The sequence below is a fragment of the Oryzias latipes genome, chromosome 7 (genome assembly GCF_053564925.1).
Source record: "Oryzias latipes strain Hd-rR chromosome 7, Olatipes_Hd-rR_3.1".
NCBI classification, from domain to species: domain Eukaryota; kingdom Metazoa; phylum Chordata; class Actinopteri; order Beloniformes; family Adrianichthyidae; genus Oryzias; species Oryzias latipes.
Window position 1 is genome coordinate 24,991,709 of NC_136243.1, and position 134,138 is coordinate 25,125,846.

Sequence of the window (134,138 nt, forward strand, 5' to 3'; positions counted from 1 at the left end):
CCTTACCCCCTTGTAGCTCCGGCTGTGTATTTGCACTTACAGTACACAACACATTGAATCCAATAATAGTTAAATTTGTTAAATAGAATTAATTATATGAATTATTTAACTCAGATACGAGTTAATGCATGTATAATAACTGTGAAAACTTTAGATCCAGTTGGATATATTACCTCTTTAAATAATTTCCCATTTAGCAAAACTGTTTGTTGAATTTTTGATTCATTCCTATGGCTAAAGCCTCTCCACTGTGAGGGTCCTGTGGGGGTCCGCGGGTGTTTTTTTCTGGGGGATGTGAACGTCTGCGTCCTGACATGTGACAAGGAAGAAGGAGGCGGGGGAGGAGGCAGTCAGTCAGCGAAGCAAATCAAAGGAAAGCATTAGGCAAAGTTAAAGCTAAGCCAGGGACTGTGGCAGAGACAGGGAGCTCGACTTTGCGTTTTTCGTGTGTGATAATATAAAAAACAAACCAGCTTTGTTTTCCTCACCACTAAAGATGGGCTGTTTAAAAGCCCGCGTGAAGGCCTAAATGTTGAAGTTTTGGTTACTTAGCATTCTGACGTCGTTAGCCCTCGTTTCTCGCCTCCCCCGCTGGTGTTTTAGTTTGTCAACAGCAGAATAAACCCGGACTGGACTCTCTCTCTTTTTTTTTTGCCACCTCTTAATTCTATGTCCTCGTAACGTAAACTTGTGTGAGCTCGCGGCAGGGAAGGTAAGCTAACTGTAGCTAGCTGTTTAAACACACACACACGCACGGGAATGTTGGTTAGCTACGCTACAGCTATACTCAGTCAACATCAAGGTTAGTAGCCAACTAGCTCAGCTGAGTTAGCTGACTGAGCCGAAGCTCTTCGACTAGTTTGGGTTGTCTGGCCCAACAAAGTTCGTACAATTTGAAAGATAAAAGTGTTTGACGGCAGCTTTTTCTGTGACTCGGTGTTATTTTTCCCCCCGTTTCTCGAGCGCTTGGATCCAGTTTAAGTCATGTAAAAGTGTCACACAATGATCCCCAGAGTTAGTTAGCAGACACTTCCGAGAACCAGCGTGACAGGTTGATGGCTCGACCTGTTTCAACAGCCAGACCAGGGTTTTATTGTTTAAAATAATTGGAGGGGAAGCTAAGTCTGCATTGCGTACTACCTTTAGACACTGCAGTGAGGTCACTCGCGTTGAAAGTTCATTCTAAGCATTTGCTGTTTGTGCAAGCTATTAACTACATGCAGTACTGGGTTTATCCACCAGGTGGTAAAAATATGACTGCCTCCCCTAGCAATCAGTGTTGCACAGTGTGTACATAGTTCAGGCACCCTTTCCCCTCCAATCAAGGACCAAATACACAGTCACGAATCTGATGTAAAAAAAAAGGTGTTGCTCAGAAAAATCAGATCTATTTAAATAAATTTTCTCTAGATATTTAGTTCTGGACTGTTATTTGGAAGTCTTTGCTTTATAACTTGGAGCTGAGATTTAAATAATTAGATTTTGCAAAGAAAATAAAAGCACAAATAGGCGATTGTGAGAATGAGCAAACACAATGGTTGTTTTGCATCAAAAAAAGCTTTATTTTTAGTTTCCTTTTATAGTATAAAATGATATACTCAAAATTTTGTGTAGATGTAAAAAAAAAAAAAAAACTTCAATCGATATGAGATTTTTTTGCACATACTTTATCAAGATGGTATACTTTAGTATTTTCTCAAAATGAGGCCTTTCAGAGTGTTGACTGTTTGGGGCTTTTTGTCTCCTTCAGCTGCTCCACACATCCTGGTAATCCAGACATGAATGCTGTCCACGTGTATCATGTTGTAAGCTTATTATTATCCAGGACGTTCATTGGGTGTTCCAACAAAGTAGCTGCTATTGACCGACTCAGAGGCGCAGAAAGATTATTCAGTATTCTCTTTTTAGTCATAACCAAGCTAGTCCAAAAATAAGTTACCCAATATGTTTTCACCAGAAAACCTTACTGCCTACACAAAAACGCTGCTCGTATGAATAACGGACTTTCATGGAATTGTTTTGACTATGCTGCATGTTTTGATAGGCTGGAGTCAGACGTTAACCACCCACGCCAGTTTGTTCAGTGAAAATTCATATACAGAGCCCTTTGAGGACACTAAAAGTTCAGGCTGCTTTTGCATTTGGTCAAAATACTAACAAATGTCTTTTTTTAAATAAAATCACAGTATATTTAAGATTTTATTTTTCCTCAGAAGGTGACGCTATGATGGCTACATGACAGGAGCTGAGTCAGCTTCAACAGGAACCATGGACGGGTTTCAGCATTCTGCGGCTAAACAGCCTGAAGGAGTAAATGGCTATTTCGAGCCCGCGTCCCCCCAGGACACGGCCGATGTTCGGTGGAAACACCCAGAGGGAGAGTCTGCGGGCTCTGACAGCTGTGGGGAGACAAGTGGATTTGAGCTGACAGACGTGCAGGAGTTAAAAACCAGGGAAAGTGATGACGAGGAGGGGAACGAGGAAGCACCTCCTTCTAAAAGCCCTAAAAGGGACCCGAAGAAAAGAGAGGGGGAATGCCAAGATCAGGAGAATAATCAAAATAAACAAAACAACAATGCATCCTCTAGCTACACAGGTAAAAGAAACTGACTTTGTGACTAGAAATAGAGTCCTCAGATTTTTACATAAACTCTTAAAGCATACTTACTGACATGTGTGTTGTTATTTTCCCATGTAGACTTGTCCCATACGTCATCGCCCTCGCTGTCAGAACAGCTGCGTCTTGGCAGAGAAGACAATGCAGGCTCTGGCATCAGCGTGGAGTGTAAGGTCTGTGGGGACAAGGCCTCGGGCTTCCACTACGGCGTCCATGCTTGCGAGGGTTGTAAGGTAAGATAGATTCTGTTTCACTGCAGAACATCTCAGCTTAAGACAGAAAAAAAAGTTGTTTTCTAATACAAGTTGTTGAAGTAGCTTTGCTTTGTTTGGAAAACAGGGCTTTTTCCGGCGGACCGTACGAATGAAACTGGAATATGAGCGCTGTGAGCGTTCATGCAAGATTCAGAAGAAAAATCGTAACAAGTGCCAATATTGTCGCTTCCAGAAGTGCCTGTCTTTGGGAATGTCCCACGATGGTGAGATTAACCGCTTCCCCAATTACAAAAAAAAAAGACAATACATTGTTGCATCCTTTATCGCGGGAACACGTTCTAAAAATAGCCCACAATATGTGAAATCTGCACAGTAGTCATCTTTGTTTTGCAGTAATTATAGATGTTTTAAGGCAGTTTAAACCCCTCACTACACAAACAGACATAAATATTTTCACGCTTTCCTCTTTTGTTAAACTCTCAAAGTTCAAACCTTTCCAGTATGATGGAATGAAAACAACGATCTGCTCTTCTTTGAAGATCTATGTAAATGTGGCAAACTGAGCGCATTCTGTACAGGAGACAGAGGAAATTGATTGACAGGGTCTACAGCCAATCAGGATGCAGAACACAATGCGCTGTTACAGGGGAAAAAAACACGCAAAGTCGCACAGAAAGAAATCTGCACGACCGCGAAAGATGATCCACAATAGAACGAGGGAACACATTAAGTATGAAGCTGTTTTTAATTCTAATTTAAAAGCTTTTGGTCATTATTATTACAAAAAGCAAAGTCTATTTCTGAATGTGGGTCATTTTCAACAGTTCCCTTTAAAACAGAGTAGGGCAGGTTTATTTGAATGGTATAGTTTAAAAACAAAGTAATTTAAAGGGCTAAACATGAGCAAAAAGACAAATGAGAAGCATAAAAATCCCAGTTCAAACAGTAAAATCAAAAATTATTAAGTATGTTTAAAAATATTAAGTATCTTTAAAACAAGATTAGAAATGTGCAGATTAAAGACTGCCAACTGTCATAGAAAGAAAGGTTTTTAGGCTGGACTCGAACATTTTCTGACTCAAGGTTTGTCTAACATCATAAATAAGGAAGACTGCTCCAGATTGAAACATTGCTTTACCATATTTAGTCCTGAATCTGAACAGGTTCTGAAGTTAAAGTCAGTTCCTCTTAGGTAACAGAGCTTCTCAGAATCCCAGCTGGTTCATGTAGGACCAACATGTCAGATGAAAACCTCTTAACCATGAAAAGAACAAGCACAAGCAGTCTACTTTTTAACAACAAAATAAGACATCCTTGGTCAAATGTTTTTTAGGTCTAATCTGAAACACCTTTTTGTGCATTTTTGCAGCAATCCGATATGGGCGTATGCCTGAGGCGGAGAGGAAGAAGCTGGTGGCGGGCCTGCTTGCGGAGGAAATGAACCTCAGCAAACCAGGTGGCTCAGACCTGAAGACCTTGGCCAAACAAGTCAACACTGCCTACCAAAAGAATCTCAGCATGACCAAGAAGAAGGCTCGCAGCATCCTGACGGGCAAAACCAGCAGCACCTCAGTATGTGATCCAGACTTGGATGGAATCTGACCTTGTGTATATATAACAAACGCAATTCAGTAACGGCAAAATATTCCTTTGACGTTTTTCTTTATTTTTTTTTCCAATCTTTTGTTTACAGTGCAGTGTTTTATTACTGCATGACTGCACATTAGAAGAAAATCAAGTGGTACATAATGTCACAACATTGTGAATACTTTTACACCTGCAATATCTGAGTTTTAATTGACTTTTTCTATATTTTCAGAAGAATGTCTTAACTTTAAAGAAAAGCAGATCTTTCTTCTGAACGTATATAAAAATCTCAAAACAAGATGTGTAATCTAAGATGTATGTGATGTTTTATAGATGTAAGAATCAAAATCTAAAAGTATACAGATAATACAACACACAAAAGGTGTAGAGTAAAAGTTTTAAGTAATGCACAGAGTATTTTTTTATGGTAGTGCAGAAGTATTTAAGAAATCTCTGGTAGATAAAAAAAACTAAAACTGAAGTCTATTGTTTAGTATGGAACATTTTTGGCTCTTTGAAATGGCGCTACCTACTGTATGTTTATTTTTCTGTCTCTCTGTTTCTCTCCCATCAGCCTTTTGTAATCTACGATGTGGAAACTCTATGGAAAGCAGAAAGTGGTTTAGTTTGGAGTCAGTTAGTTCCAGGTGCACCTCTGACCAAGGAGATTGGAGTTCATGTGTTCTACCGGTGTCAGTGCACCACGGTGGAGACCGTGCGGGAGCTCACTGAGTTTGCCAAGTGCATTCCTGGGTTTGTGGACCTCTATCTTAATGACCAGGTAAGGCGCTTTGTTGAGCGAAAAATGTTTTTCTAAATCACTTTCCTAGACCTTTTTACTTCAGCACAGTGCTTTTAGCTCATCAACTTGATTTTTTTTCTTTCTTCAAATATCAGAGCGTAATTGGGTCACTTAAATCCTGTCCTGGAGTTATCAAACATGTAGAACTTGCTGGGCTGGGATTCCTGTGGACCAGGATTGATCAAAGCAATGGCTGATACCATCATCTGTGCTCTCTGCAGGTGACTCTGCTCAAATACGGTGTTCACGAGGCTATTTTTGCCATGCTGCCATCTCTCATGAACAAAGATGGACTTCTGGTTGCTAATGGTAAAGGCTTTGTCACAAGAGAGTTTCTGCGTAGCTTAAGGAAGCCCTTCAGTGAAATCATGGAGCCCAAGTTCGAGTTTGCTGTCAAGTTCAACGCTCTGGAGTTGGATGACAGTGACCTGGCCTTGTTTGTTGCTGCCATCATTCTCTGTGGAGGTGAGAGGGATGTCTTTGGTCGCGTTACATTTCACAACACTTCTGCTGACATTTTTGTTCGTATCTTATGGTTGATGTGATCTTAGATGCCAACTCTGGTGTAATTTGTTTGAGTTTATTAACCCCTGACAAGCATTTATATTATTAAAATAAGTAAGTAAGTGCCAATAAATCTTCTACTTTTTGACTCAGTTAAAAACAACAGTTTGTAGGATCAACTGGTTTTCTCAGTTTGTTTTGTTTCAGTGGTTCACTGCAAACAAGTTTTCGTTGTTGGCAGTTTTACAAGTTTTAGACAAAGCTGAATGTGTGACTCTCCCCTGCTATGCTGGTTCACCTTAGCCCTGTTTTGTTATAGGACTAAAGGCCAGTTGCTGTTTCCAGAACCGACAAATAGCCTGATTGCTAATGATTACTTTCCCATCTGACTTCCTCAAACTGCCTCTTAGATTTACACATGTTGCTATTGAAGTGTCGGGATTCTCTTGCTCCTTTTTTTTTGTAGCAAACAATATTAGGTCAACGGGAGGTCAGCAGAGTTTGCTGATTTCAGAGCATGCTCTCCGGGATTACAATGCAAAATCAAGTTTACTAGTTAATTTTATAATCTGAACTGGTTGTTAAAAATGTCACGCTCTCCACTTTAAATCAAGCATTGAAGCTCTTGTTACTATCCCCATGGGACTTTTTGTTTTTAAGAGTTTATTCAGACTGGACACATTTGGTCCACTTTAAGGGAACCACAGTTTGTTTCCCCTGATAATCCGGAACAAATTTCTAGTCTGAAAACATCCAACTGGACTCGGCACCAGGAACCGCCCTGCAGCACGTCTGTCTTTCTTTTGTTGTTTTGACCCCCCTCGTAGTTCCTGGCCAATGACTGACAAGATCTGTTTTTTTTAAACTTGTCCTGTCCAACACCTGAGCAAACAGATAAGAGCTGAAGGCTGTTTGTGCTGGACAGATTTTACTATTACACTAAGGGGTTGTGCATCTTCTGATAGCCAACGTGTACATTTGTGAGTGTGTGTGTGTGTGTGTATATATATATATATATATATATATATATATATATATATATATATATATATATATATATATATATATATATATATATATATATTCCTATTTTTTTTTGTAACCCTTGTGCTATCCTAGGCACTTTAACATTGGGAGTTGGGTCATCTAGACCCACTAGACAGTGCTCTGAACCTTTTTTCTTCAATGATTTATGATCTTCACTGGTGTCCATATGAGCCTTTTACAACGATTACTTATGAGTCCACTTTCTTCTGAGGAAAAAAAAATGTTCATCATTCATTCATTCATTCATTCATTTTCTATACCGTTTTTCCCTTTCGGGGTCACGGGGCTGCTGGAGCCTATCCCGGCCACTTGTCGGCGAAGGCAGGGGACACCCTGGACAGGTCGCCAGTCTGTCGCAGGGTAGAGTGTCCACAATTACACACCCATTTGCTCTCACACGTACACCTATGGACAATTTAGATTAACCAATTAACCTATGAAGCATGTTTTTGGACAGTGGGAGGAAGCCGGAGTCCCCGGAGGGAACCCACGCATGCACGGGGAAAACATGCAAACTCCACACAGATAGGTCCCCCATTGATGTTCTGGTTCATGTCCCCCAGCTTGAACCAGGGGCCTTCTTGCTGTGAGGCAAGAGCGCTAACCACTGCGCCACCGTGTAGCCCCAAAAAAATAAATAAAATAGAATGTTGATGGGTTAATAAAAAAAATGCATTTAAATAACTTTTTTTGGCAAAAATTGTTATGACACAATGCATTGTGGTCTATATTTGCCAAACTAGTGAGCATCGATGCACACTGGTTTTTCGCAGAGAAATTTCTAGGGCACTCGATTTTGGAATTGTAGATTCGGACAGCACTACAAAAGGGCGAATGCGCTATATTGTGCACTATGTAGTGAGTAGGGAAGGAATTTGGACAGAACCTAAAATAAGCGGAAGATATCTGATGCGTCCATCAATAAGCCTGTTGGTTAGGAGCGAGGGATAAAGCAGACAGGGAGCAGTGTGACAGTGTGAAAGTGCAGGTGGGGGTGCAGAGGAAAGCACCCCCACCATGGATCCAGGACCCAGGAGCCCCCCCATCATTAGGGGGACCAGATCCTCCCCAGCCCGATCGGCCAAACCAGGAGAGAAGGGGCAGGAGACACACGGACCCCGGAGTACCACCGCCAAAAGGACCCATGCAGCCCGAGCGAGGGAGGCCCCATACCCACCCGGCCAGGTGCAAAGAAGGGCCCCCCTGCGGGGGTCCCCTGGCACTACTGAGCACGGGTAACCCTGGCGTCTGGGCCCCAAGGCCACAGAGCAGGTGCGCTCAGCCGTACTGGATGGCAGCTATTGGGGCCACTATGCCCTGGACACAGAAACGTTAACTAAAGATGGATCCAGGACCCAGGAGCCCCCCACCAACCTGCCGGAATCTCGTCACTGCAGGCCAGAGCAGGCCCAGGCGCCTGACCCGGGCGGACCAACTCGGCCAGGCTTGCGGTGCTGGGGGTGGGCGGGTGGTTACTATGTGGTGACGGGGGACAGGGGGGGGCAACCAGAAGAATGTGTGTGAGTGTGAGAGTACATGGGTTGGGACAGGTCTGGGGGCCACCTCACCTCTGCAGGATGGGGAGGGCACCATGTGTGTGGGGGGGGGGGGGGGGGGGGTAGGGGTGTAGCTGTGGTTGTGACTGGTGAGATCTTTAGTCACATGGTTTTGTTTACAAGCTTTGGTCCGTAACAGAATGAACCGCTTGATGCCAGTCTGAATACAGACCAAATGCAAGGTTTGGGACTCGATCCAGAACAAAGGATTTTCCCCAGTCTCAAAACCCCCTAAATATAGAGGAAAAAGTGAATTATTGAGGATTTTCAGGGCGTATTTGTTTTATTTTCAGCTTTAATTCCATTCTTTCTTGTCTGATTATATTTCTGAATTTCAGTTCAGGTGTTTTCTCATACTGAGCTGTTGGCTTTTCAAATTCATCATCCAAACTGGACACTTAAGTTTAACATGTGGTTTGTATTTGACTTCAACTTCATTTAGAAATCATACTCAATGTTTATATATTTTCACTTCAGGCTCAAATATTTCACAAATTCAGTTCATGTAGTTACTCACACACAAATATATGGGCGGCAGTGGCTCAGGCGGTTGAGCAGGTTGTCCAATGATCGTAGGGTCGGCGGTTCGATCCCCGCTCCTCCTAGCCAACCGTTGTTGCAAGACACTTCACCCTCCTTGCCTCCAGCACAGCTCCACTGGTGCGTGAATGTGTATGAATGTCCCGGTGATGGTCAGAGGGGCTATAGGCGCGAACTGGCAGCCACGCCTCTGTCAGTCTGCCCCAGGGCAACTGTGGGGCAACTGTAGCTTACCATCACCAAGCATGAATGAGGAGTGAATGAAAAATGGACACAATGTAAGCGCTTTGAGTGTCTGGAAAAGCACAGATAAATCTAATCCATTATTATTACATATTTTTTTGTTGTTGTTGTGTTTCCCTTTTAAGGCTCATATTTGATAGCTGACATACTTTACCATAATTATTCATTATGTTGGCAGTTTCAAGGACATTTACTGTTTTAAATGAAGTCAAAAATGTTTAAATAACACTAACAGATTTTTATTTTAACTACCTGATTCTGCTGTGTTGAGATGAGCTGCTTTTAAAGGTAAAAGACAAAGTACTAGACAATATTGCCGTTCTTCCAAGTCTTGATTTCTTGTTTTTTTGTTTTGTTTTCTTTTAATTTAATGAATAAAACTATTTATCCCATCTTTTTTCAGCAAAAAACATATTCTGTTTTTAATGTTCTTAGGTTCCAATAGAACATAAGCTGATCCAGAATGTTTTAGTAAAATATCATCTGGACCATAAAACGTCTTTATGTGGCCATTAAAAAAAAACTTGATTAATACAGCACTTTTACCATCTTATGTCTGATGGTTTGTTCATTTATTTGTTATGACAGTGCTGCCTGTCTTTATAAACCACTGATTTTAAGTGTAAACTCCAATTCAGAATTTCAGTGCTGCTCTGCATTTGGTTTTAGTTTTTGTACTGTTTATTCAAGACAACATCATCTTGAGCAATGAAGGAACACATACTTATATTATTTGATCTTTCTTAATGCTTCATTTAAAAAAACAGTCTGCCTAAATTGTTATGTATTATTGGAAAAAGTGTTGGTGTTGTGTTATAACTAATGGTTGTCCTGCTTTTCGCTGAAGATCCTCTTTAATCCCTTTGTCTCAACTCTTCTTTTGGTGTTTTTCACAGATCGTCCCGGGCTAATGAATGTGAAGCAGGTGGAACAGAGTCAGGATAACATTCTCCAGGCCCTGGACCTCCACCTCCAAGCAAACCATTCTGACTCTCTCTACCTCTTTCCCAAGCTTCTTCAGAAGATGGCTGACCTCCGACAGTTGGTTACAGAAAACGCTCAGCTTGTCCAAAAGATTAAAAAAACTGAATCGGAGACCTCGCTCCACCCTCTACTACAGGAGATCTACAAAGACATGTATTAAATATCTCCAGCACAAACTAATTTCAGCAATACTGTTACAGACTGAATCTAAAGGTATAATTCTACACTGCATCTGGGTTAGGCACTCTTCCAAGTATGGGCATGGTTTTTAACACAGATGAAGCAAATTATCCTGGCAGGGCTAGCAATCACAACGTCAGTGTTACCTTCAGAAAAAGCAATGGGAGCATGTGTTTGTGTGTGTGTGTGTGTGTGTGTGTGTGTGTGTGTGTGTGTGTGTGTGTGTGTGTGTGTGTGTGGGTGTGTGTGTGTGTGTGTGTGTGTGTGTGTGTGTGTGTGTGTGAGAGAGAGAGAGAGTGAGGAGCATCTGGAATCATTTCCAGCAAGCCTTAGTTTCCCACAACGGTCACTTAACAGGAAGAGTGATATGTTTTCTTGCTGAAGCTTCTCTTGTTTCATCCACATAGCAAAGCTGGCCCCAGAGCAGCTTTGTAGAGAGAATGTCTTCTCAGCTGTGTGTTCTGCGGCAAATGGAAAACATGATCAGGTTCCTTTACCTATGGCTTCAAGTAGTTCAAATGAAACACATGTCAATTTATTTCTTGCACAAGTGATTGTAATTGTTTCAAGACTTCATGGCGCTGAAGATGCACAGATTTATTTGTTTACATCGTCATCTCTCTCATCAATGACCACCACTTTGCCATTTGGTTTCAAGAACACAAACTGGGCTGGCTCCAGCATTGTAGAGCTCTCTGGGTGCAAATGTCAGTGCAATACCTTTTCCATTTGTCAATAAATATAAGATGCAAATTATTTAGATTTTTTTTTTCAAGCCTATTTAAGTATGGAGTTGTTTTTTTACTTATGTTCTCTCAAACTGACACTATTGTCAAATGAACTTTGGAAAACAAAACTGAACAGCTTGTTTGATTTGACTTAATTTTTGTATTTTAAGCAAAATCTAGTCGTTACTAATTATCATGAATGTTTAAATATAAAATGAAAAAGCAAACTGTGCTCCAAGCATGTGTATTTAATGTTAAACAGCTACCTAAACCAACAAGCAATCAAAAAAAAAAAAAAATTCCCAAAGGGACGTCTGGACTCTTCAGTACGTTAAACCTTTTCCATGATCTTGACAACAATCTAAACAGCTGTGATTTAACTTAAGGCTGTTAGTCTTTTTTGTGTTTGATTTGTAGAAAAACATTCATGTTGATAGATTTTGAAGGGTTATCTTTTTTGTAGAATAGACATCTGTTATAAATATACCTTTGTTGTGCAAAAGGTAAATGGTGCCTGCTTTAAAAGAAAATATTGTGTTTGAAAATACATCTTTCAATGCCCCTTCCTTTCCCCCCGCTATATTTTGAAATTATTTTTCTACAGGACTTGATATATTTCAAAAATTCATATTGAGCATCAAGGACTGTAGTGAGCTTTGCTTGTATGGAAACCTGTAAAACGAAGATTTAAAAAAAAAAAGTTAAGTTTGACATTTGCAACCAAAAAACATTCATTCTTGGGAGTGAAAACGTATTTCTCTGACATGTAAACTATGTGAATTCTGATACGTCTTCCATGTAGCCCTCATTAGAAAGATTACATCCCTTTATGTAAAATGCAGTTTTTGTTTTTATTTGGAGTATGACTGTAAAACGTCCTTGTATGACTGACAGCTGTGTGGGCCAATAGGATCTTACGCTTGTTACGTTAAAGCGGAAGTGTTGTGACGTCGCGTTGATTGGTCAGCAAATCCAGCTGACTGTTATTTAGGAAGGACTGGGAGGAAGTTTTAGTTTGGCGGCTAGCTCAAAACAGGGAGGATGGAGTCGGCTCGAAATGGTGCCGTTTGTAGGTAAGCAAGCTAGCGAGTTGTGATGGAGGAGACATTTTTCGAAAAGACAGCAACACTTTTGAACTTTTTACGTTCTGTTAGCTTGTTTTATGTTGGCAAATCTCATACCCAATGGCAGTTGGTGTCCAGAGCAGATGCACAGCAGCATGAAAACAAAAAAATACAATTAACAATATAAAGATACGATCTTCGCTATTAGCTGTCTTTTAGGTGAAAGCATTTTTCAAATTGGTATTCAAACACGTAATTAATGAAGATATTGGGATACAAACCCCAGTTTGTATATTAGTTTTATTTAAATTAATTTTTGCGTGAATTGGTGTAAGGATAAAACAAACAAACAAAAAAATAAGTTACTTGAAATATTAAATGGCTTGGAGAAATCCTTGGTTTGCGAACTTGTTTCTCCCCCTAAAATGTAAACAAACACGAACGCATTGGAATGTTTTTACGTCGGTTGATGAGGACCATCATGCATTGCGGCATTCATTCCTTTGAAATTAACAATACGGGACAATCGTGGCCTAGTGGTTGCTCACGTGGAGCCTTGGCTAGAAAGTTGGTGGTTCAAGTTCCATTCGCAACCGGACTGAATCAGAAAATTTCTGCACATCACTTTGTTTTGGGTGGAGCTGATCAGTGGCTATAAGTTGATATGGAGTGAAGCTGAGCAGCTTCCAGCTGTAAATGTGAACAGACTGGTATTAACTAATGTGTCATCCTCAGTCATTGGGCTTTCCTTGTCAAAGAATGAATGTCAAAAATATGAGGCCTGGTTTAACTTTTTTTTTTTTTAAATGTAAATTCCTTTAGACATTTCCTTAAAGGCACCTGTCGCTATGGGCCAAGATGCATCTACCGTCACGAATGGCCAGTCATGCCACCATCCCAGATATGCAGGTATTTTCAGAAAGGCAACTGCTGGTATGGTGACCGATGCAGGTAAACAGAATCTTTTTTCTCTCTCTCATATAAATAACAAATAGAACTACTTGTCTTATTCATTTTTTTTGCTTTTAGGTATCTCCATGTACTTCTGCCCAACATGGACCCAACTTTAACATCTAGAAGGAGTTCAGTGCCGGCCGTCTCCTCCTCCTCCAGTGTTGCTTCCGCTTCACTTGAACGAAGTGGGTCGGAACCAGCACTCCCACAGAACGCTGCTTCCATGCAGGAATTCAGCGCGCCTGAGTCAACGTCTAATCTCTCAAACCGTCAGCCTATTCACCGCTTACCAGAAAATATATCAGAGGAGCAGTCACACGGTGAATTTTTAAAAAATGTTTATTTTCTGCACACTTTTTTTAAATTGAAAACATGCTTTTTATTTGTTTTGCAGAAACCGGTTTTGCGATTACTCAGAGCTCAGAAGTTTCACATGCAAGTGCAAGTCATGGCAGGGCTAAGGTTGTAAGTTTGTTCAACTCACAGGTCATGGTTACTTGTATGTTTGTCCCTAAAGAGTTTCTGCTGATTTCTTGTGTTCAGGTAGAAGAGTCGTCTCAGGAGCAACTCAATGAGGCTGCTGGCACCTCCAGTGACAGTAGTGAAGTGGAGGAAATTGAGGCCATTCTGCAGAGTAAAGACATGACTTGTGGCATCTGTATGGATAAGGTGTATGAGAGAACGGATGCAAGAGAACGTGTTTTTGGCATCTTGCCAAACTGCAATCATTCCTTCTGTCTGCAATGCATCTTGACTTGGAGGAAAACAAAAGGATTTGGGTCGGATGTTGTAAGGTAGGTTTAAGTTTGGAAATTACTTAACCTATCATCATCTGTCTTTATCTCTATTGTCTTGTTTTTCAGGGCATGCCCACAGTGCAGAGTAAAGTCTGCTTTTTATGTGCCAAACAAATACTGGGTTGAAGGACAAGCAAAGGAAAGTGTTATTTCTGCATTTAAGAAGAAGTGCAGGTGAGGATACATGTTGGTGAAGCTCTGGCAGTTTTTTTTTTTTTTTCGCTTAACATTCCCCCACCCCTACATAAAAATGAGTGGAATTCATCTCATTTGTCAATTTATATTTTTAGCATGTCAAAACAAATATACCAACATACCCTGTTTTGGATTTTGTACAACTAAAGTCAGAGATTTTTACAAGAAATTCCTGTCCATCTGTTTACACTCTTCTCCAGCGTATTACAGCCTCACATCCCCAACCTAACATTTTTTTAATGATCTCTTTCTTTCATCCAAATTTGATCACTAAAAAAAAAAATATATATATATATATATATATATATATATATATATATATATATATATATATATATATATATATATATATATATATATATATATATATATATATATATATATATATATATATATATATATATATATATACACACACACACACACACACATTTTTTTATTTTATTTTTTTTTTAACTTTGCATGTACAATTGAAGTCTTGTACAAAATGTGTAACTCATTGGCTGTGTCCGAAATCCTTCACTACTCGCTATATAGTGTGACCTGCAATTTGTAGTGCTGTCTGAATCTACAATTTCAAAATTGGGTATTCCAGAAGTCTCTGCGATAGACCAGTGTAGTCATATATAGACCACAATGCATTGTGCTTGAAAGATTCTTGCGAAAAATTCAATTTCGATGTTTTGTTTTGTTTTTTAAATAAACAAAGGTTTTCATCTTCAGAACTCAATGGATTCAATGGTCGTCGCAAAATGCTCTTATTGGATTTTTTTTCCCCCATGATATCATATTCGCTGTTTGGAAAAAAAAAAAAGGAAGTGAGCATGGTGTCCAAATTGCTATTAAAATCCAGGGCACTAGATAATCCTGCACTATAGTTTTTGAGTAGTTGGGGATTAGGGTGGGAATTCAGACAGCCATAGATTCTTCCTTGGAGCTTTTAATGATTTCATCTTTTTTTTTCGGTGGGGATCCAGTAAGAAAAGATGCTGCTTCTATGACCGATACGGATACTGTCCCTTCAAAACGGAGTGCCTTTATCGGCATGTTAAAAAATCAAATCCTCTCCCATTTTTGGTAAGTGCGTTGGTAATCCCATTGTAGTTGTATCACTCTGGATGTTGATTTAATATTGCCGTTACTTTCTCCTTCATTCTTTTCTCTCACCTATAGTATCTGTCTGACGATGAAGATGATGACGGTCAAGATCTCCTAAGTCTTTTCATAATGATGTCCCTTCTTGGTGCTGATGAGGATTCAGATGATGACTTTCCGTTTTACGTGACTGGAGAGTTTGGGTTTTGAAGATCTTGGCTGTGTCGATCTTTATTTCGTAGGAACTTGTGCTAAAACACAAGAAGTTTCTAGAATATCAGGGATGTTTGTTGTTCTGGGTTCTTAGTGTTTGAGGGTTTTTGATAGTCTCAAACAGCAGCAAGATATTCTAATCGCCTTTCTTTTGACCAGATTTCAAACGTTTCAACTGCAGTTTAACTGTTCTGTGACTCTACTCAATAGTCAATTCTTCACACCTTTGAATCTTGTATTTTTGTTTAGTTTTCTTTTTTTTAATCCCTGATCTTGTTGGTCTGTTTTTTTTCTAAGTGCAGTTAATTTTGCTTTCCTACATCTTTAGTCCTACAGGCATATTGCAGCCCCCCCCTGCTCTCTCCGCCATGTTAGTATGAATTTGTGACCCACTTGGTTGGATATTTTTTTTAAATATGCTGAGGTTGTTTTAATTGCCTAAAGGAAACTGTGTACTGTATCCACTTGGATGTCAATATAGAATATGTGGTTGAAGTGATTACAGTGACTTGTAAAGTTTCGGAAGAAGCGTAAAATTATTTTAATTCCTTTTTTAACCAGTTGTACTTGTACACAAAAAATAAAAGTTTTCACACTGTGTCTCACTTAAAAGATGTTGAGCTTCTTATTTCCACAGCTGTCTCAGGGGACAAAGTATGAGTAACTTAATTTATTTTTTGTAAGAACACTTGTGATAAAGTAATTTAGTGTAGAAAATGTAGTTTTAAGAATATTGTACACTCTTGGGGAGGTTGGTGGTTGCAGGCTCACATCTCTACAGAACCTGTAGACATCCATGACCCAGGGGCCTGCAGTTCGGAATCAGGCCGACTTCGCTCACCTGGGGTGGTCAATGCAGACTAGAATCTCCAATAAGAACAATCCCACCACCATAGCGCACACATCAACAGATATTACTCTATGTCCATCTGACTTAATTTATTTGGGTGACTTGGTGTTTAATTACTTTTCCGCTTAAATATATCACCGCAAAAAACCTCCTTGCTGGTGAAGGTGACGTCGCCAATAATGGCAATAAATGTCAGGAAAGGTTTTTGCAACGCGTTTTTTTGTCAGTAGGGGGCAGTGTGCGCTCACGGTTGGTTGAGTCTGCGACATTAAAACGCGAAGAAATTCCGAAAGTGGCGGTTCTCGCAGGCACTAAGCCCTTAACGTAACGACGGGATAAAACGAGTACTATGAGACCAGACCCTGCGATGCTTCTAGATGGTTTTGACGGACAGTCGAAGCTGCTGCTTCGGGCGCTGATGTCCGGTACGTCGGGGACTCGCAGGGCGCTGACTGTATTTCAAAGACTTCGGCGGGCGAGCTCCAACTTCTCTTTAGGAAGCTTCGTGGAAACTCTATGTCGAGACAAAATAAGCTGTTTGGAAGATGAGTCTGGGCAACTTGAAATGTAAGTGCGCAGATTTGACTTTCTATTCTGCGAAAAATTAGTTATTTTCCCATTGACACTTGTGGAGATGCGCGTTTTCTATTTGTCAAATGTCAATTCTTTATGCTTTTGGATTTGAATGTTTCAATTAAAAAAATGTGTAATTTTAAAAGTTGACTTGCTTTAAAAAAATGGTGTGGAGGTGCGCCATCCGTTCGGTGTGAGTTGGAGTTCTACGGTTTCCATGGAAACGGTAGTAATTCATCCAGGGATTCTGAGGTGGTTTGTTCAGATCTCAGATCACTTTGATTTAAAAATACAACTTTTGAAAATTTTATTTAGTTTTTTAGTTTGAATTTCATCTTTTGCTTGTATTTTAATTCTATACTATACTATACTATATTATACTATACTATACTATACTATACTATACTGCATTATGCTCAGATTTGAAGCACAAAAAGCTCTAATACCTATTCTATTCTATTCTATTCTATTCTATTGTATACAAAGTTTCAATCAAATTTTGATACCTAATCTTTTTCTTTTCTTTTTTTTTAGTAAACCAATTGTGTGGCTGTTTCCAACATCCTTCAGACAAAACTTGCTGTCTTTTCTTTATTTGGTTCAACCTCATCTTCCCGAGAGCGCCGTCCTCCCTTTGCTAAAATGCCTCGTCCAGGAAACTGGCACCAGCCCGTGGGTCACTGCCCTGGTGAAACAGCTGGAAGTCAGGTCTGGGACTCACCGGGAACAGCCTCTGTGCACCAATAGATGCACTCAAAGGCTGAAGGAACTCTCAAAACGCTTGGTGGGTTCTGGTGAGGTCAGAGGTTGGGCCACATACTTTAGCAGTCCAAGAACAAGTTCAGAACTGAAGGATGTGCCTGATGTATCTGAGCTGGGGACTCAAAGGAAAAGAAGGGGCAGTTTCATCCATCTGGACTCAGACAGTGAAGAAACACAACAACACAGTAAACGAAGAAAAACGGAGGATGAGTGTGCTGATAAAGGAGAGGGTGTAAAAGCAATGATGCCAGTTGTGACTGAAAGTGTTCCCGCTTTAATTCCTCCACCAGAAAAGGCCTGTGAGGCTCTACCCGAAGACATGAAGGTCAGTAAAGTTTTCTGGACTGCAGGTTTACGAGGTTTCAGCGACAAACCTGCTGTTTTCTGTTCATTCAGGTCTCATATCTCCAAATAAAAGAGTTACTACAAAGCCAGGCAGATGTGGTAGGACATTCTATTTCTTCTAGATGGAACAGTAAAGTCTGGGTGTCCCTGCCTGCTTCGCCTCTGTAATGTTGTTTATTCTCCCAGTGGGACCAAAATGCAACAAATTTATTCAAAGTTCTGAACAACTGTGACCTTCGCCAAGTGAGTCGTCACAGCAAAACACCTTTTCTTTGACCATGCGGTTGTCACCTCACATGCTACTACCTCTGTTCAGGTTGAGGTGTTTTGTACCAGACTGAAGTTTCCTGAGTTACCTGAACACATCCTACCTAAGCTGTGCGGCAGCCTTTTGTCGCTCTCTCCTGACCTGAGCTACAGCACCGCAACTTCCCTCATCAGGCATCTTCTGCTGGAGAAGGTACGAGGCCAAAGGTCCTAAGGTTGCAAACTTGCTTTGTGTTTGGTACTGATGTTTACCGTCACTTCACAGGTCCTTGCGCTGTCAGAACCAGCCTCTAGATGTTTGGTAATGGCGGTCACCTCACTTTGTGACCGCTACCCCAGATCCACGTGCCATGCTTTGATTGGACCAGTGCTTGATGATAAAAACATAGGTGAGACATAAATGCTGTTACTCTGTTGCAAAAACGGTGATAATATTCTATCATTCATGTTCGGTGGAACTTGTAAAATTGTTTCAAAGCAACAATAATGCTTTTTAAAAAGAAAATCACAATACAATACATTACAATACATTAATACAAATTCCTAACCCCTCAAATGATCCCTCTGCAAAATGGAAAAAAACGGTACACAAAGCTTCACACTACACTTTAACTCTATTTATTACTGTGGTTCCTGTATTTTATTATTGTGTCTTGTATTTTTTAAATGTCTGCATGCCTTGTGCTGCTTTTTGATGTTTCGTTTTTATTTTGTTATTGCCCTTTGCACTGCTGCTGTTGGAACAATCTAACTGCTGCTGGCAATAAAGTCTATTCTATTCTAATCTATTCTAGACTCCGTCCTACAAGCTCCCATTGAAAACTTTCACACCAGTTCAGAACACCATCTTCACCAAAGACTGTCATCACTAACTCATCCACTTACTGTTCTCAGCACTGTTGTCCCTTTAAACTGCCACTTTAACCATGTCATTGCTCTTTTGCACTGTTTAGATTACTTATTCTTCTTATTTTTACTGTCATTTGATCTATTTCGTTTATGTTGTTTATTTATTATTTTATATTTGCACTGTGGGGTGAGAGATCAGCAATTTCATCTGTGCTGTATGTCTTGTGCATGCAGCACACTTGACAATAAAGCTGACTTTGACTTTGACTAATATGAATAAGATGGTTTTAGCCCTCAGTTTATTTCCAACTAAAAAAATTGAATAAAAAAATAGTTATGTCTTTTCTTTTATGTTGATGCTAAATTGAAGTAATTTTGGAGCAGATGTGGTTTGATGCATATTTTCATCAGTAGGTATAAAACGTTTAAATCAAAACAACTTTTACTGGAAATTTGGTTCCATATGTGTCTCTAAAATCATCTGATCTGCTTGTGTGAACTTGGCTTTGTGTTCAGGGAGCCCACAGGTGGAGCTGCTGAACAGACTGATAGAGGGCTGTCTTGAATCTCACTACAAACTGCTGGTGCTTCAGTAAGATAGAGATGGCATACTTACATGAAATTTAAAGAAATACATTTGATTAAATGTACCATTATATTTCAGGTTGACATTCAAGGTTGAATGGAGTGAGGCGGTGCTCTCCATTATCCACAGCTTGCTAGATTCTGAGGTAACCAGATTTTCTTTCTTCAAAAAGCAGAAAAAGTTTGCTTCTTACATTATTTACTAATCTCACTTTTACTTTTGATGTTGTGTTCCCCCCAGCCTTTCCTAAATGCAGACGTTTTCACACAGTTCACTGAACAGCTCGTCACTCAGGGTCCTTCATTCACCAAGTCTGTGAAGTTTGCAAAAATGATGTTCACAGCTCTTACCAAATATGGCAGTCTTGTAAGCTTGTTAGATTTTTCTCCTTGTATGACATCAAAACATAAAAGGAAAATTAATTTTTTTAATTGATTCTCTGTGTGTAAAAAGTATAATGTTCTTCCAGGTGAATGCTGCGCATAAACACTCCCTGTCTGCTTGCCTGATGTCAAATGAGACGTTCCTGAAGAAATCTCTTCTATCTGCTTTGAAACGAATCACATGAGGAGTCTGACATTAAACCTTTTACATCACTTAAGCAGAAATTGTGTTTTTGTAAAAGTTGATTGTGATGTGGGAATTTCTCAGTTTGTCTTTAGTTATCTAAAAAAAAATCTATGGCAGTGAAATAACTAAGTAAACTTTTGACATAATTTAATTGAATGCAAATGTTGCTTTATTTGATATTCACACATTAAAGGTATCTGTTTACAAAAGTGCAATTTTTGCCTCCTCTTCCACTGTTTTTAGTCATGTTAGCAACACAATTTTGTATTTTATGAATCAACAGCTTCATATGTGTCATCTGTAGGATGCATAATGTAACGATGCTATAACAACATAACAACATTTTAGCCTCTACACCCGTGACTGTAAAACAGAATAAATAAACGGAAAAAATATTTTGTTAAAGAACGTTAATATGAAATTCATTCTTTCAAATTCAATAGCGATTACTCAAATTACTTATAGTTTAGTATAAAAATAGTGGTTCACTTCTTTGTCTAAAATTCAAAATACCTAAAATATGTATTGCCATTCACGATGTTTTCACAGACGTTATGGGTGTGTGGCACTATTAGGACAAAAAGATGTTGAGTTCTGTTCCTTGAGCAAATTTTAAAAAGATATTTATCTTTCTTTATCTTTTATAAAGAAAATATTAAAGCACAAGATTATTCAAGTAACTGCCCTAGTGGTTAGCGCTCTCGCCTCACAGCAAGAAGACCCCCGGTTCAAGTCCCGGCTGGGGGACCTGAACCAGAACATCAATGGGGGGCCTTTCTGTGTGGAGTTTGCATGTTCTCCCTGTGCATGCATGGGTTTCCCACTGTCCAAAAACATGCTTCATAGGTTAATTGGTTAATGTAAATTGTCCCCATAGGTGTGAATGTGTGGGTGTGTGATTCTGGACACTCTACCCTGCGACAGACTGGCGACCTGTCCAGGGTGTCCCCTGCCTTCGCCCACAAGTGGTGGGATAGGCTCCGGCAGCCCCATGACCCTGAAAGGGAATAAACGTAAGAAGATGAATGAATACCACCTTCATGCCATATGATGCTAATTCACAATTTACTTTTAATCAAGAATTTCACTTAATTCAGCAACATCTTGAACAAATTTTTTTTTTTAATATACAGTAATTAGAAATAAATGTAACCATGAAGGGGTTAAGTGATAAAAAAACAGGGACAAAATTAAAAGCGGTATTAGGCAAAAAAAGATGCAGGACAAAACCATCTGTTGCTTTAAGTTGGGGATAGAACTAAATAAAGACTAATAATTATAATAGTGGATTGGATTTATCTGCACTTTTTCAGACGCTCAAAGCGCTTACAATGTGTCCATTATTCATTGGTACTCTCCCTCCTTCTTTTTACATTCCATCATCCACTTTAGAAGAACATAAAGATCCACTCGAGCACAGGTGCTGTCTCACCTTTGCACAGATAGTTTGAGTGATTAAATTAAATATTTCACATGGGTCGGTCCGAATGTATGTGTGTGTGTCCATCAGTTGTATTGTGTACATGTTGACATGTTTTGTATGTGGGCATTTTTTGAGTCAACAGGTATTTTTGTGACATTTTGTTACAGATATGAGTAAGATGAATAGAGTTTAGCCTAAATTACAAAAGGGATTTATTTGAATATACACCTAGTGTGTCAAAAGTTTCATAACCCATATTGTAACAGTAAAATATGTCCAACACAAGAGGCTTTCAGCTCTCATCTGGCTGCTCAGCTGTTGGACAGGACAAGTTTTTTAAAAAAAGAAAAAGTTGGGGATAGAACTTTAATATTTTTAATTATGATCCATTAAAAAATAAAACTTCAAACGTTGTACAAAAAAGTAAAATTAAAAGTAAAAAAAATGCTATTCTTGCACTGAAATGTTGATGCTTCAATTTCATTGTACAACGGACAATGACAATAAAGCAAATCTCTCTAATCTCAAATATGGTAATATATTTGTGAGCGGCTTTGCAGTCACAAAAGCAGGATATCCGGCTGAATGTTTAATTTCAGTGATGAAGAGTTTAAAAGGATAAATAAAATAAATCCCCACTGACTTTGTTTAGGACTATTTTGATAGGCCCATGCTTGTTTTTATTGTACAGTACGATTCAAACAGAACATGTAATTTTCAAAATGTTGTTCTGGTAATCCTAATAAAGAAATACTTTTTTTAAAACGTAAAACAATTTAAAACACCGATATATTTTATTACACAAATACAATCTATAACTTGGAGTACATTCACAGAAAAAGTAATTTACAAATAAAGTTTATTTAAAAAAAAACGCATGCGCCGCTGCCTTCATTATTACGCAACTTCCGCTGCTACTTCCTTTCCAGCTTAGCAAGTCGGCAGAGACTATCGGCAAAAATGAGGTAGGATATGATTTAACCATTTAAAACCAGAAATTATTGTATTTTATTCTATGAAACATACATTTAATCTTGCAAAACCCCCAAGTTTAAGATTTCTGACCAATGGTTCAATTTTAACTTGCATTATTAGACTTTGTACAGGGTAAAAGTCGGGCATGGGCCAAAACTGCGCTGGCATCGTCATGGCTGGGCCAGATTTTAGAGCCATAATCCACTGCCATCCATAGATTTAATCTATTTTTATTTCAATAATCAAACATTTGGCGATAGGACCAATTGTCTCTCGAGACATTTACACTGCAATTACTTAATTTTTGACGCATCATGCATTGCTCTTTAGTAAATGGGAGCAGTGACCAGGAGCGGCTAGATTGTTATGTTCAGGGGTGCTCAACCCCTAGTAATAGGCATTCAATATTTATTAAACCATGAGTCTATATCAGATTTAAAAATTAAATTAGTACATTTATCACTTGTAGTGCCTATTTCCCTTGGAGTTTGTGTATTATTAAAGTGGCTTCATCATGGTTCCTTGTTCAGCTTTCAGGACCAAACCTGCAGACGATTTTCACTATTTTTAAACCACATTTTAAAACTTTTCTGTGCTACCCACTTTGTTTTTGTTGGAATGCTTGGATTAACTTTAAATGTTAGGCTGTGTCCAAATTCCCACCCTATTCCCCAATTACTCAAACTATAACGTGCGAGACTATGTAACGTAGTGCCCTGGAATTTAAAACAATTTGGACACCACGCTCACTACTTTATCTTATTTTGTTTTAAACAGCGAGTATGACGTAATCGATGTCAGAGTGATAATCTAATTCATATGAGCGTTTAGCGCAAACCATTTGAGTCCACTTAGTTCTGAAGACTAAAATGTTGGGTATTACGAAACATACGTTTAGATTAAATTTTTTCTCTCCAAAAAATTGTTCAAACGCAATTCATTGTGGTCTATATTGCCCAATCTAGTGAACATCGAAGGACATTGTTTTTTTTTGCAGAGACTTCTGGGAAATTTCTAGGGCACTCAATTTTGGAATTGTAGATTCGGACAACATTATCAAAGGTTGAACGCGCTTTATAGTGAGTAGTGAAGAAATTTGGACAAAGCCATAGTCTTTTATATATTAATAAGGATATACGTACTTTATATTATGTGGTTTAGGCATGCTACAGCTGCAGAGGCAGAGATGATGTGATATAATTAATATGAAATATCTGAAGCTCAATTTGTAAAACCAGGTTTGTTAACTGCTTTTCAGCAAAGTTTCCAGAGATACGCTTTATGAAGCGGTGAAGGAGGTCCTGCAGGGCTCTGTCGCCAAGCCAAGGAAGTAAGCACATGCAAGGGAAATGTGACTAATAACAAAATGGACATGAAATGCTTGACATCTGAATGTCTGTTTTTTGTAGGTTTACGGAGAGTGTGGAGCTGCAGATCAGTCTCAAAAACTATGATCCCCAGAAGGACAAGCGTTTCTCTGGCACCGTCAGGTTCGACCTTTTACTGTCTCACCCAACCTTTTCCATGTTTTTTTCAAATCCCGTCTGAGGATCTGATTTATTGGGACATCCAATTAATTAGATAAAAGTAGACCAGATGGGACACGAACAGACATGGAGAAGTACTTTGGGTAGTCTGGCTGAACCACACGGTCCTGGCTGTTGTAGGTGAAGCAGACGGACCCCTACCCTGGGTCTTAAAACATGAGGGAAGGCTGGTAGGTGCACATCCTCAAGCCGAAAAATTGTACTTAATAAAACCCAAGAAGTCAGATGATCACCGGCCACTTTGGTGGTGTGGGTAAGATGATTTCTTTGTACTATAACATCATGGAGGTGTCATTTGGAAAAGCCATATTGGCAGTTTAGTTTTAAAACACGCTGTGACTTGTATGTGGAACAGTCTGTACATCAATGGAATTAGTTATTCAGGGAGATCTGTTTGCAATCATTGTAAACTGTCTTGGGTTGCCGTTTGTTGCACAGGCTGAAGACTCTGCCCAGGCCCAAGTTCTCTGTGTGTGTCCTGGGAGACCAGCAGCACTGTGACGAGGCCAAAGCCGCTGACATGCCCCACATGGACATCGAGGCTTTGAAGAAACTCAACAAAAACAAAAAGATGGTCAAGAAGCTTGGTAGAGACTTTTCAGGATGATCAATCAGATGCCTCTGTTACTGCGGGTAGTCTTTTAACTTTTTACTTTTTCTTACAGCCAAGAAGTATGACGCCTTCCTGGCCTCAGAGTCTCTCATCAAGCAGATCCCTCGAATCTTGGGTCCTGGGCTGAACAAGGCTGGCAAGTTCCCTTCCCTGCTCACTCACAATGAGAACCTGAACACAAAGGTCGATGAGGTCAAATCCACCATCAAGTTCCAGATGAAGAAGGTGTGTTTCCGTTTTTATGTCAGTGCATTTGGATCACTTGTCGGTGACGATGCGGTTGCGTGTTGTAGGTGCTCTGCCTGGCTGTAGCTGTCGGACACGTGAAGATGACGGAGGACGAGCTCGTTTACAACATCCACTTGGCAGTCAACTTCCTGGTGTCTCTGCTGAAGAAAAACTGGCAGAATGTCCGTGCCCTTTACATCAAGAGTACCATGGGCAAACCCCAGCGCCTTTATTAAAGAAGAATTTTCTACTAATAAATGTGGAGAATCTCCCAAATTCAAGTGTGTCCTGAGTGTTTCTGTGCTGGAATAAAGCTTCACAAATAATGTTCTCAGTTGGTATTGGAGGAATCACAAAAAACAGCATTTCAAATCAGTGAATTTCATCTAGTGAGTTAATAAATACTTATGTTTAAGAATGTTTTTGGTCTTGATGAAATAAAAACGTACCAGATGCTTAGATCATTAAGGTATTTAATGAAGCAATCTGGAACACCTGTTAATTAATGTACATCTGATTGTCTTAGTACTGTGAAAAAACTTTGTCCTTTTTTTAATTTAAGGAAGTGATAAAGTTTGTCTCTTAATGGCAGCTCCATTTGTCCGATTTTGAAAAAAGTGGATGTGACAAATACAACCATTACTAATAGGATAATACTTTCTAGGTTGGTGATGCATGGAATAAAAATCTGTACTCTTAATTCTCTTTATATAAGCTCGGAAAGTTTATCTACAATAGCTTGGGATATTTTTTCCCATTAGGTTGCCCAATTATGTCAATGCAGCTTTGGAAAGCACCTTTCAAAGTGCTGCATTTAAGAACTAAACACCATTCAAACTGAATCTTCTCAATATTAAGACAACGCAAGTTACTGTTGACAGACGGAAAAGTAAGCTTAGACCGGAACCATGATCTTTACAGATGATGAAATATACAGATGGAGGTTTGCTGTGGAAGGAGAGGAATCAAGATCAGTTCCAGCAAAATATCTGTAAATGGGAGCGACTGAGACAACAGAGCGTAGAGGACTTGAAAGTTCCATCATTTGATCTATTCTCAAAGCGCCCCCAGTAGTTATTTAATTATGATTATGCCGCCTTTTGCCAAAATAAAAAAAGAAAAGTCATTTTGTAGGACAAAGTTTCGGCAGGATGAAATAGTACCAAACTAGAGAAACAGAACTGGTCCTGATTCAAAGCGATTCAAACAAAGAAATACTCAGAAATGAAATTTTAGGATAATTTTCTTTAAAAATGCCGTAAGAACATATTAAAACCCAATTTACATTGGAGTGGGTCTTTAAGTACTAAGCGTCAACAGTTCAGAGTAACAGTGAGGGAAAGAGGTAAAGAGGCTTGTTAGAACATGTGAAGAGAGGTTTCAAATGTGACGTGTGAAAAAATGTCAGGAAACATGAAAGGAAAGTTGAAGAAGACGGTGGTTTAGAGTTCATCCAGTCAGGACATGGCACAGCAGGGTATGTTGGAAAACAAGTAGGAATGGAGTGGCCACCCCTGATATAGAGACGCTGGTTCTGAAAAAGTGACAGGAGGTCGCAGAGCTGAAGATGTTTCGGTTCCCTTTGGGAGTGACAAGATACATAGGTTCAGGAATGAAAACATCAGAGGAAGTGTTAGATGTTTTAGAGATAAATGCAAGGGAGATGGATGGAACACAGTGAGAAAAGAGACAGTGATCATGTTGGTAAAAGGATGCTGAGTTTGAAGAGGCCTGAGAAAAACCAAAGAGGAGGTTTATAGATGTAGTGAAGGAGGTCGCTGTGCGACCCTTAAAGAGAGCAGCTGAAAGACAAAGAAGATTCTCACAGAAAAACTTTAATAAGTAAACTCTTATTGTGTTATTATTATGAACTAAATTAAATAATGACTCCATGAGTTCTTAAGGTGACAGTACATAATGGATGCAGGCAATAGCAGTTGTAATGTTCGGGTTAAATCTTGTTTTTAGGATTAAAAAAAAGGTAATTTTATTGTATTTTTTATAGACTTTAAGGGAAATATGAATTAATATAAAGAAAATAAAAGCAGAAGAGATTATATTGGACCTCCCACTGCTGAATGTTTACTGTAGTGGAGCACCGTTTCCCATGAGCCTCTTGTGTTAGTTCCTCTGCTCTGGTTTGACTGTGGATCTCTTAATGAGATTATCTATTCTCAGGACAGAAGAAAGACAGAGAGGAAGCAGTGAACCCACAACATTCTGGTTCATTTCATCTGAAAGAAAAAGGCTGCTTCTCATTTTGACGAGTAACTGAAGTATTTAGTTATCCTGTACGGACTTTCTTTGGAGTTTTCTGGTGTGACCGGTGGATGACGCACTGATGAGCCTTAAGGTGATTCCAATAATCTTCCAGCCGCTGTACCCGCTCCTGTACATGTGAATATTAACAGCTGGGGCACATTGTTTTCAGCCTGACAGAGAGTTAAGGTGCCGCAAACTCTCCATCGAACCAGACAGTGATGACAGCCAAGAAGGTAACAACTATTTCAACAAACATTAACTGTTGTTTCACCTACATTCAGACCTGATTCATGGTTCTTAACAGATGTAAGCAGAGAGGAGACGCCTCTACCGGGCTGGAATGAGTTGTCTATCATAGAGCGTGTTGGCCTCAACAGGTGCTGGATAAAATAGCTATCTTAATTTCATTCATTTGTGGGCTTTTCTTAAGATTTGAAATCACTTGTTTTCCCACAGTGTGGAAATGTCAGAGAAGGATCTGGAGGTACGTGCTGCTCTTTAGACTAGGCGTGTTAAAGGTTCTTCCTTTTTGTTTTAGTGTCATCTTAGAGGATGCCGCTGACAGGTTTGAGCTGTTTTTGTCCCAGGTGGCATTCTCTCAGATCGCCCTGGCTTTCCGCTGTGATCAGTACACTCTAAAGCAGAGGCTTCAGGCAGAGGAGCATGCCCGCAACCTGGCAGAGGAGAACATTCAGCTTGAGCTGAGCAGGGGGAGGGAGACCCTGGAGGTAAACACCATCCTGAGATTTCCATGCTCAGTTACATTGCAGCTCATTTTCCTGATGTAACAGATTTTTCAACAATTAACAGAGAATATAATCAGGAGAGTTTTAGATGCGTGGAAGCTCTTTGCATACATGTATTTTGACTTTTTAAAATACTAGCTGTACCTCAGTATCTCTTGATTAAGAAGATTTCTTTTATTGTACAACTGTAGAATTGATTTATAATTAAATACAAATTTAAAAAGTAAAAAAATGTTTTTTATCCTTTAAAGATTGATGTTTTATTGCATTAGCAGTTGTTATTCTTATCATAGAGCGACTTTATTATTCCACACACAGATAAAAAAAATTAATCTTGTAATAAAAATAACTTTTTCTTTTGTTACAAGACAAAAATGTGAATCTCATGACTAGCTATTCTTGGTCTTCATGATGCTAGAGGAGGTAAGATCCACGGTCTATGTGTTCACAGATGCTGAAGGGCCTCTGCCTGGACAGCAAACGCAGCACAATACTGCAAAAGCTGCAGTTGTCTCTGGACATCCTTGGGGGGACAGTGGAGCGAATCTCCAACACGGCAGAGGTGCTCGGTGCTGTGCACCAGGTATAACTATGACCAAATGATATGACATTACGCAATATTAAACTGTTACTGCATGTACACGCATGTTAAAGTGACTATTATTTAATGGCATGTATCTGTCCTGGCCAGGAGGCTCGGATGAGTCGAGCAGTGGAGCTCATGGTGGCTCACGTGGAGAGTCTGAGGAGGCGTCATGACAAAAATGTAGCAGAACTGGAAGAAATGAAGAAGATGATGCAGCAGCATCCAAGCTCCTACAGAAATAGCATCAATCCAACCACTTCCCCAGGTATAGTTTGTCTTTTTAATTATTTGCATCGTTCAGCTGCACCTTTCTGACTTTGGCCTTCTTGTTGCAGAGCCAGAGGAAAGCGACAAGATGAAAAACTCCAAAGAAGTATGCCTTTATCACAGTTTCATGGTATCTGATTTCCTCCTTACTTCATAATTCTGTTTTATTTTTCCATCAGGGCGTTTTACGTCGGCGGATCAGCGCATCAATCATGTCCTGCCAGAGTCAGGTGGAGTTTTTTGCCCTCTGTGTTTTTTCCACACGGCTCCATCCTTCAACTTGAAAGAACTTCTTCATTTCAGGAGAAAAAGAAGAAAGACCCAAGAAAGCGAGGCTTTTCTGGTAAAAAGCTCACGCCTTCATGCTCGTCTCCATCCCTGATACTGGAGTCCACCCGTGTCACTAAAGAGGACAGGTATTGCGCAGAAAACAGCCCCACAGCTGTTTTAAAGTGTTTTATTTGCATGCTTAAAAGAAACTTTATTACGTGTCAGGCAACCTAATCAAGATCTTCCAGAAGCGTCAGCTCCCACATCCACTCTGGAACCTCCTCCTGCCCCCAAACTTGAGGTTTCCCCATCAGTGCAAGTGATCCCCAAAACAACACAGAGCAAAAAGTAAGGACCTTGATCGAAAGAACAATATAACTACAAATGATTAAAAAAGCCACAATAACAGCCATTTTCCTAAATATTTTACAAGAAAAGTTTGTAAATATATTTTTCAATATTTTTATATTTTGTGGCTGAATTTTTTTTTTGATTCTTCTTGTAAAAATGTTTTTTTTAGGTCAACAAGAAGAAAATCTTGTCAAGACAAATTCTTACTCTAATATTATTAATAGTAAAAGTGATTATTTTAAGGCAGGTAATTTGTACTCTTTTAAGTTTTCTTTTTTTGTATCAGTAGTTTGACTTTCACTTGTACTCATCATGGTAAATATTGTTTTCTATATGTATGTATAAGTGATAAATTTCGTTTTGGTTTCAACATGGCCAGAATAATCACTTATTTTCCCTTGGAAGACACCACAGTCTGAAAAAAAGCCACCGGGATCCCTTTTTTAACCTGTTAAAGTGCTTTTTTATTTCAGTGTTTCACTGGATTCTTTACGACTCCGACACAAAGGCAAAGACGAGCGGTTCAGCAGAGGAAGAGAAAAGAAAGCTGCCAGCATCCTCAGGCAAATTGCTATTTATGCAAACAGGTCAGAATTTTTAGAATGATAAATTCTTTTTTTTCTTGTTTTTGTCTGAACACTTTTTATTGACTTTGTTTAGGTATGGATCCCTGTGCTGGCAACACCCCCTGACTCTTAGGCTGTATCGCTGCCGATGGACGCATCCATGTTTGAACCTGTTGGTGCTTTTCTGTGTCATAATGACGATTCTTTTCTTGTGGAAGCTTTATGATGACGATCCATGATAAGATGTTCTTCTGCAAAAGATTGCTGTGGATATGTTGTCTTTGTGCACGATGATGAAAGGAAGCAATACTTCTGGCTGTTGACATGCTTTTATCCTTCTCTTTGTGACAAGAATTCAACAAATGCAACCTTTGCCTCTGTTACTTTTTTTTATAAATATACAAAAATATGAAAACAGTTACAATCAAGTAGTTAGTAAGAAAACACCACACTGCAGTGAGAACATTCATCAACCATATTTAAAGGCCTTAGGGGTTAATTGTTAAAAGTTAATGACAAGCATTACAATTGCTTCACGTCAAATACAAAAAAAGACACTTTTTACTTACAGAAAAAAGCTATTTAAAAATTTAATTACCTGTCTATACTGAAAGGTAAATGTTTAAATAATAAATATAATAAAAAATAATATTAATTAGTGGAAAATCTAACTGACAACTATCTGGTGACTTAAATGTGCAAAATGTGTGCCAGCCACAAAGGAACTACAAAAAAATTAAGTCTACGGTCCATAAACACATGTTCATGAGATTGCATGAGGCTCTAACTTGACTATCAATTAGTATTTTTAAATAAAACTGGTAGAGCACCTTACTTTGAGTTTTAAGTTATTTTCTGCATTGCATTAGCACACAGTCTCACAGAGAGTTCAAATAAATGCAGGGATAAATAAACCGGAATGTGGAGGCGTTAGTCACACCTGGCTCACAATTTCTGCATCCTCAGCCACAAACCACTGCACCGGGGTCCCGTCCTGAGCTCTCTGGAGGATCAAGTTGCCTGAACCCTGTGAAAGCACCATCATATAAATGTTCTCATAATCACAAGCAGGATTTTCCACGTGTGAGGTACCAACCTGGTTAAATGGAGGCAGGTGGGGTGAGGTGGGGCTTGTGACACCCGGGGGGATCTGCTTGTCTCCATTGCTCAGCCATAACTTCTGCAGCTTATTTCTTTGATGCCAGGACTTCAGCTCCTCTGACACAATCTCCCGTGGCATCAACCTGATGGCGTGGTGAGGGTACTCCTTCAGTGAGGGGGTCCTCACTACCCTGGTGTACGGTGGAGGGGGCTTAAGGATCCTCCTTGGCGACGTTGCTCCTTTTTGTTGGCCATGAATCGCAGGAGAGCTGAATAGGGAGCACTTCCCCGTGTCTAGGGCTTGCAGAGATTGCTGGCTGTCCTCTAGCGTGGCCATTCCACGTCCCGGGCTGGAAAGAGCCTGGTTGGTCTTCTTCTGTGCTCCAAAGTGGAATCCATAAGGGGGGGGATAGAGCTTAGGGATCTCAGTTGGTTTGGTTCTCACAGGAGAGCCAATTTGAGAGGAAAAGGATTGATCTGAGCTGCAGTCCTTGAAAGAAGACTGCTGAGGTGAGGACTCTGGAGAGTGCACTCTGAAATCAGCCGTGCAGAACTGCTGAGGCGGCCTGATCCATCCACGACTGTTCTCAGGACCAGCGGACTGCTTTGTTTTGGGAAGTCTAAAAAGATGGGTTAAGTAAATCCAAGTTAAACCACAGCACATACATACCGTTACGCTCCTCGTCTGGAAATTACTCACCTAAAAGACTGGGAGTATTGTCGGCGTACGAGCAGCTCTGGAGTGGAGGGGGCGCTGGTGGCGTGATTGTGACGCAGAGCCGAGTTCCTAACAAACTGAGTGAGAGGGATCCGACAGCTTTCTTGAGTCACCGGTGTTCCAGTGGGACTACTGCACAGGAGAAAACCCGAGCAACAACATGAAGAAACAGAAGAAACAATGTAAAACTAGTTTAAAATTCTAAAAATAACCAACAATATAAACTTTGACACATCTATCACGTTTTTATTCCTAAACATTATCTGACAAAATCCATCAGCTGTTGCATCTGACATAGCTTCTGCCCCCTACCTGGACCTGCTTCTGCTGCTGGACTCAGGTTTTGTGGCCTTATGGTAGGGCTGGTCCAGACTGGACTCCTTCCATGGGGAGTTCTGGACGGGAGAGCGTTCGTACTCCACCCTGAGCTGACTTGAGGGCTGCGGGGAGGATGGCAGGGGTTTCTCTGACAGTTGGAGGGGGTCTGAGCAGGAATTGTTCAACACAGGAGGTGAGAGGGGGCTTGATGAATCCACATCTATGCAGAGTCAAAGAGAACATTAATAAAATAGCAAGTAAAGAAACCTAAGACAGAATGTAGTGCTTTATTTATATAAAAAGTAAAGATGGAATCTTTTCTATTTGCATTTTTTGGCTGTTTTTTAATGTATTTTTTTTCAGCTTTTCTGTAATAATAATAATAAATAATAATAATAATAATACATTTTATTTAAACGGCGCCTTCCTGGGCACTCAAGGTCGCCTAACAGTGCAAAAGTTACCCCCATTGTAGAGGATTCAGATTTGTTTATGTAAAGTCTTGGGTGGGTAACTTTATAAGTTTGCATCCCATTTTAACTCACCGTCATCCAGAGCCACCACATCAGAGAGCGAGCTGTCATCAGACATGCAAAGATCTGCAGAAATCAAACATAGAATGAGTCAAGTCCACCTTGTGGTGCACCGATCAGCTTGGAGGGGGCAGTCGTGTCACTAACCTTTATTTTGGCTGCTTGAGGTGGAGACACAGGGGGAGTTGCATTCACTCTTGATCCTGTGCTGGAACACGGCCTCCTGCAGATCCTTCACTTTCTTTTCCTCCCTCTTACACTGCAGGAGTCGATTCTTCTTCTGTGGTTTGCTGAGGTTCTCCTCCAAGGAGAGCTTGCGGGCTGCCACATAAATCTGCTGCTGAAGAGCCAAGTCTGTTTCCAGTGCTTGCAACTCAGAGTCCTGGAATCAAAACAAAACCTTGTATTTAGTATCAGGATAACTCACTTTTTGCATAAACAGTGAAATGTGAAAAATCCACACCTGCAGATTATTTTGCATCAAACATTCATCCAACTTAAACGAAGCTCCAATCCTCCTTCGAACCCTTGGAGCCTTCTCATTGGGCGTCAGAGGATATTCTGAGGGCAGTTTGCCCGTCAGCTCCTGGAGGGAAAGACATAACAGACTCTTACAAATAAGCCCAAAGTACTCCCAATGATTCTGGTTAAGTTGTTGTGATTCATCAAAGGAACTGTTTCTTGATGGCCCCATGATTAACTCACTGCCTCCCTGATGCAGAGTTTTCGCAGCTCCAGCAGGCAGAGCTCCAGACGATCCTCCAGAGACTGGTGCTTCAGCTTCAGAGCTCTGGTGTGAGGGCTCAGGTCCTTCAACGGAGATGTGGGGCTATCTGGACCTACAAAAAAATCAGTTGCATTTTTTTCAGCAAAAAAAAAAAAAGGCAATTTGATTCCAAAAACAGTCCTCTGGAATTCATTAACTAATACCTTTTGTTCCAGTGTGAACTGAGCTGTGATTCCTGTAGTGGTGACTCAATAATAGTTTCAGTGGAGGTTACCTTTACTTCCTGATTTCGAAATTTGGACCTGTTTGTAGAATACGCACTAACCATTTCTGAATCACACATTTTTAAGGTTTGTTTTTAACACATAGAAAACTTTTGTTATTTTATCGATTATTATTTTAATAGTTTTAGTCTCTACAGTCCTATATGTGTTCTTTATTGTTTTTCTTAATGATCTTTAGTATTTGCATTCTTTGTAGGATTTTCTTATAGGTTTTCACTGTTGTAAAGCAATTTGTTTCCCTGACGGTGGTGTAATAGAAATAATTCATTTTCTATCAAAGAGAAAACAAATATATTAAGTGTTTAGGCTACAAAAAAGGACAAATATCACTTTTATTTAATCAAAATGCTGGCTTTTTCACAAATATTGTTTGCAAAATGTATTGAAAAATCATTCACTTCTCATCATCTTTGAAGCTTTTTTGTCCCCTTGGTCTTTTAATGTATGATTTTAAACATTTTATTTATGAATTTATGATTTTTTGTTAAAATAAAAAAACACTCATTTTCTAAGACATCGTTTCAGCAGAGCTGCAGTAGTTGTTTAGAAATTCACCTCTGAGTTGTGGACGGGACCACTGGCACGGAGCAACCCTGCCCCCCTCCCTTCCCTGTTACTGAGAGCTCTCTGTTTATGCGCTCTCCCCGCTAGCTTACAGCATCTCACACCCCCAACCTAACATTAGCGGTGCAACAAAAATGGAAGAAAGAAAGCTAAGAAAGAAAGGAGCTTGTAGCCTGACCGTCATATTTTTTACATCACAAATACGATCTATTTCCTGATTCACTATGATTTAAATAAAGAAATACTCATAAATGCTAGTTTAAGCTTTTTTCTCTCAATATATATGTCCTCCATCATGAAAAAATGCTACATGAACATGTTAAAAACACCATTTAAATTGGAGTGGATCATTAGGTCCTGAGTGCTTAACTAAGTCAGTGTGTAATTAAAGCATAATAATCTCAACATAAAAGAGGCTTTTAAGTTTTTGTACATAAAACTGTTAAAAACAACTTGTACTTTTTAAGTAAATTATCATTATAGGAGCACTTTATACATATCTAAATGTATTATTGTTTTGATGTTGATGAACAGACCCAACAATAAAAGTCTAATATTCAGATTCACTATCATTTTCTTTGTGAGTGTTTTTCTTACCAGATTGCAACATGATCCCACTGTCAGTGTCACTGATCTCCTCTTTACCCTCCATAGTCGTCATCTTGCTCTCTGGATTTTGCAATAACCTGTTTTAATAAACAAAGTTCATTCAGATGATCAGAATGAAGCAGATCTCTCATACGAATTCGTCTTCTGTCTCTGTTTTCCTGCCACATGGCTTCATTCACTCTCCCACTGGTGTTTTACTTAACAAAAGTGAATGAGTGGCGGGTGCTCTTTTTACACCCTCACCCATGCAGTTCTCTATCTCCCTCCTCCTCCCTCTTCTCCTTCACTCTCCCATGCTTAATCACAAAAGAGGCAGACCCCTGCAGTTGACTCGGCACATGTGCAGGGGTTAATCTGAATTGTGGTGCCATGGTGACGAAGCATGGAGTGGGCTGGCTAGGAAAGCGTGTCGCCATGAGGCGTGTCAGAGGGCATTTAAAGGGCCCAGACCCTGAAAAAGCAAGCAGATGGCAGCAGGAATTGCCCCGCTCGTGGACTGCACCTGTTCTCGCTGTGCACCCCTCCCTTAGTTCCTATTCAACCAGTGTCTAAAAAAACTCTCTGGGGGCTTTGAAGTGGAAGAATGTCTCAATGAGCTTATCCATGCAGCATCACACAACAAGGCCCCTGCTGAAATCCTGCTCAACCCTTCCCATTTTTCTTCCACACTAAACACAAGTCATGCTCGAGGCCCTTGCAGCATTCATGCTTTTCAGAAAACATGTGACTGAAAAAACAGAGCAGCAGATGATAAACAGTAACAACAAACTAAATGTTTCATTTAGAGATCATATGAGGCTAAAAAGGGACAAATGTAGAAATAATTTGTTTCTCAGATTAAAAAAAAAAACTTTTTAAATGATGTTTTATCCTCAATGTCCTGCCACCACCCTATATTTATACTGACCATCAGCCAATACAAGACTACAAAATAAAAGACTGTCATAAACGTTTGGAGGAGCTTTTACGTCAACATAAAGCTAGTAAACAAAACCCATGTTAGCAGAAAGGAAGTGTTTCTAGTCAAGATAAGAAGGGTGTGGGGACCACATTGAGACAGACATCACATCAGACAATAACAATGTGTCATCAAAGCTTCAGTGTGTAATCCTCTGCTCCTGTCTCAACTGCTGTGCTTGGAGATTGATATCAGGCCTTTTCCTGTTGGGATGAGGAAGACCCAGCATCTATGTGAATGAGAACATTCTCTAAAAGCATGTTTTTCCATATCCCATAGGTCTGACCTATTCAGCACAGTAACTCATGTGAACTGACTCAGCTATGAGCAGCCAGGAACACAATGAAGCAGACAGCTCGAGTCTGTAAAACAACACTGCAACAAAGGCCCTACATCCAACAAGTGACCTCAGTAACTGCAGCGTGCTCAGTATGTGCTGACAGCTCAGGCTTTAGCCGCGTTGTTGTGCGTTGATAGACGGTGAGAGGTGAAGACAGGAGCATGTGTGTGCCTGTGGCCTTCCCTGCCTGCAGACACATGGCTCCATGTTGCAGCACTCTAAGAACGTCGTCAGGAATCTAGGATGGTAACAAGACACAGGCAGGGTAATGTGGGACTTACCCACTTACACCCCATAACTGTCTGAGGACTTTCACAAGAGTCTGTGGTTGCAGATCTAGGCTGAGTGAGTGGGTGGGTTTGGGTTAAGCTCATTTAGAGCTGCAGAGTTTTGCCAAAAAATGTGAATGCCATTTTTCAAGGGTTTTCTTAGAACCTGGGTCCAAGGGAATTCTGTTCTGTTAAGGAAAACAAGAGTTTTTGTTTGATTGAGTGTGACAAGAAGAGTAGAACATGTCCTGAGGAAAACTAGCCCTAATAGGACTGTCTCCATCCAGCAGATCTGACAGATGCAGCATGTGAACACCATTACCTACAAACATGAAGGAGATCTAACCGTACCACCCATCCTCACAGTTCACTGGACCGTGTATCCGTAACATCTGCGGAAGTTGATGTTTATGGTAGGAGATCATGATGTGGCTTTACTGTCTCCAAGACTTCCACCACCACCCTTTCCCATGAGCACTTGGAGTTGCGTACTCCTGGATTACGGCCACCACCACCGTGCTCATTACCACTGTGGTTGGCCCTGGAATTACCGATGGGGACCAGAAACAGTGAAGGCTGCCTGCTCAAACCCTGTAATTAAGATTCTCATGTGAACGCTGATACTATGGAAGAACCCAAATGACTTTACAGCATGCCTTATTTAAGAGCCTGATGAAAAGCCAAAATCCATTCAGCAAAAAGGATCCTCTCTGAATGCAACAGAAGAGAAAAGTGTATCGACACAGAGCAGCAGCAGCAGGAGGAGATGGGATGAAAAAAAAGAGGTATTAGATTACAAAGGGCGTCACTAGGACAAGCTCATTTCCCTAGGATGAAGTGCTGGATCCTGATACAGTCTAAAGCAAAACATAAAGAGAAGACTCCTAAGCTAATGTGCACAGGCATTCTCTGCAGCACTCCAAGGTCCCTTTCTCTTGTCTCAGCCAGCACTGATCCAGATCAATTTGACTAAGAGAACCTTAGTCTTCCAGAGACATCTGTGAAATCTCATCAAGCGTCAAGCTAAGTACTGTCCCAACACAAGAGGAAAGATCTAGATCTAGATAGATCTAGATATCTAGATAGATAGTCTTTATTGTCATTGCAACATTTTACAACAAGATTAAGGTGCAAAAATAGTCAAATAGTAACAATAAAATCAAAATAAATGGTATAAAAACAATATAAAATACAGCAGACATAACCCACACACGCGTGAACATTCTGTCATAAATGAAAGATGTAAGATCGAGGCAATCTCCCTCTAATTTATAGTTGATTCCTAAATCATCTCAGACCACTTTTTTTTATTCTCCACAAGAGAATTTAACAGGTAAACACAGAGGTGTTGCCATTTGCACAACAGCGTCCCATCACACCTCTACACGTGGATTCAGTGAGATTGTGTTTATTGTAGTGCCGGAACAACAATAGCTACCAACTGCCCCATTGCCCCACAAAAAGTAAAAGCTACACAATTCACTTTAAGGAAGCTGATTAGACAAAACTAAAACCCATCTCACAACAGCAGTATTATATACAGCAGTATAGCATCTGGATGCTTCATCTGTCTGTAAATGTAGAATCAAAATGAAATTAAGCCTTACAAGAAAATGTTATATTTAACTTTTAATAAATTTACACGCAGGATACATCACTGTGCAACATTTAATTCAGCCAAAAACATTTACATAAAGTACATTGGTACATAAAACTACTGATTCATGTTGACCTTGACATATTTTATACCTTAGATTTATGCAAAAATATGCAAAAATTAATTTAAAATATTTTAAATGACTTTCAACTAAAATCGGTGCCATTTCCTTGAGTCCCTGACAAGAGCATCTTTAATTTAACGATTGGCAAATGTTTCTGCTTTTAATTCGTTCCCATTGCTGCCTTTAAATAATCTGTTAATCACCAGAGAGCCGTCTTTACGTACCTTTTACTTTGTGTCTTTCTCCTCTACAGCATCATTTCTGAAGCCGCTGAAGTTGAACAGACTTTCTCCGGTCAGATGTTAGCGGAGCGCCTGGGACATCTGTTTCAGAAAATTCCACTTTGAAGAGGGGTGGATTCAATAAAAACACAGTCCCACTGAACAGACAAAACTTTAAAAAACTACATCTAAGTACATTTATTTTACTCTTTTTAGCTTTTATATTTGATTCAAGGGTTGCAAGCCTAGAGTCCCTGTGATAACGGTTCTTGTTTGGTGCTGTTCCTGGCGGACTCCCCCACATTCGGTAATGGTTTCGTCTGACGCTTGTGCCTTTTCAAAGACGCTGTGCGTCTGTTGACACAGCACACGACTCGCTGAGGAGGGGAAAAATACACAAAGGGAGGGAGGAGGGTGCAAAACAGACACAACTTTATTTAAAAAATGAAAAATAAAGAATTAGAATTAGAATTAAGATGGCAAATGTATACAAGATGCAATCACCCCGACCATTCGTTTTTCTGTGAATCCACTGCCAAAAAAATAAATAAAATAAAATAATCCAGGAAAGCCCTTACACAAAAAGTTTGGTGAAAGTACACTGTAACATTTGCCAATATTTAAAAATAATAGAATATTTTATTTGAATGACAATGTGTGATTTTTGTACATAGCAAACATGTCATTTCCTATTTATTATATTTGTTTTTCGTCCAGGTGTTTAAAATAACAAAATTACCTTATCAGAAAAAAAGAAAAAAACATGCAGACTTTTTTATTTATTTTATAATTCCACATCTGTTGAGTTAAACATGATACACTTTTCATGGGTTGAGCTTAAACATTTCAGGACATATATGCATAAGCTTTTTTTGTACATCATATTCAAGGTTTATGATAAATTCACAAATTTACCTCCAAAGAGCAATTTTTAAATACTTTTTATGCCAATTCTTGAATGCTCTTTTTTGATTGAGAAAGTGATAGAACAGTCTAAACATTACTTAAACTGAGAGTCCAGCCTCAGCCAGTGCGTTCTGTGACTGTCCAAAATGTCTGCAGTGCCTTAATCAGACCTTTGGGTATTCCTAGCCCTCCTGAAAAGGCTCCACCAGATGGCCTGTCCTTTTTTCTCTTCGACCCGTGATGGAATGAAAAGATTAGCTAATTAAACAAAGTCCCATATCCGTGTGAAAGACCTGCGAGAGTCCGCAGAGAGAGGACTTGCCTGCAAATCAATCCCCAATGCTTTGAATTGTGTCCAGCACAAGACATTGGTGAAAGCCAACATGTCTTTTTTTTTCAAAGCAACACTTAAATGCTTGAAATGAAAAGGTTACAAGAGATCACCTCAACAAACTTGGAGATGCGGTTGGTTATGTTTGATAAAAGACAGTTCTGTTGGCAATCACATGAAATAAAATCAGACTTGGATGATTACAGCCCTTTTATAAGCAGTAACAATGTCTTTTAATCCAAGAATGCCAGAGGGCAAATCAAAACTTGCAAAAGATTACAATCATTCAGCAACCATAAAAATAATAATTAAAAAAAACATTCATCCTTACAGCATTGTTTCCTGTCTCCAGAAAAAATGAGCACTTCTTTTTCTCTCTAGAAACAGTTTAGGAATCCAGCTCAAAGTAGACTTGTGATTTTGGTTTATGCATGCATACACCCATAATAAAAAAAAGAGTTGTTCTTTGTTAATGTGTCTTGTAGTAGGCATTCAACATAAATATTTAGGGCCACTATGGTGAGAGTATGCACACACAGATGGAACGCTTCACGGCTGATCAAACGTCTGCGTGCGCCTCAGATTGTCCCTGACACGGACAAACTCTGGGATCTTCTGCTGGTTCTCCCGTTGTCTGATCTCCTCCTGCTCATACTGAGAAAAGAGAGGCCACATCAGTCTGTTAGCTCCATATCTAAGCAATTAATAAAATCTGAAATGTACTTTTCAATAATGACTGATTTTTGAAAGTTCTCTAAGTTGTTTAAATATACCTGACCTCCTGCAGCTTTTGCTGCCTCTTGCGGAGCTCCATCTCTAGATCTGACGGCCCCTGTCGTGCCATCTCCTCCTCCTTGTGCCGCTCCAGTCTGCGCTGCTCCAACACTCGTTTCAGCTCTGGTTTCTCCTCCAGCAGGAGGCCCCTGAATGATCAGAGGCACAGTTACACTGAGATACACACCGAACACACAGAACTTGAAACTCTTCTCTGTAAATGCAGTTACTGTACTGTTTGTCTCTCTGTACCGTTTATGGCTAAGCAGCAGTTCTCTGTGTAGGTTTTGGTAGCTTGGTGCCTCTGCTGAGGAACCGCTGAGTTTCCTTGCTTGAGCAGGTTCAGCATTGCTGCAGTCCGCTGCAGAGTTATGGGACAGAGTCAGAAGGTCAGCAGGGATCTCTGAGGAACACACAAAAAACCCTCTAGACCATTACTCTATCCTTCTAATCTGATGAAATCTAAATTGAACATTTTTATGGCGAAACTTACGTCTAATTAAAAAATAATACCAATTTTTAAAAATATGTCAGTACAAAAAAGTCAATTTAATAGGCCCAGTCAGGCACTCGTCCGTTTAATTAAAAGATTGATCCATCTTCTGTTAACACTACTTGATTACTCAAATGTTTGATTTCTATGAATAATAACATTTTTGAATTCCTTAAAACTTTCCTTCCTAATTCCTCACTTCTAATCTTTTTCCTTTCACACACAGAGTTTTTGGTTACCTTTTTTGTTTTGTCCAAATCCTGGTTTCTGTGAGTTTAATTTGACAGAGAAAGAGAAATACCAGTCAGTACGTTCACATGTCAGTTATTTTGCAGTCCTCAAAAACATGTATGATGGAAGTTCTAAAACAGCTTTGTCTGTTGTGATCTCTCTCAGACTGCACACGGGTTATAATTGGATGAAGGCTATAACCGTTAGTGCCTGCTGCTTTTCTCAGAGGTGAACTGTACTCTCAAAGGTTACGCAAGAGATCCACCAACCAGTGAGTAATGCTACCAAGTTAGGTTTGTCCACAACTGATAACAAAATAAAAGAGGTATAGACTCCTTCTTATAAGGAAAATGGAAAGTCATTTAATTCCACTTCTAACATAATAACCCGTGATGATGGCTTGATGTCCTCGTGTTACCCAGAAAGACAGAGATGACTTACAACTCCCCTGAAACTGGATAACCTGGAAAAAGGGGGTCTATTGAGCATGGAGCAGATGGCAGGCTTTGCTTTGAAAGACCAAGTTTCTGTCCTACAGCTGACTGTTCTGATCTTCAGGCTTGGTCTCTGGGGATTGTTCTTTTTAATGTTCCTGTCACAGACTCACGTTAAATCCTGTTCTCTGCCGGACCCCTGCGGGGAGCCTGAGCTGACATATAAACCTGTCAGGATGTGCGACCTGGCAGAAGTCATTGTACATTTCTGCATAAACTCTATGTGATTTAAAAACATCTGTACTCTGCTCAATGACTCAAAGTCTGAAAGGTCACTGAATCCTTGAGTCTCCTTTCAGAAAGAAAAATTTGGGAAATTTCATAGCCTGGAGGAATATATTTGAGGTTCTGATCCCGTTAGTTCATAAGTATTTTTCCTTTATGGTTTATCGGTCACAAGTCTGAGGACTCAAATCATACTTGTAGAGAAAAGGTGACAGAACAACTCATTTTTATAATTGTTTTAACCTATTGACCTTTTTGATATTCACCCTATCTCTCACATCACATTCCATTCTGTTGGAGCCAACAACTAACAGTGATATATAACATTACTGGGCTGAACAAGAGCCTAATGACAGATTTGGCAGACACGATCAAGACCTGTGGCTCATCACAGAGGCAGCAGAGAAAGAAAAAACACACATATGAACTCACTTTTTTTACAGCTGACCCCTCCATGGCAAGATGGTGGAGTTTTCCTGCGTTTATCAAGCTCCTGTATTCCTGATTTAATCCATTCTTGAATGAATCAGACGTCCTCACTCAGTCACCCCGTTGCCTGCGTCTTCATTTCATCCAAGGCAAACATATTCTTGTTGATGAGGGATCCACAGGCTTGAAATGGCACCTAGCAATTGTTAGTAGTGGTAGTAGACTCCGAAATCCCATTACGCCATTCAAGATTACTTCACAACCCCCCACAAGGCCTTAGGATGTTAGATTAGTAAATTGTTGTTGACGCAAATGCAGCTCAAAACCAATCAGTGTTCTCTTCTGCCAAGCAACCCATTCTGCTGTTTGCAGAACTGGATTTTTTGTGTTTGAACACTTTTAGTTTTTAACAGAAAAGCAAATGTTAAATGTGAAAAATTGCAGCACGTAACATTTAAAATATGAGCTCTATTTATATGATTGTAAACACAAATGATAAGAAAGTTACACAAGGAAACATAGCTAAATGGATACATTATGTTTGAAGTGGCTAACATCCAGTCATTTTTATTGCTTTAAGGTTCTACACAGCAAAAAAGAGAACTCATATGAAACAAAGCAAAGAGACCCCTGTAGAACTCCGAGTGAAAATAAGCACACTTGTTTTTTAAGAATACATGTTCATTTTAAAATTTGCTCTTAAAGTTGTTTTATTGAATTTGTTTAGGATGGGGAAACTACTTTTAATTGTTTGTGTATGACTTTTTTCCCCACCATTTATAAAAGGAAGACTAATGTGTTTGAGATAATATTGTCATGCTCCAAAACCTAAGTCTGCTCCTCTTAAGAAATGAAGAACAGGGTGGATGTTTTCCCTCAGAATATTTTTGAGGAGTGGCTAATTAATTTTAACTATTCAAAAATTGATAAATGTTTTGGTCCTGAAGCTTAATACCATTTAATTGCCATCAAAAATTTTCACCATTGTGATGGAACAGTAAAATATTGTAATCATTTACATTAAATGAAACAAAAGAAACACCTGTTATGTTGTTTAGTCTTAGCAAGTTTTTAATTTTGTTTTATTTTTGAAATGGTTTACTTAAAGCAATGAAATAAGAATAATACACAAAAACAATACGATCATCAGTTATACATTCATACAATGACGAACCAAACTTAGGATAATTAGACTTGTTAAAAAATATTGCTTGAAAGAGAGTGGAAGGAAGCGAACTTACACAATCCCACCCCTGTTCTAACGTAACCATTTTATTACATGATTTTTCATTATCCGGTTCTTGGCTTTTATCACACAAATGTAAGAATCCTGAAGCATCAATAAAGCACATGACAAAGATGAAATACTTAAATTATTATGTAAAAAATAACTTTTAGAAATCAACATGGCAAATGCAGTTCATTTATCCAAAATATATGCAAAATACTATATCAGTAAAATAGACATAAAACTGTTTCAAAACCTTCATAGCAAATTTGGATCAAGTATCAAAAATTTAAATATGTGCATAATTATGTTACATTAGGAAATATCAACAATCCATTTTCAATTTTTGGAGCAAGTGCAGTTATATCATTAGAAATCAATCAATTTAATCATTTCAATAATTGATTAAGCATTTTTATTTATATATTTTATTTCTTATAATAAGGTAATGCTGTGAAGTAAAATAAAAAAGGTCCATATTCTGTCGAATGACCAAGTTTTTAAAAGGTTTTAAAACATAATGAATTCAAAATGGAATCACTCAGGTTAAGACAACTATTTCATACTTTACCTAATTAAAATAAAAGCATTTTGAATCATTGTATGCAATATGACAAACTATTTATTGATTTAAAAAAAATGGGGCAAAAAACATCAAGTATGAGTAAAGTGTTTTTTTATAACTAACACAGTGTACATTTCCTGTTTGTATGTCGTCAGCAATTTAATTTAATTTAAATTAACTTAAATGTATTTATTTTATTTTATTTTAAGTATAACAAATGTTTAAACTTGAATCTTGACTGTTACCACAAAGCGTTTTTTACGCGAGTGTTTTCATCTTTTTGTCCAGAAAAACTGTTTTTTGACAATAACCCCCAGACCGTATAATAGTATTTATTCAATAAAACAATAACATTCTCATTGACTGTCCCTGATGGCCGCATGAGGGCGACATGGTGCCTGTCAGTATCCCATGATTCCTAGCGGCAGTAGTTTTTAAACCGGATCCGGAAAAACAACTTCATAGTCTGTCTGCGTGTGTGAGCGAGAGCGATTGTCTGAGTGAATGTGTGAAAGCATGTGTGTTTTATTTATTTATTTTAATGTAAAAACCTACACACTGATCTTATTTGATCTGGTCAGAGTTTGGCTCTGCTCCGACCGGAAATGATAGGAAACGCGCTGGCGAGCCCCCGCGGCCATGAGACGCCGGCGACCAAAATCGAAAGGGCCGCCACGCTTCGTGCTGTGGTCAGAGATGATGAATTGATCAGATATACTAGTTCTTTGTGAGCTTGCGGTTCGCCTCAGGTTTCACGCAGGACAATGAGTATAGAGGCGATTCTGATCTAACCACAGCCCGGGAGCAACGTGGAACTGCAATCGTGTTGGATTGTTGAAACCGGTTCTCGCCATCGGGCACCGTACCCTTTCGGCCACCGTACCCACGTTCTCTACTTGTATTTTTCAAAAATTCTAGTAATCTAAGTTAAAAAAAAGTTCTGTATGTACTGGCAAGGGTACGGTCCAAGAAGTATTGGAACACAACTAAAAAAAAAAAATCCCACTAGAGGTTAATAATGTACTAGAAATCAGGAAATGGAACTGTATAAACTACCGAATGCGAAAAAGTCTTGACTACTGAAGATTTGGTTTATCCTATAATGATCTATAACCTAGTGATTGAAAAACCAAAGCGTTCTGAACCGATAAGAATCAAATTAAATTCAAATGGTTTATTTGACACAAAAATAGTGACATCTATTGACCAAGCAAGTCATGAAAGAGTCATGTGTTTAGTTATGTGCAGGAATGAAACTTTTATGATTTACAAAATCTGTGTCTTTCATACATAATCATAATTCAGTTGCCACATGGTGATATTTCATGCATACAATATTGTAAAGCAAATACTGTTTGATTGCAAGATTAGTTCAATAAATAACAACTTTCATAAAAGAAATAGAACAGTAAAATGCTTGTGCTACTGCTAATATATCCACACATTCAGTCTGTCTGTGCTAAATGTGTGGATAAAAGAATTTATATGAAAAAATGTCAGGTTTTTCAATCAATTTCTGATTGCAAATGTCAGTAAACTAAAATTTCTTCTGTATTTTCCCTTTGTTTGTAAAGGAATGTGACCACAGAAACAATGCTAGCAAAGACTCCTCCATTTGTATAGTGATGGGAATTCTGCTTCCTCTTACAGAGAATGGTTCCGTCTGGCTTGGCTCACCTGAAACAGCAGACCTTTTCAGCTCCCAATCAGCTCTTCAGATTGTTTTGTTGCTTTAATTAATTTAATATGAACAATAATATAAAATTATACACAAAATGAATTGTTCTTGCTAAAAAAGTGTTTTTATTAAAATGTGCTTTATATGAACATGCTTTTGTTTGTTAACTGCTGATGTAAGAAATAAATTATAAAATAGAAAAAACTACACTCCTACTCAAAACTATCTAATGTTTGGACTTTTTCATTTTAAACAAATTTAAAGTGAAAAAACAGAAAACATAACAGCCACAACACAAAATATAAATTTAAATGTGCAAAACAAGAAAAACAAGATTTTAATCATTCATAGTGAAAGTTGGCATTTAAAATGCCTAAGTGTCTCAGTTTCAGTCAGTGATGATGTGCTCTGGTTTTAAGATTCTCTCAGTTCTCAGGTGCGGGTTGCATTTAGAGCCGGTTATAGATGGAATTCTTTTCTTGCTCTTGATTCTCCATGTTTTGCTTGCTTTCCTGTTGTCAGACTCATTACTACTCTCTCAACGGCAAAGCCACAAACACAGAATGAGTTATGTCTCTCTTTAAGAACGGGCATGTTCATAGGCTGCTCTGAATTCAAAACTGCTGCGAATGGTGGAGAAGTGATGAAATGGAGATTTATTTGGAAAGTCACCTGATCAAATGCAACTATTATTTATTATAGTATTTATTAAGTATAATAAATACCTCTCTAGAAACAAGTTATGTGCCACAGTCTTTTAAATATGTAGTTGTGAAACCTATTCTAAAAAAGCTCAATTTAGATCCCGGCAATCTGGCCTGCAATAGTCCAATATCAAATCTCCCCTTTATAATAAAGTAAAGAAGAAAAAAAATCTCCCCTTTGTTTCAAAAATCATAGAATGAGTGGTAGTTAAGCAGCTTTACCGCCACCTACAGGACAATAGTCAATTTGAAGATTTTCAGTCAGGGTTCAAACTACACCACAACACTGAAATTGCACTATATAGAGTCTCTAATGACTTATTATTGGCCTCAGAAAAGGAACTACTGTCTATTCTGGTCCTGTTAGACCTCAGTGCAGGCTTTGACACTATCAACCACAGTATTTTACTCCAAAGATTAGAGTATGACATAGAGATCAGAGGATTTGCCCTCCAGTGGTTTGAATCCTATTTATTCGATAGGGACCAGTTTGTTAATGTAAATGGACAGTCCTCTCATGGAACTCGAGTTAGCTACGGAGTCCCACAGGGCTCAGTTCTAGGACCCTTCCCCTTTATGCTTTATACGCTGCCCACTATTGATTGTCACTGTTATGCGGATCATACACAGTTGTATTTATTTGGAGGTAGAGCCTTTAGCCATCAAGCCCCTGTTCTATGGGATAAGCTCCCAGTTCATGTAAGAGAGGCCAACACAGTTTCTACATTCCAAGTTAGGCTTAAAACATTCCTCTTTATTTCCAGGCAAGTAATAGAGAATATTTATCTTATTATTAACATGTTTGAATTAAACTTAAAAACAACAACAATTAGTTGCTGGTGGGCTGCTCCAGATCCTGCACCACACACACTTCAAGACATAATCTGATCCCATTGCAACAACAAAAATAGTTGTCTTTTACAAATATCTTTTTAAAATTGTGTTTATTTATTAATTTAACAGGGTTAAATAAAAAATAAAAAAACAGTGCCCTTTTTTGGGGCTTGGAGGAGGTTGCACTAGTATAAAATTAATAACTGTGAGAGAGTTTGTTTAATGTAAACAGTTTAAATATGTACAGGTGTTTCTATTTAGTACAGAATGTTTCAAATACTGGTTACTTTATTTCTCAGTATAAAAGAGTAAAACATTTTTTTGGGGGGGGGTGGGGCACTGTTTAGAATCTTACGTCATCAAATGTGGACACACGTGACCTATCTTCACCAATCATCTTTCAGCTTTGCCTCGGGAAAGCGCGGCAGGGCAAACTGTTCTTCCCATCACTAGTATATCAGTGTCTGTTGACATGGCTGAGCCTAGTAAGAAGCAGCGGCTCAGCCACCATAACAACAGTTCACAGACTCCTTCCAAGGCCTTCTATAAGACCAGGGATGTCGATGAAGCTCATCCGTTTGTGGAGGGCTCCATTCTGCGCATCACCATGAAAAACTTCCTGTAAGTTCCACCTCCTTTTCACTAGTCACACTAGTTAAGCTAGCTATGCTAACGCCAAACTACCGTAAAAGCTTAGCCTCTACATTTGCTCTGACAAGCTGACATATGATATGTTTTACTGAAGCGTGTTTTGGTTTACCGATGTTGTAGAAGAGGAATAAAGTCAGTAAGCTGGGCTGTTTTTGCTCCGTTAACGTAGAACTCATCAGTTGTGTATGTTATGTATTTTAATTCTAAACGACTTCAACTTTAGAAAAATGAAAACTCTTTTGTCAGGTTCGGATATGATGTAGTCTACCAGTAATTGTTATTCTTACGTCTTTAAACTCAAATGTATTTTTTCGTCTTTTTTTAATTTACAAAATTTGGAAAATATTAAAAGCAAAGAGCCAATGTCACATTTGTGTCTGAGAGTTTGACAACCCAAAACTGAAAGTGCCAATTTAATGTCATCTGAATTATTTTCAGTGATGTTAACTGAAATCTTCCAACATCCTTAAATTGTCATAATATTCAATAAAGGGAAAAAAACATCACATGATTTGCAACAAGAATGACAGAATCTACAGAATAGATGAAAAGTGCATTAATATAGTGTAAAACACAGTTCTCTACACTTCATTGCATTTCTGCATCATCTTTGAACAGTATTAGAAAATGTGAGATTCAGTCTTCAGTAACATTCAGTGTACTAGTGTCAAGCATGAGTTTTACAGTTCCACAAACCACATAAACAGGTTTCTACGAGTACCTTTATGTATGTTTATTGTGTTAAAATCGCGTTGTGTGTCACTGTGCTTTAATCTTCTTCTCGTATCATTAATTTAATTGAATTGTTGAAAAACAGATAAAACCCGTAATGTTGATGTTTTTTGTTTGAAGAATTAAAGTGTGACTTTCCTGCATGTGGCTGGAAAATGACCGGTGTCTTCGCTGTACTTTGGCAGGACCTATGACTACTCTGTGGTGTGTCCTGGACCAAATCTGAACATGATTGTTGGTGCAAATGGAACTGGCAAGTCCAGCATTGTTTGTGCCATCTGTCTGGGCCTGGCTGGAAAGACCGCTGTTCTGGGGAGAGGAGATAAGGTAAATGTACTGTTGGGATTTATTTAGTTGAAGTGTGTTGATGAGATTCTCTATAAAAGATCAGAGTAACTGGTAGATTTTGACAGAAGCCTTAACCTTGAACAGTTCAGCAATGTTGCATCCCATGACTCACTTAAACTTTGGCCAAATATTTACTTGTTGTGAGGAAACTGATCATTCTAAACAGGACTGTAGATAAAAATAAGGTTAAGGTCGTACCCTTCAGTTTGCTGCACACAGAAACGAATGAATAATGACTCAGAGACAAAACTTATCTTTTGTGGAAGTTTTACTTCGTACAAACACGAAGGGGACAGACAGATGAATATAGTGCATTCAAAGTCTGAACACCGAAGCTCAGAGAGATGGTCTTGGTATAAGAACCCTGCATTTGCATATTCAGAAGATCATACACTGGACAGTGGTGTGAAAATCACGGCCACAGGTTGTTGCAGGCGAGATGCTCGAAGGTCAAGAAGCTTCAAGTGTCACAAACAGCACAAACACCAGCACACACAAAAAGGAAAAAGGGAGGATGAGGAATGCTATGAGAAAACAGTCTTGGTTGTGCTTTCTTCAAATGTAATATAATTTTGAGATGATAATACATGCTTAGTGACTTAAGTTTAAACCATTAGTGTAATAAAAGTTAAAGGCAGTTTCTAACTATTCTTCACACTTGTCCTTATCAATTAAATATGCTTCCAACTTATGTTTGTTATAGATTTTAAGTTCACTCAAATACAACAGGGACATTACAGAAATAAAACGAAATGGCACATAGACGTTTTTTACCCCTTATTTTGAGTTCAATGATACAAACAAAGCAAAAACATGTACCGGTAGGACAAACCTAAACCTATAAATCACTTAACAAACAAGGGGGTGTTGCAATGTTCAATACACAGAAAAGGACAAAAAGGGAAAAAAGGAGAGAAAAAAGCACAGAAATGTATACATTTTTGGAAAAAAGTTAGAATTGCTGCAAGGACTTTAAACAGGTTTGACTTCCTTTACCTTTTTTTCAGGTTGGGCTTTATGTGAAGCGTGGCTGCCATAAAGGGTCCATTGAGATTGAATTGTAAGTTATGTGAAATAATTTCCACAAAGTCACTCATTCTTTTAAAAACAGACATTTCAGCCACAGTTGTTTTATAGAAAAAGCTTACAGCTCCTTAACATTGGTGCCCTTAAACATACTTATTTTTTGTAACTGTCTCTGTTCTGTTGTTGAAGGTACAAAACAGGAGGTAACATAGTCATTAACAGGGAGATCCATGTGGAAAATAATCAGTCCCTTTGGATGCTGAATGGGAAACACTGCAACCAGAAAACGGTAGAAGAGGAGGTCAAGGCTCTGCAAATTCAAGTCGGCAACCTCTGCCAGTTTCTTCCTCAGGTATGTGTTTGTGAAAGTGCCAAGGGTTTAATAGACAGAAAACTGCTCAAGTTCCTTCATGTTGTGTTTTTCCCAACAGGAAAAAGTTGGTGAGTTTGCCAAAATGTCTAAGATCGAGTTGTTGGAGGCAACTGAGAAGTCTGTGGGACCCCCAGAGATGTACGAGTACCACTGTGAGCTCAAAAACTTCCGCAACAAGGAAAGAGAATTGGAGGTAATAGTTAAAGCTTTATGGTTTATTTTTTGTACTTTTGTTTTCTGGGTTTTGAGCAAAACTGTTTTCTGAGGGTTTCGTCGGTTTTTGAGATTCTAATATTTCATTGTAGAATGTTGTAAAGGAGAAGGCAAACTTCTTGGAGAAGGCCAAACAACGAAATGAGAGGTACAAGCATGATGTCAACCGTTATTATGAAAAGAAGAGACATCTGGATGTCATTGAGCTTCTGGAGAAGAAGAAACCATGGGTTGTAAGTGTGTCACTTTGGTTTAACAAGAAGGAGACAAACAAACAAACAAACAAACGGGGCATCTTTCCTGTTTCTGTTTCCTCCTGGCAACAGGAGTACGAGACTACCCGTAAGGAACTTGAGGGTGTCAGAAGGGAGCGAGAGGAGACCAAAAGACAGCTTTCTGCCCTACGACAGGCCCAAACTCCCATGCTAAGAAAAATTCAGGACATTGATGACCAGCTGAAGCCCACTGAGGCACAGATGAAGACCAAGGTAGAGAGACGGTGCTGCATTCTGCTCAAGACATACAGAAGCTGACATGTATTTATGAGATGTTGTCAACTGTTGTCCTAACACACAGCAGGTCAGGGAAAGTATTTGAAAGTCAGCGATTCTGCAAAGTGTCCCATTTAAAAAGGTGAGAGAGGTCTGTAATGTTTACCACAGTCAGTCTCTCTGGGATCTCACCATGCTGTGATTGCACCAAATAGGGCTGCAGGGTATGAGAAAATCTGTGATGTACGTTATTAGTGATCAATATTCCAATGACGAATGACTTGCGATACAGAACAAATCCTGCAACGTCATTTCCATTTCATTTCATCAGTTTTATTGAAATAAAAGTCAATATAACTAAAATTTTACTCCAAATGACCCTCGTCTACATAAGAACCAGGCATCTCACATTATAACAGTTGACCAATTCGATTGGTCAACTGTTATAATGGATCCGTTTCCCACAGAAAGTAAAACACAGGGAGCTGCAGCATTTGTTTTTAGAAATCCCAGTGTTTCCAGTGAATGGCATCATTTCACTCATTGTTAAAGTTTGTGAAGAGATGTTCCTTTTATTGTAACCTCTGTCATTTAATGCGTTCCAATGAGATCTATTTCACGAGGGGCCACAAAACGAGCAAATATGTTGTAAATAACCAGCAGTTAATCCACTTGTCCAATAGATTTTTGTCAGCAAACAACTTTTCTTCTCATCTCGATCAGCATGTCTTTGGGCTAAAGCTGCATGTTTATTTTGGCACATTTGAGACATTTTTGTTTGCCAATTACTCATTACATATTATTCATAGTGGTAAAGTCTTTGAAAGCAAACAAATCTGTCCAGGTGCCATTAAAAGAACTGTTTCTTCAGGAACTACAATTTTTTCTAAATTATCTATCGTTGTCCTACCTGGGTCGAAACATTGTTGGGATTACACGCGACGGGAGTGGTTGCGGTGACGCAGGACGATAGTCTCATAGAACTTTACTCAGAAAATGTCTACATTTAGATTTTTTTTAACCTAATACTCAGCCCGTTAGTTTTTTATGAACCTTTTCTGTTTTCTGCTTGCCAATCGTAGTCGTCGGCACAGGGGAGCCGCTCCAGGGACGAGCAGCTCCCCTGGTTCCGATCCGCTTCTGGTTCAGACCTGCTCACGAAAAATACAACAGCTGGTCAACATACGACCTGGAGAGGTTGTGCATGATCAGGCTTTTATTCACTTCTCATTTAACCTCATTCAACATGTTCTGTCTTTTTTTAGAAGAGATTCCCATCCCATAACTGACTGTAGTCCACGTTCACAGCTGCAGACACGCCCCCTCCGCGCGTTCACGCTGCTCTCTTCCTCCTGCCCGCTCGCACATCCCAACGGTGTTAAAGGCACCACGTCAATCTTAGAACCGTGATAGTTATTTTACAAACTCACAGAGAGCCGGGATGAAAGAGCTGCATGGGGCTCCGGAGCTCTAAGTGATCGCTCCAAAATGATACACGCTGTAACTCTTACCGTAATTCCAACGGATTCTCACGCAGGGAAAAGCTGTTTTTCTCCATATCAGAACCAGCAGGTTAACGTAAACACTTCACTAAGGTAAAGTGCTGTGTATCAGCACAAAGCTGCCTTGCTCAGCTTCAGAATCCGTTGAAATTATGTCATTTAAGTGAAGAATAATGGTAAATGGAAGAACATCAACACTGGAGCTAAAGCTTTGGTGTTAAAGGGTTAACATCCTCTCTATCTTGTGCTGATACGACTGACACATGATACGTGAGTTACAAAACAAATGGCAGCTAAACATTGAACAGTGTCGCCAGCTTCCTGCAGGTTCTGGTGTCTGGTGGTGTAAATGGGTCATAAAATGACAAAGCTCAGAAACTCGAGTCTGTTCAGCATCAGATGCACTTTTTTGTTTTCACATTCTTTCTTCAAAGTTGAATTGTACCAATGATGAACATTACAGACCAAACTCATCTTTTTAAGTGGAGCATCAATGAATCACTTTTTAAAAAAAAAAAAAAAAAGAGGAGCATCAATGAATCAGGGCTGCATGGTGGTGCAGTGGTCAGCAGTCTTGCCTCACAGCAAGAAGGCCCCTGGTTCAAGTCCCGGCTGGGGGGACCCTAACCAGAACATCAATGGGGGACCTTTCTGTGTGGAGTTTGCACTTCCTCCCACTGTCCAAAAACATGCTTCGTAGGTTAATTGGTCACTCCAAATTGTCCATAGGTGTGAATGTGAGAGTGGCAAGGCAAGGCAAGGCAAGTTTATTTGTATAGGACAATTCGTACACAAAGTAATTCAAGGTGCTTCACAAAACAGAAAAATGCATTAAAATCACAATACATCATAGAAATAATCAACGTAAAATTTACTTTAAAAGAAAAGGAAAAAAAATTGAAAATTGATTTAAAAATAAAGGAAGGAAAGGAAAGAAAAGTGCAGATAGGACCTTTCAGTCATATACACGGCTAAATTTTAAGTCTAGATTTGAACATGAACACAGAAGAGGCCTGTCTTACGACTTCAGGGACGCTGTTCCAGATTTTAGCAGCAGAATATTGACAGCTGATTCCCCTTGTTTAGTTCTGACTCTGGGAATCAACAGGTGGCCGGCCCCTGAGGTCCTCAGAGTACGAGATGGTTCATATGGCACTAACATGTCAGAGATGTACTTTGGTGCTCGGCCTTGGAGAGACTTGTACACAAGCAGAGCTGCTTTGAAGTCTATTCTTTGAGGTACAGGGAGCCAGTGCAGAGACCTGAGCACAGGAGTGCATGGGTGTGTGATATGTGTGACCCTGCGACAGACTGTCGACATGTCCAGAGTGTTCCCTGCCTTTGCCCATAAGTGGCCGGGAAAGGGTCCGGCAGCCCCGTGACCCCGAAAGGGATAAATGGAAGAAAAAGAATGAATGAATCAATGACTGGCTTTTGCCCCACTGCAACTGTCTCTTTAAAAAAACACCCACCTGCAGTCAAAGTCTAAAATATTTTATCTTTTAATTAAATCCTACCGGTTTTCTTATAAGTTTATTTTTCATAAATGCTTGAGAAATATAATTTTCTCAAGATTCATGAGATGTTTTTGATGTTTTTCAGACTGCAGCTATCAAAGAAGCCTCTTTAAAGTGCAAACAGAAACAGGATCAGCTGGACCGAAAACACAAAGAGGTGAGAGGTTTTTGTTCTGTTCTGTTCTGGGCCCCCCTATGCCAGGCCCTGGTCTGGGAGGCGGATGTGATTGCCCGGCGGGAAGTTGTTCTCTATCTGCTGCAGCGGCGGACGTCTTAGTGTGGGAATGGCTTGGTACTCTCCCTCCTTCTTTTTAGATTTCATCATCCACTTTAGAAGAACATAAAGATCCACTCGAGCACAGGTGCTGTCTCACCTTTGCACAGATAGTTTGAGTGATTAAATGAAACATTTCACATGGGTTGGTCCGAATGCATAAGTGTGTGACCGTCAGTTGTATTGTGTACATGTTGACATATCTTGTATGTGGGCATTTTTGGAGGCATTTGGGTGTGTGTGTGGACAGCCCCCCCCCCCCTTGGATTTGTTGCCTTATGCTGCTTCGCGGTTCTATTCCCCTCCTATTTAACGCCCCCCCATGCCTCTCTCTTCATCCCTTCTTTTCTTTTCCGTCTGGTCCAACAGATATGAGTAAGATGAATAAAGTTTAGCCTAAATAACAAAAGAGGTTTATATAAAGGTACACTTAGTGTGTCAACTGTTTCATAAACCCCATTGTAGCAGTAAAATATGTCCAACACAAGAGGCTTTCAGCTCTCATCTGTAAAAAACAAAACAAAAAACGATGCATATTTTTTGGCAGAACAAGCGTAATAAAAAAACAAAAAACTCCCAGAAGAACTTAGCTTACTCCCTTCTGTGCAGGTAGATGACATCAAACAAGCGTTGAGACTGAAGCAGATGGAAGAAGAGGACCACCAGAAACGAATCAGTAATACGAGGCGGGCCATTGATGACCTAAAAGCAGAGTTGGCCAAAGTGGCTGACCAACCAGACGTAGCGCCACAGATTAATGCCGTCAACCTGGAGCTGAGGCAGATCCAAGAGGAGAAAGCCAAGATCGAAGGAGAGAAGGCGGATTTGCGTAGGGAGAAGGACAACCTCATAGCTGAGTCCAGAAGTAAGTCTGCAGGAAACGTCAAACAAATGCGATGTCCCAGCCCGTTTGCGCCGTGTTTTCCATGTTGAACCATCATAAACAAGTTTAGCAGAATGTTGGATAAAAACGTTTTTGTTCTGTAGCATTGGAAAAGAAACTGAACGACATGAACAATATGATGAATGTGAAGGAGGAGAAGCTGCGAGGACGTCACAGGGACACATACACTGCCCTTCAGTGGCTGCGGCAGAACAAAAGCCTCTTCCAGGGGGAGGTCCATGAACCCATTATGCTGGTGGTGAGTTCCACAGAAAAGGATGACTTTTTTGATTTGTTAAGACTCCAAACATGTGAACACAGAATAAAGAGTAAATGTGACACAACTGTCCTTTTTGTTTCTGGCAGTGATGATGTCAGGATTGTCTTGTACCATTTTTGACGAATGTCCTGCTTTTACCTTCAGATCAACGTGAAGGATAATCGCTTCGCTAAATATGTGGAGAACCACATCGCATTCCAGGACCTGCGTGCGTTTGTCTTCCAGAGGAAAGATGACATGGAAAAGTTCATGACTGAGGTCAGGGGGGTCCTTGATGTCATATAGAAATGCAGTTTGACAACAGTTGGTAGCAAACGGTGAAAGGAAAACCTCCATAAACTGGTCTTTGTAAGCCTGTTGACCTCCTGCAGTTGTTCAGTTTATTACTTTTTCCCGTTTGCTCATCAGGTCCGCGACAAGATGAACTTAAAAGTGAACTCTATTTCTGCTCCAGAGGAGTCTTGTTCTAAGCGCCCGCCTTCAAGGAATATTGAGTCTCTGAGGTAAGTGAAGATGTCTTTGATCACTGAAATGACTATAAAAAAAAAAAAAAAAGTGATCTCTGTTTTACTGTTGTGGTGAATAACAGTTATCGAATATTCCACATTTTATTTTAAAATCACATAAAGAGATCAACTAGGACAGGAAAAAATGATCTTTGTGTTTGTTAATATCTATTTGGGTAAACTTTCTGCATTTGCAATGCCACAGGTTAGTTTATTTAGTCACACGGCAAATTAAACATGACATGGGTACTTGTGTGTCTTCTGGCCTTGAGTTGTTTCACTATATTCAAATGTTAGGACCGTATGTTTCCATATCAAGTGGCGGCTTATTTGGCTGCAGTGATGCAAATGATGGCTCACATTTCAGACTCATTTTTCTGAGTATTCCTTTAGACCAGATACTTTAGTACATTTTAAGGACATCCAATCTAAGTACAGTAGGTGTTGGTTTGTCCTTCTAGATTTATATGGAATATTGTGATCACAAGTGATTCAAAAGGTTTTCTTTAAATGTAAAGTAATGTTTCTGCACAATCTGGAATGATCATGTTTCAAGTCCCACTCCAATAATCTGTTGATCTATTTTCTTTTTTTTTTTTTTTTTTTTTTTTTTTTTTTTTTTAACTTGTCCTGTCCAACAGCTGGGCAGTCAGATGAGAGCTGAGGGCCTCTTGGGTTGGACATATTTTACTTTAACAAGAGGGGTTATTAATCTTCAGACAAACCAAAGGTATGTCTGAATAAACCCCTTTTGTAATTGAGGCCAAACTTTATTAATTTCAAACATGTCTGAAAATCTTTGGTGTTGGACCGGACGGAAAAGGAAAGAGGGGAAGAAGAGAGAGGGACGTTAGAGAGAGGGGGGGGTAGGGGGTGATAATAGAAGGGGAAGGGGGATAAGACCATGAAGCAGCATAAAGCAACAAGTTTACTGGTTGTTAATCATTATGGTAAGGTTTAAATGTAAAAAAAAAAAAAAGGGCGGAGCCTGTCCACACACACACTCAAATGTTATAAACACACCTGTTAGTTGCAAAAATGTCCACCTGTCGACATGTACACAAAACAGATAGTGTTCACACGCATACTTATGCCTTAAAACCAACTAGTGTGAAATATTTCAGTCATTCAGTCTGTTGAGCTAACACCTGTGGTCAGGTGAGTGTTTATGTTCTTCTAAAATGGAGGGTGGAACGTGAAAAGAAGGAGGGAGAGTGCCCAGCCATCCCCACCCCAAGACCCCCACCGCACCAGCAGCGGCAGCCGGAATCCCCCCAACGCCACACGGGAACCGGCAGGGAACAACCGCCGCCCGGGCGACCAAGCCCGCCACCCAGGCCAGGGCCAGCAGGGCCGCCGCAAGGCCCCCAGAGCCAGAGAGCAGGGAGGCACGGAGGGAAAGAGAGCGCCGCCCCAGCCCAACCAGGAGAGCAGCCCCCCCGCCGCGCCGGGAGAACCCAACGCAGGGCCCCACCGGAGAAGGACGCCCACAGCCCCAGACGAGCACCCCACCACCACCCAGGAGTTCCGGGCATCTCCCCGCCCCAACCCCAGGTACGAGCCAGGACCCCCCCAAGGGAGACCCGCTCCGCACTCCAGGCAGCCATCCGCCCGGCCCACGGTTGGTCCAGGGAGGAGCGAGGCAGGGGCCCGCCGCCCCCGCCCAGGAGGGGGGAACCCCGGGGAAAAAAGAGGGCCCACAAGGGGTGTTGTAAATATGGCCCGACCAGGCTCGGCCACAGTTGGAAATTTGGCAGGGCCCAGCACTCAGGAGCAAGGACCAGAACCCACCCCCCAGGGACACAAACACCCCCGGCTCAGATATAATGTGAACCCCCCCACCGTGCGGAGAGAGCACCGCCGGGCCCAGGAAGCCGGCACCCCGGGGACACGGCCGCCGTTGCAAAGGGGCCCGTACCCCCCACCAGGGAAGAGGCAGGGGACAGATGGTCCTAGGTCCCACCTTCCTTGCAAAATGTGTGTGCGTGTATGTGTGTTTGAGAGAGTGTGTGTGTGCATGTGTGTGTGTTTATGTTGGGATGTATATATTGAGGGGGGGAGGGGTGTATGTACTAAGGGGGGTGCAGTTAAAATTGGCGGGTAGGGCACTAAGGGCACATCTCCTGATTACTCACAGTGACGTCCCCTCACCCTCCCCACCAAGGGGCCCTAAACGTCTAAGGTGCGGTTAAAATTGGCGGGTAGGGTGCTAGGAGGACATCTGCTGCTTGCTGGCAGTGATGTCCAAGCACCCCCCCTACCAAGGGCCCTACATGTTTAAGGTGCAAATAAAACCGAAAGAGGGGGGGCCCACTCCATACGGCAACCATAGGAGGGGGGCCACTGCCTAGTAAACCCCCCCCAAGGCTCATCGCAGGCTAAGCCCCCCACCCCCTCACCCTATTATGAGGTTATATGAGGAAGGGGGCAAGTTGGGGACAGCTGATAGACTGTCCCCCGGTGGTCAAACAGCTGTCCCCCGCCCCCCCCCCCCCCCCCCCCCGCCCCCAACAAGGGGGCCAGGCCCACCCAGCCCAGGGGCCCCACCCCCCCCACACAGAGAGAGAGGAGCCAGAAAGCGTTGGCCCCCCCCCCGGAGCAAGCCCAGGCCCCCACCCCCAAACGCCGGCCCTAGAAGAGCTCTGGTCAGGCCTCGACGGGACCGAGGCAGCCAACCGGCCGGGGAAACCGCCGATGGCCTCAGCGGAGACCCCGACCCGTCAACCCCCCCTGCCCCGTACCAATAGTGGCCCCCATCCCTCCCCCAGAATGCCCCCCCACAGGACAGGGCCGACAAGACCCCCCACCCCACCCCCCCCCAGACCCCGCAGCCGAAGCGGATGACACCCAGAGCGACCGGGGGCCCCAAGAGGGTTGTCCCGTCCCGCCCCAGAGCCAGGGAAGGGCCGATCCCAGCCCCAGGTGTAGATGGGAAGCCCATCCAGCGCCGCTGGGCCCCCCCCCCGAGCAGCGCCCCCCGCCAACCCCCCCCAGCACAGGCAAACGGACCACCCCCCAAGCCAAGCCAGACCACCACCCCACCCCCCCACCACGCACCCCCACACCCAAGCCCAGAGGACCACGCAGCGCCCCAGCCTGCCCCACCCAGGCGCCGGACCCGACCCCCCGACCAACGGAGCCCCCACCACCCCCCGCCAGGCCCCGGAGGCCCCGACCCCCACCCCGGCCTACGGCAGAAGGGCAAGGAGCAGCGACGACCAGGCCCCCCCCACCCCCTAAGTCATGGAGTTAGCCATGGGAGACCAGAGAGACTGAATTCTTTCAAAGTTACTTGAACTTTGGGCTGACATTTTTTCCAAGCTGATATGATCAAGCAGCAGATTTCTGTGTTGACTTATATTTATATTTTTCTTGCTTTTTCAATTTATTAAAATAGTTTTTTTAGCAATGCAAAGAGTTATGAAAATGATAGAGCCTAATCCTCCTTCAACATCGATGGCACTCATGTCACCAAGCACACAAAGTGACGGTGAAGCTGTGATTGAAACCTTAAGCCAGACTGATAAATCGGCACATACCTGCTGCCAGAGAGCCTGGACAGGCGTGCAGAACCACAGTGCATGCATGTAATTATCGGGTAGATTACTTTCACAGTGCTGACAAATGTCTGAGTTGCTGAGACCCATCTTGAACATCCTCTGTCCAGTGTAGTAAATTCTGTGTAGAGTTTTGAAATGGATTAGCTGCAGATTTGGACTTTTTGTCATTTTAAAGGTGTTTAGACAAAGTTCTGACCAAAAGCTTTCATCTGTGCTGATGCTCAAATCCGCATCCCATTTTGTTGTCGGAAGTGAAATATTGTTATCTAAATTACATAAAAGTTTGTATATTTTGGAGAGAGTTTTATTCATTGAGAAATTGATCAGAGTGGTAACTACATCTGGTAGCTTTAAATCGTTGTCTCTGTATTTAAACTTTTTAGTAATAATTGATTTAAGTTGCTGATATTCCAAGAAGTTATATATTCCATGTTTGTCTTGAAGTTCCTGGGGAGTTATGAATCTTCTATCAATAATTATATGCTCTAGTTGTTTTATGCCCCCTGCTTCCCAAGCTGGGAAATGGATAATTTTTTTGTTTATGAGGATGTCTGGGTTGTTCCAGATGGGTGTCATTTTGCACGGTTGAATTGATGATTTTGATATTTTGAGAAATTCCCACCAGGCTGTTAAAGTGGCATTTATATTAATACTAAATAAACAATCCTGTTTTTTAACTATTTGGCTGATATATGGAAGATCTGACAGGTTGATCTTCCCACATAACGCCTGTTCCAAGTCTAACCATGAGTTGGTTTCTGGATTATTTTTAACCATTTTAAGATGTATTGTAATCTATTTGCAAGAAAGTAATTGTGGAAGTTAGGTAATTCTAATCCTCCACAGCTTTTTGCAGATTTTAAAGTTGTTGTGAAATGTTGATCTATTTTCATGATTGTGCCGCTTTTGGCAATATTGGAGCTATCCAGCCGTACAAGAACATGTTAAAAACACAATTTTGGGTCTTTTGAATCAGTGTATGTGCCTCCATGGTGATCACACGAAATCTTAGAAAGCAGTCAAACCATACATTTGCAGCTGGAGCTCAATTGCTTCATCTTTTACAGGCTCAGTACATCACACAAACCTTAGTGTTTAATTTACAAATTGATCCGTGTGATAATTTAGTTAGTTGAACAAAAATCAACTGGCCAAAAATTAGCTTGAAATACTTATTTAGTCAAAGCTGAGTTTAGATTTAGAATACAAGGTATTCTTCAGAGATTAAACAGTTTTATATAAAATTAAAAACATGATAAAAACCAATTTTCTAAATGGTCTTAGATTCTAATGCCCTAAAATGTAACTTTAGGTTGGCATGTTAGCAATAGTAACTTCCTCACTTGACAACAACAGCCTCTAGCTGTATCATAGGACCTTTCTTTTGTTTGTAAAAACTGCAGCACCTTCATTTCACTCGTAAATACACATTGATGTTATTATTTGACATTTGCAGGCGTTTCGGCTTTTTCTCTTACCTTCGGGAGATGTTTGACGCCCCTGATGACGTGATGAGTTACCTGTGTCACCAATACAAGGTGCACGATGTGCCAGTGGGCAACGAAACAACCAAAGCTATGATCAAAACGGTAAGTTTCTGCCATCCTTGGAGCAGGAAACGGATCATTTTAACTTGAAATGAAGACTTTTTTAGAGATTTAGTCTAAAGAATTTCGCCTTTTTTTAAAGCTTTAAATCCCACATGACATTATACACTTTCATGGCAGTAAATTGCATTTTTTTTAAAGAATACTTTTTTTGAATGATTATATTCATATTTCTTTCATTTTTTAGAGTTTTATAAACTCGAATTAAAAATTAGCTTTGAAAGATCATCTAACGGTTTCTGATAATTTACAGTTTTTTACCCTTAACCTTGCACTGCCTTGAATTTCCCAGGTGATCGAGGAGCCGTACCTGAAGGTGTTATACACAACAGAGGAGAGGTACACAGTTAGAAGGTCCATATATTCCAACAAGATCAGCACTAGTAATTCTGCAGTGCACCCCTCCCAGTACCTCTCTTTCACTGTGGATGCTGAAGAAAAGCGGATGCTGGAACAGAATTTAAAGGTTGGATAAATTGTGTTCTTTACCGGTGTTTTAAGAAGTATTGCCTCCCTCTTTTTAGTGTTTTGGAACTTGAAAGACAGATGATGCGTTTGGCTGTTCTGGAGTAAGTAAGTCACATTGCAGTTGTTTGTCTTTGCTCCAACCAGCGCTGTGGTGTGATGCTTAAAGAAACTGATGATAGGCTGAAAGCCCTGCAGAAAGAAGCTGCCATGCGAGACCGTCGCGACAATGAACTGTTGGCAGAAAAGAAGCGTCTGTCTGAACTTAAGGGGAAGAAGAGGCAGCTGGAGCAGAAAATCAGTACCAAACAGGACAGGTAAGCCTGTCTTACAGGTACAAAAGTCTGGCATGGACTTTGAAAATATTTTAAGTTTGTTTGTATTTTTTAATTTTTGCATTTAGTCTGAAGCAGATGGAGAACAGTGTTATTGATCTAAACAAAGTTGAAGAAGAAACTAAAAAGAAAATTGCAGCTGTCAATCATCAGAAGGTGACCATTGTCTCTGCATTTATGGCCCAAATGAAGGTACGGACAATTAAACTTTATTGGAACCAAACTGCAATTTAAAAAAAAAAAAGATCCTCATTGATCCTGAAGCTCAATAACTTAATGTTGTTTTTTTCTGCAGCTGAGAGCCAAGCTCTCCATGGAGAAAGTGCATCTGGCTTTTGAGACGCTGGGACTGATGGCAGAAAAGTCCAAACTGGAGAATGATTGCAGAGGAAGTGCGACCGAGCTGAAGGCCATCGATGTAAATGTTTTTCTCGCACACCACTGACACACTTTTAAATTGTAAGCTGGTTCTGCTCTCACAACATTTCACAGAACCCCCCCCCCCTTCACATGTTTTGTTGCAGCAAAAGTGCAGCCGCCTGGAGCAGAGGAAGATCCAGCTGACGGAACAGTGCAAAGGCATGTTGAAGAAGGCAAAGGCCATCTGCAAGATGCAAAATGATTCCTCGTTACCTGAAGACCTGCGCAATGTTAGTGCCCATTCTGCTGTCCTGTCCTTTACAGTGAAGCTTGTTCAGCTTCCATTGCTTCTATCAAGACATTCTGCAGAAGGTGTGTCCAAAAGTTTCAGGTGAATTTCTTTGTTGTCATTGCAGGCTTTTAGCAAGCTGCCCAACACACTGGACGAGGTTGATGCCATGCTAAATGAGGAGCGGTCCAGAGCCGAGTGCTTCACTGGCCTCAGTGAAAATGTGAGTGCATGACACTCGCTTGCACAGACTGTAAAGTAGTGCTGAACATGTATGATTTTTTTTCCCCCATTTCTGAAGGTTGTTGACGAGTATAACAGGAGGGAGCTGGAGATCAAGAATCTGGAGAAGGAATTTGAAGAGAAGACTGCTGCCCTCAATGCCTACAAACAGAATATATCAGAGGTGCAGAGATCTCACATTCCCCTAGTAATTGTAGTGATATGATTCTGTTTATTTTCTGTTAAAATGCATGTCTGTGTGCGACAGGCTAAGGAGCGCTGGCTGAACCCTTTAAAGAATCTTGTTGAACAGATAAACAACAAGTTCAGCGAATTTTTCCGCTCCATGCAATGTGCAGGAGAGGTTGATCTGCACTCAGAGAATGAGGTAAACCACGATGCACTACTTTAAAAAAAAAGATTAGTAACCCAGCATGCTACAGTTCCCTGAATTTAAGTGTGACTATTTTTCACAGAATTAATTTTTGTTTTATTTCAAAATGAAAAAATGATTGCTCCACTGTCTTTACATAGGAAGAGTATGACAAATACGGGATTCGCATTCGGGTCAAGTTCCACAGCAGCACGCAGCTGCACGAGCTGACGGCTCACCACCAGAGCGGAGGAGAGCGCAGCGTCTCCACTATGCTTTACCTCATGGCTTTGCAGGAGCTCAACCGCTGTCCGTTCAGAGTGGTGGATGAAATCAACCAGGTATACTTCAAGAGCAACGCTGTTGACACCAATCCGGCCAACCCCCTCTTTAAGAGAAAGAGTTCATGATGAAACACGGATGTTTTACTTCAAATTGAATGAGTTTCAATGGGGTTTCAAAATGCCTGTCTTGAACTACACTTACTGGCCACTTTCTTAGGCACCTTGCTAGTACCGGGTTTGACCCCCTTTTGCCTTCAGAACTGCTTTAATCCTTGGTGGCATCGATTCAACAAAGTACTGGAAACATTCCTCAGAGAGTTTGGTCCATATTGACACGATAGCATCAGACAGTAGCTGCAGATTTGTTGGCTGAACATCCATGATGCCAATCTCCTGTTCATCCACATCCCAAAAGTGATCAATTGGGTTGAGATCTGGTGACTGTGGAGGTCATTTGAGTCCAGTGAGTTTATTGAGTTTATTGTCATGTTCAATAAACCAATCTGAGCTGATACCAGCTTTATGACACAGCGCCTTATCCTATTGGAAGTAGCCATCAGAAGATGGTACACTGTGGTCATAAAGGGATGGACACGGTCAGCAACAATACTCAGTTTTCATGGAGTTGTAACAATGCTCAATTGGTACTAAGGGGCCCAAAGTGTGCCACGAAAATGTCCCCTACACCATTACACCACCAGCCTGAACTGTTGATACAAGGCGGGCGGGGGGGGGGGAATCCAAATTCTGACCCTACCATCCGAATGTTGCAGCAAAAATGGAGACTCATCAGACCAGGCAATGTTTTTCTAATCTATCGTCCATTTTTGGTGAGCCTGTGTGAACTGTTGCCTCAGTTTCCTGCTCTTAGCTGACAGGAGTGGCACTCGGTGTCGTCTTTTGTTGCTGTAGTCCATCTGCCTCAAGGTTGGACGTGTTGTGTGTTCAGACCTCAGTTGTAACCAGTGGTTATTTGAGCTACTGTTGCCTTTTCATCAGCTGGTACCAGTCTGGGTATTCTCCTCTGACCTCTGTCATCAACAAGGCATTTCCATCCACAGAACTGACACTCACTGGTTATTTTCTCTTTTTCAGACCATTCTCTGTAAATCCTAGAGATGGTTATTGGTGAAAGTTTAGCAGTATCTGAAATCCTCAGACCAGCCCGTCTGTCACCAACAGCCACGCCACGTTCAAAGTGACTTAAATCCCCTTTTTTCCCCATTCTGATACTCTGTTTGAACTGCAGCAGATCATCTTGACCACATCTGCATGCCTAAATGCACTAAGTTGCTGATATGTGATTGGCTGATATGAAATTTGCGTTATCGAGCAGTTGGACAGGTGTGCCTAAAAAAGTGACCAGCGAGTGTATGTCATGGTTTTCTACAAGTATAGTTTTTTTGTCTCTCGATTCTCACAGCTTATAAACAAACTCCATACTTGTCTTGCTTGTGACTCTGTCTGTTGACATTTTTCCTCTCTAGACATCTTAAAGAATGTGTTTTGCTTTTCAGTTGGATCACACTGGTTAACTCATAAATGTGTGTTGGGTCCTTTTTTGTGTGTAGGGAATGGATCCCATAAATGAGAGGAGGGTGTTTGACATTGTCGTTCGCACTGCTTGCAAAGAAACAACTTCTCAGTACTTCTTCATCACACCAAAAGTATGTTTTGTTTTTTTTTCACAGACACACATCTACTTTTTTGTTTGTGGGGAAAAAAGGGAAATCTTACTCTTGATTTATTCTGAACTCAATGTTCCTTTTTTTTTTTAACAGCTGCTCCAAAATCTTCAGTATGCAGAGGAGATGACTGTTCTTTGTGTCCATAACGGCCCTGAGATGCTTCCTCCCACTGAATGGAACAAAAACGCTTTCATTAGACGACGTCTTCAGAGGAAAGCTCAGGCCTAAATACTTCTGGCCAAAAACAGAACAGACTTTGACATTCATTACATGCATCTAAAATCTATTTGGATAAACAGTCTTGTCATTTTTAAAACTGTATTGTTTAAAAGAACTGTATTTTCGTATGTGTTCTTCCTTTTGCACCTTTTGGTTTTTGTTCAACACTGAAAAAATGTTTTGATAAAACCCCAGAGATTTTTTTTTTTCTCCTTTCAATAAAAGCTGCTGTTTATTGTTTCCTATCAAAGATTTTTACTAAAGAAAAAAACAAAAGTGGTGAAAACAAGAAAATAATTAATTTCCAAGTTCTGAAGCTGCAGGTCTTCAAAGCTTTCTTCTTGCTGCAGTAAAACTTGCTGGAGATGTCGAGCTGAACTAATCCTGTTCAGATGAACAGAATCTATCGATTTTCCGGTAAGTACTTCCATGAGTCATTTTAGGGAAGCATGACCAACTCCATACTATCAGTTAGGTACTGCACTGCAAAAACAAGCCCTTAAGAAACGGGTAAACATCCTAACCCCATTGCTAGATTTTCCTTAAATAGCAAATAAAAAATGTAATAGTAAGAAAAATTGACAAATTACTATTTTAGAAAAAAATTACAGGTTTCCTCAAACTAAGATTATTTTGCAATCAAAAAACTTGAGATAAAAATTTTTCTTGCAAGACAGAAGTAAGACATATTTTTAAACAAGGGTGTTATACTTTCTTAAGAGTTTGTTTTTGGAGTGTCAGATCTATTGGCCAGACTTGTATGTTTTAGTTTTCGCTGCCATTACTGGCAGAACTGTACCTGAATGTAAGTTTGCATGTTTTTCCACAGGTCCAGGCTCATAGGTCTAATTCTGAACAAATTCTGAGCTCATAATTTCACAAAGAGATGTTACATTTTTCCCAACAAAAGGTTTCAATGAACATTGTAACATATTCTAACAAATATTTTTCATTGCACCGTTAATAATCTCTTTTGTTAAAGAAGTGATGCAAAAGGCACTGAAAGCCGCTTTATTTCCAGATTCCTGAGGTCCACAGATGTCTGAGGGCTAAAGGAAGTCACTGTGGAAAACCTTTCTAGAGAACATCCTTTCTAAATAAAAACGTGTGTACATAAATATTTTATCCTAAAATAATTTGGAGATATACATATTTGTTCAGTTTAGTAAATTATGTAAACTGATCTTTACCTGGCCATCAACTGACTTTTTGTATGGAGGACCTTTTTGGATCCACCCATATCCTAATGTCTTTTTCCTACTCCTCTTGCTTCTCGACATTTTTCCTGTTTGATAAACAAACATGGTTACAAACCCGAGACAGCGTTGAAGTAACACCACATCCAAAACATACCTGTGCTCAGAGATTGTCTCCTCCTGGAACAGAATTTGGTTTGTACTCCAGAATAGGTCTTTGTGGTCGTAGGTCGACTTTAGATGAAGACTGTTAGCTGAAGCCTAAGTTGGAGAAAACGTTCAAACTTATGTATGTCCTCCCATTTTGGACACTTTGTGATTTACCTGAGATCCACAGCTTATTGCGCCCCTTCGGGTGCTGGGCAGAGTGGCTGCATGATAGAGACGATTCCAGGATTCAACAAGCCTTAACACAACAAAACAAGTGTTTACCAATAAAAACACAACAGACATCCAATAAGCACATCTTTTTTATTCTTTTTCAACATCATCTGTCTGTAATGATTGATCTTTAACATGTGAACAGACTCTGTCTGCAGCTGAAATAAAAAAACAACAACAAACATTTACCCTTTAATAAAAAAACAAAAATGGTAAAAAATGATATGCACCTTAAAGGGTTTCCTCTCTTTCCAGAACTGGTTTAATCTATATAGACATCGTCTATGTGTTTCTTTGTTTGGCTTTTTGCTCATGTGCTCATAGAAAACACTATCAAGTAACAGGACAACATCCTGCTTTTGGTCTAACTTTTTTACCACTGTGTTTACTAGTTTCTAATTTCTGTAGTAGTTGTCATGCAACCATTATAGCCACAAGACGATGTTCAAACACTGAGATTGGAGAGGATCCTGTACATTAAAAAGTAAAATAAACAAGCACACATCAAAATATGCAATCTGATCTCAATTTCAAATAGAACTTTTAACATATTTCTTGCTTAATAATCATTGATGATGAAAAATAAGATTTTTCCATGCTTATGAAGACGTTAGTACATTGAAACATGGGCCAGGCTACCTTTGTGTAATGAAAAATTCTAGGAAATTTTAAAACTCAAGTAACTGAAGAAGGTTGTGCGATACAAATTAAGAAAATTATGTTAATTTAGCAAATCCCAGGGCAGAAAAGAAAGATGACAAAATAGCAGAGGTGAGAAAGAGCTTAACAATATGCTTCTCTAATGTTAAAGGGAAAATTTACTTGATAATGTTTGTAGATTACACACACCAGCAATGGGTGTAACAACAATATATATGGTTCTGAACCAAGCTCAAGTTGTTTGCTGAGATGATACCAGGAGAGGATCTCCAACGAGGTTTGCTATAAATGTTTGTAGATGGAGGGGAAACAGAAGAGGAAATGCAGATGGTGGTTTGAAAGAGGGTATGGTGCAGGTGACAACTCAAATAAAAGGAAGTGGAAACCCATTATGAAAACTTGGATCAGAAAAAGGAAACATGGTAGAGTTATCCTCTCTTATCAACCATCTTAAAGTAAGAAGGCACATATGTAGCCATCTCCTAACCTCAGGTTGCACATGACAACCAAAAACAATATTAAGCAACAACAAATAAAATTATATTTTTTTATGTCTAACAGTCCCTTTTTTTTGGTCCCTCGATGTTCAATTGGGATTTTATTAAATTAATATTTAGTTTTTTGTATTATTTTATTACCACAAAATGATTACAAGAATCTCTGTCTTGTAATGTGTTTTATTTTATTTTTTCTGATCTACAATTGAAAGCTCTATTCATGAAATAAATTAGCAATACAATGCTGTTTAGAATATATTATTGCAAGCTTTCTTCATTGAAATAAATCATGAGACATTACTACTTTATTTTAAACTACTAGTAGTGAAAAGAACCCGCCTGCTGTTTTTTTTTTTACTGTCATTCAATTGTACATAATTCTAACATTTTTTAAAAGTTGTTAATTATAATTAGTTTGATAGGAAATACACTAGTTTTTTGTGGAAAAGATACATCATCTTTTGTGATTTAAAGAGTTTAAATGTATCTATGTGGCGGAAGAAAACACTTGAAAAGAGCAAGTCACACTACTGAAAAAGTAAAACATTAGAGCCAATCAGATTGCCCCCTTCCCACTTTCTTAGGCAGAAGCCACGCCCCCACCAGCCCGGCAGGCTGCTCCCACTGCACCTGAGGGCCCAGGTAATGTCTCCATCACAGGAGCTCTGACGGCGCGCGACCATGCAGCGACTGCTGACTGCCCCGCGCCTCCGCGCTGCCGGTGTCGTTGTCCTATGGCTGGTTTTGACACAAGCGTCTGGAGACTTACCCATATGCAAGGAGGTGAGGTCACACCTGTGCTCTCTGATCTGTGTTAGGAGGAGCATGAGGAGGAAAATGTTGCGTTAGGATTATGCGTCATTTGAGTGTGTAAATTCAATACTACTGGAAGTGCTGAATTGAATTTGGTGACTGCAAACGTAAGATGGTTTCAGTCTTTTTGCCTCTTGGCTGTGTGTGCACTATGCAGGCCTAGAAGTAAAACTCAAGGAAGCAACTTTTTCTTTAATGGGGTAATTTTTTCCTAATATTTTAAGGAAAACAACGTTTTTTAAAGCCACACTTTTGGGGAGACAAATATTCCTGACTGCAGCTGTTTCTATTTTAGATAAAATAATAATTCTGAGTTGTTGTTTTTTTTAAAGAAAAACTGTAAATTGTGTGTTCTTTATAAGGGCATCTTAAAATAAAAAATAAAAAAAAGATGTGCATTCATAATAAACAATGCCTGAATTGATTTCCAGTTATCAAAAGCTAGAGTTGTTGCTTTAAAGTAGATAATAAATTATGGTAACTTTAGAGCCAAAGTGGTTTGATGCACACTTGCATGGGTGTCAAAGGGGTCAAGGTTTCTTCAACATATATATTCATATAGCTGGAGGTGTAATCACATCCTGTTTCCATCTGTGCGGTTATGACTATTAGACCCTTTTTTCAACCTGTAACTATAGCATGACTCTGTGTGGCGTCCTCACTCACCTATATCTGAGTCCAGTTTGCATAACAGCAGTATAACCTTTTGATAAAACCCAAACTTCCCTTTTTATCAGATAACCCTGAACCTGAACTGTCCTGCAAGGTTTTATTGTGTTTCAGTGGACTAACAAAGCTTACCACAGCGCCCTAGAAGGTGAGCGTTTCCTTGACAATAATTTGGTCATGAGGCCTCGTTGCCTTGGTTTCCTCATGTTTGTTTAAAGAAGGCGATTAAGCCATGGGACATCTCCAATTTGATGCATTTTAACATTAGAGCATCCCATTCAACCCTGTGTTCAGCCCTCTGCACGGCTAATGTAGGCACTGTTGGAAAAAAAGCAGTAATAGAAGTGCTCCTGCTGCTGTGTTTCTGTTAACTATTAATCCTGAAAGGCTCAGATTGGTCTGATAAATGAACCATCTGGGGAAAAAACACCCTGCTTTTCAGTCAAGTCTTCACATCACTCACTAGTGAAAAACATGGCGAGTTGAAACCTTTATTATACTAACACCAATTTTCTAAAATTCTTCCCTTTATGTTAGAATATTAATCCTTAATTGTAAAAGTCTGCAGATGCTTCTTTTTCAGCTTAATAAAAATGCTCCTGAAGTCTAGCAGAGTATATCTTTGATAAGGGAGAAAAGTTGAAAAGGCTTCCATGGCAAACATTTGCCTCACCTTTTGTTTGTTCAAAAGGGCTGGCCTGGTTATAGAATAGAGATACAGAGGTCTTTCTTGACCTAGTGATCTGTTTTCACCAGCAATAACAGCATCTTTAGGTTTTTGGTTGGTGCGACCGAAACATGAGGGCTTTTAGTAGGGATGCCACAATTATTAACTGAACCCGAACCGTGTGTTACACCATCCCTGCTGCATACCAGTATGTTTACCTTGAAAGTAAAAAAAAAACAAAAAAACCCTGCTAAATTTAGGAAGAATATATTATTGTTTTATTACATAGTATAAGCAAACGTATTGTATTGTCAGTTTTTTTTGTATTTTTTTGTGGTTGAAATTTCACATCTGGTGATTCATCAAACCTCAGATCTTGTGTTTCTGTGAGCAGTGAGAAATGTTCATCAGTTTTAACACAAAAGTAATTTTTTTCAATGCAACATTTTATTTGCAATAACTGATTTTATTTTCTTCCCGTTTATTTTAACAGCATGTTTTAAGGCTTGTATTTCACATTAAGAGCTTTACTATCCAGGCGTGTGAATCTCACAGATGTGATTTCCTCCTGCAGTCTGATTACCACTTTGAGTACACAGAGTGTGACAGGCTTGGGACAAGATGGAGGGTGGCGGTTCCCAACAAACCCGACACGTGCACAGCTCTACCAGATCCAGTCAAAGGCACTCAGTGCAGTAAGTCTACAGCTTTTTTCATGAGGAGTGTGTGCCTTTTCTTCTCAGTTTTTGCTTTCGTTTTTTAGCCTTTTCCTGTGGTGAGGGTGAGTTCCTTGACATGCAGTCGCAGCAGTGCCAAAAGTGTTCGGCAGGAACCTACTCTCTGGGTACGGGTGTGGCATTTGATGAGTGGGACAGCCTCCCAACTGGATTTATCACTCAGGGGGTGATGGTGAATGAGGGAAAAACCCTTACTGACTGCTCTAAGTAAGAATCAACTGTCCCAAAAGCCCATTGTTTGTTTATCAGGGCTTCTGAAACTTCCTCTGTTGACTCTTTGTTTTTGCAGCTCCACCTGGACACCAAAGGGAGATTATGCGGCCTCTAACACAGACGAGTGTACTGCAACCCTGTCTTATGCTGTGGGCCTGAAAAAACCAGGAACTGTGACCTTTGAATATTTCCACCCAGACAGAAACCTTTACTTTGAGTTCTTTGTAAGTGCTGCTGTCGCTTCAATGTGTTTGGCATATTTTGGAAAGATTTGGTAAATGTGTGACTTCATCCTCCAGGTTCAAAATGACCAATGCCAATCAGCAGAATCAGAAAGCCGCTGGATAAAGGTCTCAGAGAAGGACTGGAACCAGTACACGGTGCAGCACTTCATCCATCCATGTTAATGTAATGTCGTCATTATTTCTAAAAATTTTTAATTTGTTCTCAACGATGGCCCAGGTTGATCTGACCAGTGGGAACAATGTGCTTTACTGGAGAACCACCTCATATGCTCTCCAGGGTGCTGCTGTCAAACCTGTGCTTTTAAGAAACATCCAGGTCTCAGGTACAGTGTTCCCTTCCCAGATGTCTCTTTGTTATTGATTAAATTATTATAATTAAATTAAATTATTGATGTCTGCTTTTCTTCCAGGGGTGGCATACACTTCTGAGTGTTTCCATTGTAAACCTGGCACCCACAGCGCGAAGGCAGGATCTGCACGCTGCACCCCCTGCCCTGCTGATACCTATTCCAACAAGGGTGCCACTGTTTGCCATCAGTGTGAAAAAGACAAATACTCTGGTATGTCTGTTTGCACTTTTCATCCTCTGTCAACAAACTGCAACCATGCCCCTCAGGAAATACTTGTGCATTCACAGCCGTTACGCATCTGCATGCAGTTACGCTTGTACAAATACATAAACGGACACACACAGCACCTATAACTTTCAGGTAAAATGCACATTTCTCTGCACAAATATCAGCTTTAGTTGTCACCTGTTTTTTGTAAATATTTTCAGAACCTGGATCTGGAAGCTGCAAGGAAAGACCAGCTTGTACACACAGTGACTACTTCTACACTCACACTCCTTGTGACTCGGAGGGAAAGGTAATTAAAAACAAAAGAGAAGACCAGGAAATACGAGCAAAACCACGCTTCGTCTTCAGAAATATAAGCTGTTGACTGAAGAAGTGATGTTTAGTTTGGTGTGTCCCCCTAGAACCAGCTTATGTACAAATGGATTGAACCTAAGATCTGCAGTGAGACTGCTGAGGGGGCTGTAAAGCTACCAGCGTCAGGAGAGAAGCAAACCTGCCCGCCGTGTAATCCGGGCTTCTTTGTCTCCAACTCGTCATCGTGCGAGCCATGCGGCAGCGATTCCCACTCAAATGGAACAGGTGCTTTAGCCTCTTTTTTTTCTTTTGAATTTAGGAAATGCTTCTTTGTGGTCAAAATGTAAAAGCTGAAGTCTTGAAAATGCAATGGCATCAATTGCTATTACAAGACATGAAGTGTGGTTCTAAAGCTAACAGAAGCAGTGAAGGCAAAAAAAAAAAGTAAGCTTTCTGGAGATGTTAATGATTTGATGTCATCCATCCATCCATCCATCCATCCATCCATCCATCCATCCATCCATCCATCCATCCATCCATCCATCCATCCATCCATCCATCCATCCATCCAGATAGTAAAATCCAGCATAACAATATGAACAGTTATTTACAGTTAGTTATGGCTCAACAAAACTTGCAGTATAACCTGAATAGTACTAACACTTTCACATTCTTAAATCCCAGTGTGTGTCAAATGTCCTGCTGGCACAGAGCCGCTGATAGGTTTTGAATACAAGTGGTGGAACACAATGCCGACCAACATGAGGAGCTCTGTCCTCGGTCAAGAGTACAGCAGTGATCCCAACAGAAGTACAGGTGAGAGCTAAACATATTAAATTTCTATCTGCCCCAATACTACAATATAGTTAAAACAAGACCTAACAGATGACAAAAATTTCCGTGCTTATTGTTATTAAGTATTATGGTAAGTAGTACATCTGTAAGAGTGTGTGTTTACTGCTATAGTTGGATGACTTACTAGCTGTTTAATTCCATTGGGATTGTTCTCATTTTTATTATTTGTGATGAAAGCATGGGAGGTGGCTGGAGAATATGTTTACACCACCCCAGGGTATCATGACACTGACTACTTGATGCTCACGCTCACTGTTCCGGGATACAGGTGACCCAAGTTCATTTTTATATGAATAAAATGTTTTTCTTTTTTTAATCAACAAATGATGTTTGTCTAAGACTTCAACCTGAACCAGTTTAAAAGCACATCTGAGATCAGAATTTCCAATTTATTAAATTGTTTTCTTGCTTACAGGATTCCTCAGTTTAATAATAAAGGCAGTGAAAGAGGGGAACTGTCCCGCATCTCTTTTGTCTTTGAGACCATGTGTACAACTGACTGCAAGTTTTACTTCCTGGCGGTAAGTTAAAACTGTTTCAACATAATTTTACCATTTAATTTCAACTTTTTATGTCATGTAAATGCAGTTTTTCCACCTTTAAATATATTAGAAATAAAGTTTGATAGTGTAAAAGAATACAAGCTGCCAGTCTTTCTCTGCAGGGCTATAGTGAGTGGAATAACTATGTGGTGGAGCAGTGGAAAGGTAGCAGCCGGAAGCAATCTTACTCCTATGTGATCCAGAGCAACAGGACCATCAGCTTTAGTTGGGCTTTGCAACGGACAGAGGAGTTATCCATGGTGAGGCATGTCACGAGTAGATTTTTTCCTTTGTGTAGCATTTCCTTGAGAATATTGAAAATTATTTTTCAAACAACAAATTTCAAATTCTTTCAGTGACACATCCCTCTCATTTAAGTGTAAAGTTCAGATCTTTAGTGGAATTATTGAAATGTGATATATGGGTATCTGTCAGTGTCATGTTTCATCTTGGCACAGATAACTGGAAAGTCTAACCACATAGAAAAAAATAAATGATGCTTCACTTTTTTCAAATCTGTGCATATTTGCAAGATTATTTTTTAAATCTCATTTTCAGTACTAATATGAAGTCTGACTAAATCAAAACAAATGATAAAAAACTATTTGTCTTCTTTTTGTTTATAAAAACTGTTTATAAATGAGCTAACTTTTTATTGGCCTGTTTAAAATAATTATATGAATATTACAGACTATGTGTGATTGCATTGGTAATAAAAAATAAGGGTCAAAGTTAATTACTGTTTCAAATTTTATAGGTTATTGATGGTGCAAATTTAGCTTTTGTGGCTCCTTGTTTCCTTCAAAAAATGTTATTTTAAACACTGCACTTTAGATGGCAGTCTTGAGCTACAAGATTTTATTTCACTGTCGTACACTTCATGCTTTAGTAACCAAGTTAAACCATAAACTCTGATTTTTCTTTATCTTGAAGAGGCAGCTACAGTTTGAACACACAACCTCACAGTGCTTTCTTTTCTCCCAGAACAAGACGTACAACTCTGACTTTGCCAAGATATACTCAGTCCACATCACCAATGTAGTCGGAGGCGTGGCCTCTCAGTGTCGCCGCTGTGCTCTGACATCTGTGGGGACAGACTCCGCCTGTGTTCTCTGTCCACCAGGACACTTCATGGTCAGTGAGACGGGAGCATGCAAGAGCTGCCCACCAAACTCTATCACCAAGGCCAGTCAGCCAGTTGGAGAGGAAGCTTGTGTTCGTTGTGGACCAAATACAAGGAGAAACAAGGTAAGAGAGCAATATCTGCTAAGGAAGTCCAGATAACACTTTTACCACCCTCTCAATGAAATGATAGAGCACATTGAAAACATATTTTCAAAACATTGAATGTAGTACTCACCCAAGGCAATATAATTATTTTCTTTTTTCTTTTTTCGGGGGTCAGGTTGTTTAAGGGTTGAAGGTTTTTTATTGGCAGTTGTATCATGTCAATCCATGGTTTTCTATATGAGAAAAACACACACACACACACACACACACACACACACACACATATATATATATATATATATATATATAGAGTGAAATATAATAGTTTCCTTTTTTTATTTTTTATTTTACTAAAAATCGAGAATAGTATATCTTCTTTAAAACCACTAATAGGTTCAGTAAACACAGTTTATTTGGGAATCATTTTTACAGATAAAGACACAGTATTGTCCACGCATTCTGTTTAGTACATTTGAATACGATGGAGTTTGATCAAAAAAAGTAAGTTAAAAAAAACTATTAAACATTGTTTTTAAAGCCCCACTCTGATTTTAAATAAAAGTGTTTTTGGTGTTTTTACGTGTAGTATTTTTCTCAGCATGGAGGACATATAGAAAATTAAGCTTAAATAGGCATTTTTCTGAGTATTTATTTTTAAAAATCAATGGGAATCAGGAGCTGACGCAAAAATGGTGTTGGAAAAAAATGTAGGTGTGACATAGAAGCTACAATGACAAGCCACAAGCTCCATTCTGATGCATCTACTTATAGATGATATAGATGATGTAGTTCCATGTATGCCTTCGTTTTCCTCGTTCGTTCTGGCATCTGGATCAAAACCTACACAGCTGGATAGCTCCAATATTGCTTTCCATTTTTGTTGCACCGGTAATGTTAGGTTGAGGTTGTGAGGGGCTGTATACTAGTGGGAAAGAGTGGAAGCCATAGGTGGAAACATATAGATGATGGGAAGCGGGGCGGGCTTATTCCATGGCAGCAGACCTGCCCACAACTCAGTGGTAAATTTTTAAGAAGATTTGTCCTAGAATGCGACACCGGTTTTTAGATTTTTGGCTAGAAACGGCATAATCATAATTAAAGGCCACTGGGAACGCTTTTACAATAGTTTAAAAGGTGATCGGAGTGAGACTTTAGGGGTTTTATAACACACTGCCTTATATAAGTTAATATGAACCCAAAACAACATGACTGCTTTTGTAAAGTGATTAAACCCAGTAAGTCATCTGCACATAAATTCTACCATCTGTCTAATTTGGGATTTTCCACAGGCAGACCATTCCTTGAAAGCAGAGTAAGATGTGCCCCTGCTTATTCTCATTTTGCAGGCTCACACAGCTTGTGTCAGTGACTGTAAAGTGGATGTTAAGACAACAGAAGGGACCAGGCTGCACTACAACTTCTCCCCACTGTCCAATGTCACCGAATTCTACAGCAGCCCAAGCTTCACCAGCAAAGGCCTGCGCTATTTCCACCGTTTTAGCCTGGGTCTGTGTGGGGCAGAGGTAAAAAAAGACATTAAAATACTCCTTTAACACTAAATCTGTTTAGTGTGCATACTATATTATATGTGTACCTCTCACAGAACAAAGTGCCCGCCTCTTGTGTGGACAACGTAACAGAGAATGAGAGAACAGTCAAAGGTTACATCTGTCAGTCCACTTTGGTTCCCTCGGACCTCAGGGCTCAGAAAATGGTGTCAGGTCAACCTTTCCTCATCGGGGACTCCCTTGTTGGTATGGATTGAAACCGCTATGATTACACTTTTTAATTATCCCTGGCCTCCTGAGAACACTTATTGTGCATTTACTCATAGGAGTTTATTAGCAACACAATCAGTTCATTAGCTTACAAACCAGTTTTTCCTACTTTTAGAGGAAAATGTGTCTATTTTTAATGAAAAGCGTAACAAGTTTACGTGAGAAGGTTTAATATTACAACCACTTGTGCATTGTGCAGCAACATTCAATTTGTCTTAATTACATTTCTTGAATGCACAAACAGAGAGCAGTGAAAATAAAGAAAGAGAAAAATTTTAAGCGGAGGAGAATACAGTTCAGGTGTCAGAAAATATGTTTAAAATAAATCAAAAACACTGCATTTACTCACCCTCACTGCAATTAATCTATTAGACATACCTAAAGTAGATATTCAAAAACTGCCCTTGTGTCTGACTCAAGCAGAGAGAAGGTTTTTGAGCAAAAAGGTGGTATTTTCTGTGTTCCTTTGAAAGGTAGATGCTCTTAACGTTTAAAGCTGACTCGGAAAAGGTCACCAGTCCACACGCAGACAGACAAGCACACACACACACACACACTCACATTTACTCCTGTTGGACAGTTTAGAGTCAACAACCAACTTATGAAGAATGTTTTTGGACTGTAGAAGGAAGCTGAAGAAAACCCACACATGCACTCATAGAGCATGCAAGCCAGCCTGGATTTGAACCAGGGTCCTCTTGCTGGGAGGCAAAGAGCTAACCACCTGCTCCTTAGTTTTCATGACTAGAAAATAAAGTAATACACATCAACCAGTTTTTAAAGCTAGACTGTAAACACTTTGATTTTAGCATGGGAGTTCATGGGAAATTGCCCCCTACCTCCACTTTAAGGAACTTCCGGGTTATCAGAAGATGGTTATCAGAAGATGAAGACTTCACTGAAAGTCAGATAAATCCACTTAAAGTTATAAATAATTGGTTGTAAGTTGTAATTTAAATATCATTTAAATAAAAAACAATAAATGAGTTATTTCCGAGTCAGTTTTTTAACAGTTAAAATTTCTTATTCTAATTTACAGACAAGATGATTTACACATAAGTAGTGATTATGGTATTGCTGGATTGTTTGTAAGGAAAATATGATGGTGATGATGAAGTTTGTTTCTGGTGTGTAGTAAAACTGTAAATCTTTTGATCACAAAGGTGTTTCCACTGAGACGACCCTGCTTGGGATCTCTTCCCCAGCATGGTTGTTTCCATCAGCATCCGAACTTCCAGATGTTATATTCTATTACCGGTAAATAATTGCTGTGTCATTTTGTATTATGAAAAGTTTAAAAAGTAACTGCATGATGGAGAACTTTTTTTTTAAACACAATCATAATTTTTTTTAGGTCCAGTGACATAACTCAGGCTTGTAAACAGGGGAGGTCAGCCACGATCAGACTCAGATGCAACCCTGCAATAGCAGCTAAAGACTTCATCCATTTACCAAGGTATACTACAAACAAGTTCACCTGGCTTTAGATGATTTATTGAGACAATTTTATTGTGTAATATAGCTTCACTTTGCACCAGCTCAAAAAGCCTGAAATGATTCTTTCCTGACTTCACAGTAACTGCTCCGAAGGGACATGTGATGGCTGTACTTTCCATTTCTTGTGGGAGAGCCAGCATGCGTGCCCTCACTGCACCAAAAACCATTACAAAGAAATTGTCAGTGCTTGCATCCAAGGAATACAGGTTAGTGTTGCATAACTGTGAAACATGCAGACTCCTCTCCTCTCCTCTCCTCTCCTCTCCTCTCCTCTCCTCTCCTCTCCTCTCCTCTCCTCTCCTCTCCTCTCCTCTCCTCTCCTCTCCTCTCCTCTCCTCTCCTCTCCTCTCCTCTCCTCTCCTCTCCTCTCCTCTCCTCTCCTCTCCTCTCCTCTCCTCTCCTCTCCTCTCCTCTCCTCTCCTCTTACCTTACCTTAATTGAATTTAAACTTTACCTGAATAAATCACATTAAAAATCTCAAAGTTTGGCAAAAGTTCACTCATGTGGAAAATCTGCTTCATGTGCTCTCCAGAAAACCACTTACATGTGGCAGCAGCCTCTGCAGTGTAATGGAGGAGTCTCACTACCAGGACAAAAAGTCAGCGCTTGTGTGAGTCTGGATTTTTGGCTTAAGTTTGGTGTTACGACTGGAACCATCGGTGCCCTGCTTCTCGTCAGCATCAGCTGTTATTTTTGGAAGAAAACTCGCAAGTGAGACATTACCTTCTGTTTCATTTTTCTGTATCTTTGCTCACAAGTGACAGATCGTGTGAGTCTGTCAGACCTGGGAATGCTGAAAAAACAAAAAGCACACTCAGTATTAAATGTTTTAGATTATAAGACAGAAAATGTGAGTATGAAAATGTTGAATATTTAAACACACCACAGTTCCATTTTCAGCTTTCCTCAGACTTGTTGCCAGCTATTCTGGTCTGGATGGTCTGCTGATCGAAGAATTCCAGCTTGACCTTTTTATAACTCAGCTATGATGAATTAACCATGACGTCAGAAAATTTGTTTACTTGTGAGATCAGCAGCTTGAGCTTTTCCAAAGTCCAAGTAATGCCTGGAATAACACACAAAATGCAGAAAGCTTGGGAAAAAAAGGTTGCTGATGAGAGAAAAGATGAGAATTTTGCCAGCTTTTCTTTCTTTGGTTATTAAAGAGAACGTGTAGATCCTAAAAAAATAAAATGCATCAGCTTTTAAGGCTGGTCAGAACACAGTAGTAACATAAATGGAGTTGAATATTTCACTGAGACATGGTCAGGGCACATTGGAACATATTTAGCTGTTGCCAGGCTACAAATGCAAGCAGCTCCATGCATTTACGGCTGTTTATGGAGTGTCTCACCACACCTCTTCCTCCACCTCTACATCTCTAACTTTAAACATTGACTTTATATTGTTTTAGAATAACTACCTCCAAAAATAGGAACGTATTAATTTGGGGAAAAAAACAGTAGCAAAAGATAAATATGTTTGGCAGGAGTTTTATTGGAATGGAAATATTTTTTTCTTAGTTTATGTAAGAGTAGTAGTTGTATTACCCCTATATGTTTGCATTTTTGTATCAGATAGAAAACAGAAACACACTTATGTAAAAAAAAAAAGCTCCCCTGAAAAGGATTAAAAACAATTCAACCATATGTTAAATTAAGCTGATTTTCATTCTTATATATATATATATATATATATATATATATATATATATATATATATATATATATATATATATATATATATATATATATATATATATATATATATATATATATATACAGTATATACAGTATTACATTAGTTCATTTCAAGTAATTCTTGTGACTATTGTGGGGTTTTTCTTTTATAAAATGGAGGAGATGCCAATCATTTCATTCTCGATTGTAAATATATTTTTAAGTCAATGTGTCAGGTTCGTTATGACTTCATCATGCTATTCCTCCTCTGCAGACTGCAGTACAGGTACTCGAAGTTGATGATGAGCTCCGGAGGCAAAGAGTGTGAGCTGCCCACTGCAGACAGCTGTGCAATAATGGAGGGAGAAGATGCAGAGGATGACCTCATATACTTAACCAAGAAATCCCTCTTCAGCAAAATTAAATCTTTTTCCCGAGAGGTCAGCAGCTCAATAACTGCCCTCAACATCAAACACTGATGTTAGTCTTTTCATTGGTTTGGTTGGTATTCTCATGCTTTCTGAAATTATGTTTGCAGAGGACATCTGATGGGTTTGACTCGGTTCCCCTCAAGTTCTCATCTTCTCGCCATCAACAAGCTGAAGATGAGGACTCTGATGATGCTTAAGTCAGAAGATGATCACAATGATAAATTTGCAAAAGTCTGGAAGTTTTATTTTGCATCTCAAGACACCTTTCACAACTGTGTTGAAGTCTGAAAAATATCTAAATTATGTATTATATAAGTTACCAAAGATTATAGTCTTTTTGAGAGTTAATTGAAAGAATAAAAGTTTATTTAGTATTTCTCATATGCTAGAGTGCCACCTTGAATGCTGATATGGAAAGTGTCTTTATGGGTTTCTACAATTTTTTAGACCTATGATGATTTATTTCTCTAACATAAGTTAACAATAGAGGACTTTCATTATTGTGATTTCACACAACCTTGATTTGCAGACTTTTATTTCCAATTTTTCTTATTACTGCTGTTTTTTTAAATCTGGTTACCGTACTGTGTTTATTTGGTAAGGTTTCATATTTGATAGAAAGTTAACGCAGCGACTGTGGCAACATGTATGTTTTTCTTTTTGACTGTTCATTACTTTAACATTAAAATATGTTTTACAGTTTAACGTTTTTAAGTTGGAGTGTTTACAGTGTGCAAACATGTACTGCCTATGTGGTAGATAAATAAATACTGGTACTTGATACCAAAACGTGATGATGGCTTCACTTAAGATCAAATGCAAAGTTGATTTTAACTCTAAACTAACAGGTGTAGTCTAATACATTTGCTAAACAGGATCAAACAAAAGCGCAGTGCCGTCATTGACAGAAAAAAATAAAAATAAATAAATAAAAATTTCAATGACAAAATAATGAGAATAAAGAATATATTGGGAGAAATAAATGTAATTTGCTTTTGCCCTTTGTAAAGTCATTTTTGGTGGTTTTACATTACTTTGTAACCCCTTGTGCTATCCTAGGCATTTTCCCATTCGGAGTTGGGTCATCTAGACCCACTAGACAGTGCTCTGAACCTTTTTTCTTCAATGATTTGTGATCTTCATTGGTGTCCATGGATTACATGAAATCTTTCCACCTTTATCCACCTTTGTCTTGGTAGGGAGAACACGTCAATGTAAGGGTGGGGTCATCTAAGATAGCACAAGTGTTAAATTTAAAATTCAAACCATTTATGTTTTTATTTTACTATAATTTCAATTGTCAATGCCAATTTTAATGTGCCAAATATATTTAATCATGGCCTTTAGCATATAGTATAACTTTTGTTTTCTTTTAATGCACCATTTTGACCATATTCTTCATAAATATGATTTATTTAATTTTTTAATTAGTCTGCCATTTCAATACATCTCAACGTGAGGGCAAAACCAAATCCGCTCCCTAGTGGCAGAAATGATTATGACATGCCGTTATAAGCAGAATTTTTTAGTTGAAGTTAATCTCGCGAGAAGAGAAGAAAATCTCGGGAGCTGTCCTTAAACTAAAGGAAGACCAAGCGGGACCCAAGTGTGTTCACTGCAGACGGTGATTCTGCAACTTTTTCGAAAGCGAAATTTGTTTTTTTGTTGTTGTTTAGGTTGCATTGAGATAACTTTTACTTATAGTTTATAGTTTGCGGCTTACTTCACTCACCTGACTGAAGGAAAAGTTTAGGGCTCGGAGCAGCTACTTTAGAGCAGAAAGTCGGTCGGTTGGTGAGGTCGGGGCAGTTGTTTCTGCAGGAATGTCGCAGAAAGAAAGACCCAATTTTTACCGACAGGAGGTCAACAAGACAATATGGGAAGTCCCGGATCGGTACCAAAACCTGTCCCCGGTGGGCTCTGGGGCTTACGGATCGGTTTGGTGAGTAACTCTAACTTCAAGTTAGTTACGTACTGGGTGTACTCGCCTAACTTCGCCTCCATTCATTTAAACGAGGCCTTAACTGCTGAGGCTAAAGTTGGATTAGCTTGTTCAGACTGTGGGCTAACAAGGTGGAGCCTCGGTGTGTCTTTGAACAAGAAAACTTTTTTTTTTAAGTAGAAAAAAAATAAACTAGCAATACAAAATGCATTGGTTAAGTTGTCACATCATTGATTTACATGAAGACCAGTCCAAAACTATATTCTAAACAACTTTGCCTAGTTGAAGTTGACCAGAGACTGAGTTCAGCAGCACGGGTTCTTAGGTATTATTAATATATTTTATGATTTCATTACAGAGAACCTTGGAAGTGAAAATATAGCCCATGTCCTATTATTCCATTTTATTTTTAGGAGTTTATAGTGACCTCAAACCTTATTTCATGTAGTAAATAAATAGCTATATTGCAAAAAAAATAAAATAATTAGCACTAGATTTATTAATACATTTGATGATTTTTAAAAATACAAATTCCACTTGGCAGAATTTTTATTTTTTGTGCAGATTGTAACAGTTGTGTGTAATCTATAAGAAAATCATCAACTCTCGCATTTTTATATTTACGGTAATGGAAAAGGTCTTATTTTTATGTATTTAAATATTTTTTTTTGCCTTTTTATGATACGTCTTTACAGTTGTGGATTCTGTTACGAGAACCAGCTTTTAATTTGATTTTTGATTTGATTTGAAAGGGTTTATTTCAAGCAATCAAATAGAAATAATACACAAAAACAATACAATCAGCAGTTATACATTCATACAATAACTAATCAAACTTAGGATAATTAGACATATTAATAAATATTTTTTTTTATATTTAGGTGGATTTGTTTTTTAATTGATTCAGTAATTAAATGGGTGGTTCCTGTGTTATCGTGATGGCAAAGGCAGAGGTTCACTGGGTTTAATGAGCAGATGTTTGTTTTGCAAATGGAAGCAAACAGCTGTGTTGTTGCTAGGCAGTGGGACAATCTGTTGCTGGTCAGATTAGTTTAAATGTTGAACTCAAACAGCACATTGCCATATATATTCATAATGTTGTGTGTAATTGCTTAATGCATACAGAAAAGTAAAGGTTTCTTTTAATTACAACTGCAGTCCATTCCCTAAATTGGCTGATTTATAGCATGCATATGTAGGTGGAATATTGTGTCAATGGAAAGCTTCTCATAAAGTTTGCCATGTTTGGTTCATGCATCATTACTTCTGCAAAAAGGATTCTGCCACGTCATGTTTGCTGAAGACACAAACATTCTAAGTCACATTATTTAGGCAGTTCCTTTTTAACATGACTGTACTACGTACTTTATACAGTCAGAATACATTTGACCACTTAAGTTATTATTAAACCAATCAAAAAGGATGTTTTCAGTACACATGTTAGACTTCTTTAAATTATTTTCCTGTTTATTTACTTAATACTTGGCTGGATCTCCTTTTGCATGATTTGCTGCATTAATGCGCTGTTGCTTGAAGCATTGAATTGTTGTAACCAATGTCTAAATAGTTGCTTTAATAGTTGCTTTTAGCTCATCTGCATTCTTGGGTCTGGTCCCTCTTGTTTTCCAGTTGATAACAGCCTGTACATTTTCTACAGGTCAGGCCAGTTTTTTGACCAAAGAAGAACAGTTACATCATGGTCACTCAACCAGGTTTTAGGTTTTGGGCAGGTGCCAAGTCTTGCTGGAAAGAAAAATTTGCATCTCTTGGTTGTTTCTGCATTGACTGTGGACTTTAGAAACACAGAAGACCAACATCAGCAGATCTCATAGCTCCTCTAATCCTCACCATCTATGGAAGCTTCATATTAGACTTCAAGCTACTTTAATTTTGTTTCTCCGGGATCTTGATGTCCAAATAAAATGGAAAAATTGATCTAAGAAGAGGACTTTTTGGTTTTGAGCAACAGTCCTGTTCTGTTTCTCCTTATTGGTATTGTTGTCTCTGGTTCAGGAGTGATTTGACGCGAGGAATGCAGCTCATGTCTGGGATTCAACTGTCTGATGGCTCTGCTCAGCTTCAGTCTACTCTTTGTGATGTTGTCCTAAATTCTTGAATGGAATTTGCTTGACAGTCCTCTAAAGTCTGCCAATGAGGCACCTCTTCCTACAACACCTGATGGTTCTTTTCTGTCTTTAACAGTTCGGCCTACGATACAAAGACGGGTTTAAAGGTTGCTGTGAAAAAGCTTTCTCGACCATTTCAGTCCATCATCCATGCCAAGAGAACCTACAGAGAGCTGCGCCTGCTCAAACACATGAAGCATGAAAATGTAAGTGGAATTTTCTTTGTTTGCAAAAAAAATGTGTTGTACTTTTCTGAAACATGCTTTTCAAAATCCAATCTGTAGCTTATTGAAACTTAATTTCCATCTTTTTGTGTGTCAGGTTATTGGGCTCTTGGATGTCTTCACCCCTGCCACTTCTCTAAAGGAATTCACGGACGTGTAAGTTAACTTTGTTCGTTTACTTTAGTGTCAAAGTTTCCTTTCTGTCCTTTTGGCTCACTGTAGCTACAAGTGTGGAAGATTAAACAGCCTTGGGTTTCTCACAAGCGGACATCTCTAACCGTGCCTGGAAAATAAAAGGAATCGAGCCATCAGACTAAACACTCTAACGCTCTGTATTTTCTTTGTCGGTTTGGTTTGTTTTTAACTCACACTCTGTCTTCGACAAGTGCTGTTTCATCACCAACTTCCTTCCTTATGCTGACTGAATTCTTGCTCTGTGAAAGCTTTGTGTAGCTTCACTGCTACTTGTAGATATTTTTGTGTGTGTTGAACGCTCAAAATAGGACGGAAAACAGGAAAACAATAATCAACTTCTCTGTTTTAATGTGTGAAGGATCAGACTGCTTCTCTTCAAGAGTTCAAATACCAGACTTGACTTTAGTGCATATCTGGCAGAAAAATCGGTCTCAGCTGAATGCACAAAGCCACTCCCATTCAGTATTTACACACGTCTGTAGTACTCACTGTTCTGAAGATATGTGCTTTGACACGGTTACGGTTATTTAATTTTATCCAAATAATTTAATAATTAAGGGTTTTTGTAAATATTTAGTACTTGTTGGGCGATCAGGCTTTCCCCAGGAATTTGTTTTGTTGACACGGTTTGTCACTTCAATCTGAACTGCCATTGCTTTAGTTTTGAGATGATCCCCCAACATAGACTTATTAGTCAAAGAAGGCAAAAAAACATCAAGACTGGTGATATAACAAAAATTATTTATTTTCCCCCTCTCCAAAGCATTTGGGTTATGATGTCTCTCTGCCTCTGCACTCGGCTCCAGCCTTCAATGCATCTTATCTGGGCTATCGCAGAGTTGACTGCTTTGATTGTTATCTCAGGGTACTGCAGAGCTGCAGGTTGTGTTTGTGAATAGATGCAAAAGCTCAAAATCTTACCAAGTAATTCTCTGAAAGAATGGCTTTAATATGAAACATTATTTCTGATATAGAATGACTTGTTTTTGTCAATGTGTTAGTAGCTGATTTATTTTCTGATGAAAACATTATTATTATATATTAATGTAATTATTTTATTTTCTTATTTCAGGGGAAAAAATTCTAGATTTATAATTTCTAACTTGTAAAACAAGTAATTCTGTTTTAATAAAATGTTTACCTTTTAAGTTATTGTCTTAAATGAAACATTACTGAATGTTATTTCCTAGAAATGATTCAAATATACTTGGTAAAGTTGAGTTTTGCAGTGTGTGAACGGGTCTGAGGATAATCTGTGTGCTGCAGCAGCAGATAAGAGGATTCTGTTCTGTTAGTGTAAAACTTTCCCTTATAGGAAGTGGGTGAAGAGGGAAGCGTCCATAACTGAAAAGGAAATTTTAGATTTGCGCAATTATCTTTATGCTAATTTTTCTGTTTCTTGTTGCCTCTTTGCTGCTTTCCACCCATAAGTAATATACATTCAGTTAAACAGATTTTGCTATAAAGCAGCCTTAAGAGGACATCTCATGTTATCGTGACTTAGACGTGTGAAAGGGGGCAGCTTCAGGCGGTGTGTTTATGTGGGAAGGCATCTTAAGAAGTAAACGTGAGTAAAGCCTCTCCAAAGTGTCATAGATGACCTAAGGCTCACTGTGATGCCAAGTGTGGAAAAGGTCTCTGACATGACAGCTGGTGCTCATGTGCAGAGCAGCTCGCTGATAGTCTTTCCCCTGCTTCCGACCAGCAATTCTTCTTTCAAAGGAACATCTGCGTTCTTTTTTTCTATTTCTTTTTGATCAATTTTTGCACAGTTGGAAAAAGATAAATGAAACTAAAAATGAACTTAAGGAAATGCCGGTGGAACCTTCATATCTGGTACAAAAAACCCAACAACTTTAGGCTATAAAAAAAGAAGTCTAACATATAACTGTTACCTATTCCTATGTGGGGATGCAGCATTTTGATATGGATAGCCTTCATAAAAATAAGAATGGAATTGAGATTACAGTAAAGCAAGATTTTGTTTTTTTCTTCTTTAGTTTGAATAAAACAAGAAATTTTACAATACCGGTACTTTATTTTTTGGAAAATTGATATCCAATAGAAAAGTTGTTTGTTTTTAAATACAATTCTAAACTGACAATAACGTGGCTGATCTTTGATCTGATCTTTGTTGTTAACCCTTCCCAGATTGGGACACACACACACACACACACCCACACACACACACACACACACACAAAAAACCTGCTATACCTTCATTACTCTCAGATCCATGCTTTATGTCTGTGTTGAAAGTTAGACTGACCACATGGATTCACAGATAGTTCGTCAGACTCCCGGCTAATTAGCTTCATAACACTTCTTGATTTAAGGAGCAGCTGTCTGGTAAAACTGGTCATGTGACCATGCATGGTGATGACAGCATACGGCAAGTATTCAATTTACCAGAAGGAACAACACTTTTCAAGATCCACTCTGATAAAAATCGGGTTTGTGGTGTTTTTAACATGTTCTTGTGACATTTTTGTCATGATGAAGGACATGTATGAAGAAAAGTAAGCTTAAAATGGGATTTCTTAGTATTTCTTTATACAAATCTCTGTGAGTCAGGAGCAGAGAAAAAAAAACACTTGAAAAATGTTGTAGGTGTGTCGTAGAAGCTACAGTCGGCAGGGCACAAGCTCTCTGCTCCGCTCCATTCTGATGCATCCACCTTTAGTTGACTAGATCCTTTTTCATTTTCCTCTCTGAGCTGGCATCTGGTTCCAGGCTGTACGGCTGGATAGCTGCAATTTTGCTCGCCAATTTATAATGTTGTAATGTTAGGTTGGTGTTGTGATGGGCTGTAAGCTAGCGGTAGAGCAGGTAAACTGATGGATGATGGTAATTGGGGGCGGGGCTGCTCCTTGCCAGTTCTCTTGCCCACAAATCAAAGGGGAATTTCTAATGAACTCCTGCTGCTCTGCAGAAACTATGTCTCCGAAAATGACACGGGCTTTTTGATTTTTGGCTAAAAATAGCATAAGCCTCATTAAAAGACCACTGGGAACGCTTTTACAATAGGTTAAAAAATGATTGAAGTTGGACTTCATCATGCAATTATGTGACCAGATCTTTATTGATCTATTCATCTCAAACATATTTTACAAGTTCTGTGACATTTTTCTTCTAAATGAAATCTCTTAGTTTTGTACAAAACGGAAAGCAAAACTGAAAGATTTCTCCTCTTTAGGCAATGATGACAGTTACCTAATGCTTACTATCTGCACCTGAGGACAATGTTGTGCACAATCTGAAGAGTTTTTTTGTTATTTTACTCCTGTGAGCTACAGATATAAAATGCTTTAAACACGGCATGACACTATATTGAGGTTTTTAAGCTAATAACTTCTTCATGATGTGAGAAACTATCTTATGTCTGTGGGTAATCTAGGAAAAACGCTTGTATATATATTCTGTGGGAGTATGTTTTTTAATATTTTTATCCAGCAGTTCTGGTGATTTGAATGTATCACCAGGAACATACCTGTGCATTAAAATGCTGAAAGTCAGTCATCCAAAAGCAAATGCACTGCTTGTTGTTGGAGGTTCTGGTTAGCTGTGTGGACCCTACCTGCTATAGGTCACATGTATAGAGTTATCTAGACACAAACTTGGTCTGAAGAGTAGTATGATGGAAAAAAAACCCCATCCATATGACCCAAGATCTAAAAATAAATTTCAAACATCCTCCCCAGTTTCTATAAAAGAGAGGGAACCGTTACTATATAGGCACTTTTTCCCCCCAGGTTGGCTGATCTGTGAAGCATGTCTGTGTCCCTCTCCGTTGCTTAAAAATTCAGCATGACCAGGTGCTATTTTTACACGGCTGGTACTGTGTGGGAATAGAATAGTATTCATGAAGTAGGAATTTATTGAGCTGCAGGCGGACAGAGGAGCACTACCAGGCTGCTCTTTTAGTTTCCTGCTCTGCCATTGACTGCAAGTGCTCTCCAGGCAATTCAAACTGCCCTGGGATTAGAATGGAATTTTCCACTGAGTCTCTACCATTCAACTTATTTCTAAGGTGTTTATCGGCCTTTCAGTGTCTCTAGAAGGAAATAAAAGTGACAGAGTATCTGCATAACTAGTTGAAATTAGAAAACTGAGTCATCTATTAAAACAATTAGGCTTACAATGTTTTTGAAATAAAATTCAAACGTTTTTGCAAAATGTCTGTTTTTCTGACACTAGTTTTCTGTTTTAACAGGTATTTTGTTAATCACCTTATGGGGGCAGATCTCAACAACATCGTGAAATGTCAGAAACTCACAGACGACCATGTGCAGTTCCTCATATATCAGATCCTCCGAGGATTAAAAGTAAGGTTTTTCCTTTGGTCAAAAATATCTTTGCTTATTAATGTGTATACATTTGGATAAGAAGATACATTTTCAAATATCTTCTTGACTTTTTATTTTTGCTTGTATTTGTCTATAGAAGCCAAATAGTGACATGTTTGTACATATTTTAACACCAGCAATTGAAAAGTGTCTAACAACTTCCTTAAAAGTGGGCACAGATGAACATTTAGATAATATTTTCATATGCAGGAACTGACAGAAATCTTTGTTGTATTAAGTTGATACACAACATACCTTCTTCAACTACCTTTGAGGAAGTAATCTTATTGTAATCCCACAAATTGATCAAAAATATTTCCCCTCTGCTTTAAATCTTATGAATCCAGGGTAAAAAATCCAATGAAAATGTGGAAGAAAATGTTTTTTTATTGCCTGTCTTCACGTTTATGTGTTAGTTGTGTTTATTTATTAGCTAACTTTTCAAACTAACGAGCCAAAGTATTCAGAAAGCTTATCAAGTAGTTTTGCTACATTTCTTCTAACCCATAGATCTGCAACCTTTAATACTAAAAGAGCTATTTGGTCCAGTTTCCTATAGATTTTCAAAACAAATTCAGGCGTCATGGATTTTTACAAAAATTGAAGTGAAAAGGTGTTTTCATTTTTATTATATTACTTTTAACTGCAGCACACACAAGTTACTTTCAAAATAAAATACATCTTGTCAATTAAGATCCTCTGCTGCAGCAGATTTACTTGCAATTATACTTTAAGAACTTTGCCTCTGAACATCAACTAAACATAAGGTAATAATGAATTTAAACTTATTCTAATAATTAACCCTTTTACCATCATTTTATTAAGTTGTCTCACTTGTGTGTGTTTTGGAGGAATGGTAAAAAATTTCGATGCCTCTGGATTTAGAGTAATGTCACTAGTAGTAAATAAAAAAATAAAAAAACTCATGAAAGATCACCTCAGTTTAAAAATAAAAAATGACAAAACATAAGTAACAAACATAGTATTTGTTCAGATTATTTGTTAGCATTTTTCTCCAAAGAGCTGCATGTGGCTCCGGATGGTCGGGTTGCAGACCTCTTACCTAACCCTTATGTTGTCAGCCAAGCAGACGGCTGCTCTCCAATCTGGAACATTTAAAACGAATAAATGAACGCTGATGCATTAAAATGCTACTCAGTTGTTTCAGTTTACAAAGCCTCAATATTAGAACTACTTTTCAAGCTTCAATGGCTTTTATATTGTAATTCCTGCCTTCATTGTAGCGATTTGAGATTTTACCCAAAATATAAAGCGCATTCTAAATAAAATGTATTATTATTATTATTATTATATTCCTGAAGATTTAAAAAATGGTAAAATGGGCTTGATCAAATCCTTAGGCAGGAGTTTTTCTTTTGAAAGGAGTGGACAGATTTTAGAGAGGTGTCCATTTTTTTATCCAGCCTGTAGAAATAAGCTTGGCAAACTTTTCTTGGAGCTGTCTGGATTGGATTTATCAAAAAATGGTTTGAATATGTGATTTTCTTAATCTAATTGGGTTTTGTGTTAGATGTGTTCTAATGTTTTTCTCAATAAATACTGACATCCAAATCTGTGCTTCTCTGCAGTACATCCACTCAGCAGACATCATTCACAGAGTAAGTGCTGACACTGAGTTAATTACTAATGTCTTTATGGCCAGTGTAGGGACAAAAATGTCCAGCTTGATGGATGTCTCCCACAAGAAACGCTTCTTAGTCAAGCTTGTACATAAACTAAGATAAAGTTTTTCTGTTTTTTTTTATTCCAGTTGAGGGAATTACCTTTTTTTAGTTTTTAAGAAAGAGGGCTGATTATCTGTCAGTGCCTATGACTTTAATTCGTTTCCTCTCCACAGGATTTAAAACCCAGTAACTTGGCAGTAAATGAGGACTGTGAGCTGAAGGTCAGTGGATTGTTTTTTTATTTTTTACTTTCAGCAACACTTCCTCAAACCGGAGAGATAACCAACATCTTTAGTAGCCAAAACTGTAATTTTTAACTCTGATGTCTCACTCAGATTTTGGACTTTGGTTTGGCACGGCTCACCGACGACGAGATGACTGGCTATGTAGCCACCCGCTGGTACCGAGCCCCAGAGATCATGTTGAACTGGATGCACTACAACATGACAGGTATGTGTTCAAAAAGGCCTTAGTGTTTCTAAGAAGAAGATTTTTGTCAACAGATTGTAATGGTTGTGTTGCTTCTTTGTTTTTTCAGTGGATATTTGGTCAGTCGGGTGTATAATGGCAGAACTTCTAACTGGACGAACTCTGTTTCCTGGCACAGACCGTATCCTTGAAATGAGAGTGCAAAGCTGGATGCCATCTCTGTTCATGATTCTAATGTCCAAAAGTGACTCACAGCTGCCCCTCTGTACATAAAAGAATGTTCGGACTTGATTGAGGACTGCTGGAGGTAAAAATGAGCTTTAGAAATGGAAGGAAATATTTTTTTTTGTTGACTAAACCTGGATAACATGTTAAAGGCAGCCTAGTTTGCTTGTGTCATGAAATGTCACCAGAAATGTTTTTTATTTTCCACACTCTGATGCTTAGATTGCCATAACCCTTGATTCATTTTCTCTTACTTGATTGGCAGGTTGGTTAGACATTTGTATCAGTGCACAGTGGAAAACAGGTGTGATAAATATTTTGACACACTAAAGCTCTGTTGTTACTGTTCTGTAACTGATTTCTGCTGTCCGCAAAGAACAGTAGAAGATCCTTAGAGTCACAGGAAAACCTGCTCTTCTCCTTAATAATGAAAGGGCCTGGGGTGAATGCATTCCTGTTAGGCTACTACATACAAGTTTACACTCCTCTCCAGCTTGACTATCTTCAGGGATGTTTACTCTTCTACTGTGTCGGTGTACATTATTGCCACACATCTGCTCTATTTTAGCACTGTTGCAAACTCTCCATTCTTGGAGTAGCTGGTGTTTTTTTTTTTTACTTTCAAACAAGCTGTAAGCTTTTTCTTGTTGATTTTTAAGAAAGCTGGCTTAAGACGTTCTCAAAAGAGTCTTCGGGCAAGAGTGAAGTCTAAGTGAAAAATGGCAAAATATCCCAAATGCTGTCTAGGTGATGCACCTTTCAGAAGGAAATGTTCCTCCATGCCGTGTGGTCTTCCTTGAACATGTGCTTGTAGACATTGATCAGTTGAAGTTAATCATGATGCTCGTCGGAACTCCAGGGCCAGAGCTCTTGATGAAAATATCTTCAGAGTCTGTGAGTCCACAAATGCAAGGATTTTCTGATCTGTCGATGTGCTGTGCAACCGTTTGATTGGCTGCTTTCTCACTTCAAGCATGTTTCCAACCTTCAGGCTTGCATTTTGAAGACTTGCTTTGTTCTCCTCTTTTAAAGGAGTGAATTAAGTGTTTGCTACGACGTTGTTGTGACACAACTGTTGTCCTTTGTCCTGCCCTCTTCTTGATTTGTCTGTTTGTCGCCCTTCTCTGCCACATAAAGTCTGACGATCGGAGCTTGCTTTTCAGCAGTGCACATGCAGACACACAAGGTTAGCTTGAGGAAAAAAAAATCATCTTATCCAGCTCTGCTCTGTCGCTATACTCCCCTTGACACAAGCCTCAAAGATATAAACCAGCTTCAGCAGATAATGCGTCTGACAGGAACTCCCCCAGCAGCTCTAATAAGCAGGATGCCCAGCCACGAGGTGAGCGCGACTCCCACATAGATAGAGCAACTGGGTGAAGAAGTAAGGTTCGACATTCTGCACAGTTCAGCATTTATTTGCTGTGATCACCATTGAGGATCTTGGCGTTAAAGTCCATTTTGAACACAATGTACTCCTGTGCACTTATGCACTCCTCACCTTCCCTGCTATTCACTAATAAAACACTAATATGGATGTTGTCTACAATATTTTTGCTAACAAAACTTTTATAGGCTATATAAATTGGTGGGGTTTGTTTGGGACTTCCTTTTTTTTTTTGCTTGTGACTACAGTCGGATAACTAGATATTCTTTTCACCTCTACTTTGCGTTATGCTTCATGTCTTTGTAACATTTTATGTGCTTTTTGTAACATAAGGTCCTATTGGTTTGACATTTTTGTAAATGTATATAGATTACAGCCTGTTAAATAGTTTTCAATTGTTGAAAGTAAACTGCATGCTTCTCTTTCCATGAGAGCGGAGTATCATTTCCTATTCCCATTTAAGTCCAAATTACAATAAATGATTTTACTTCTTTTCTGATAAAAGAAAACTCCTTGCTCAATAATTAATTTTTTACAAAAGTTCCTGTTTTACCAAACAGAAGTAGAAAGTGCTGTCTGGAAAAAAAATAGATAAATAAATAAAAAAAACAAGTTTGTACTTTGAGGAAAATCTAACAGCAATTGCTGAGGTGTTGGGGTAGGGGGCTTGTAGCCCACCCAGCATATTATCAGCGTCACAAATAAGCTCTTTTGGAAACTGCATTTTTGTCTGCACCTCATTCACAACAATTAGAATAAAGAAATACACAGAAATGCAATTTTACATGTAATTTTCTCAATATCTGTCTTCCATCATCAGAAAAGTACCACAAAAAGAAGTTAAAAACACCAACAAAACTCATGGAATATTGGAACATCAAAATGCATTTTTAAATAAACATTTAACCTCACACATTTTGGAGCAATTAACCATTTTATGTTAGTCAAAGAGGAAGACGAGGAGGATTGTAGTAGAACAATGAAGGACAATTTTCCTTCAGTATAAATTGAACTCATTATTGTTACGCACGATAATTTTAACAGCCTTTTTGTTCCTGACTTGCAGTCAGAAGTATAGCAGTGCTGGAGAAATGTGGGTGATAGTTTAGTTCTTTATTGGAAAAGAAGTCAAATGGCATAAACCTTTAAGTTTGTCTTCATTAATGGTTCTGTGTTGTCATATTTTCCAGGCCAGGACCTACATCAGCTCTTTGCCTCACATGGCCAAGAGAAACTTTGCGGATGTATTCATCGGTGCTAACCCGCTTGGTAAGACAAGTTTACATTGGAACAAAACAGACTATTTACTTAAACTTATATTTATTTATGTACTGGTCACTATTTTGGTTTACATTTCCTTTTTTTTTCCATTTTCATTTTTGATAAAGCTGTCGACCTCTTGGAGAAAATGTTGGTTCTGGATACAGACAGAAGAATAACAGCAGCCGAGGCCCTGGAGCACCCCTACTTTGCCCAGTACCATGATCCAGATGATGAGCCGGAAGCTGAGCCTTATGACCAGAGCTTTGAGAGCCGGGATCTCAATATTAAGGAGTGGAAACGTAAGACATATTGCTTTGAATTTGTCAACTCATAAACCCAGAACTATTGTTAGATTTTCTGCTCTAGAAATCCCCAAAGAAAAAAAACTTTAAAAATATATATTTATAAGGACATTAAATGGTTAAAACTGTTGTAACTATAAAAATGGATAAATGTTTGCGTTTACATGTTTGAGGATGAAACAGTGTGACACTAAAGATCCTCTCATCCAATTTGCTTAAATATATTTTATCTATGTTTCAACTGATCCCACCTGCCAGTGAAATGATTAATATGATCCTGTTTTTTTTCCACATCTTGAAGTTAGATTCCCCAAAGCCATAACAAGTCACTGTTAACATAACCTAGTCCCACAGACTTCAGATAAATCACGGTGATTGTCATCAAGCCAGATGAAGCACTACAACCAACAAACTAGTAGAAATTATATAACGGTTTATTTATGTTATAATCGGATTACAGCGATATGCAGATTCATCAAACCTTACTTTGAATTTAATCTGCTAACTAAAATATAAGCTGATTAAATCTGATCTTAGTGTTCTAATTACTTTGACTGTAGTTTGATTATTTCTTATGTAATCTGATTACACGTAATGTATAAGTTTACCATAAATTTAATTACATGACATGGATTTAAAAGTGACATTAATTCTTTATTTATGGGTGTTGCATGTTATTTAGTGGTTAAAGTAATATTGAGTACTATTTAAGTAAGGGTTAATGGACGATGAAGTGTGCATTATCAGAAATGAATGCACGCAGTGGAAGCCTGAACCATCTGATGCAAAGTTGAGTGCGTTCATTTGATAAAAGACCAGGGGTGGCGAACAAGTTTGACACCAAGAGCCAAAGTTTTTAACTGTCAGAGTCGAAGAGTCACAGCACACACTGACCTGCCAAGACGTACACACACAAACGCGCAATTAAAGCCATATTATTGTCCATAACGCTCTCCTCTCCCTACAATACAACATCAAGGATCCAGAAAGTAACCAGCAACTACCCTGGAGGTCAGACACCCCGTCCACAGACACAGGCACCTCTCTCTCATCTCATATACACACACACACACTCTCTCTCTATCTCACTCTTTTCTCTGCCTCTCTCTGACACACACAACAACTCAGTGACATGCAGTGAGGTTGATGGCTGGTGAGGCACGGACTCCTCTGAAGTCAGATTTACGGTTGTAAAAACGGAATATTTCACCGTTCATCCAAAAGTATTTAACTGGTAATTCTTTATATCTTATCGACATTCCTCTTTCAATGACCCTTACACCAACAAATACACAAACATCTGGACAGAGCATCCTTCTGGTGTCTGAGTAATTCATATTCACAATAAACAGATTAAATACATTACATTTCAGATGAGTGTAGCATAAATTTAATTTGAACCTTCAGTAAAAAAAATACTTTTATAACTTTTCTTTTTCTTTTTTATTTAAAAACTAAAGATTGACTATTTGCATGAAAAACTGATAATTGATGGAACATTAAAATATTCACACAAGCATGCTCAGTCAGGTGTCTTTTCCAAACTACATTTCAGAATTTCTTACCTTGCTGCAGTGATGGATGATGATCTCAGTGGGACTTCTGGCATCTCTTGTTTCTAGTAATCCTCTGCAGATCAGGTTTATATTCAGTTGTAGCCTCTCTGAGCAGTTCCTTTACGTGAGTGTCAGTCAGAACAGACCGATGCTTTGATTTCATGTGTTTCAAGGTAATAAACAGGGACTGGCAGACATATAATGAGGAGAACGTCGACAACAGCTTGAGAGCAGCTCTTTTACACACGGGTTTTTTTCTTCGTTGGCACAGTTCTCCAAAACGTAACGGGACCTTTTTTGAAAAGAGATTTCAGCTCAATCATCTCTGGTTCACTCGCTGCCTCATCAGTGACAAGCGGAGATCTCAGGCAGTCAGTCTGCATTAAAGGATCGATGAGAAAAGTGATCTGCAGTCGTTTCTGCTGCAGGTCCTCAAACCACAAAGTAAAGTTTCCGTCCAGTTGCACAAGCAGTGTCACGTTCTGCGCTTTATTCATTTTGATTGCAGCCTTCTGCTGTGAGCTCCGCAAAGCAGGAAAGTGAAACAGATTGTCGTTTTGAATGTGCACTTAGAAAAGCTTCAACATGTTAATAAAGGAGACAATTTGTGTCAGATCAGGAAGGGTTTTGAATTTTCCCCGGGATACGTTTTGTTCTTTTCTGCCATGAAGTATTTTACTGCTTCCCAAAGCTCATAATAATAAACATAGTGACTTGCCATTCCATTCAGTAAAAAAGTAAGAATCTTCCCATTCTTCCAGAAATGTCCTGTGTTTATCTTTATACTCTGAATTTCTCCATTTTCACCATGAAAATGGCATTGGTCGCAACCCGCGCAAATGACTGGTGGTCATTTGTGTGTCGGGAGCAGCATCAAAACACACACACTGCCAAATTACTTTTATTATTATGTATCATTTATTTTTAATACCCTCTGATGGATTTGAGTGTGGTTTAAGAGGGAAAAACTATGAAATGGGGCACAGTATGTAGAAAATATGATGAGACGCAAAGAGCCGCATGCCTATTGGCCGAGAGCCGCGTGTTCGCCATCCCTGTATTAGACACTTCGCAGGCCATTATCCCCCTTATATCATGATTACTTACAAAAGAAACAAATGTTCAATCAGTTTTTAAACAATTTTTCGTGTTGTTTTTTGGCTGAGGTAACTTTTTTTAACAAAAAGCGGACTAATTACGTGCCGTCTAGCCGGCTGTAGCGGCAAAGGAAAGTGATATCTATGCTGATGCTCACGATAGATTAAATATGTGCAGTGATATGGAACATTTAAAATATGGGACCGGAACTTCTTTTTTAGGTGTGCAGGTATCACTGTGGATTATCAGTTTTTAATCCACACCCATCAGCCAAAAATGTTTTTACTTTACAGAATAAACTATGGTTTAGAATCGAGTATTCACCTGGACCATGGTATAATAACGTAGTGTAAATCATAACAAGGACAGATTAATAATAATGTCAGTGTTATCACCCAGTAAGAAAGCTCATTGCAACATTATTATTGTCTCTATCTCCAAAGCTGATATGAAATTTAATATTTTGAAGATTGTAGGTTTATTTAGCATTTTATAAAGAAAGGTTTCTTTTAATTGTTCAGCTTTTGTTATATATTTCCAGCACGTTTTGGCAAATTTAAAATGAACAAATTTTAGGAATGAGTTTTTGTGTCTGCTGCACATATGCCTCTTACATCACCACAAAACTAACTTATTTACACCAACTTAGTGGAAAACTTGGACCTGTTTAGATAAAAGCTGATATACTGGTAGGAATGGAAGGAAGACACAAACAAATCTCTTCCTCAGCCTCTCACTGTTTTTAGTTTGATTACAGTCAGGCTTGTACTGGTCGGATTACACAAATATGTCATGGAAAATGTCGAAATAGATTTCTAGACCAAAATGGGGAACTCATTGGCAACAGTCAATCAACAGCTGTCCAAAGGAGGATCAGCAAAGTTTAGCTTTAAACCACAATCTTGTTTCAGTTCAATGAGTTCCTCTTACTCCCGTAAAGGCATGTCCTTTCTAACAACACAGGCTGATCTGTATGCTGTATATTTTTACCCAGTCAAAGCATTCTGTGAAGACTGAAGAGAAATAAATGACCATATCTCCCCAAATGTGTGAAAAATCTCAACATCTTCATAGTCTTCCTTCTATATAAAAGCTTGATTGCCTTTTTAAATGCTGGTGAAACGGTCTTTGATTACAACAGACTTATCCTGAGTTATTATTTTTGGTAAACTAATAATCTAAAACTGAGGTTTTTTTTTACTTGTGAAAAACTTGGTCTACATTGAAGACATTTATATTTAGGGATGGAAAAACCTCTCAAAACATTAGCCTCTTACATCAGCACAATCCTTTGGATTTATGTAATAGTGGGCCGTGGCATAATAAAGCTTGAAAAACAATTGTGTGTGTGTGTGTGTATATATATGTATATATATGTATATATATGTATGTATGTATGTATGTATGTATGTATGTATGTGTGTATGTGTGTATGTGTGTATATATATGTATATATATATGTATGTGTGTGATATATGTGTATGTACAGTACAGACCAAAAGTTTGGACACACCTTCCCATTCATTTGAATGAGAAGGTGTGTCCACACTTTTGGTCTGTACCGTATACATTTACCGGTAATCACATGTTTATTACTAAAATATTTTCTTTTTTATTGTAGGATTAACCTATGAGGAGCTGTGCAGCTTTGAGCCGCCTGTCTTTAACGAGGACGACATGGAGTGATGAGATGAGCAAACTACTTTAAACGTGACATGTGCATTAAATGTTAAACTTTCAGGCATACGCCAAACTTTATCATATTTTTTAGTCTTTGTACTTTCAGAGGAGGCTATCAGTGATTTAAATGTGATGAAATGTGATGTGATGAATATAAATACAGCAAATCCTATAAGAGCTATCATTTTTCTTATTTAAGAACCACTAATGTTGATGGTCTTATGCATGGAAATGTCACATTTTTTGCCAAAGTCTAAAATAAGTTTATATTCCTGAAATATTTTTAACATTTAGACTTTGAGAACTTATCACTGTGACACTGAGATGCTGAAACTTATTGACCTGTAGATGTGCTACTTCCTGTTCCCGTCGTGTAATGGATGAATAAGCTTTAGCTTTAGAAATAAGCTTGTTCGCCCCCTTCTCAACCAAATCTGTCACACACACACAGTTGGTAATATTTTAAATAAAAAATAATCACTTTAAAAATGTTCATTTAATGCAGATGTAGATTTATGGGTTCTATTGTTTTAGAAATTAGAAAAATGCAGTAAAAACCTTTTCTTTGCCGTTTCCGGCTATAAGTGCACAACTGTTGACCTAAAACATTTATTTATTTAAATCTATTTTTTTTAAAGGTTAGAAGATTAGATTTTCTGTGAATGACTTGCTGGATACAAAAAGGTCAGAGCCCCTTTTCTCTGTGACAAGCAAAAGAAACGATATGCCGTATTTTTTTTTAAGACCATGGTTATAATGAAATGACCATAAGCTTGGAAATGAAAATGTTTAACTCGTGTTGGTTTACAGAGTTTTCAGTATTGTTATAACCAACGGAAATAACCATACTCCTGATCTGTGTAAAAGAGGAATTTCTATTTATAGTATGTGAGGGTGGTATTTATAAGGATCCATTTTTTTCCAGTCCTGTAAGACAACTGCAAAAATCTTCAGTCCTGTAACAAAAATAAAGACTAAGAGATTTATTGGGTGTCTCCTTATTTGTGAAATAATCCCTGCTTGTATTATTTGGTATAACAAAGTAATGCACGCTGGTATTTTTTTAATGAACAGTGACTTTGGTAAAATAAAGTAAGTTGTATTGAAATGACTTGGTCGTTCCAGGTGCCTTCATTCTCAACTTATGTATTCATGCAAAATAGGCTTTTTTTGGTAACATAAATGAATTGAGTCTTGCATGAAACTCTGCCTTTGACTCATAAGATATAAGAAAAAAATAACGTTGGAAATAATTAATATTTTTTAGTCTACTCTTTTAGCTTGTGATGCAAACAATGCATAAGATAAAATAAAGATACTTTATTGATTCCAGCTTGGGAAATTCAAATTGGTTTGTTGCAGCGACTGTTCAGGCTCAATGCAAACAAACAATGATTAATACTGCTTTACTGAAGCCAACGTGCACATTTATCATATCTATATACTAATAAAAAAGTGACTGTTAATTCGTAATTCCTCCGTAAACGCCATGCAAAAGCCACCTTGACGCACAGGTGGTGAAAACACTGGAAAAGCTCTTGCTTGAGCAGAACGATCTAACGCGCATGCGTGGTACATTCGATCACTGGTGGTGTAGCTAAGGGCTAGGCTACAAATCCAGTCGACATGGAGAGGAAAGGTAAGTCATTTTCTTTAACATTTACGTCCCGTGAGCTAAGTTAGTCCGTCTGTGTCGACTGCGAAGGCATTTTGGTGTTTGCTGTTTCGTATGTTAAATTTCGGCACGCTGCGTAGTGAGATAAGTGGTTTAAGTCTCTATGCGTCTGTCACGCATTTGAGCTTGACTACGCTAGCTCAATGGACATTAGCTTTAGCTTGTGAATGAGGCATATCAGGATTAGCGCAGTATGTTTAGCTTTGTCGCTGAACAGAACCTGAACACGAACACTACACTTCATGTATGGTGTTAAACAGGTGTTGACATTAGAGTTTCTACAACGAATTGATGCTAATCTTTTTTTTAAGCGGCCGCTGGTCTAATTAGCTTATGTTACGGTTACTTAATTGCTGTACGATTTAAACCTTCGTGTTAAATTAACACTGTTAACAGTAAACAATAACAACGCCTTATTGGTAATTTCATTGTGTAATAATAAGCCTTTTCTATAGCATGATAAATATTTTTGTGAGTGTCACACACTAGGTGTAGATTTTAAAGCCATCCATCCAAACAATCATAGCGTCATTTCTTTCTGGCATTATCAGTTCTAGCACTCCAGGCAAGGAAAAAGAGGGGTAAAGCAAAGAAGACCAACAAAAAGTAAGTTTTTTTTCTAACATTTTAATATTTATTTTTTAATATTCTACCTGTCACAGCATAGTCTGGGTTTAAAAACGGGGTACTGTCACGAGATAGTATATTTACACCTACATGTAATTATGATTATGGTTAAGTCATAATCTAGAGATTAACATGTCTTCTGTACATTTTTGTGGTTTTTTTGTAGCTCTAATGTCCGATTGAGCTGCATAAAACCACCAGCAGTTTAAAAAAAAATCAAGATGCATAAGCCTTAAAGCTTGAAGTTTTTTTATCCTTTTTTACTATGAAAATATATAATTTATGGAAAAATTACAATGGTAAAACACTAATCCATAGAACTGATAGTTTTGGTGTACTTAATCTACCAATGATTGCACCAGCGGCATCCTCTGAAGTGTTGCATAACTGCCTGTGCTATATTTAAAACACGAGTCTAAAGAAGCCCACATCAGCCCACTGAAGCATGGTGTTTCACTGCAAACCCATAGAAATACTCCTCCAAGTGTAATCCTCATGGAGGGCATAGCAGTCAAGAGGTTAGAATAATGTGATAATCGCAGCATTGTATGTTCAACCCATCCATGGATATTTGCCATCTTGTATAGATGAGTAACAGGGCTTTGCTACGTTTAAGATATAAGATTAGATAAGCCTTTATTGTCACTGTCTACTGGACAATGGCATTGAAGAAGTCACCATCACAGTGCAAAAGACCTAAACTAACAAGGTATAATATAAAATGCACAAATGTCAATATGTACAATGTGTACAGAGTGTACCTAGGACATGTGCAAATATGCAAAATAAGTAATGGGCAAATATAAAAATGTCCGTAATTATTTGCAGAGTGATATGTACAGATATAAACATGTCAGATGTGCAAAAACTGCATGGAGGTAGGGAAGTGTTTGACAAGTTTACATGGAATAAATACTTAAATAGGCAGATATGCATATACACATATATAAAAATGTGCATTGGCAAGTGATGTACAAATTTTATCTGTGCATTTTGGAGTTGAGCATGGTTATTGCTCTGGGAGAGAAGCTATTTTTGATTGGATGCTAATGAGCAAAAGAAACAAACCCAAATGACTTGCCAGCTTTAGTTTAATTCTTCATTGCATATTTTACAATGAGTGGATGTAAAAATTACATGTATAGGATTGTCATGAGACTTATTTCAAAATCAAATCCCTCCGTTTGTACATAAATATTTAAAAGTTGGGGAAAAACAGTTTTTTCTTTGTTAGAATATATATTGAGTTGAGTCAGTAATTAGATTTTAGAAAATCTCCAAACATTACCCATCTGCTATTCTGCTTGACAGCGGGTGTCAGGAGTTCTTGTCCTTTTTTTTCTGTTAGTGTGGGGGCTGGAGCATATCATAACTGTTGTCAGTCAGGAGAAAGGTTACACCATGAACAGGTTGAAAGCTTTTTGTGCTTTGTGTTCCCAGGGGTACTTTTTTGAACTTGGTTCAAAATAAACAAGTGTACAAGAGTGAAAGATGAGATGGATATTTGAGAGTTTCTTTATGTGAAATGTGCCATTACTCTTTATCAGACAGCCGCCCAATCACAGAGCTCGACATCAACCTCAGCAAGAACCTTCGCCTCAGGAACCAGAAGAAACAGAGGAGATCCTTGGTTCTGATGATGAGGAGCAGGAGGACCCCAATGACTACTGCAAAGGTTAGTTTACTTTAGTGTCTGTCCTCCGTATCGAACATCTTAAACAAAAGTGCAAAAATCTGTCTTATATTGTTGGTGTTAAACTGTAAGGTCACTGTCTCTATTCCTTTCATCCAGGTGGCTACCATCACGTTAAAGTAGGAGACCTTTATAATGGAAAATATCACGTAATCCGTAAACTGGGTTGGGGACACTTTTCTACGGTGTGGCTTGCCTGGGATATCCAGTATGTAAAAACCCATAAACTGCATATTCTAAGGCATTTTACTTGTTTTGTTTAGACTTTTTGTGAATCGAATTTAAAGCAGAACTTGTTTTATCATAGATTCCTGTGTGTTGCTTGTTTGAAAATGAGGTCTTTCTCTATGATTTCAGGGTAAAGAGATTTGTTGCAATGAAGGTTGTAAAAAGCGCTGAGCACTACACGGAGACAGCGGTGGATGAGATCAAGCTTCTTAAATCTGTATGTTTATGAGGGAACTGTCTATACTGTGTTTTACTTTAGAATTTCTCTTTAACTACAAAACTCTTGATTATTTAAATAATGTTTACATCATGCAACAGTGACGGTGTCAAACATTAATTTTTTAACTCCAAAAGAAATGGAATAACCACCCTCACTAGATTTGATGTTTATTGTATTTTTTTTAAAGTCCCTTCAGTTGTATGACACCCTATATTTAAAAAAAGTGGCATCCAAATTTTTCTTTTTTTCTGTTAGCCTTCCTAAAAAAACCCAGAGCACATCTTGTGCAGAAATTTTAAAACTCACGAAAATAAAGTGATATCCATAATCTTTATTACTTTTGTTGGCTTCAAAGTTATTATAAGGTCCACCAAAACTTAAAATAATGAAATTGCCCTTACAAGGACTTACATAATCACTCTGGCATAATGCAGGACTTTACATTTTGCATAAAGAGCCGCTTTAAGGCTGACAAAAGCTCAGCTGCATGATTATCCTTCAGAAAGGGAAAGTGCTTGTAATGAGGTACTACTACTTATTTTCTTTAGCCATTAGAAGCAGCAACCCCACCCAGACAAAAGCTTAGGCATGGAAATATATGCACAGAATCAGGTAAATCCTGTTTTATTAATAACTTTCTTAATTGTTTTTCTTTTCTTTTTCTTTGTTCCAGGTTAGAAACTCAGATCCTGATGATCCAAATCGTGAGATGGTGGTTCAGTTACTCGATGACTTTAAGATCTCTGGTGTCAATGGAACTCGTATCCCTCACGCTCATATATCAGTGACACTTCCTCCTGTTTTTTCTTTTATCGCTCTTGTTTTGAACAGTTGTATTACTTTATAAGGCCAAGTCTGTTTCTAAAAAGAGTTAAGCGGTTAAGTTCTTGTTCAAAAAGGCTTGAAATGAGTACTAACACAGTAAAGAACAGATGACAGGTGTGGTAAATCTTTTTTTTTTTTTTTTGTCATTTAAGCCAAACTCTAGCTATCTCAACACTCCGGCTTAGTCAAATCTCTCACAGGCGTAGCTGACGCTGAAATACGAGTGTCTCCACAATATAAATAATGCTCTGTCGTGTCAGGAGAATGACCACACGTTCCCTAAATAGTTTTCTTCTTGTAGGTTTTCAGTTGGTTTTCATGTTCTTGTTATGTCTTAACTGCTGATCTTCAGATGTCTGTATGGTGTTTGAGGTGTTGGGCCATCACTTATTAAAATGGATAATAAAGTCCAATTACCAAGGGCTGCCCCTTGCTTGTGTGAAGAGCATCATAAAACAGGTAATATAAGATGGCGGTATCACCTTTTCTTTACAGATGGTACATAGCAACGGTTCAGTTGCAATTTACATTCTGCTGACACCTTTTTTTCCAGACTGCATGAGATGTAATAATAATGTTGGGCAGATTTAGCAATTAAGTAGCAGATCAAATGCAACTATTAGAGTTTGCACTGAGGAAATCTGCTACAGTGCAATAAATAATGGATTCAGTCTGTATAAATTCAAAGCCATGTTTTTCTTAAATGCCTCTTGATACTTGAGCTTCAGTTGCTATCAAAGCATCTGCCTTTTTATTTTAAAATAAAGACGTAATTTGCAAGGAGTTCAAACTAGTGTTAACATAAATTGCCTTGGCTTAAAGAATTCATTTGAAGTTGGAGAACTAAAACGTTGAGCTGAGGAATCTAAAATTGCTTTTGTATCGTTGAAGTTCTTCCACTTCATGGTAAATATTTTTGATTTGTTTCAGCAAAGTAAAATACTTAACGCTGCCCTAGAGCTGAATATTATCACTGGTATTTGGTTGCAAAATGCTTAGATATACTTTATTAATTCTGTGAGGGAATTTATTGATCTACAGGAGCCAGATAAAAACAACAGATGACTCAAAGTAAAACAGGTTACACACAGGAAAATAGAAAGCAAATTAGCAATCTCAGATAATAAAAGTTGACACCCTGGGATTCAGACAAAATCAAGGAAAATGATTCAATCTGTTTTTTGTAGCTGTGAGGTACAATGGCTTGGAAATGGATTTAATTCCCGTTGGAAAATGACATTCTACGTGCATTTACTTTGTAGGTACTTCAAGGGCTGGACTACCTTCACTCAAAGTGCCAGATCATCCACACCGACATCAAACCGGAGAACATCCTGATGACTGTTGATGAGCCTTATGTGCGAAAGCTTGCAGCAGAAGCTACAGAATGGCAGCGTACCGGGGCGCCTCCTCCCTCTGGTTCTGCGAGTATGAGACACGCCCATAACTGCAATACACACCTGTAAACACAGCTTCAATTGGTTTATACTCTTATTGTGTTTTCTTTACAGTTAGCACTGCACCAGCTCCAAAACAGGTACTTGAGTAAGAATGTACTGCTCAGATTTTCTTTTGTTAAAAGGAGAATTTTTTGTCAAATGTCCCCAATTCTTCTTTTTAATTTCCAGATGGTAAAAATGTCAAAGAACAAAAAGAAAAAGTTGAAAAAGAAACAAAAGCGCCAAGCAGAGCTGCTGGAAAAGTGCATCATGGACCTGGAGGAGATGGAGAAGACCACAGAAACGCGAGAGGATGATGACGAAGAGGAGGAACCTCAATCTCCAAAGGGACGAGTCTGTGCTCCTCTCAGACAGGTGTCTTTACAGGATCTAGGAAATGAGGAACCAAACGGTAAGAAGTGTTGGTTCTCAGCTCAGGTTTTCACTTGTGCCTTTTCACATAGGTTTTGTGTTGGCCTGCACAATAAATTGCGAATGTATCGTTATCGCAACATCAAGCTGTGCAATATGCATAACACAAAAGACAACAAAAATTTCACTAAATGGTTACCTTAAATGTGCTAAAACAATCTTCTGGCAGCTTGAAGTATTTAACGGATGAAATAAATCCATTTATGCATTTGACCAATGGGATGCACACCTTCACGTTGTTGACCAATCAGATGGAGCTCTTTTACGTTAGATGTTCACCTCCTATCCAGACTAGGGTCATTTAGAGTATAATTTAAGTTATTTTGACTCTTATTTAAATTAATCTGTTGCAGATAAATGGACGTTATGTATTTAGTTGTTTTACTATTTGTTCATGTATCGCAAGTTGTATCGTCATCGCAACATTGATCATTAATATTACATATCGCTAGTTTTCCTCATATTGTGCAGCCCCAGTTTTTGGGTATACCCATTGCATTTTCAAACCGTTAATAAATCTTAGCCACTGGTCACTAATATTTATTGACAAGCCATGTTCTGAATTTCTATTATATCAGGAGTGAAATAAATGTATCTTGTGTTCACTGGTGTAAAATGTTTTTTCAAAGTGATTCTTTGAGTCTTTGGGGCATCTGGCTGTGGATAAGTAGATTATCAAATAATTCTTGGATGTCTTATATTGGAATTTAACTTAAAAAAAGGCAATTCCTCCTGCTCATAATTAAAACACCACTCGGAACGTTTTTTTCTTTGTTTTGTTTTGCAATGTTTTCTTCTTTGGCTGAAGCTTTGGATGCTCATTTTCTTTAGGTTAATACAATTTCAAATTTGTAGCACTGCTGCCTTTAGTGCAGCGATTTAGGCTTCATTTTTGCATTTGAACTTGTTTTATTGCAGATCTCAATTACCACCAGATAATGAATTTTGGGATGATTTCTGGGTGATTGGGTCTGTAGCTGTGAGTGGTTAAAATAAACGTTGTGATGGTTTATGCGCGATGTTTAGGATGAACTAAATTTATACATCTCATGTCAAACATTTATGGATGCATCAGGTTTATTCAATCTATCATCCTGTCTTACTTTCAGTAATTTTTTTCTGGCTAACACTTTCTTGTTGCCCTGAGAAAATTCCACTGTGGGCAGTTCTGCAACAGAACCCTTCAATTTTATTATAGTTTTAGTGCATTAACTGTTGCTGCCTAGTAAAAAAAAATTGCTATCCTAGACTTTCATTTTTTTCTTTAGATTTATATTTTGTGCTAAATTCACTTTACTGTAACCATTTATTTCTAAGATGAAGCAGTATTTAACAACCAGTTTCAGTGCTACTTTTGTTTTGGTTGTTTGTCTCCAGTATAAATCCAATTCTGGTTTATTATCATCATTTTCTTTTATTTTCCTATCATTTTCAGAGGGCAGCATGAATGAAGATCACAAGAGGGTGGGACCAGAACCAGAGGAGCTTCCAGATGCCAACTGCAATGGGCATGTAGAGGTTGAGCGGAGAAAACCCCAGTGGAGAAACGAAGACCAACACAACGGCAATGCAGAGTCTCCAGAAGGCCAACGTGTCGAGTGCCCCGTCTATCATTTGTGCAATGGTGTGGATTCCACAGATTTTAATGAACCAGACACTGAGACTGACAGCAGAGGAGCCCGGCGCCTGGATGTTACTGAAAGGCAGCTTTCTGTTGGCTTGGAAGAAGGAGAGCTGGAACACAGCATTTTGGAGGAGGAGGAAGAAGAGAAGGCCGACTGTTTTTACCGAAGACAGGAAAGCATGAGAAACGGTGAGTCAGCAAAATAGTTGGATGGAGAAAGTTACGCAAAGGGAGTTCCTTGTCTTTGAAAGTTGAACAAAGACTTCTTGGTATTGAAGTATTGATTGTTGGAGTTAATCCGCGATCACCTCTGCTCTCTTTTCTGCTGTGATGTAGACAAGTTAACAGCCGGATCCCTTCTCATCAACCCTCTTGAGCCAGTCAATGCAGACAAGATCAAGGTCAAGATTGCTGATTTGGGAAACGCCTGCTGGGTGGTGAGTACTCCGCTGATGACCTGAGAGATTTCCTCATTGCTGCTAAGGCCACACATGTTTTGCTTGACATTCAAAATCTTCGTTTTTCCGCCTTTAGAAGGCCCGTTGAGTCTGCTTTAAGAAAGACCGACTAATGCAAGAGTATCTTTTAAGCGTGTGCTGACCAAAGGGAGACAACATGTATAGGGGTTTCTCGTGGATCAGAGCATGGTTTTGTAGGCTGAAGATTTGTTTGTGAGAGTTTTGTCTTTTCGTCTCTACTAGCACAAGCACTTTACAGAAGATATCCAGACCCGGCAGTACCGTTCTTTAGAGGTGCTCATTGGTTCTGGATACAGCACACCAGCCGACATATGGAGCACAGCCTGCATGGTGAGAGTGACAGCTTTTTAACCACATTCACTGGTGTAACGCTGCTGACCTACATCCAAGGCTCCTTCTATCACCGTTCTGTCTTTTAGAGACTAAAGAAAACCTTCTGTTGAAATAATGCAGTTGAGATGTATTCCTTTTTCTCCAATAAGACTTATGCAGCACGTCAGAATGTAGGCTGCTAGGTGAAGCTTTTAGAGTTGTCTAAAAATGAATCATGGTTGGAAAAATCGGTTGGAAAAAAAAGTGTCACATTAGTAGTAAATGTGCGTAAATGAGAGACGCAACTGTTCTGAATAGACTCAAATTATTTTTATAGTGGTCCCTCGTTTATTGTAAAAATAACCTGCAAAGTATTCAGTTTTTTAAACAAAAATAATAGATGTTTTTAAGTAGTAAAATCCCTCATTACACACTTTATACACTTTTCTCAGACAGATGTGAACATTTTCACACTTTTTGTTGAAACTCTCCCAAGTTCCAACCTTAATAGAAAAATAAATCCAGTTTTATAAAAAAGATCCGCTCGGGATAAAAGATTTATGTAACTTTAGAAAGCCGAACACAATATTGACAGCACAGGAGACACGACACAGAGGAGATTGACAATTGTCTACAACCAATCAGAACGCAGAACACAATGTGCTGATAAAAAAAAAAGCATGCAAAAAATTTGCAAAGCTTTGAGGCCGTGAAAGGTGAACTGTCTTATAGCGAGGAGCCACTGTATATTTTATTTAATACAGTCACGACATTGCTCGTTGTCTTTTATAATAAAATCCATGGGCCGATAAGAGAATCACAATTCAGTGTAATTAAAAATATCTTTATCAAATCTGTAGAGTTGACCGATGACTTCCTGCATGCTTTTGTTTCTGCAGGCCTTTGAGCTTGCCACAGGAGACTATTTGTTTGAGCCACATTCTGGAGAAGACTATTCCAGGGATGAAGGTACCGCTTTATTTACTCACTATTGATAACTGTCACAAAGACCCTTAAATTATTAATGAGAAACTTTGAGTCTGAACTCACACTTGTAGCATTTTCCTCAAGCAGCTTTGCTCACCTGGTGAGTTGCATGTCTCTGTGTAGACAGTAGATTTTTGTGTGTGTAAAATCCTTAATGATAAATTGAGTTTAGTCTAACTTTTGTTGTCAGGCATATTATTTGAAACCATTTAGAAATGTTTAATTGGAACCGTTTTCATCAGTTCCAGTACAATAATTGACTTCTTAGGTACATAAAGCTAAAATCTCTTTATTTGAAAAATATATTAATGAAATTATCTTAATTGTTATTTTATGACTATATGGATTTGTTGTTTTTACTATAATAGTACAGGTTACAGAAGCTATGCTTAGTTGATCATAATGTTGATACTTAAATGTTTTGCTCTATTAATATATTGTTCTTAAATGATATTTAGTATCAAATGAATGTTATGTGATGATGAATATTCCTGGGTTTATTTCCTTCTTTCTCAAAGTTCCGTTTAGTCTCACTTGACACGGGCACAGTGTTTTTACCTTCTTACTCTTCTTTTTCTCTCATCGCTAACCTTCTATTTTCCTTCTTACTGTCTTTGAGTTAACGTGTCTTTGCTGCTTTGCGTGGTGTTTCCGTTGTGCGGGGATTCTGCCCCGGCATGTCAGGCATGTGCTGAAGCTTCAGGCAGTTGGGAACTTGTTTTTTACTTGCAGCAAATGAAGCGAATGGAGTACCGATCACAGCTATCCTTGACTTGGTTTCTGTGTGATGCTGTGAAAGCTGTTTTGACTGTTGTTATCAGATTGACTTGATATTCTTCATATTTTCTAAAGTTATGAACACGCCCTTTTTATTTTTATACATCTAAAAATAACGCTTTCCATGCATTTGTTTTCCATCAATAACGTTGCATCATTACCATCATCTCCTGTTTTCCTTTCCTCTTTCTGCTCTTCTGATTTGCCTCATTTCCAGACCATCTTGCTCTCATGATTGAGTTGCTTGGTAAAATCCCTCGACACTATGCACTGAGTGGGAAATACTCACAGGAATACTTCACCAAAAGAGGTACGCCATCCCTCTGTCTGTGGCTCGCTCGGGTAAAGGTGGACAGGAGGTTGAAGTAACTAGGGGCCTCACGGCACATCTAACCCATGAGTGGAGAGCATAGCCATCATTGATTCAGATGTCAGCGGATCTTCCAAAGATTTTTCTATAAGCTGCTAACACAACACATCCACACTTAAAGCTTAGGTAAATAAAACATTTGTTACTGTGGTGACTCTTGTAGAATATCTCAAAGCCCTATTTAGCAGAGGTCACAGATGTGATTCAAATATCTTTTAATTAAACTGCAAAAAACCCACCATAACTTCAAAACCTTGTCAACATGTTCTTGTGGTTCATGATGCAGGACATGTATAACAAAAACTAAGCTTAAAATTGCATTTCAGAGTATTTCTTAATTCAAATCTTTGTGAAGAACCAGACAGATAAAAGCAGTTGGAAAAATACTGTAGGAGTGACGTAGAAGCTACAGTCAGCTGGCCACAAGCTCCCTGCTCCACTCCATTCCAATGTATTCTCTTGTAGAAGATGTACGTCTTCATCTTCCTCGTCTGAGCTGGTATCCGGCCCAAACTTTACGGCTGGATAGCTCCAACATTGCTCACCATTTTTATTGCACTGGTAATGTTAATGTTGGGGGGACTGTAAGCTAGTAAGATAGCGTGTAAACAGATGGATGATGGGAAATGAGGCCGGGGTTACTTCGAGCCACCATTCAGAGGCAAATTTCTAATGAACTACTGCCGCTCTGCAGAAAGTTAGCCCTGGATTATGGCTGAAAACGACATAATCGTAGTTAAAAAACCACTGGAAAGGCTTTTACAACAGATCAAAAGATGATCAACTTTAAAAACCTTTTTCATTTAATAATTTAATGTCTTTTTTTGGGTCCCACACCAACACTGTTGCACACAATTGAGAAGCAAATAAACAGCTGAAAAGATGCACCTTAGACTTGGACAGCAGACCTGTCACAATACATAGTTATGCAATATTTGTATTTGAACATTGTGTTCCTGAAAATGTTTCACAAATTCTCAATTCCGAGCTCAAAAAGGCCAAGGAGCCCTCATTGTCTCCTTGATGTTCTTGAATTTCAATGACATGTGCTGCCAGGGGAACTCCTGTCTCTCAATCCCCCATCCACCCCCCCGAGCGGGCCCGTGACTGAGAAACAGTCTGACCAGTTTGTTGTGTCCTGTTTGTGTTGTGTGTCCCCCCCCATGTCCCTGCAACTGTCTGCTGTGTAGACCATATAGCGCTGATCATTGAGCTGCTGGGAAGTGTCCCACGCAAACTTATAATGACCGGCAAATATTCCAAGGACTTTTTCACCAAGAAAGGTAAAAAGTTTGTGTCAGAGACTACATTCTTATTCTTGGCTAGACTCCTGTCATACCAGTATGTAGACATTGACCATTTTAAAAACAGTTGCTCTCTGCTGTATTTATGTAACTGTACTAATGTTGCATCAGAGATGGTTTTGCAGACGTGTGTTGCAAATGCCGTCACAACTGTTAAAGAAGGTCTTGTTGGTGACTATCACTGTTCACGATAAACGGCACTACAGCTGTGTCTAAATTGGAGGCCTGCGTTCTTCCTGGGCTGCATTTGAAGGCTGCTTACGTCACAGCGCAGCGACAAGTGCTGGCCAAATTCAACGACTCCTTCAAATGCGGCCAACGAATACGGCCTTCTTTTTCCTGATTTTAGGATTTGTCTGGTGTATCTTTCTATGCTGTCCATATCCCAAGATGCATTGCAGCCGAACCTGGAAATTTATTGACACCCATTGGCGGACTGTGCAGCGGGACCTGAAGTTGGAAATAATTTCACCTTTTTATAATTGCACCTCTATGATTAAAAGTTGGATCAAATGTGCCAGGAACATTTTGAGCTCCATGCCTGGTTCACTACTTATCTCTGTTCGTGACTCACGGTTGCTAGGCGACAGGACATTCGCCGATATAACGGCTAGACTCGTCCAAATTTACAGCTGTTGACATCCGCTGGATGAAAGATCCGGTCAACTTCCCCCAAGAAGGCTGCGGCCATTGAAGGATGCAGCCCTCCAATTTGGACACGCACTATGTCAAAGTGTTACTGTCAAAACCCTGAATCCCTTTGATTCTGACAACTCAATGTGATTACTGATTTATTTGTTAAACTTCAAATTTTAAATAAACATTGTTTGATTATTTCAGTTTTACCATAACTGGTGACTTAAACTAAACTAAGTTGGAACTTTTAAAGTTAACTTGTAAAACTTTACAGTATAAAAACAATAAGACTTTGCCTGAAATAAGTTCAAGAACTACTTTAAAGAAAACTGATGAAAACATCAATTACATTTTGAATAATCAATGTTTTAAAGTAAAACCTAAATGTAATTTTCTCTAAAAATTTTTTTTTTATTAAAATGTGTTTTTTTTGTTTTGCTGCCATAAATGAGTCAGAACAGAAAATTAGATTCAGAATAATTCAAAGTAAGAGAAAGAAGCAAAGATGAGTCCAGCAGCCCAACATAATTTATTATCTAGGGAACTCCTTGATCTGCTCTACTCACCTGGTTTTGGATAAATTTATACTGTAATTGGAACTGCAAAGATAGGAGTGATTGTTGCAAACATCACATGTGAGTGTAGATTCATGTTTTATGGAATATTAACTTCCTTAAATTGACAGGATAACAGGTGGTTTTCTCCTTTTGCATCAAAGTAATGGGGTAGAGGCAATTTATTTCTTTGTCCACTTCTCTAAATGATCTATTACAAAGCAAAAAACCTCAAAACATTTCAATGTTTGAATCAAGTGATGCCTCCAACACTGTACGGGGCTTTGAGAAAACGTCCTGTTTTGGGTTTGTCTGCAGGTGATTTGAAACACATCACAAAGCTGAAGCCGTGGGGTCTGCTAGAGGTTCTGGTTGACAAGTATGAGTGGCCCCGTGAAGAAGCAGAGTCCTTCACTGACTTCCTCCTTCCCATGCTGGAGATGGTCCCAGAGAAAAGAGCCACGGCTGCGGAGTGCTTACGCCACCCTTGGATCGCCCTCTAGTGGACAACTCCAGCTCCTGTTCTTCCCCCACTTCCTCAAAAGACTGCAACAGATCACTTTTCACTTTGGGCATATCTGATGACTATTTATTTCTCCTTTTGTTGTCATTTCTACTATTCTACTCTGTTATTGATCTAAAACTTTTGTGTTTGTTTGCTTTGTACTTGTTAGTTTTTTCTCTTTGTGTCATGTCAGGAATCCAATGAATTATTTTTTTCTCTATTTGTCATTCTGTTAGTTCAAGCTGCTGTTCTGTACGGCCCACTCAACCAAGCAAACTTGTCATTGTACTGCTAGTGACTCATCCTTGTTTGTTACAATTCTGCACTAAAACTCAAACAAATCAAGGATATGTAGCCTCTAACTTTAGTCCCCTTCATCAGGACTCATTTTTTGCTCACCTACTTTCAAAAGTGCTGTTTTTTTCTTTTTATTTAAGTCCTATAAGGTATGTGTTTTGTATTTGTAAAGGGGGTTAAGGGAGTTGCACACTGGGCTGACTTTGACGCTGACTGTAACATAACATCCACTGCATTTCTCCAGCTGGGTTCTTTAGAGACTTGGTGACAGTTTTTCATGAAGTAGGTCATATTTAGGTAGAACACCTTTATTTTGTGGATAGTTGATGATGAATTAGATAATTTTTATTGGAGGCTGGTTTTCTCATACACTTCATTCAATTTAGAATAGTGTTTCAATGACTTAAAAAGAAATTAGAAGCCCAACCTAACAGAGAAAAGTGGAAATAAACTGTATATATCTGTACCAAAGAGTTTGCCTTTATGTATATTACAGTTATGTACAGTTTTTAACAAATCTTATATCTTAGCTAAAACTATTTAGCTGGGTAGCTGTGTTTTAATGAAGCGTATGGCAGAAATGCTTGAGATCAGTTGTACGTATGGTCAGCTGTTGAACAATGTCACCAAATCTTTTTTTTTTTTTTGTGTTTTTTAAAAGAACCAGGTGTTGAGATCTGAGTGTTAAGTAATGGTGTTCCCAAACTGGTCATATCAAAGTAATCTGTGTTATCTGTTCTGACCTAAAAGTGAAAAGTTTACTTCACATCAGTGTCACATTCGAGAACATAGACTTTGTGTGAGCTGTGGATACAACGTTGTACAAGACACCATACAATAAAGCAGATCTTCATGAGCATTTAATGGCTGTTTGTTTTCCTAATACAGAATTTTTTTTACCACTTAAACCTGAGATATCCGAAGCTTCACACTGGAATCCATCTGTACGTTATGGGTTCTCTACAAAAAGCAAGAAAAAAAGTAAAAAATAATTAATTTCATGTCACCAATCGTTTTTTGCGTGTCACCAATTGTGACAATTTTAGAAATATCAACATGCAAAAAGCAGAAAAGCATCAAATCTTGAAATTGCATTTTTTTCTCATGCCTTTTTACGTTTTGCATGAGTTTGAGGTGAGAAGGCTCTACAGCCATCTTCCCAGTGCAGCCTTTACCTGCTCCATCCAACTCAAAGTCATCTGGCAGCAGTTGATCCTGCCGGTTGCCGAGGGTGAAGGACAGCAGAGCCAGGAGGACAGAGTCTAGAATGCTGATGATGGCCAGAATGTAGGCCCAGCGCACCGTGCAGTTTCCTAGGCTGTACTTATCTGTCCTCTGGCCACACATCCTCTTTACCTCGGGAGCATCCCAGCCGTCAGGGTAGATCATGCAGCCTATTACCATTAATACTCCTGCAGCAAAAAGTGACACAATAGTACTTTGATAAATAAAAATGGAGAATTTTTAGAGCCTCCAGTTTTAAATAGAGCATTGTGCACCCCCAATAAACTGCAGATTATGTTGCTTAGAGACGCTTTGAGGAAGAGATTAAATCTTGTTCCATCTGGTAATGTTTCCCTTTTGTGTGTGTTTTTTTTTTTTTTTTTTTTTTTTTTTTTTTTTTAGAACTTCTGTCAATAAAACGTGAGAAGCAATTACATTAGCACAAGCTCTATGGACACATTTTTCTTATGAGAGTTGGCCAGTTTCAGATCAGTTAACATCACAGCGACACCTGATCTGGTCATGGGTAATTATTCCACCATCAGAGGTGTCAACGTCTGGCCTGACACCAGATCCCTCACTTGCTTCAGTTAGGAGCAGGACATTTGATACTTCACACCTGAAGCCAGACAGGTGTGAAGGCGACTTATGAGATAATGACTCCTTCATTAACTTTTTGATTAAAAAATGTGTTTAAACAGAATTAAACTAAATCTTTTCATAAAAATATTTAGTAAATTTAAATCCTAGACTCTCAGTTTACTCCTTAACTTTTCAAGAGTTGCCCTGAACATAGTTCTACTTTATCTGTACCTTAATAATAATCATTGAAAAACTAACACAAAAGTTGATTTATTAACTAAAAAAGAAAATGCGTAAAAACAAAATATGTTCACATATTTGATAAACTGAGATTGTTTTGTAAATTAAAATTAATGTAATTTTGATTAATCCTTAAATAATAAACTCAGCCCAGAAAATACTGTTACTAATCCTTAATGGATTAATGTTTTTTAATTGTAGCTTGAGTTTTCCTCAGGTCACTTGTTTTTTTTTCATTGACAGGGATGTTAAACAGGGGAAGGTTTGAAACCGAAAAGCTGCAGCCTCCTGACCTGAGGCCAGCTGCATCCACGCACAGATCTTGTAGACATTTCCTGCGTTGCAGAAGAAGAACAAGCTGAAGGCCACCATGGTGCCCACCACCAGCAGCATGGAACATCCCACCATGAACATCGCGGTCCTGAACGCCGGGGAGGGGATCGAGTTGAAGTCCAGCATGCTGCCCTTACATGTGAGCTCCGAGGTCAGCGCGTTGCCGATGCAGTAGTGGAAGAGGCCGAAGTAGCCGGCCTGCGGGGTGTTGACGCTGTCCCCGATCCAGTAGGGCTGGATGAAGACCACAATGGTGATGATGACGAAGCAGATGGTGAACACAGCCCACATGACGCCGATGGCCCTGGAGTTTCTCACATAGTTGGTGTGGTAGATTTTGGCGGCTTCCTGGGCGGGAAGCAGATCCATGTTCTAAGTAGAAACCGGAAAGTCCAGGAAAATACTTTTAAAAACGCCAACAAACTCTTGAACGTCAGTAAAAGCGTGCTGTCCTTAGCTCTCGATCCGTTCTCTCTGAATAAAGATGTTCAGCACCTTGGACAGCGTCGCATCTCAACAGCCAGTGACAGCGCACTTATGTCAGACTCACGGCTCACGGACAGCAGACATACTCCTTGTGTGTGTAAGATACTCACTTGCTGAGCAGGTAACCCTAGAGGTGGACACGAATACAAAATTAACAACAGCAATTATCAGAAAATTCAGCAATTTCTCTATTTTTGGCTCAACGTTAAAATGCATGAAAAATTGTGGGAATTGGTTTCAAGATAAAAAAAACCTTATCAGTAAAAAAATAACGTTATCTAAACTTGTCTTACATATTTGTAATTTATTATTGTAGCGTTTAATTTTCGCACATTTGCTGTGCCACTATTATAGATAAGCATCAGAAGCTGCGTGCATGTGGAAAAACCAAACTCACTCTTTTTGCTTTTGTATATAAGAACGTATAAGGTCCAGATAGTTTTTTTTAAATGAATTAAATTAAAATAAAGAGGACTTTACTTTTCATCAAACTATAAAATAGTAAATATTTTTTACAGCTATTCACTTTTCCCCATTTTAAGGCCAGGGTAGGAAATCCTCTAAAGCTTAAAGACCCATTCTGATAAAAAACGTGTTTTAACATGTTCTTGTCGCATTTTCCTGATGATGGAGGACAAATATAAAGAAAATTAGGCTTAAAATCTCATTTTTCAGTATATCTTTATTTCAATTGTTGAGAATCAGTAGCAGACAAAAAAAAAATGAAGCTAGAAAAAGATCTTCTTTGGGATGTAGAAAACACTGGGTGTGCCATAAGTTCTCTGCTCTGCTCCATTCTGATGCATCCCCTTGTATACAAATAGATCCATGTAAGTTTTTGATTTCCTCATCTGAGCTGGCATCTGGCTCCAAACTGTACAGTTAAATAGCTCCAACATTGCTCGCCATTTTTGTTGCACCTCTAATGTGAGGTTGGGGGTGTGAGGGGCTGTAAGCTAGCGGGAGAGAGTGTGAACAAAGGGATCATGGAAAATGAGCAGAAGCTTACTTCTGCAACAACAGACCCGCCGACAACTCAGAGGCCAATTTCTGATGAACTCCTGCAGCTCTGCAAAAACTATCTTAGAAAACAACATACGTTATTGATTTTGGCCACAAACGACATAATCAGAATTAAAAGACCACTGGGAACGCTTTGATCAGAGAGTCCTGAATGATTTGGAGCTGTTCTGTATTTGCTGAACTTTATCATAACCAGCAATCACTTACAAGGAGTTATTTTTCTACTTTGTATTGTTAGTGTCAGTTCCGCTCATGTAAGGAAACTTTTTTTTACAAACAAATTATACATGCATACATTTTCTTTTGTCAAGTTCTAATTACCGGTAAAAGGAAAAAGTTAAATATGCTGTTGCCCTAAGTATAACTTGCTCCTTTTATGGCTTTTGAAAAACTGTAACTTGCTTATTCAGTGTCCTTTTGAAATGATGCTCTGAGGTTTTTTTAATGTTCTTAGTTTACGTCAGAATAAAAATTCCTGTCATGTGCTATAGAGAGAAATACACAAAAACACCAAAGAAGACGATGTCAGGTCAGACATTATCCAGAAAAGCTACAGGGTCAGGCCTTTGTTGATTAAATTCTTCTTTAAGCATTCTGCTTTTCACAGAAATCCCTTTTACCTTCCCTTCTGCACTCTAAATAGCTCATTCATCCACCAACACAAACAATTCACTTTTGAACTGTCTGTCCACTTTGACCTTTTTTTCACTCAAAACACAGAAAAGGGCTGTCCATGCAGAAAACAAAATCACTATGGTCAATAACTGTTGATCATTTCTATAATTCAATCTGCTGTGACATTCAACAACACTTTCCATAACTCAAACGAGGCTGCTGTCTCTGAGTAATTTGCACTTTTTTGGCAGTCAATTCAAGCTGACTTCCATTATACCTGCACTGAACCATTTATTGCTGTAATGTCAGCAGTTACGCTGTCAACAGATTTCTCACACTAAGATTGTTTCCGTTGGAGAGAAAATACACTGCTTTCGTCCCACAGCTGTCTGGGATGTGTCACTGAGCTCAGCAGCTTCACAATCCTCTGTCAAACTTGATTTATGTTCAGACTTTGTGTCCTGTTGAGTTCTTTTAGTTAATAACACCACATGTTTCACCTGAAACATTTATTCCAAATCCCAAACAGATTGTGAAATGAGCTTTTTACTGTCAGTCACTTTTAGAGTTACTTTCTTAATTAATTGGCTTTCTGTCTTAAATTTTAAGGTAACTGTGTATTAATGCGGCTGCACGGTGGTTGCTCTGGCACGGTTTCCTTGTGCATGTGTGGGTCCTCTCTAGGCACTCTGGCTTACCCCCCAAAGTCCCAAATCATGCTGCATAAGTTAACTATTGATTCAAAATTGTCACTAAATGTGATTGTGTGTGTGTGTGGCCCTACAACAGACTTGACCATCTGTCCCACTCTCATCCAATATTACCCAGGACAAGTCAGGTGACCCCACAACCCCAAAAGGGGTTCAGCAGGTGAAGAAGATGGATGGATGGATGGTTGGATGTGCGTGTTATTGGTACATTTAACTAACATTTGTAGTAAGGGATAGGATCTTGTCCTCTCCTAAATCAAATCAACTTTTACATTTGGGATGATTCTCGATTATTTCAGTGCTAAACAGAGTGCTGCATGGATTGTCTCTTCAGCAGATGCAGAATTACAGTCAGTTTTTTTTCTTTCACCCAAGAGTCTTTCTTCCCAATTTCCTCTTATCATATGTTTCATCATCCCAGCAAATAAGTTCTTCTTCTATCAATCCCTCCTTTTCTCTCCAATGTGTACTAAAAATTGATGCAATCTGTTGGTTTTTCTAATTTGGAAACCATTGATTTGCTGGATACTTTTTGGGAGCAATAATTTTATAACTGCATAAAAATATACTGGCAGTGGTTAGCCTTCTTGCATCACAGCAAACAATCATGACCATGAACAATTATGATTGTGTACCCTGTGATGGACTGGAAACCTGTCCGGGGCATTCCCTGCCTTCACCCAACAGAAGCTGGGACAGGCTCTGGCAGCCCAGTGACCCAGAAAAGGGACATAGTGGGTTAAGAAAATGGATGGATGGAAGGCAGAATATTATTAATCCTTTTATGCTTTATCTAATTGAAATTAACTAAGCTGCTGGTTGCCACTGTGCCTTGAAGGGACTTTTGTTGTGAAGTAGAGAAATAAACAGAACTGAACTTGTGTGATAAAGCAGTCTGAAGGCTGGGCTGCTGAAAATCATTTAAAGTGTAGCATTTGATTGTATGAAATGTGAGATACAAAGCAAAAACAAATGCATAAAAACAATACAGTTTTAGTTGAGCTGATATGACGTTAAAATGGAAGCCCACATTGACACAAGGGAATGAAACTGTCTTTTAAACTTTTCAAGCCATTTTGGCTTCACTGCAACACTCAACTATAGTATCCCCCGACTCACACATGTATCCAAGGGTGACAGAATTTTTTAATATCTTTTTCCTTTAGAATCGTCTGTCAAAAGCAGTTTCAGCTATTAGAACAGCAGTAATATAATTACCTTATCATGCTGAGGAAATCTTCAATCAAAAAAGAGCCTTTCTTTGCCAGTTGAGACTTTTTCATTGTTTGTGTAGGCTTTGCCCCCCCCCCCCCCCCCCCTTCCTTCCCCTGCTGCCTGTCACTCCAAAGGATAATAACTCCTTCTCTGCTTTGAAGCAGCAGGTGATGCTCTGTTTAAACAAAATAATCATTTTTCTTTCAGCAAATATATGGCTCCAAAGCCGAAGATAATGGCTAACAAAATACAAAAGGCTGGAAATGGTCCAATCAGTGGCCAGCAGATAGTACCCATGAAGATCAGACATTTATGTGGAACTGAATGCCACTCAGAGATAGCACTGAAATATTGTTTTTTGACAACCTCTTTCTATGTTAACAAATGTGTTCTTTGCTGTGAACAGTTCAGACCAGTTCAGTATTTTTTACACACTGAGACCAAATTTGACTTTTAAGAAAACAATCTGACTTTGTTTTTGGGATAAAATGATACAAAGAACTGAACCTAGGCATTTTATTTTACATTAGGTGTGGGTAATGGAAAACGACTAATTTGTTTTCTTGGTTTTGTTATTGATTGAAATGTTAATATTTGATATCAGTACTTGATGATGATCTGGTCTCACCTTTTTCTTCTTAGACAAAACATGTCTAAAAGGACTAGAACCTGTACTAGACTAACCATAAACATTTGTTTTTGTGTTTCATGCACTCTCTCAGCCACATATAAATAATATGCCGGCTATATGTGTGTTATTTTGGAATTGTAATAAATGTGTAAAGTAGTTCAAAAAAAGACTTTTAAAATTGCATTTCTTAGGATTTCTTTCTTCAAATTGTGGTTAATCAGGAGATTAAAAAATACTGTTTGAAAAAGGTTGTAGGTGTGACGTAGAAAATACAAAGGGCAGAACTTTCTCCACTTTATTCAGATGTATCCACTTATAGACGACTAGATCCATGTATGTCTTTGTTTTCCTCTTCTAAACTGGAATGTGGCTCAAATTATGTTAGGTTGGGGGTGTGAGAGGCTGTAAGCTAGTGGGAGCAAGTGTAATCAGATCACTCTCAGCAGTGGCAAGGGGAGAGGGGTCAGGATTGTTTCACGCTAACGGTCCCGCCCAAAACTCAGAAGCAAATTTCTATTCAACTACAGCTACTCTGCAGAAACTATGTTGTAGGAAACGACACAAGTTTTTAAATTTGGCTAAAACTTGAACACTTTTAGGAAAGTTTAAAAGATGATCGGAGTGGGACTTTAAATGTTTCTTTCCTTTTGTTTTTTCTTCTACTTTTGCTCAATCTCTGCCAAGTTCCAAGCTTCTTAGCAATCATCATCTGCACCATGTCCTCCATCAGCAACCAAACATGGGGTTTATGCCAGCCATCTGCTGCTGAGTCAGAGCTGTTCCCTGCTGTTCCCTGAATCTCAAAGACTGTAACACTGTAAGACTTTGACATTCTTCCCCTCAAAGAAAAAAGAACTTCAGAAAAAATAATAATTTATTGAAATGTTAACTGTATGTAATGTATATTTGTCTATTGTCAGTCACACAAAGATGCCCTCTTTACCTCCACACATACTTCAAAAAAGTTCCATTCTCGAATTCATGATGTAGCTACAATCCTGTAAACGTCCAGCTGCTTTAGAAGGCTTGGCAAATAAGTGGACCCAGTGAAACAATACACAGCCAACTAGCAGCTGCAGCAAGTACAACAAGGCTTGACAGGAAGGATAAATGTTTCCAGAAGAACGTTCTGATCAAGGAGGGTTTACAGCCAAAAACCTTGAAGTGGATTTCTCCACAGCCGACATCTGGAGGCCTGTCAAAAAACTATCTCAGTTCAAGCTTTCATGATGTTTCTGCAATTGAATGAGTTTTAAATATTCAACGAGATTCATTTACATTTGAGAATTTCACTCGAAAAACTAATATGTGTCTTAAAAAATGAAAGAAAAATAAGAAAATAAAACACAGTCAACATTTCACTTCTTTCGTTGCAACAGATGGAAATCCAGAACATCCATTCTACAAATCTTAATTTACGAAAGACATACTGAGTATTTGCATTAAAGCGGTGTTGAAGGGACAAACTTGTACGTAATTACTGATAATCATGTCAGCCTAGAGGACTTCTGTTTTAATTTTGCACACTGACACCTGAAGACATTCAGAGTGCTGGAACCATAATTATGGAAATGATGATCAACAAGCCAACACCATCAACTCCAGAAGTGATTAGTTCCTAGTTTGTGTCCAAATGAATTTATCAGTTGTTGCATTGTGCAATAAAATGAAATTGTCACTTTTTTGCCCATCAAATGCTTTATATTTAATATAAAAGTTCAGTTTGCATGCACCATGAGCAAAAAGACCCCACAAAATACATTTGTTCTAAAAATGTACGTCCTGCTGTTTTGTACAGACCTGTTTATGGAGGTAATTCCAAAAGGAAATTATGTAAGATGTAAAAATCTGCATAATTAACTTGTATGAATGGATTCAGCTACAAGCCATGAAAACTGCTCTGGTTCTTTGCAATAAGTAAGCTCTGCTTCCTTATTTCATCATATGTCTCTCCGTAATCCAGTATGAGGCATGTGAGCTGCTTCAAGATGGCCTGTGGCACTTCTAATAACCTTGTCAGCTCTATTTCGTTTATTGCCAGCTTTCATCAAACGACCAACATGCTTGTGCCTTTGGAGTGCCGGTGCAGCAGGAAGAGGAGTACATCATGATTCTTTTTGGAAGTGGCAGATTCTTTGTTACCCTCAATTTACACAACCCCACATCCTTCTTGTCACTTCATGCCTGTTTGCATACGACTTCAAATATTTAAATGAATAACCAACAGGATGATGTGTTATATTCCCACTTTACATGCTGTGGAAAATTAAACATGATTTTGTCTGAATACAGACTCTTTATTTCGACTCAGGCCTGGTAGAGTCAGTTGATGAAGAGAATAACAAACTTTAGTGAGTCATCCACTTGATATTCTGTTTAATAAACCTCTCTAATTAGTATGCTGGGATGTTACAGAGAAGCAAACTGTTGTAAGTGTATTTCTGTCTGCTACTATTTTCTCATTTTTTTCTCATTTTACTGGTGCTATGTGTGCTGTGATGTCCCTCTGAAGGCCTGTTTGTGCTGTAACAGTAACCTTCACCCTTTGTGTTGCGGCTTTTTTTCTCCCTGCAGCAACAACATACGAAGATAATGAGTTTTGTGAGTCCGGTGCGTTTGTTTTTAATGGCTGCTGCTGACACAAAAACACAGACCAGCGTCCGTTCCTTTATGGCACCAGCTTGAAGTCATGAGGCCTGACCCCTTGCTAATGTTGCCTCTCCTTCATTAGGCCAGGTCGGCTTCACAGATGCTTGCAATGCCAGATCCAAGACACGTTTTCTCTCTGTCCATCACCCTATGGATGACAGGAAGAAAGGGTAGTGAGTTAAATAAGATCCCATCTTATTTTAATCTTATTATTTCAGACATGTGACCTGGTTTGAGGAAAGAAATGAGGGTCTTGGAGCTTTTTCTTGCAGAAGAAAAACAAAAAAATGCACTGAAATATGCAAATCTTGGAATTAGTTATGGGAAACACAAATAATAGTTTGTAAAACAATTCAAAATGAGTTACTTCGATGAACAATGATAGATGATTCAGGCTCGACCAACAGAGGGCAGTATGTCTCACTGCCTTTTTTTCGATAGAGAATGCACAGATGATATTTTCTGCCTTTTCTTCTTTCATAAATCACTGCCAACAGAAACACAAAAGAAGAAAAGTCTTCCCTCAGATATTTGCATTTATACCTTCACACTGACTCTCATAAAAAATGGCAGTTCTGTTTAAAAATCACTGTGGACTAAACTTTCTCTGTTTTTTTTTTTTTAAATTGATTCAAAGCAGGGTATTCCTCTGTTTGTTTGTTTGTTTTTTTGGTTGTTGAATAGAATTTCTTTTCTCTTTTTAAATACCTAACGCTCCTTTTTTAAAACAAAAACCTTTTTCAAAAGTAATTTCCATTCTGCCTCTTTCACTTTCTCTGATTTAGACAAGTGTTTGTGTGTTCATTCCCTAAACCTAATTCAGATTCACTTTGTTTATGAAATTGATGCTAAGCGTGTTGACAGGATATCAAGTGTAAGAGAAGGTCATCACTCCAGTTTCATGACAGGCTGCATCCTCAGTGAAAATACTGTCTCTTTCTCCCTGCATAGTTATCAGTGCAATGAAATCTCTGAGAAATGCTGCACAGATATTAAATAAGGGCACAGTTATGCAAGCACATGCATGGCAAGGTGGCATCTTTATATCAGGGGAGAATATTTTTCTTTCCTGTCTTCTCCTGACTCACTGGGGTGCCAAGACCTGAAACTCTGCACTTTCTGTGGATTTACTGTCACCCATTTCTGTACCGTGAGGCTGTAAAGAGAAATAGAACCATGTATAAATGCAAAGGTGCATTGTCACTTAAAACACCACTGCTACTGATTTCTGCTAGTATTCATCAAGTGAAAAAAATACCGTACTCAAATACAAACAGAACTAAAATAGTAAAAAAAAAAGGATAAATGGATTTTCAGTGTCTTGCTCATGGACCCAAAGACACTTCAACACATGGCAGGCAAGGTGGGCATCGAACCTGCAATAGTCTGATAAGAGGTTGACCGCCCGATCTCTGCTTCCACCGATCCAACCGTTGGGGTTGGTTAATCGTGTCACCCCAAATTGCTGCTTTAGGCAGTAAGGCAGGAATGCGCTAAATGTCAAAGAAGCTATCCGGTACACCAGGAAACAACATAAATTTAGGTAAAGCCAAACAACCAGCTAAAGTAAAATGAGCTTTAGTGTTCCAACATAAAAAGTTGACTTTTGTAAAGTCATTGAAGGGGTTGGTTTTTCAGTAAAATAACAGTGAAAACAAGATAATCAAGTGTTTCTGTCTCCTCTTGTGTGACCCTAAGATGTAAATGATTGTGTGAACGAATATTCGAAAAAAAAACATGTATGATGGAGATGTTTAAAGAACTAATCAGCTGGGATCAACTTAAATGAAAAACCTGAAGAGCACTCAAGTTTTTATTTCTTGTTGATGCTTCAACCAGTTTTTCAGAAAACATTTTCATAGATGCGACATTTTAAGTTTTTTTTTGGTGTCATATTTACATTGTGGTGTTTTATTTTGGCATACGTTTGTTGTGGTGCAACATTTGCTTCGTTGCTGATTATTCTCTGAATTTCTTTCACTTTGGTTTTGCTCTTTATGGACTTGGAGCAGCAGTTGTGTTCAGAATGAGAAACATAATAATTACGGTTTAGATGTGCACCAACAAGAAATCAATATGTTGTTAGAAATCGAAATCAGTGTTTTCTTTCAATTTTAATCATCTGACATGTGTGTTGGGTTTTTCATTATTATCTAAAAAAACGTCTTTCTATTTTAATTGTTGTGTCTTTTGTTGTGTTTGTTCTATGGTGAGACAGAATAGAGCAAAGCAAAAACTCCATAATCTGTGGTCAGTTTCTTTCAGCTTCAGCCTCCTGAATGAACAAAGGCTGCATACAGTTAAATCCTCTTTGGAACAGGGTCAAACAACGTGATCTGTGTTGCTTGTGTCTTTTTCGCTCAGGCGAATGTCATCACACAAACATCATCTACATGATGAAACTGTGAGTGTTGATGATGCCAGCTCACGTAAACCGGTACAGCTGCAACAAGCTTCAAAGGAAAGCGCCGTGAGGAGATGTCTTATTTCCACATCTCAATCTGGGCAACTTTTGAAGCCGCTGTGTTCTACAAAATTGTATTCTCTCGGGATTAAAAGTTTTGTGAATTGATTTATCGCAGTAATTGTAGTGCAGGCACACACACAAAAAAGGGGAGAACAGAAAACCTCCTTCACATCACTGCTAATGTCGCCTTAAGAGGTTCCCTCTAAACCACAAAAGAAAGGAGAGGCACTCCATCACAGCTACTTCACTGTGGCATCAAGACAATGTGAATGAACAGCTCCTAAGAAAACTAAAGAAAACTCACAAAAACAGAATAGGTGTTGAGCATGAATGATCATATTGATCAGTTTCATTCATCACAAAGAGCTCAATAGCAGGAAATGTGTAATTGTCAGTAACCTGAATCTTTTGAAATGAAATAATTTAGCCTAAAAGTAAAAACTAAACAAAGTTTAACCCTGCAAAGCCTACTACATCAAATAATTGGCAGAAAATTTAAAGTTTTGAAGAATTAAGATGCTTTTTAAACCCTTTGATGAAGTTGTTAATTTTAATGAGATGTATGTGATCAATTATATGTTGGGTAATTTGGTAAGTTTTTTCCTCAAAAATGTTAGTTTGAGATGCTAAAATATTGACTTTAGTGTTCAGAAAAAAAAGTACCTTATTACTGTCTCAAGTTTGACCCACACTTAACATTGTGTTGCTGTATAAAGAATTCATTACAGCAAGTAGTCTTTTTAAAAAAATGAGTAACTATTGATAAGTTCTCAGGGCTGGGCAATATGGCCAAAAACACAAAATCTCCAATTTTTTAACACCGAATTTGATTTCTGATATTATCCTTCCCCCCCCCTTACTTTACTGTCTTTAACAAAAATGACAAATGACAAAATACATTTAACAATTTTTTTTTATTACATTTCCTTCAGAATTTGGACTGAGCACAAAGTGCAATTAAATACAAGCTGTAAAAACATTTGTAAAACATCAGGGCAGATTTTTTGTTAGCTACCGTGAACTTGAGCATCTCGTTGAAAGCTACTTCTCACACTCCACAGAGCGTCTCTGTTTCGGGTGTTGAAACACATTTGGTGTACTCCCACTTTTGGCAGCTACAGCCTTGAAGCAGATTTTGCAGTTAGCTGTTTATTTGCTCCAAGTCTGATTTCACAAAACCAAACCAGTTCCATAGAACTGAAGAAACTCTTCCTGTTTTGGGAACGAGCTACTCTTTGCTAGCTGCCATTAAATAATATTTATTTTGGGAAAATGGTGATTTTATTTTCCCAGCACTCCATTGTTGGGAGTAAGGTCAACACTCCCGTTTCTTGCATTGACCTTACTCCGAACAATGGAGTGCTGGGAAAATAAAATCACAATTTTCCCAAAATAAATATTCTTAACAATTGCTAATCTATTGATAAAATGGATGTATCACTCAGCCCTACCAGGTTTTGAATATTAGCATAACTTTTTCTGCCAAAAGTTTTTTTGAGATTTCATTGAGGGAAAATGAAATCTCATCACACATTTTGAACTTTCTGCCATTTTTAAGTGAGCAGAAAAAGCTCCTCTACTGCCCCCAGTGGAATGAAGATGAACTACATGACAGAGAACACGGACCAAGTTGTGCACACAGTGTTTATAAATCTGGTAAGTTTTAATGTTAATGAAATAGGGGGACTCAAAAACGAATGTATAAAATATGATACAAATGCTTATGTAAAGTTAAACATAGCATAGTCCCCTTCTTCTACACATTTGACTATAGAATATTTTAGGAGAGCAAGATCAGCACTTCCACAGGGACATACCAGAGCCAAGTTGTGAGGAAAGGCTCAAATTTTTGAAAGCTGTTAGCATCGGCAGACCCTACTGCCTCCTGTCCGCTGATGCAGTTTTCTTGTCTGCCTCTAAAAACGTCTTTGCTACTAAAAGCTACTTTGAGGCTGCAGATGTGCACCGCCATTTAAAATGACACGACAAAGAAAATCGCAAGACTAAATCCCGCTCTGGGCATCTTCTGGCTGTGATGGCTGCACCAGAGGGCATATGCACAGGGATAGAGAAAGTGTATGTTTTGGTGGTGGTGGTGGTGTGTGTATGTGTGTGTGTGTGTGTGTGTGGGGGGGGGGGGGGGGGGGTGTCATTGGGTAGGCAGAATATCCTCATTATCTAGATTTGAGAGCCACAAGGGCCAGCTTGCACAGAGGGTGTAGAATCCCATTAATCACACTGTCACACATACAGGGCCACTCCTGAGACAGGAGTTCACACCATCACAGGCTGATGCTCTGCATACAATGACCAGACACTCAGGCGCTCAGATACAGGGCAAAAGGCTATTCTGGCTCTTTGTGCCTCTTCTTTGAGGAAGATCAATCTTGATAATATCCAGGGATGCGCGCTGTAACGTGGTTTACCCAGTCAGGGGGTGCTTCCCTGCACCTGCATTGGGAAAATCCTCGCTGTGTCTCCTCAACAAGCTTTTGCAGAGGGAACAGTGTCTGCTGAGAGTCGCATTCAGCCAAAGTACACACCTCACAGCTGTGTATTAGTGCATGGGGGATAAACCCAATGATTTGCATGGAAATTGTTTTGGAAAACAATGTGATGAAATCCCTGCAACCTAAAAGGGAAATCAAACAAAAAAATTCTGCCTCTTTGGGGGTCTGTAGCTGTTAAGACCAAACTCATTGGGGTTAAAAACGAAGTCAAACAAGTCCTTTTGTGTTGGAAAGAAACAAGTTACAGCTGTGCTGCTCACACTACTAATATATGTGCTTTAATAAGAATCTTAATCATATCTTTCTTTAAAGATGCGTGGCAGATACTCTGAGTTTCAGTCAACATAAGCTAAATTGCTTGCTGAGGTAGACTGATTAGTGAGTGTGATGCTGCTGAAGAGGAAGCTAGAATAGAAAATATGGATGGTGCTGACCGCTGGAGTTCAGCAGATGAACAGACGTTAAATTTCTCTCTGCCTCCCTGTCTCTAAGGTAACACAATTCATTTTCTTTTATTGATTGACACTGGACAGCGTGACTTTTACGGTTCATGCTTGCAGGCGTCGATAATGAGGGAATATCTTCAGCTTCTGAAAATAAACTGCTGCTCAGAGAAAGAAACACTGGCGAGTGTGTCTGTTTCATCTTTTTATATTTGTGCCAACCCGCCTAAAAATAACGAGTGTATTTGCTCACAGTCTGTGGAGAACATTCGAGGGCTTGTTTGGGGTTATGTGTAGTCACTTGTGGTGTGCCAACAGTACAGTGATATAATGTGTGCGCCGTGGCACGTCTGCTTTTGTGAGGATCAATCAGTTTGGCAGAAGGAAACATTTTGGCAGGTCTTCAGCTTTTGAGGTTTCACGGGTAAAATTAAATATAATTATAGAAACAGCAAGAAGTGATTTAATCGAGTATGTCACACAGTTCAGTGGACACTGTTATTTAAACCCGCCAGATGATTTTATTTGTCCCTCTGAGCTGGGCATTTGTCTAAAAGGGAGTGAACCCTGCAGCTCAAAGGTTTGGTTTCTTGACAATCTGAGGAAAATTTCGTTCTCCTCTGTAGTTAGTAGCTTCTTTAAAGCACTTTTTTAACCTTTATGGTTGCACAAGGATGCCAGGAAAGCAGAGTATGAGCAGCTGACTTGCTGATGGAGAATAAATTAACAAAGTGCTTTTAAATCAGAAAAGGAGTGAAAACGTTGAGTGGTTTTTTGCAGGAAGAAGTTCTTTGAGCAGAAATATTGCTTTAAAAGTTTCTCTTTAGAACATCTAAAAACACTGCAGCTTTGTTCTCCATTTTAAAAACTTTATGCCTATTCATTCCTTTTGATGTTCTGACTCATTTTTTTCTGTAACACACTTTTTGCTAAAAAATATTGTCCCCAATATGCTGGAGCATTTTTACTTTTGTGGATAATTACATTTGTGCTGAGAGACTGGTTCAGACCTGTTCCACCACTGCAATCTAAGCCTACTGACCTATTCAACCTAACTGCAGGCATTTGCCTCCTATTATCTGCAATTTACTGGGCTGCTTTATCAATTTTACATGTTAGAATTACTAAAGCTGGTGTACTTTTAAAAAAAGGCATTACTTAGAATTGGAATGGTTTAACTCAGAGCAAATTGGTAACAATTAAACAGAAACGTCAGTCAAAGCTGGAGAATCTCGAATTTAAGGTTTTTTAGGGCTTTCATAAAATTTGGAGAAATGTGGTGTAGATACAACAAGCTATTCATCAGCCTAACTCATACCTGGGTTTATGTCAGGACATCTGTTCTGACTGGAAGCTTTCATCTTTGGCTCAAAGGTCCTTAAATCTTGTTTAAAAAAAACAACAATAAATTGCAAAGACATTGCAGTGTGGAGTTTGCTGCAGAGTCCAATTTATTCTTGACTTATTAATGGACTTTACAAACACAAACAAGATTCTGGTTTTTATTTTCAACCATCATTCTGATGCAATGCCTTTCATCTGGATTGCACAGACATGACCACAAATCAGATCAGATCACAAGTGACTGTGCTACATGGCATGCTGATTTGACTGGGTCTCTCTTCTTACTTCAGTAGTTTGTAAAAAAAAAAGAAAGAAGAAAAAGTTAAAAAAAATTCAATATCTAAAGATGAAACAGGAGCTCATCCCAACTTCTATTTTACATGTGACCACATCCGTGGCAGCAGACGTAACCATGTGTGACAAAAACTGGAGCCCACTGGGTCAAAAACAGGTGATGCACCAGACCAAGGCACCACGATGAACTGCTGCTGGATGATAACCGCTAATTAGAGATTTTCTTCTGCTCAAGGGGTTGTCTTATGATTAAGGGAGCCCAATGAATATGTATTGAGTTGAGCACACAGATGATATGATGTAGGTCAGGCTACCGGTGGATGAAATGTTCAATGTGTGGAGAGGCAGGGACATTCTCTGTAACTACACTTCTCCAGATTATATCGCTAACAAGTTTGGTGTTCAAAGTAAGGTGATCTATGCAGCTGAAGAGACTTAAATTACCACTCTGGGGATTGCTTCTGTCGGTTCAAGATTAACATTTGAATACATACGCTGTGCGTATTGACGCTGGCTCTGCACAGAATTTAAAACAGTGCCCAGAAATTGTCCTACTTTCACATGGATATCTGAAAAGCATTTCAAGTTGACTTGTTTGTAAATTTTATTCATAAATTAAGAAGAAACTTTAAATATTAAAATCAATGCGTTTCCTGCTAAATGTGTCGGAAAACAGATGCAGATGCCATACAAAGAAAAGGAAGGTTGAGAAGCTGCACAATTCTGATTATCCCAAAAATGTCACAGAGGAATATGGAAGAGTTTATCCTAATGCATGTATGTGTCAGTTATTTATTGAACTTGCCTATCACTGTGCAGCTGATGCTTTGAAGTGCTTCATGATTACAAGCAGCTTGTCATTTCTGTGCGAGGAAACAGTCAGAGAATTTGCATAGTGTGAAGCAGACTGATGGTGTTGGAAATGTGTTGAGCTGAAGCAAAACCTTTACGGCTACCTGGGAGGTGTCGACCCTCGTGTGGAAGAAGTGAAAAGTCTTCAATAATAAAAGAAGGGTCCACTTGACTGCTTTAGTACTTTGATGGAATCAACGTGGATGAATGAAAATCTACACAGATATGGCAGCAAAAATAACAAATAACACTTTTTAAATAGAAAAAAGCTAAAAACTATTTTGTACCGTCAAAAATCCTCAAAACATGAATATTTGTGTTAGGGTGAAGGAACTGTTGAGAACCCCCCCCCCCCCCACACCACAAAACAAAAAAATTGTATCTGAAAGAAAAAAAGGATGAAAGAGTTAAAAGAGTAGAAAGGTCAACTCTGAGAAATGCTTTCCTCTGACTACTTTGGAATGGTTATCGATCTCCAAAACCATGTGAGGAGATACATTTTAAAGCTGGGGCAGTTGAAGCAACAGCTCCATTGACTTCTGTTTGTGTTTTATGTAGAAAAAAAATGAAGTAATGTAAGTGAAATGTAGATAAGTTATTTCAAAAGCATCTCAAAAGTTCACAGAGAGCTGAACAATTTGATGGTTGAATAATTTAGTTGAAAATATTCTAAAGTCATGGCAACCAAAACTTTTGGAGCCATTCACTTTCATAGGGAAAAAATTGCTGCAATTTTGCCCAGAAAATAAAAGTTCCTGAAAAAAATGGCTTAAGAAAGCAACTAATGTCCTTAATGAGCTGAACAATTTTTTAGCTTTATGTTTAAAATTGGCTTAAGTTTACTAAAGATATGAATGGAAAAAATATGTACAAAAGATTAGAAAAGAACAAAAGGTTAATAGCTAAGTATAATCAAATGAATACATTTTTCAAAACAGAGAACAATACTTTGGTTGCTATATAAAAACAGAAAAATACATTTAGACATAAACACGATTAACTGAGGTTTTTAAAAAGTTGTAACCTCACTCGGTTGACTTTCACTCTTTATTTTACAACCACAGAAATTGGCAAATAGGTGAAAGAACTGGAGCTTTAAAGATCACAAGTCAACCGTTAACCTGGTTTAATGCTAAACCTGATAACTTACAACTTAATTAAAAGTTTGTTTTGGATATGAAGTTGATTTAGAAAAAGGGGGAGGAAATGCTGGCTGTCACACAGCTGAGTCTTCCTCCCTCCAGTCACACATGCCTCATCAACAGATCCGTCAGAGGATATGAGAAATACCCCCTCCATTATTTTTCTTTTATTAAAATGTGCAATCCTCACTTTCCAACCATCGGGAATATTGCAGCATGACACAAATCCTGCATGCTTGACAGCTCTCAATAAATCCTATAAATAGTTTCTTTTATTTAAAAAAAAATATTTGAATGAATTAAACTGTGACACTACGAAAGAAAATGACACCAGTGGACTCTGAACACAGTGTTTGAGATTTTCAACATGTTATTGCCGGAGAACATCAGACATTTAAACTACAAAAGGATTTTGTAAATTCCCCAGTTGCTCTCAGGGAAATTCTAAAAAAGCAGGTAACAACCTCCAATACATCGACTTCACCCAAAGGATTGTCCCCTATTTTATGGGACAGTGAATCTGACTCAACATAATGAACTCCCTGTCAAGGAGGTAAAACAAGGCTGTTTCATGTCACTGGAGAAAAAAATCTTGGTGTTGTAGAGATGGTGGCGACATTCAATTTGTGGAGTTTAATCGATGAAGCAGCTGAGTGCCTGCTGCCACGACGGTGCTACACTTGCATGCATAACAAAACGAAAAAGAAGCCCTGCTCTGTGATCCCATCTGCAGTGGTCACATCTCGTCTTCTCTGTGTCACACGGAAGATAAATGAGCCAGAATCTGCCACTCTTCCTTCCCTGCAGGCAAAGTGACACCGCCTCACCACAGTGCAGCTCAGTTGGACACTGTAGTGGAACACCCAAAGCACCAAGCACCATTTCTCAGCTCAGCTCAGCTGCTGATTTGTCCTTGAATGAGGGAGTGGATATCCACATGGGGATGTTCCCAACACGCAGGGATTTAAAGCCTCCTGTTTCAGAAGCTGAGAAAAGGGATTGGATCATTCGAGCAAAAAGAAAACCAGACCCAGTCAGAGCATCAACACTAATCAAAGAGTAACAAGAGCATTGTAGACTTGGAGGTGTTAAACATCTTAAACGAGACAGTATCTTCCGAGACAAACACAAACTAATATCTTTCAAATCTATTACAATACAGATGTTCCTATTATATACATATGCCCTTAGAATTCACTTTTCCTTTTAAGCATGTGACTTTGTTTAAAATGTTTTTTCTTTTAAATGATTCACTATACTTCCACAAAGGGAGATGAGTCTTTTTTTTTAATGAGCTAAAGCAACCACTCGTATGTCACCTTATTGACAAAAAAAAAGGTCTGGCACTTACTTAAGCTATAAATGAACTGCAAATCTTTGTTGCTAGGCTCACACTCATTTCAGTCCACTGCAAATGGGAATCAATCACAAATATATAATGAATTGGTCACACATGGTTTATTTACAAAATGACAAGAGAGTTGATACTTTACTTTTAAGCCTTTTTTTGGACTTGTTCCTGCAAAAATGTCAACAATTTCAAAAAAAGATATGGCACTCTGCT

General features: G+C 38.9%; 12 protein-coding genes, 1 long non-coding RNA gene and 1 other non-coding gene across 29 annotated transcripts; 10 read left to right on the plus strand and 4 right to left on the minus strand.

Moving 5' to 3' along the window:
* The first annotated feature begins 287 nt into the window (after positions 1-287).
* ppardb (peroxisome proliferator-activated receptor delta b) lies at positions 288-11,302 on the plus strand. Of its 4 annotated transcripts, none has more exons than XM_023956217.2 (8): positions 288-712; positions 2,214-2,596; positions 2,699-2,850; positions 2,957-3,095; positions 4,202-4,404; positions 4,994-5,200; positions 5,443-5,686; positions 10,008-11,031. In XM_023956217.2, the coding sequence occupies exons 2-8, from the start codon at positions 2,236-2,238 to the stop codon at positions 10,253-10,255; spliced, it is 1,554 nt and encodes a 517-aa protein (XP_023811985.1). In that variant the 5' UTR covers positions 288-712; positions 2,214-2,235; the 3' UTR covers positions 10,256-11,031.
* Positions 11,303-11,917: 615 nt separating this feature from the next.
* On the plus strand, positions 11,918-15,933 carry mkrn4 (makorin, ring finger protein, 4). Of its 2 annotated transcripts, none has more exons than XM_020704615.3 (8): positions 11,918-12,076; positions 12,890-13,018; positions 13,097-13,341; positions 13,416-13,486; positions 13,565-13,815; positions 13,885-13,992; positions 14,991-15,090; positions 15,187-15,933. In XM_020704615.3, the coding sequence occupies exons 1-8, from the start codon at positions 12,045-12,047 to the stop codon at positions 15,316-15,318; spliced, it is 1,068 nt and encodes a 355-aa protein (XP_020560274.1). In that variant the 5' UTR covers positions 11,918-12,044; the 3' UTR covers positions 15,319-15,933. The 2 variants fall into 2 exon arrangements, with proteins under 2 accessions (XP_020560274.1, XP_020560275.1); XM_020704616.3 differs by having other exon boundaries at positions 13,416-13,483.
* A 487-nt stretch (positions 15,934-16,420) lies between these two features.
* fance (FA complementation group E) lies at positions 16,421-20,338 on the plus strand. 2 transcript variants are annotated; one of them, XR_013657521.1, is made up of 10 exons: positions 16,421-16,738; positions 17,279-17,831; positions 17,903-17,950; positions 18,038-18,094; positions 18,168-18,311; positions 18,384-18,507; positions 19,484-19,551; positions 19,632-19,698; positions 19,794-19,919; positions 20,023-20,338. XR_013657521.1 is itself a non-coding variant. In XM_004070417.5 (10 exons), exons 1-10 carry the CDS (start codon positions 16,521-16,523, stop codon positions 20,119-20,121), a joined length of 1,512 nt encoding a protein of 503 aa, XP_004070465.1. In that variant the 5' UTR covers positions 16,421-16,520; the 3' UTR covers positions 20,122-20,338. The 2 variants fall into 2 exon arrangements, 1 of the variants encoding a protein (XP_004070465.1); XM_004070417.5 differs by having other exon boundaries at positions 19,484-19,559.
* A 2,081-nt stretch (positions 20,339-22,419) lies between these two features.
* Positions 22,420-25,185, plus strand: rpl10a (ribosomal protein L10a). The gene is made up of 6 exons (XM_004070416.5): positions 22,420-22,511; positions 23,780-23,851; positions 23,931-24,011; positions 24,507-24,655; positions 24,734-24,906; positions 24,975-25,185. Exons 1-6 carry the CDS (start codon positions 22,507-22,509, stop codon positions 25,143-25,145), a joined length of 651 nt encoding a protein of 216 aa, XP_004070464.1. The 5' UTR covers positions 22,420-22,506; the 3' UTR covers positions 25,146-25,185.
* Positions 25,186-26,955: 1,770 nt separating this feature from the next.
* On the plus strand, positions 26,956-30,325 carry LOC105354359 (uncharacterized). Its single transcript, XM_011477037.4, has 13 exons — positions 26,956-27,262; positions 27,341-27,404; positions 27,476-27,548; positions 27,628-27,655; positions 27,759-27,899; positions 28,369-28,500; positions 28,609-28,768; positions 28,839-28,876; positions 28,950-29,000; positions 29,074-29,186; positions 29,266-29,388; positions 29,865-29,978; positions 30,052-30,325. Exons 1-13 carry the CDS (start codon positions 27,251-27,253, stop codon positions 30,194-30,196), a joined length of 1,194 nt encoding a protein of 397 aa, XP_011475339.1. The 5' UTR covers positions 26,956-27,250; the 3' UTR covers positions 30,197-30,325.
* An 8-nt stretch (positions 30,326-30,333) lies between these two features.
* On the minus strand, positions 30,334-38,676 carry inavaa (innate immunity activator a). Its single transcript, XM_023956559.2, has 10 exons — positions 38,324-38,676; positions 34,800-34,888; positions 33,333-33,466; positions 33,091-33,213; positions 32,775-33,009; positions 32,640-32,693; positions 32,089-32,314; positions 31,759-31,908; positions 31,054-31,678; positions 30,334-30,984 (listed from the first exon to the last, which is right to left on the minus strand). The coding sequence occupies exons 2-10, from the start codon at positions 34,861-34,863 to the stop codon at positions 30,892-30,894; spliced, it is 1,704 nt and encodes a 567-aa protein (XP_023812327.1). The 5' UTR covers positions 34,864-34,888; positions 38,324-38,676; the 3' UTR covers positions 30,334-30,891.
* A 54-nt stretch (positions 38,677-38,730) lies between these two features.
* LOC101161402 (protein FAM107B) lies at positions 38,731-42,450 on the minus strand. Of its 4 annotated transcripts, none has more exons than XM_004070415.5 (5): positions 42,207-42,450; positions 41,064-41,091; positions 40,584-40,692; positions 40,336-40,480; positions 38,731-40,211 (listed from the first exon to the last, which is right to left on the minus strand). In XM_004070415.5, the coding sequence occupies exons 1-5, from the start codon at positions 42,228-42,230 to the stop codon at positions 40,107-40,109; spliced, it is 411 nt and encodes a 136-aa protein (XP_004070463.1). In that variant the 5' UTR covers positions 42,231-42,450; the 3' UTR covers positions 38,731-40,106. The 4 variants fall into 4 exon arrangements, with proteins under 4 accessions (XP_004070463.1, XP_078806809.1, XP_020560272.1 ...); XM_078950683.1 differs by having other exon boundaries at positions 40,331-40,480; positions 42,207-42,446; XM_020704613.3 differs by having other exon boundaries at positions 40,584-40,734; positions 42,207-42,411.
* Positions 42,451-44,468: 2,018 nt separating this feature from the next.
* Positions 44,469-44,787, plus strand: LOC111947703 (small Cajal body-specific RNA 2). Its single transcript, XR_002873595.1, has one exon.
* A 2,832-nt stretch (positions 44,788-47,619) lies between these two features.
* smc5 (structural maintenance of chromosomes 5) lies at positions 47,620-65,655 on the plus strand. The gene is made up of 24 exons (XM_011477036.4): positions 47,620-47,833; positions 48,781-48,922; positions 49,951-50,003; positions 50,159-50,321; positions 50,401-50,535; positions 50,648-50,788; positions 50,882-51,043; positions 54,151-54,222; positions 54,949-55,204; positions 55,327-55,481; positions 55,647-55,760; positions 55,911-56,005; positions 61,025-61,157; positions 61,468-61,641; positions 61,788-61,957; positions 62,044-62,167; positions 62,271-62,393; positions 62,500-62,625; positions 62,752-62,847; positions 62,926-63,030; positions 63,115-63,234; positions 63,381-63,560; positions 65,075-65,170; positions 65,285-65,655. The coding sequence occupies exons 1-24, from the start codon at positions 47,685-47,687 to the stop codon at positions 65,417-65,419; spliced, it is 3,219 nt and encodes a 1,072-aa protein (XP_011475338.2). The 5' UTR covers positions 47,620-47,684; the 3' UTR covers positions 65,420-65,655.
* Positions 65,656-68,735: 3,080 nt separating this feature from the next.
* Positions 68,736-81,161, plus strand: elapor1 (endosome-lysosome associated apoptosis and autophagy regulator 1). The gene is made up of 22 exons (XM_023956558.2): positions 68,736-68,927; positions 70,868-70,988; positions 71,057-71,237; positions 71,320-71,467; positions 71,543-71,623; positions 71,706-71,811; positions 71,899-72,048; positions 72,267-72,355; positions 72,468-72,645; positions 73,045-73,176; positions 73,393-73,483; positions 73,631-73,736; positions 73,880-74,017; positions 74,742-75,005; positions 76,334-76,510; positions 76,591-76,741; positions 77,929-78,022; positions 78,120-78,221; positions 78,342-78,468; positions 78,795-78,973; positions 80,216-80,381; positions 80,480-81,161. The coding sequence occupies exons 1-22, from the start codon at positions 68,826-68,828 to the stop codon at positions 80,567-80,569; spliced, it is 2,973 nt and encodes a 990-aa protein (XP_023812326.1). The 5' UTR covers positions 68,736-68,825; the 3' UTR covers positions 80,570-81,161.
* Positions 75,153-79,278, minus strand: LOC144994109 (uncharacterized). The gene is made up of 3 exons (XR_013657522.1): positions 79,146-79,278; positions 78,986-79,055; positions 75,153-75,220 (listed from the first exon to the last, which is right to left on the minus strand). It is a non-coding gene; the product is annotated as an uncharacterized LOC144994109 (long non-coding RNA).
* Positions 81,162-81,909: 748 nt separating the features above from the next.
* mapk14a (mitogen-activated protein kinase 14a) lies at positions 81,910-99,816 on the plus strand. Of its 2 annotated transcripts, none has more exons than XM_023956557.2 (12): positions 81,910-82,314; positions 84,517-84,646; positions 84,762-84,820; positions 89,073-89,184; positions 90,795-90,824; positions 91,064-91,111; positions 91,226-91,340; positions 91,429-91,500; positions 92,807-92,886; positions 94,122-94,200; positions 94,320-94,493; positions 98,772-99,816. In XM_023956557.2, the coding sequence occupies exons 1-12, from the start codon at positions 82,196-82,198 to the stop codon at positions 98,834-98,836; spliced, it is 1,083 nt and encodes a 360-aa protein (XP_023812325.1). In that variant the 5' UTR covers positions 81,910-82,195; the 3' UTR covers positions 98,837-99,816. The 2 variants fall into 2 exon arrangements, with proteins under 2 accessions (XP_023812325.1, XP_004070460.1); XM_004070412.5 differs by lacking the exon at positions 92,807-92,886 and adding an exon at positions 92,359-92,438 and having other exon boundaries at positions 81,923-82,314.
* A 499-nt stretch (positions 99,817-100,315) lies between these two features.
* srpk1a (SRSF protein kinase 1a) lies at positions 100,316-114,673 on the plus strand. Of its 7 annotated transcripts, XM_078950684.1 has the most exons (18): positions 100,472-100,765; positions 100,961-100,976; positions 101,057-101,111; positions 102,680-102,807; positions 102,925-103,033; positions 103,183-103,270; positions 103,947-104,034; positions 104,451-104,557; positions 105,361-105,526; positions 105,610-105,635; positions 105,727-105,949; positions 107,405-107,782; positions 107,930-108,030; positions 108,295-108,402; positions 109,284-109,353; positions 110,366-110,458; positions 111,709-111,801; positions 113,331-114,673. In XM_078950684.1, the coding sequence occupies exons 1-18, from the start codon at positions 100,748-100,750 to the stop codon at positions 113,513-113,515; spliced, it is 2,052 nt and encodes a 683-aa protein (XP_078806810.1). In that variant the 5' UTR covers positions 100,472-100,747; the 3' UTR covers positions 113,516-114,673. The 7 variants fall into 7 exon arrangements, with proteins under 7 accessions (XP_078806811.1, XP_011475336.1, XP_004070732.1 ...); XM_078950685.1 differs by lacking the exons at positions 100,472-100,765; positions 100,961-100,976 and adding an exon at positions 100,316-100,469; XM_078950686.1 differs by lacking the exon at positions 111,709-111,801.
* A 44-nt stretch (positions 114,674-114,717) lies between these two features.
* On the minus strand, positions 114,718-116,774 carry lhfpl5b (LHFPL tetraspan subfamily member 5b). The gene is made up of 3 exons (XM_078949980.1): positions 116,154-116,774; positions 114,931-115,226; positions 114,718-114,774 (listed from the first exon to the last, which is right to left on the minus strand). The coding sequence occupies exons 1-3, from the start codon at positions 116,560-116,562 to the stop codon at positions 114,718-114,720; spliced, it is 762 nt and encodes a 253-aa protein (XP_078806106.1). The 5' UTR covers positions 116,563-116,774.
* Between the last annotated feature and the right edge of the window lie 17,364 nt (positions 116,775-134,138).

Bases quoted from the DNA above. Each gene is read 5' to 3' on its own strand.
- ppardb (XM_023956217.2), top strand. From the start codon at position 2,236: ATGACAGGAGCTGAGTCAGCTTCAACAGGAACCATGGACGGGTTTCAG. The intron at 4,405-4,993 runs GTATGTGATCCA...CTCTCCCATCAG, and splicing joins GCAAAACCAGCAGCACCTCA to CCTTTTGTAATCTACGATGT. The intron at 5,687-10,007 runs GTGAGAGGGATG...TGTTTTTCACAG, and splicing joins TGCCATCATTCTCTGTGGAG to ATCGTCCCGGGCTAATGAAT.
- mkrn4 (XM_020704615.3), top strand. From the start codon at position 12,045: ATGGAGTCGGCTCGAAATGGTGCCGTTTGTAG. The intron at 13,816-13,884 runs GTAGGTTTAAGT...CTTGTTTTTCAG, and splicing joins TTTGGGTCGGATGTTGTAAG to GGCATGCCCACAGTGCAGAG. The intron at 15,091-15,186 runs GTAAGTGCGTTG...TCTCACCTATAG, and splicing joins CAAATCCTCTCCCATTTTTG to TATCTGTCTGACGATGAAGA.
- fance (XM_004070417.5), top strand. From the start codon at position 16,521: ATGAGACCAGACCCTGCGATGCTTCTAGATGGTTTTGACGGACAGTCG. The intron at 16,739-17,278 runs GTAAGTGCGCAG...CTTTTTTTTTAG, and splicing joins GAGTCTGGGCAACTTGAAAT to TAAACCAATTGTGTGGCTGT. The intron at 17,832-17,902 runs GTCAGTAAAGTT...CTGTTCATTCAG, and splicing joins CTCTACCCGAAGACATGAAG to GTCTCATATCTCCAAATAAA.
- rpl10a (XM_004070416.5), top strand. The intron at 23,852-23,930 runs GTAAGCACATGC...TGTTTTTTGTAG, and splicing joins TCTGTCGCCAAGCCAAGGAA to GTTTACGGAGAGTGTGGAGC. The intron at 24,656-24,733 runs GTAGAGACTTTT...TTTTTCTTACAG, and splicing joins AAAGATGGTCAAGAAGCTTG to CCAAGAAGTATGACGCCTTC.
- LOC105354359 (XM_011477037.4), top strand. The intron at 27,656-27,758 runs GTACGTGCTGCT...TTTTTGTCCCAG, and splicing joins TGTCAGAGAAGGATCTGGAG to GTGGCATTCTCTCAGATCGC. The intron at 28,501-28,608 runs GTATAACTATGA...TGTCCTGGCCAG, and splicing joins TGCTCGGTGCTGTGCACCAG to GAGGCTCGGATGAGTCGAGC.
- inavaa (XM_023956559.2), bottom strand. From the start codon at position 34,863: ATGACGACTATGGAGGGTAAAGAGGAGATCAGTGACACTGACAGTGGG. The intron at 32,694-32,774 runs GTTAGTGACACG...TGATTTCTGCAG, and splicing joins CTCAAGCAGCCAAAATAAAG to ATCTTTGCATGTCTGATGAC. The intron at 32,315-32,639 runs GTGAGTTAAAAT...GACTCTGCATAG, and splicing joins TGTGGTGGCTCTGGATGACG to ATGTGGATTCATCAAGCCCC.
- LOC101161402 (XM_020704613.3), bottom strand. From the start codon at position 42,230: ATGGAGGGGTCAGCTGTAAAAAAA. The intron at 41,092-42,206 runs GTGAGTTCATAT...TTAAACTCACAG, and splicing joins AGGGGTCAGCTGTAAAAAAA to AAACCAGGATTTGGACAAAA. The intron at 40,735-41,063 runs GTAACCAAAAAC...TGTGTTCCTCAG, and splicing joins ATTTGGACAAAACAAAAAAG to AGATCCCTGCTGACCTTCTG.
- smc5 (XM_011477036.4), top strand. From the start codon at position 47,685: ATGGCTGAGCCTAGTAAGAAGCAGCGGCTCAGCCACCATAACAACAGT. The intron at 48,923-49,950 runs GTAAATGTACTG...CCTTTTTTTCAG, and splicing joins TTCTGGGGAGAGGAGATAAG to GTTGGGCTTTATGTGAAGCG. The intron at 50,789-50,881 runs GTAAGTGTGTCA...TCCTGGCAACAG, and splicing joins AGAAGAAGAAACCATGGGTT to GAGTACGAGACTACCCGTAA.
- elapor1 (XM_023956558.2), top strand. From the start codon at position 68,826: ATGCAGCGACTGCTGACTGCCCCGCGCCTCCGCGCTGCCGGTGTCGTT. The intron at 76,742-77,928 runs GTATGGATTGAA...TTGATCACAAAG, and splicing joins CATCGGGGACTCCCTTGTTG to GTGTTTCCACTGAGACGACC. The intron at 80,382-80,479 runs GTCAGCAGCTCA...TTATGTTTGCAG, and splicing joins TTAAATCTTTTTCCCGAGAG to AGGACATCTGATGGGTTTGA.
- mapk14a (XM_023956557.2), top strand. From the start codon at position 82,196: ATGTCGCAGAAAGAAAGACCCAATTTTTACCGACAGGAGGTCAACAAG. The intron at 89,185-90,794 runs GTAAGGTTTTTC...GCTTCTCTGCAG, and splicing joins AGATCCTCCGAGGATTAAAA to TACATCCACTCAGCAGACAT. The intron at 91,501-92,806 runs GTATCCTTGAAA...CAAGCCTCAAAG, and splicing joins TCTGTTTCCTGGCACAGACC to ATATAAACCAGCTTCAGCAG.
- srpk1a (XM_078950684.1), top strand. The intron at 105,527-105,609 runs GTATGAGACACG...TTTTCTTTACAG, and splicing joins TCCTCCCTCTGGTTCTGCGA to TTAGCACTGCACCAGCTCCA. The intron at 110,459-111,708 runs GTACGCCATCCC...TCTGCTGTGTAG, and splicing joins GGAATACTTCACCAAAAGAG to ACCATATAGCGCTGATCATT.
- lhfpl5b (XM_078949980.1), bottom strand. From the start codon at position 116,562: ATGGATCTGCTTCCCGCCCAGGAAGCCGCCAAAATCTACCACACCAAC. The intron at 115,227-116,153 runs GTCAGGAGGCTG...TTTTTGCTGCAG, and splicing joins GTGGATGCAGCTGGCCTCAG to GAGTATTAATGGTAATAGGC. The intron at 114,775-114,930 runs GTAAAAAGGCAT...TGCTTTTTGTAG, and splicing joins ACCTCAAACTCATGCAAAAC to AGAACCCATAACGTACAGAT.